General features: G+C 43.2%; 1 long non-coding RNA gene and 1 pseudogene across 4 annotated transcripts; one reads left to right on the forward strand and one right to left on the reverse strand.

The window, feature by feature from the left end:
- The first annotated feature begins 497 nt into the window (after positions 1-497).
- LOC130275632 (uncharacterized) lies at positions 498-66048 on the forward strand. 4 transcript variants are annotated; one of them, XR_008844848.1, is made up of 6 exons: positions 498-574; positions 14036-14127; positions 16948-17019; positions 56184-56272; positions 58399-58440; positions 61395-66048. It is a non-coding gene; the product is annotated as an uncharacterized LOC130275632 (long non-coding RNA). The 4 variants fall into 4 exon arrangements; XR_008844846.1 differs by lacking the exon at positions 16948-17019; XR_008844849.1 differs by lacking the exons at positions 58399-58440; positions 61395-66048 and adding an exon at positions 57448-57567.
- A 6278-nt stretch (positions 66049-72326) lies between these two features.
- LOC130275631 (coiled-coil domain-containing protein 134-like) lies at positions 72327-89483 on the reverse strand (annotated as a pseudogene).
- Between the last annotated feature and the right edge of the window lie 54696 nt (positions 89484-144179).

Genomic DNA, 144179 nt, shown 5'->3' on the forward strand with positions numbered 1-144179 from the left:
ATACTCGTGCAGTGTATTATTATATGAGCCATCGAAATATCGCTGGTTAAAGCCCCTTTATCAAAAAAGTTAGAAAGTTATAAATGAAAAAAAGGTTGATGAAATAGTTAAAATATAACAACCCGGCCCCACAAAGACATCCCTTTAAAATGAAATTTTTCGGATCAAATATACAATTCAGAATAAAGAAAAAAAATCCCCAAAATGTTATAAAAACATTTCAAAATTAAAAGGTATACATTCCCATTATATAGTTAACTGTTGTTTATAATATAAACATTTTAAATAAAATATTTAATTAAAAAAATATCAAAAATATACATAATATTTTAAGTTAAAAGGAAACATCTAGATCCCAGTGTGTTCCATCTTTTGTTTGTTTATTTTTCTTATGCAGTTTCATAATTCCTGAGATAAGTAGTTATGGCCCTAGAGTGTTATATATATTAGCGTCTGTAGCATGTATCAGGAGCATGTTATCATACCTGTGTCTTTTTACAGGTGACTGATATCCAGCGAGAAGGTGAACGTGACATATACGCCCGTCAGCTGCAAGAAAGGAACCACGAGACAGGTAATTAATATTTATATTAATTACTGATAACAATCAGGCTAGATGTAAAATCTAGACCTGCAGAGATTTCATAGTCTCTCTCTTATACATGAAGATATATGTGTTGTTAATAAGTATATCGTCTATGGACAGCTTCTCATATAACACATCCATATCTCAGGTACAGAGATTAGAAATATTTATGATGCTTTTTCTCTCTTTTTTTTAATTTGTAGGAATCCCCTTTTTCAATACTCTATAGAATAGACTGCACTGGCTGCAGAGTTTACAAGTTTACTTTAGACTGTGGGCTGACTGACCTCAGACTTAAGACTTAACTGTACTAAGTAAAAAAAAATCTATATTCCTTTTTATTTTACTTCAAATATATAATTATAGCCAAACACTGTAGCCATAATAAGTGATAGTCTGTTAATATAATGCTGGAGGGCATAATGCACTGCACTTTAATACTAGTGCATTGTATTTTATAAGTGATATGAAGATCGCTGTTAAAAGGTCCCCTTTATAAAAAATTAAATGCTAGGTTCACATTGAGGAATTTCCAGCCGGAATAACTATTGACGGAGGTTCCACGGGTGCATTGCCATCCCCATAGATGGCAATGTATTCTGCATGAATAATATCTAAAAAAAAAGTTACAAATAAACAATTTATAAAATAATTAACCTTGACCTCTACAAAATTATATATATATATATATATATATATATATATATATATATAAAGATATTAAAAATAACCCAACAAATATAAAAAATAACCCAACCCTCCCCTTACATTAGTCATAATTAAACATTGACTGTCAACATAATGCTGACAGCTATAATACACTGCACTGTAATACTAGTGCAATGTATTATATGGGCGATCAGTAGATCGCTGGTAAAAGCCCTCTCTTGGGAAAAAAAAAGGACAAAAAACAACAAGTTAAAAAAAAATTACTTAGCATAACACCCTTAAAAAACATAAAAAAAAAAGATTTAAAAAAAAAAAAAAAACACACAATTAAACCCCTGCTTTAAGTCCCTTAAAAACCTTGTTTTATTTTTTAATCAACTGGTGCAAGAAAGTTGAACAGATTTGTAAATTACTTCTATTAAAAAATCTTAATCTTTTCCGTACTTTTTAGGGTCTGTATAATACAGAGGAAGTAGTTTTCTTTTTGGAACACAGAGCTCTCTGCTGACATATCTGTCCATTTTAGGAAATGTCCAGAGCAGCATATGTTTGCTATGGGGATTTTCTCCTACTCTGGACAGTTCTTAAAATGGACAGATATGTCAGCAGAGAGCACTGTGCTCGTGATGTCAGCAGAGAGCACTGTGGTCATGATGTCAGCAGAGAGCTGTATGTTCCAAAAAGAAAACCATTTTCCTCTGTAGTATTTAGCAGCTAATAAGTACTGGAAGGATTAAGATTGTTTAATAGAAGTAATTTACAAATCTGTTTTACTTTCTGGCACCATTTGATTTAAAAAATAAAAAGTTTTCCATGGGAGTACCCCTTTAACCCCTTCCCGCAGAATGTCATATATAAACGCCGGGTTGTGCAGTGCGTTCGCGCATCCCGGCGTTTATAAATGACATGCAGTTAACCCGGCGCTGCACAGCAGTGCAAGGGTTAACAGGCAGAAATCCCGTGCCCAGCGGCGGGAGACAAGTTCTGCTTGACATCCCAGGACCATCTGTAATTGGTCCTGGGATTAGAGCCCTGTGATTGGTCCCTGTGGACCAATCACAGTGTATCAGCGTCTTTGTTACACTAACACCGGCTCCGAAGCTTTCAGTTCGTTCTGAACAGCGATCGGAGCCGGTGTTAGTGTTAGGACAGAAGACAGAAGAGTGTTAAAAAGCTTTTCTAAAAGCTAAAAATTTAAGTGGAAGTAAAAGAACCCCCCCCTGTAGTGCCCCTTACCCTGCTGCTGCCGCCGTCTGAAGTCTGCAGCCTGTCCGATCTGACAGGCTGCAGTGAAGATCCTAGTGACTGTCACTGTATATAACAGTGACAGTCTTGTATAAATCTGTGCCCCAGTAGTTCCCAGCAGTGCCCCTCAGTGCCCATCTGTGCCCATCTGCTGCCTCCTAAGTCTTCAGCCTGTGCGATCTGACAGGCTGCAGTGAAGATCCTAGTGACTGTCACTGAATATAACAGTGACAGTCTTGTATAAATCTGTGCCCCAGTAGTGCCCAGCAGTGCCCCCCAGTGCCCATCTGTGCCCATCTGCTGCCTCCTAAGTCTGCAGCCTGTGCGATCTGACAGGCTGCAGTGAAGATCCTAGTGACTGTCACTGAATATAACAGTGACAGTCTTGTATAAATCTGTGCCCCAGTAGTGCCCAGCAGTGCCCCCCAGTGCCCATCTGTGCCCATCTGCTGCCTCCTAAGTCTGCAGCCTGTGCGATCTGACAGGCTGCAGTGAAGATCCTAGTGACTGTCACTGAATATAACAGTGACAGTCTAGTGCCCATCAGTGCCCATCAGTGTCCAGTAGTGCCCATCAGTGCCCAGCAGTGCCCATCAGTCTCCAGTAGTGCCCAGCAGTGCCCCTTCCAATTGCTGTCCTCCCTGTCTGAAGTCTGCAGCCTGTGTGATCTGACAGGCTGCAGTGAAGATTGTAACTTGTAACTGTAACTAAATATAGTTACATTCTACAGTACAGTACAGTAATAAAGTTTCAGTGCCCATCAGTGCCCCTTATCCTGCTGCTGATTCATTCATTCGTTCATTCATTCATTCATTCGTTCATTCATTCATCAGCTGTAATCTGTGAAGAAATTGAAGTCTGTCACTGACCATAACAGTGACAGTGAAGAATAATATAAAATACTGTCAGTGCCCCTGAAGTGACTGTCACCCTTTCATCCCATCACCACCTCGCACACCTCCATACTACCCTGTTACGTTTTTTCCTGGTGCGTCACTGATTAGTGACAGCAGTGACAGTTCGCCGCTGTTTTTTTTTTTACTTCTAGTGGCGCTTTTTGTTTCAGTTTTTCCGTTGTTATAAAAAAGTTAAAAAGTAAAAAAAAATATAAAAATATAAAAATACAAAAAAAATATTGTTCTAGTGTTGTACATCAGAGGCACTTCGCCACTTATAGTGTCATCCAATATGTCAAGGCGTCGCATGTACAGCACTGAGGAGGCATATGCCTTCTTGTCATCTTCCTCTGGTTCAGATAGTGGTGAAGAGTTGTTATATTTGCCCTCTTCTTCTTCCTCTTCCACTGATTCTGACGAGGAACCTCCCCGCCACCGCCCTAGGCCAGGTCCTAGTACCAGTCCTAGTACCAATATTGAGCCAGGTCCTAGTGCCATCTCTGAGTGGGCTCCAGCTTCAAACTTTATACCCAATTTGCCTGAGTTTGTGGCCACTGCAGGCATTCGTGTTGACACCGCGGGGTTGAAAGATGCTGATTTTTTTCAGCTCTTCTTTTCAGAAGAGCTGATTAATTTGATAGTGGAGGAAACCAACCGGTATGCTGAGCAATTCATTGCGGCCAATCCACAGGCATATCATGCTAGGCCTTATCAATGGACGCCAACCAATGCACTAGAGCTCAAAAATTTTTTTTCCCTTTTGTTTAACATGGGCATAGTTAAAAAGCCCACAATTCGCTCCTATTGGAGTAATGATATGCTTTACCATACTCCACTATACCGGTCGGTCATGCCAAGGGCTCGGTTTGAAGCCCTCCTCAAATTTCTACATTATGCTAATAATGAAAATTGTCCACCTCCCAGTGATCCAAATTTTGATCGCATATATAAAATTCGGCCCCTTGTTAATTATTTAAATCAAAAATTTTCTGAAGTTTACACCCCAGAAAAAGAGATTGCAGTGGACGAATCTCTTGTGGACTTCAAAGGAAGGTTGCACTTTAGGCAATACCTGCCTAACAAACGGGCCAGGTATGGGGTAAAACTTAATAAGTTGTGCGAGAGCGCCACCGGCTATACGCACAAATTCAGAGTCTATGAGGGGAAAGACTCTAAAATAGAGCCCCCAGAGTGTCCCCCCGTACTAAAAACAACGGGAAAAATAGTATGGGATCTAGTTCACCCCCTGCTAGATCATGGGTATAACATCTACCTTGATAATTTTTACACTAGCGTCCCATTACTACAATGCCTGTTTGTCAAGGGGACTGTGGCCTGTGGTACCATCAGGTGAAATCAAAGGGATCTGCCTAAAATTTTTGTACGGCAAAAGTTGAAGAAGGGGGAAAGCAAGGCTGTGTGCAAGGACAACATGATGCTTGTGAAGTACCAGGACAAGCGTGATGTTCTTGTACTAACCACCTTACACCCAGACAGATCCACCCCTGTCCAAGTCCGTGGTACCACAGAGAGTGCCCCTAAACCGGTGTGTATCCAGGACTATAATAAGTTCATGGGAGGGGTGGATCTGTCAGATCAGGCCTTGCAGCCGTACACTGCCCTACGCAAAACTAAGACCTGGTATAAAAAATTGGCACTGCACCTCTTCCAAATTACCATGTACAATTCATTTGTGGTGTACAAACGTGCAGGAAATACATGCACATACCTGCAATTCCAGGAAAATGTTATTAAGGACTTTCTGTTTGGGGATCCGGAAGGGGAGGAAAGCAGAGCCACAGGATCGGAGAACAGAATAGTTCCAGGGCAACATTTTCCTGCGGTAGTTCCCCGTAGAGAATTGGGGAGTAGGCAACAGAAGCGGTGTCGGGTGTGCTCCAAGCGTGGCATTAGAAAATGCACTATATACCACTGTGAGACATGTCCCCACAAACCCGGTCTGTGCATTGAAGACTGTTTTAAAATCTATCACACAACATATGATATCTAATTTTGTCCCCTTTAATTATTTTTATAATGACTTTGGATAACTCTACCCAATGCACCCTTGGAATGACATGTGAGCAATTCATTTATTTTCCCCTTTTTCTCCACTACACTATTTAAAAAAATCTAATTGGCAAACCCCTAATAAAACTAAAAATTCCCATTATACCCCTAGATGAATATCTTGGCAGGTATAGTTTTATATTTTCAACATTTTGCTAAACCCTTAACAAAAAAAAAATTCCATTATACCCCTAGATGAATACCTCAGCAGGTTCCCGGGGTTCTGGCTCCATAGGGGCTTCCTAAATCCGACATGCCCCCAAAAAATTCTCTCTCCAAATTTTGCTCCTTCCCTTCTGAGACCTGTAGTTCACCAGTAAAGCATTTTACGTGCTTTTATGGGTTATTTCCTTGCTCAAGGGAAATGGGGCTACAAATTTTGGGGTAATTTTTCAGCTATAACCCCTTGTAAAAATGAAAAATTTGGGGAAAAACAAGCATTTTAGTTATTTTTTTATTTTATTTTTTACATATGCAAAAGTCGTGAAACACCTGTGGGGTATTAAGGTTCACTTTACCCCTTGTTACGTTCCCCAAGGGGTCTAGTTTCCAAAATGGTATGCCATGTGTTTTTTTTTTGCTGTCCTGGCACCATAGGGTCTTCCTAAATGCGGCATGCCCCCAGAGCACTTCCAAAAAGCCAAAATGTGACTCCTTCTCTTCTGAGACCTGTAGTGCGCCAGCAGAGCACTTTTCACCCCCATATGGGGTGTTTTCTGAATCGGGAGAAATTGGGCTTCAAATTTTGGGGGGCATTTTCTGCTTTAACCCTTTGTAAAAAATGTAAAATTTTTGAGAAACCAAGCATTTTAGGTAAAAAATATATATATTTTTTTACATATGCAAAAGTCGTGAAACCCTTGTGGGGTATTAAGGTTCACTTTACCCCTTGTTACGTTCCCCGAGGGGTCTAGTTTCCAAAATGGTATGCCATGTGTTTTTTTTTGCTGTCCTGGCACCATAGGGGCTTCCTAAATGCGGCATGCCCCCAGAGCAAAATTTGCTTCCAAAAAGCCAAATGTGACTCCTTCTCTTCTGAGACCTGTAGTGCACCAGCAGAGCACTTTTCACCCCCATATGGGATGTTTTCTTAATCGGGAGAAATTGGGCTTCAAATTTTGGGGGGTATTTTCTGTTATAACCCTTTGTAAAAATGTAAAAATTTTGAGAAACCAAGCATTTTAGGTAAAAAATATATATATTTTTTTACATATGCAAAAGTCGTGAAACCCCTGTGGGGTATTAAGGTTCACTTTACCCCTTGTTACGTTCCCCAAGGGGTCTAGTTTCCAAAATGGTATGTCATGTGTTTTTTTTTTTGCTGTCCTGGCACCATAGGGGCTTCCTAAATGCGGCATGCCCCCAGAGCAAAATTTGCTTCCAAAAAGCCAAATGTGACTCCTTCTCTTCTGAGCCCTGTAGTGCACCAGCAGAGCACTTTTCACCCCCATATGGGGTGTTTTCTGAATCGGGAGAAATTGGGCTTCAAATTTTGGGGGGTATTTTCTGTTATAACCCTTTGTAAAAATGTAAAAATTTTGAGAAACCAAGCATTTTAGGTAAAAAATATATATATTTTTTTACATATGCAAAAGTCGTGAAACCCCTGTGGGGTATTAAGGTTCACTTTACCCCTTGTTACGTTCCCCAAGGGGTCTAGTTTCCAAAATGGTATGTCATGTGTTTTTTTTTTGCTGTCCTGGCACCATAGGGGCTTCCTAAATGCGGCATGCCCCCAGAGCAAAATTTGCTTCCAAAAAGCCAAATGTGACTCCTTCTCTTCTGAGACCTGTAGTGCACCAGCAGAGCACTTTTCACCCCCATATGGGGTGTTTTCTGAATCGGGAGAAATTGGGCTTCAAATTTTGGGGGGTATTTTCTGCTTTAACCCTTTGTAAAAATGTAAAATTTTTGAGAAACCAAGCATTTTAGGTAAAAAATATATATATTTTTTTACATATGCAAAAGTCGTGAAACCCCTGTGGGGTATTAAGGTTCACTTTACCCCTTGTTACGTTCCCCAAGGGTGCTAGTTTCCAAAATGGTATGCCATGTGTTTTTTTTTGCTGTCCTGGCACCATAGGGGCTTCCTAAATGCGGCATGCCCCCAGAGCAAAATTTGCTTCCAAAAAGCCAAATGTGACTCCTTCTCTTCTGAGACCTGAAGTGCACCAGCAGAGCACTTTTCACCCCCATATGGGGTGTTTTCGGAATCGGGAGAAATTGGGCTTCAAATTTTGGGGGGTATTTTCTACTTTAACCCTTTGTAAAAATGAAAATTTTTTGAGAAACCAAGCATTTTAGGTAAAAAATATATATATTTTTTTACATATGCAAAAGTCGTGAAACCCCTGTGGGGTATTAAGGTTCACTTTACCCCTTGTTACGTTCCCCAAGGGGTCTAGTTTCCAAAATGGTATGCCATGTGTTTTTTTTTGCTGTCCTGGCACCATAGGAGCTTCCTAAATGCGGCATGCCCCCAGAGCAAAATTTGCTTCCAAAAAGCCAAATGTGACTCCTTCTCTTCTGAGACCTGTAGTGCACCAGCAGAGCACTTTTCACCCCCATATGGGGTGTTTTCTGAATCGGGAGAAATTGGGCTTCAAATTTTGGGGGGTATTTTCTACTTTAACCCTTTGTAAAAATGTAAAATTTTTGAGAAACCAAGCATTTTAGGTAAAAAATATATATATTTTTTTACATATGCAAAAGTCGTGAAACCCCTGTGGGGTATTAAGGTTCACTTTACCCCTTGTTACGTTCCCCAAGGGGTCTAGTTTCCAAAATGGTATGCCATGTGTTTTTTTTTTGCTGTCCTGGCACCATAGGGGCTTCCTAAATGAGGCATGCCCCCAGAGCAAAATTTGCTTCAAAAAAGCCAAATGTGACTCCTTCTCTTCTGGGACCTGTAGTGCGCCAGCAGAGTACTTTTCACCCCCATATGGGGTGTTTTCTGAATCGGGAGAAATTGGGCTTCAAATTTTGGGGGGTATTTTCTGATTTAACCCTTTGTAAAAATGTCAAATTTTTGGGAAACCAAGCATTTTAGATATTTTTTTTTTTGTTACATTTAAAAAAGTTGTGAAACCCCTGTGGGGTATTAAGGCTCACTTAATTCCTTGTTACGTTCCTCAAGGGGTCTAGTTTCCAAAATGGTATGGCATGTGGGCGGTTTTAGCTGTTCTGGCACCATAGGGGCTTCCTAAATGCAACATGCCCCCCAAAAACCATTTCAGAAAAACATACTCTCCAAAATCCCCTTGTCGCTCCTTCGCTTCTGAGCCCTCTTTTGCGCCCGCCGAACAATTAACATAGACATATGAGGTATGTGCTTACTCGAGAGAAATTGGGCTACAAACACAAGTAAAAATTTTCTCCTTTTACCCCTTGCAAACATTAAAAAATTGGGTCTACAAGAACATGCGAGTGTAAAAAATGAAGATTTTGAATTTTCTCCTTCACTTTGCTGCTATTCCTGTGAAACACCTAAAGGGTTAACACACTTACTGAATGTCATTTTGAATACTTTGGGGGGTGTAGTTTTTATAATGGGGTCATTTATGGGGTATTTCTAATATGAAGACCCTTCAAATCCACTTCAAACCTGAACTGGTCCCTGAAAAATATTGAGTTTGAAAATTTTGTGAAAATTTGGAAAATTGCTGCTGAACTTTGAAGCCCTCTGGTGTCTTCCAAAAGTAAAAACTCGTCAATTTTATGATGCAATCATAAAGTAGACCTATTGTATATGTGAATAAAAAAATGTATTTTGAATATCCATTTTCCTTACAAGCAGAGAGCTTCAAAGTTAGAAAAATGCAAAATTTTCAATTTTTTCGTCAAATTTTGGTATTTTTCACCAAGAAAGGATGCAAGTTACCATAAAATTTTACCACTATGTTAAAGTAGAATATGTCACGAAAAAACAATCTCGGAATCAGAATGATCAGTAAAAGCATTCCAGAGTTATTAATGTTTAAAGTGACAGTGGTCAGATTTGCAAAAAACGCTCTGGTCCTTAAGGCCAAAATGGGCTTGGTCCTGAAGGGGTTAATGGGAATAGTTAAAAATTAATAAGACAAAAAACAAGGTTAATGAAATAATTAAAAAAAAATCTAAATCTCCGCCTCACCAAAAACATGCCTTTAAAAACATGTTTGGTATCAAATATTAAATATTAAACTCAGGAATTTCAATCCGGAATATTTATGGACAGATATTCCAAGGGAACATTCACATCCTCATAGATGGCAATGTATTCTGCACAGATTGTGTCTAAACAAAGTTAAAAAATAAAAGACAAACGATTTATAAAACCATCAACCCCCACACCCACAAAAAATATATTTATGAAAACAAAACAAAATATATAAAAAATAACCCCAAAAATATTTAAAAAAACCCCAAAATAATCCGATGCCTCTGAGGTAGGTCTCAGTGCTGTGCTCTCTCAAGAAGTTAACGGGGAAGAGCATCCCGTTGTCTTTCTCAGCTGCAAACTGACCCCGGCCGAGACCAGGTATAGTATAGTGGAGACATAGTGCCTGGCCATTAAGTGGGCACTCGAGTCTCTCCGCTATTATCTGTAGTGTTGAGCGGCATAGGCCATATTCGAATTCGCGAATATATGGACGAATATTCGCAAATATTCGCATATTCGTAATATTCTCGTTTCATTTTCGCGTATGTGAAAATTCGTGTATGTGAAAATTTACATATGCGAAAATTAGCATATACTAAAATTAACATAAGCGAAAATTCGCATATGCGAAAATTCGCATATGCACATTTTCGCATATGCGAAAATTCGCACACTAGTCTCACACAGTAGTATTAGAGCCTTCTTTACACCACACAAGCTGGAAGCAGAGAGGGATGATCACTGTGATGTGTACTGTGAAAATAAAAAAAATAAAAAACAATATTCGTAATTACGAATATATAGTGCTATATTCGCGAATAAAATTCGCATTGCGAATATTCGCGAGCAACACTAATTATCTGTTGGGGAGGAAGTTTCATCTCGTGACAGATCATTCCCCCCTTAAGTGGATGTGCTAAACCAAGGACAAAAATGCCATGGTCACCAGGTGGTTTTTGTCTTTGCAGAATTTCAAGTTTAGGGTTGAACACAGGGCGGGTTGGTTGCTAGGCAATGCCGATGCCCTATCCCGAGTCCACTGTTGCACAAGTGTTCACCCCCTCAGGGCTGAACAAGGAGGGGGTATGTGAGAAGGTGAAGGGCATTGTAGTCTATGGTTGGTATGTGTCATCAAGGCTCCTGGCCTTGGTGAAGTAAGAGCCGGTAATTGTACAGTGTCTGTGCTGCAATGCAGACTGACACTGTTGCTGTAGTATGGCTAAAAAAGCCAATCCGGGTTGGTTCTTACTGGGAATGGTCAAGTGTTGGGTGGGGGCCATTCCCCACAATCCAGGCCGTCTCTTGTTGGCCTTAAAGGCAGGCTGCTCCACCAGCTGAGGGGGATTTGCATGTTGTAGCTCACACTGCCAGAGAGCTGAGTTTTGAGATCTTTCTTGTGAAGTGTGGAAGCTGATGAGCAGCATGCCTGGAGGCTTGGAAAAGACTTGCTTGATGGACTCAGGTGTTAACAAACGACTTTTGGACTTTTGTTACTTTTTCTTTGATCTGCATTTAAGACTGTTTGCTGTTTGCCAAGTGTGAATAAAACACTGAACTTTGATTTGAAAAGTCCTGTTTCCGTGCCTCTATACGGCAACCGCACCTGTCTGCAAGAGCGAGTCATCACACTTAGTAAATATGAAAGCTATTGTGTTCAATCACAGCTAACACGGTTAAGATTTAAAAATCTCAAGTATTTTCTTCTCTGAAGACTTTTGTCATTGTTTCTGTAAAACCATTGTTTGCCAGACCCCTTGGTTTCTGTCTACATGTCTCTTAGAATAGATAACACCTTTGCAAACATTCAAAGGAATACACATTTCTAGCGATACTGTGATCTTTCAATGAACTCCACTTAGGCCTGCTTACTTGGGGCCTTCTGAGACAACATGGCGGACATTTTGCCATGTTTTATCTTTCATATATATTTCATATTATAACATCTGATTATATCGGTACCAAATAGCCTGACACCATACTTGAAAAGGGTCGCCTCAAAGGAAGATCTACAGTATGCATACTATCTCTCTTCTCCACCCAAGATTCATAATCAAGCCGAGCCTGCTGCCAGGCCTGCCTAGTGAGCTCCCCCGGATCCCCCAGAAACGACATGTAAGCTGTCCTCAATTTTTCCCCTTCTCTCTCAACTGATGGGTAACGCATTTCTTCAATTTGGACATATGTGCCATAATGCGGCATATGTGCCACAATGTGCCATAACACAGCTTTTGCTGTCTCTTAATACACTTTCAGGTCAATATCCAGGGAGGCATTATGGGTCTCGTATTCCAGCCACCAATGTTTCAGCAATTGCCTAAACCCGAAATAATAATGTTTCACTAGCGCTGGATGGGATAGAGTGTATCTGTACCCGACAACTGCTGCTACACTATAAATACGTTGCCCTGTAAATATGTATTAAATATATAAACAATATGAAAATATATGCACATAGTGTGCGCTGTTTTTGGTACAAATAGCATAAATGAGACATGTTTCACGTTATTTACATACCTATGTTTAGAGCAGTGAAGAAAAATGGTGTGAGGCTAGTAGTATACACTTGTAGAGGTAATGATTGCTCAGTTGCTATGGGAGATATACAACAAAGACATTAGCATTAAAGAAATTGCAGTCTCTATTACCTGCGGTTTACCTTATTCTAATAGTAATTAGTACCTGGTCGTGTACTCTTTATATGTGTTCCTTTCTGCTATCCCTTATAAGCATAGCCTGGGTACTGTATAGTTACAAGTAGATGGTACTATCAGGAGTAAGAAATATATCGGTGGTTATTACACAATACAATGGACTGTATGTTTATTCCACACTATAAAATACCTGATGGTAAAGACCTCTTTAGGTATGTCCTCTGATGTTTTTACATTGAGATAAGTAATGCCACTAAATGAGGAAATATTATAGTAGTGTTATAAGGAGCACAGCGTTATATGCTCCATTAGTCCCCTTTTGGCTCCCGGGTACCTGTATCCTGCCGTGCGATGTTTCCGTGTGGGCTCCGATTGTGGGTTCTACAGCAGTTGCGAATCTGGTTTCCTCCTTAGACTCCCGATGATGTCCGGTTGGTAGTTGGTAGCGTGGAGAGCAGCGGGAGCGCGCCCCGGCCGGTGGTGCCTCAGCCAGACTGCTTACACGCTACGGGATGAATAAAGTTGTAATTGGTTTGGCCTAGTGACGTCACTACTGGTGCCGAAGTGTCCCACAAAACCTATCAACGTGTTTTGGAAACGGACGGTTTCCTTCGTCTGGATAGCTGCCGTGGGTTCATTCATCCTTCTTATAACAGAGTGGTGTTAACCCCTGAGTGGCCGCATCGAGAGTACAATGGAGGAGATCAGCGCTATCCTATAGGAGTTCAGTCAGTTATATTAAGAGTTGTTTAAGGATATCTTCAAAGTGGAAAAAAAGTGTATTTTGGAAAATGTTTAGTTTGTTCTATAAAAATGCAAACAGTTCTAGCTCTGCATTCAGTCCATGAGGGGCTAGAGAATTTAAATTAAAAATCCACTTGGTCTCTGCTCTGGATAGTTGGGAGATATAATTACCTCCCCTCCAGTGGGGGGGGGGTGATTTTTTCTATAGCAAAAAAACTCGAACTTTTTGCAGATTGATTATGCCTCTGTTTATAATGAAAGGATAAGGGGTGGCCATCATGGCCGCGCTGGATGTTGTATATGTGTTCTTTAATTCTGATTCCCAACTGCCTTTTTGTGTGCCCTACATATATTTTATTGCAGGGGCACCGTATTGCATATATCACACCCTGGGTCTTACAATGGATATGACTCCTAATTTTATATTTGGTTCCCTCTTGTTCATTTTTCACACTGGTTACAGGGTGACGGTTTTCCATAGTTTTATAGGCAGGACACATCTTGCATGGAAAGAACCCATTTTTCAGGGCTAAGAAATTTGCTCTTCCTATAGTCTGTTCTTTGTATTTGTTATAGTTTTATTACGTACTGCTATTTTATTCCCAATATTTTGGGCCTTTTTATAGACAAAAGACGGATTTTTCGGGGGTATATCGCCCAGAATTTTATCCTCTAGTAAAATGTTCCAGTAATTTTTTTTACTATTTTCTGAAAAGTAAAACTCTGTTTATTATACTGTGTTATTATTGGTATTCTTGTTATTTCTTTAATTATTTCTTGTTTTTTTGTTTTTTCTTTAACTGAAATTAGATCCCCTCTATTTGTATTAAGTACTTGAATTCGGGTAGAAAAACAGACATGGTGCACATCTACAATCTTGTATAATGATCTGATTGCTTCTCAGCATAATATCAGATCATTATACAAGATTGTAGATGTGCACCATGTCTGTTTTTCTACCCGAATTCACATTGTATTAAGTACTTGTTCCTGTATATTTCTTATACCCTTTGCTAATGAACTTTTCCTTTAGAACCTTTGCTTCTTGGTTAAACTGTGTCTCCTCTGTGCAGTTTCTGCAAAGACGTAAAAACTGACTCCTGGGGATATTCTTTAACCAAATGGGTAAGTGGCAACTGTCAATATGGATGTAACTGTTACTGTCTGTAGGTTTGGTATATGTTTGTGTGGATATTTGGTTGTTTAAGATATTAATGGTAAGATCTAAAAAGTGAACTGTAGTCTGACTAAAAGAAGCCGTAAATTTTAAAAAGAAGTCATTTTTATTGATCTCAGTTAAAAATAAAGTCAGACTTTCAGTGCCTCCCCTCAAAATAAATAAAACGTCATCAATAAACCTCCGCCATAGGACGAGGTTCGCGATCACAGGTTATCATTGGGGAAGATATTGGATTCCTCCCATAATCCTACGTACAGATTAGAGTAACTTGGCGCGAACCTCGTCCCCATGGCGGTTCCCCATTGTTGGTTATAAAATGATCCTTCATAGTTAAAATAATTATGATTCAAAATAAAACTAATACATTCACCTATAAAATTAACTTGATTAATAGGCATATTTTGTAGGTTTAGAAAATGTTCTGACGCCTGGCGACCCTTTTTATGCTCTATCACTGTATAGAGACGTGATGTCTAGGGTGCCAATAATAAAATCTTCTCTCCATGTAATTGAATTTAATAACTGTAATACATGGGCCATATCTTTTAAAAATGCTGGGAGCTTCGTAACACACGGTTGGAGGTGGCTGTCTATATATTTCGATAAGTTGGCTGTAAGACACCCTATCCCCGATATAATGGGCCTCTCCGGTGGATTTTTAGTATATTTATGGATTTTTGGGATATGATAAAAGACGGGAATTCTAGGGTCATTTGTGGCAATAAAGTCCCTTTCCTTTTTTGTTAGAATTCCCGTTTTCATTCCCTCTTCCAATAATTGGTTTAGTTCTTTTTGATATATTGTTGTAGGGTCAGCTCGTAGTTTTTGGTATGTCTGAGTGTCATCCAGAAGGCGCATACATTCCCGATGGTACATATCATTGTCCAGAATCACTATACTGCCCCCTTTATCGACTGGTCGAATTACTATATTGTTGTTAGTTTGTAAACTTTTTAATGCTTGAATTTCCTGTGGGTTTAAATTCAGTTTTTGATTAGTTTTTATTTTTCGTAAGTCTCTAGTTACCATGTTCTCGAAGGCATGCATCGCATCCGAATACTCCATGCGGAAAAAATCTGGATTTATTTTTGATATCCGTGTGGATATAGACGGTGTCTGTTGAGTAATTGGATTCGTTAATACTATTTTGAGGGTTTTTCAAAAAGTATTTTTTTAACCCCTTAAGGACCAAGGACGTACCGGTACGTCCTTGGTCCTGCTCTTCTGATATAACGCGGGGTTACACAGTAACCCCGCGTCATATCATGGCGGGCCCGGCGTCATAGTGAAGCCGGGACCCGCCTCTAATAGCGCGCAGCGCCGATCGCGGCGCCGCGCGCTATTAACCCTTTAGCCGCGCGCTCAGAGCTGAGCCGCGCGGCTAAAAGTGAAAGTGAAAGTTCACGACTAGCTCAGTCGAGCTGTTCGGGATAGCCGCGGCTAATCGCGGCATCCCGAACAGCTGACAGGACAGCGGGAGGGCCCCTTCCTGCCTCCTCTCTGTCCGATCGCCGAATGACTGCTCAGTGCCTGAGATCCAGGCATGAGCAGTCATGCGGCAGAATCGTTGATCACTGGTTTCTTATGAGAAACCAGTGATCAATGATGGAGATCAGTGTGTGCAGTGTTATAGGTCCCTATGGGACCTATAACACTGCAAAAAAAAAGTGAAAAAAAAAGTGAATAAAGATCATTTAACTCCTCCCCTATTAAAAGTTTGAATCACCCCCCTTTTCCAATAAAAAAAAACACAGTGTAAATAAAAATAAAAATAAACATATGTGGTATCGCCGCGTGCGGAAATGTCCAAATTATAAAAATATATCATTAATTAAACCGCTCGGTCAATGGCGTGCGCACAAAAAAATTCCAAAGTCCAAAATAGTGCATTTTTGGTCACTTTTTATATCATTTAAAAATGAATAAAAAGTGATCAATAAGTCCTATCAATGCAAAAATGGTACCGTTAAAAACTTCAGATCACGGCGCAAAAAATGAGCCCTCATACCGCCCCATACACGGAAAAATAAAAAAGTTATAGGGGTCAGAAGATGACAATTTTAAACGTATTAATTTTCCTGCATGTAGTTATGATTTTTTCCAGAAGTCCGACAAAATCAAACCTATATAAGTAGGGTATCATTTTAATCGTATGGACCTACAGAATACATATCAGGTGTCGTTTTTACCGAAACATGTACTACGTAGAAACGGAAGCCCCCAAAAGTTACAAAACAGCGTTTTTTTTTTCAATTTTGTCGCACAATGATTTTTTTTCCCGCTTCACCATAGATTTTTGGGCAAAATTACTGACGTCATTACAAAGTAGAATTGGTGGCGCAAAAAATAAGCCATCATATGGATTTTTAGGTGTAAATTTGAAAGAGTTATGATTTTTTAAAGGCAAGGAGCAAAAAACGAAAATGCAAAAACGGAAAAACCTCCGGTCCTTAAGGGGTTAAAGTTAGGGTGCTTATGAACTTTTTTATGCCTATATAGGCTTCAAACTTATTAATGGGACGAGTGGGGGCATATTTTAAACCCTTCTGTAACAATTTTTGTTCTCCAAAGGTTAGGATATGGCTGCTGATATTGAATACTTTTTGTTGTTGCTCCTTTTCCTCTATTATTGGTATCTTTTTTTTGGAGAGCTTCCTGCCCTTTTGCCTCTTTTACGGGGGCCCTCCTTTTTTGAAAAAAATCCTGTTTTAAATTCCTTTGTTTTTGAGGTACATTAATTTTTTGTTTTGGTCTTGTGTCTCCAGTTTTTTCCACATATTTCAATGGGCGTGCTGGATTTCTTTTTGTGCTGGTACTACCTTCCTCCAACTGAAGCGGTGAATATCTATTTTCTACGTTAAGACTATATTAAACCGTTGTTTTAGGAGTAGTATATGTAAGCATATCAGTCATTTGATTGCCAAAGGTCTTTGAATGCATATCCTTTTTGTGGTTGTTAATTGCTTGAGAGTAGGTTAATGCCTCCCCCCTACTCGGATTTTCAGTTTCTGGGCTGTTAGCTCTATTAGTATTTTCAATGTGTACTGGGTCATGTATAGTGAGTATGGATAAATTTAATTCCTCAGACTGTTCTTGTTTCTCATGATCCCCCTTTACTGCATCCACAGTTTCTAGTTCATCATAATTAAATGATCTTCCCTGCTAGTCTCACTATGTATGATTGTGGAATCTCTATTTAATTTTCTAAAGCCTAAACCCATTCTCCCTTGCCAACCCTTGGGGGAAGCGTCAAATTTAATCTGTGCCTTTTGGCACTGTATCTGCACTTTGGAAATTTCGGGGGCATGGTCGGAAATTACAAGGTCCGCAATATGGCTATGCAACACCCGGGATACTAGTGAGTGAGTAACAAAAACATGATCTATGCGAGACTGAGTCCTGTGAATAGGAATAATGCGTGTACTCACGTGAGTCAGTGTGCAAAAGGCACCACATGTCAACCAGTCCTAACTGAGTCGCCCATTTGCATAAGACTGTTTCCCTTCGTCTTCCCTGTGAACGGACACCAAGTCTGTTACTCTGTCTATCTTACTTCCAACTGTGACATCACATCATTGAAATCACCTGCCACAACTTTATCAGTCGTGGTACTATGTTGAAGCTGAGCAGTGTATGGTCCATTTGAACTTTACACATTCAAAATCTCACACTCTCCAGATTGGGATCGCAAAAGCATTTTACACCATCTACCTTCCACATCATGAGACACTGAAAGGATCTCATGCTGAAATGCCTTGCGTATCAGGATTAGAACACCAGCCTTACGCCCCACTGAAGGGGAACCAACCCAACCACCTTCCCAACCCACCATCTCCTCATCTTTATGAAATCAGCCTCCTCCAAATGTGTCTCTTGCAGTAGAGCAATATCAGGGGAGTGTGACTTAAGGTGCCGTAGCACCATACCACGATTTTCGGGCAACCTGAGCCCTTTAACATTCGAGGAGATTACTCTCATTATTTAAGTAAACAAAGGGAAGCGTTAGGCAATACCAAGAAAACATATGAGTAATATTCTTAGAGCCTGCCCACTGAAAACCAATACATAGAACCGTCCTGGTAAAAAACTTGCAGGACTGCTGGGTATAAGAGAGCAAAGTGGATCTGGCGTTTTTGCAGCTCAGAGCAAAGGGGCGACAGCAATTTGTGCCGTCTGGCCACCTCCAGCATAAAATCACCAAAGATGAGCAACTTGCTTCCCTCCAGAAAAAGTCCTTCCTTTCATTGGCGGAATGCCCTCTGTAAGTCCACCTTGTCTGTAAAATCCAGATACTTGACAATGACTTGCCTCGGTTGATTAAAGCTTGGTGAAGTTCCTTGTCAGGATCAGAGCGAATATCAGGGCCCCTACATCTGTAAGGTAAGACCAGCAATTGCGGTAGCACCGACTCGCAGATATGACGCAAGTGACGAGTAGGGACCTGTTCAAGAATGCCCACGATCCTTAAATTGTTCCTCCTTAAACGATCGTCCACTTTATCCCATAACCGCCTGTTTTCTTTCTCAATCTCAGCCATCCTGTCAGACAGAGCGCCCGTATCGTGCTCCAATCCCTGCATTCTATCATCCACCTCTTTTAGCTGGTGAGTGAGCTCTGCCACCTCCATCTGTAATTGTGGCAGGGAGGCCTGAACAGAAGCACTAACCATGTCCTGTAGCCTTTTAGCGACCTCCTTCATGAGCCGAGCATAATCAATCTGGAACAAATCCCTATCCTCTCCCTATTCAGCTCTGCCTTGGCTTTTAGTGCAATTCCTGTGGCCCATCCTCAGCAAATATCTTTCCATGTAATCCCACCACCTTGATGTTGGAGGTAGAGCACCCAAGCAGGGGTCAACGATGCAGATTAGCAGAGAAATGCCGAGACTGGGTGCGGAGCTGATGTGCACACATCCTTACAGCATGGCACAGGAACCGGAAATCGTCACGTTACATTTTAACATAGGATCCCTTATTTGATAGCAGCTTCACAAGTCTTGCATCCATTGTACTTGTGAGTTTTAGTACAGTTTCTGCATGAATTTGTTTGCAAGATGTCAGAATAGCCTCCCAGAGCTGCTGTTTGGATGTAAACTGCTTCCCACACTCATAGATCTTTTGTTTGAGGATGCTCCAAAGGTTCTCAATAGGATTGAGGTCAGGGGAGGATGGAGGCCACACCATGACTTTCTCTCCTTTTTATACCCATAGCAGCCATTGATGCTGAGGTATTCTTTGTGGCATGAGATTGTGCATTATCATGTATGAAGAGGATTTTATGACGGAAAGCATAGTTCTTCCTTCTGTAGCAGGGAAGAAAGTGGTCAATCAGAAACTCCACATACTTTGCAGAGGTCATCTTTACACCTTCGGGGACCCTAAAGGGGCTGACCAGTTCTCTTCCCATGATTCCAGCCCAAAACATGACTCCACCACCGCTTTGCTGACGTTGCAGCCTTTTTTGGAACAGGGTGGCTGTCCACCAACCATCTCCTACTCCATCCATCCAATGGTCCATGGACCATTCAGAGTTGCACTGCGCTCATCAGTGAACTGGACTGTTTGAAAATGAATCTTCATGCATTTTTCTGCCCAGTGCAGCCATTTCTGTTTGTGAGCATTGGTTAATGGTGGCTGAATAGATGGTTTATGCACAGTTGCAAGACTCTGGAGGACTCTACACCTTGATGTCCATGGGACTCCAGAGGCACCAGCAGCTTCAAATATCTGTGTGCTGCTATGTAATGGTATTTTAGCAGCTGCTCTCTTGATCCAATGCATGGATCTGGCTGTAATCTTCCTCAATGTGCCTTTATCTGCACAAACCCGTCTGTGCTCTGAATCAGCCACAAATCTCTTAACAGTGCGATGATCACGCTTAAGTTTTCGTGAAATATCTAATGTTTTCATACCTCGTCCACTGCATTGAACTTTTTCACTCTTTTCGGCAGCAGAGAGATCCAATTTCTTCTCCATATTGCTTGAAAATGGTGCTCTGCTTAATAATGTGGAACACCCTACCTTTAGTAGTTTTTCCTTAAATTGGGCTCACCTGGCAATCTAATTATCACAGGTGTCTGAGATTGTTTTCAGTGATCAAAAGAGCCCTGAGACACAATGCCATGGGTCTAAATTATGGCAATGCAATATTTCAGTGTTTCTGTTCAATAAATTAGCAAAGATTTCTATCATACAGTTTTTCTTTATGGGGTATTGAGTGCAGAATGATGGGGAAACTGAACACTTGATTTTATTTTCCATTTTAGCACTGTAAAAAAAAAAGTCAAAGCGTCTGAAGCCTTTTTTTTATTTTTACTTTTTTTGGTTTAGAAGTGTATTTCACTTGTTTTCTTATTCATGGTCATGCTGGGGTGATTAGATAAAATAAAAGGGTTACCCAGTTTAAATGATCTTATCCCCTATCCACAGGGGATTGCGGGCAGGCGCAGATGCTCTAGTCAAGTTTTGGTGAATCAAATGTATGGAGTGCAGGTTGTCTACAGCACACACTCTCACTGAGAGTCGCGGGTGTTGTTTTGAAGATCCTAGGGGTCCCAGAGGTTGATACTTATGCCATATCCTGTTAATAAGGGATAAGATCATTTTTATCGGACAACCCCTTTTAAAGTAAATTGAGAATTTTCACTTTGGCATGAACTTTGACAAATAGCAAGGCCTAGATATGTTCAGGTTGTGGCAGGTGAGGCCCCAGTGGAAAAAAGGGTTTAGAAGCCCTGATGTAGAAGAACCTTGGGGGTACATCAAATGCTCATGTACTTGGCTAATCTTGACAAGTGTGGAAGGATCATCATAGAGCCACGTTCAGGAGCTGCCAGTAATAAAAGATAACTGTACAAGGCAAAATCTTCTTTACTACTTTTTTGCTTGGGTTATTGTTGTGTTGTTAAGCGAGTATTGAATAGATTCCAAATAGTCTTGTTTACGCAGCTTCGGGAGTGCTTTCTATCAGCAGCTGCAGCAACACCGCCCTCTAATGGTTGTTACACAGCCATACTACTATACTACAAAATGAATGCAAGTCTGAAGCCAGTCCTCAAGATCAGTAGCTGCTGTTAGGAAACATTTCGCTCCTCTCCACATCCCTCACACTTGTATGGAGAGAGGTGCACAGAAGGTTCATAGCATGGTGGTAGGGGACAAATATTCAGACTATAAACCATACTGACCACTTGTCTTAAGAGCCTCTGTGCAGCTAAACAGGTTGCACGGGAGATGGGCCTTCTGCTATTACAGCTATGTGGTAAAAGTAGTAATTTGTCCATGAATTATGGAATTTTAGAGTGCCTTGCAAAAGTATTCACCCCTCACTGGTGTTAGGCCGAGCGCTCCAGGTGCCCGCCCGCGAGTCGCATCCCGTTCCACTCACCTGCCTCATCCTCCTTCAGTCCTGTCCAGGGGCGCGTGGCCCCGCTCTCTAGGGCGCGTGTGCGCCGGCTCTATGAAATTTAAGGGGCCAGTGCACCATCAATTGGTGCCTGGCCCAATTAGTTTAATCACTCCTATTTCCCATATAAACCCACTTCCCCTTCCTGTCCTTGCCGGATCTTGTTGCCTTATGCCCTGAGAAAGCGTTTCTGTGTGTTCCCTAGCCTGTGTATCCAGACCCCTTGTCGTTGCCCCTGATTACAAACCTTGCTGCCTTCCTTGACCTTCTGCTACGTCTGACCTCGCCTTGCCTTGTCCTTGTGTACCGCGCCTGTCTCAGCTATCAGTGAGGTTGAGTTGCTATCGGGTGGAACGACCTGGGGGTTAACTGCCGCAGCAAGTCCATCCCGCTTTGCGGCAGGCTCTGGTGAAAACCAGTAACCTCATAGATTCCGTTCCCCTGGTACGGCCCACGCCATCGCCTCACTGACACAGAGGATCCACTCCAGTGTCCTTCCTGCATACCAGTCCGGGTCCTGACAACTGGTGCTTTTCTGGTTTTGTTGCATTAAAACGTGAGATTAAAATGTATTTGAATTGATACTTTATGTAAAGAACCTTACATCATAGTCCAAATTGTTACTGTGAAATAAAAAAAATGCACTTAGTTTTACATAAATAAATAAAATTTAGAAAGTTGAGATGTCCTAAAATTTGTCTTACCTTTTAACAACCCATGAAAATGTATGTAATGGGTGACTGTACAGTTCCATGATGTACATTTTATTGATGCAGTCTGTGCACCTGCAAGATTTGTGGCAGGAACCAGGCTGTATTACACAGACAAGCTCCTGCTGTAACTTTGGAGATCAAAGAAAACACCAATCCTGGTTGTTGAACCCACTAGATGCCCTGGGCAATAGTGATTGTGGCATCTAGGTGGTTAGACAGAGGGAGCCTCCTTCAACATTATCACGGGGCTCTGACTGGTTGCTGTGGCAGCGAGGGGCCTAACAATGACCCCCAGGTCTGCCGTAAGAGTTCACTTAATCTATTTTGTCAGTTTGAGAGCCCTTCCACACAGGGGAAATTCCACAAGGAAATTCCTAGCTGAATTGCTGAGGATTCTGCTCTCTGAGCTCTCCAGCAGTCATTAGCATATCTATGACGGGGGTGGACCAGATGGAGAATATGGAGGAGGCAGGGGCCATCTCCCCGTCTCCAATGCGCAGAGCTGGGGGGTTTCAGTGCCATAACTCTGAAAATACTAAACGGAAAAGTAAGTGACCCCTCTTTGTAAAGCTGTTCACCCACATTATAACCAAGTATATTAGGTTTAGTGTGGTGAACAGGGTGTCAGATACTCTTTAAGCTGTATTTTTGGCCATCAAGAAATGTGTAAATATAGCTCAGTTAGACATGTTATCAAATATAGCTCAGTTCAAAAGAGCATATTTTTGGTCACTTTTTATACCATTAAAAAATAAATAAAAAACGAACAAAAAGTTCGATCAAAACTAAAATGGTATTGATAAAAACTTCAGATCACAGCGCAAAAAATGAGCCCTCATACATCCCCATATGCGAAAAAAGTTATGGGGGTCAGAAGAGGACATTTTTAAACGTATACATTTTCCAGCATTTAGTTATGATTTTTTCCAGAAGTATGACAAAATCAAAACTATATAAGTAGGGTATCATTTTAACCATATGGACTTACAGAATATCATCAATATCATTGTCATTGTCATTATCATCAATGTCATTGTTACCGAAAAGCCCCCAAAAGTTACAAAATGGCGTTTTTTCTTTAATTTTGTCGCACAATGATTTTTTTTTCCATTTCACAGTGGATTTTTGGTTAAAATTACTAATGTCACTGCAAAGTAGAATTGGTGGCACAAAAAATAAGCCATCATATGGATTTTTAGGTGGAAAATTGAAAGGGTTATGATTTTTAAAAGGTAAGGAGGAAAAAACGAGTCCTGAAGGGGTTAACCATTTCCTTATCGCACCCGTATTAATAGTTATGTTTTAAATGTTATGGGTCCCAATTCAGAATCTATCCTTAGACCAGGTAATTGAATCCTTAAAGAGTACCTGTCATGATCTTGTTAAATTTTTGAATCCTCACAGTTCACTGACCCCATCATGATGAACCACCCCCTGCCTTTATTTTTATTATTTGTTAGTTTTCTACCTTGATATTGCTCTGCATTTTCTGCTCAGTCTCAGTCAGATTCGCAGACTGGGAAGGGGCGTTCCCCAGCAGGTGTGATATCATCTGAAGTCATACAGCTGAGAACTTCCTCCCTCACTCTGTTACACAGAGCCCAGAGCAGTTCAGTGTGTGAGAGGAGCTATGATTGGCTAAGTCTGCACCCCCCCCCCCCCCTCAGCACTCCAGACTGCATTTCCTGATTTTGGACTTCTTCCAGGCCAGCAGGAGCCCAAAGTCTATTATGGACATTTATCAACGGGTTTAGTCAGGTTTTCTTTACTATAATTGTCGCAAAATTGTCGCAACTGCGACTACACGCTTTTTCGTGCAACATTTTGACTGGAAAGCGAGAAAAGCAAGTTTTCCTAAAATTTACTATGTAGTAATAATTTTAAAATGGACTACGGGTAGTCAGGTATTTATTAACTGCGACAGTCGCAACTGCGCAAAAAAAAGTCGCAACAGCGTTAAAAATTGACTAAATTTACTCCAGCTCAAACATGGAGCAGAAAAAGCTACTACCAAAGTAAAAAAGGAAAAATTGCTTACGTGAAAGAAAATTATCAACAGGCTGAAAGCAGTTGATAAATACGTCGCACATAAGCAAAAAAAAAGTAAGAAAAAAATTACTAAAAAAAGGAATACATAAGCAAACATTGATAAATGTCCCTCTATAAGTCTATACAAGAAATGTGTCTATGGGGAAATGTGCTCTGGACAAGTAGGGAGACACCTAGTGGAAGCTTTTTTAAACACAAATAAAACATAAAAAACTTTTTTTTTTTAAACAAACATTTTTATTAACCATAAGGCGTGCGACAGCAAACATTTATTTTAATGACAGTGCCCATTTAAACAAATTATGCAAATCACTTTATGTCCAGGTCACTAAGTCTTGCATGACATCAGAAGACACATTACAGCCTTTTTTTCTCTCGGTTCCACTACTTAGAAGAGTAATATGGCCCTTTTTTTATTGAAATATTTGCTTCATTATAAGCTCAGCAGTATATTCTGCTATTGTGGAGCATGTTTCAGATTATATGAAATTTTTTACAACTGTAAACCTGATCAGTTCTAATGTTGTAGTTATAAATGCAGCATCGTTTGTGGATCTAGGATGTGGATCTACTTAGCAATAAATAATGCAGGTATGAGGTTCCACAGATCAGTTCAGCTGCATAGAATCTCATGGGAAGAGATCAGGATATTCAGTAACTATTTCATCCTCCCAGCAATAACAAAATGAGTTAAAGGGATACTCCACTGCCCCAGCGCGCAAAACATTTTGTTCCTAACGCTCGTTGCGGGCCGTGCTGGTTGTGACATCATGGCCAAGCCCCCTCAATGCAATGCAATGCAAAGGGGGCATGACGTGACATCATTAGGGGTGTGGCCATGATGTCACGACCCATGCAGCCCGCAACCAGCGTTCTTTCTCTCCTAAGGTGCTGTCTCTGAGACAAGTTCTCCTGCCTATTTCAGTTTTAAGTGTAAAAATGAAGAAAATTAGTAATGGTCACTGTACTTGATGTTGAAGCATGTACTATTGGATCAAATATACAAAGTCATCTGCTTCCACATTTATGTCTGGCTTCATCTGTCCCAGTCAAAGAAAAATATATTGTCTGGAAGCCAGGAGATAGTCGGGCCGTTGTCCTCGATATCGTAATAGAGAAAGGAAAAGATTCCAGCTCCTCGGAAGATTATGAAAAATTATGAAAAATTAAAAGTCCAAAATGTATTATTCCATTTTAAAATCCAAACGAAAAATAAAAAAATAAACCTGCGCCAATGCATTTCGGACTAATCAGTACTAAGTTATGGCAAAAAGAGAGTGTGATGTTTGACCTTATATACTTCATGCAAAAAGAACACATGGTTCAGAACAACCCACTCCGCATTTGGAAGTCGGCGTCTGCCGTCACTTCCTGGGAGGAGTAGAAATTATTTCTTGGATATTAACCCATTAGAGCAGGGTAAAAAATAAAACATGAAAATTTACAAAAAAAGATTTTGAAACCAAAAAAATATATAAAGGAGAAAAGACCAAAAAAAATCAATGAATACTAAGTGTTTACATTGACAGCCCTTACAAGCTGTTTACATCCGCTTGCAATGCTCCCGGTTGGCCGGTCATGTGATGCACTATGCTCACATGACTCGCCGCCGTCACTGTGATCACGTTCTCGGCCACGCCCATGTATGTAATCTATCCGCGGCCCTAATTACACAGAATGCGCAGGCGCGTGGATGCGCGCTTATTCACAATTTATAAAAGATCTGATATTATATGTTTGTCCATTCGCTGATGATTTAAATTGTTTAGTGCGTGTCATATAATTACACAGGTTGCACCTCGGGCATGAGCAGCCGTAATTGCCTACTGTATTTAGCCAGCATTCTTTTTTATTTTCCTTAAAATCACTAGTCGATAAACTTGCTTGTAAGGTCCTACCTTTCTTAGCCACAATTCAAAATCCACCATTTAATACCCTGCAGACCTCCTCGTAATTGCTTTTGTATAATACCTTTAATTTGATTGAAATGAGTACTGTAGGGGGTGGAAAATGTTACAGGGTGATTCTTATTTGGATAACTGATTGCTTTCTTAATTTTTTTCCCTTCAGTTATGTTGGAATTTTCTGAGTAAAGATATGCATTACGATCTTTACCATCTACTATACTTTTTGCTCTATTTAAAATGCCAGCCCCATAACCTCTTTTTTGTAGTCTTACTATGATGTCATTACAAGATTGTTAATACAATATATTATCTGAGGAGGCTCTTCTGGCCCTAACAAACTCTCTAACATACTATTTCCAGAATTTGGTTTTCTATACAGTTTAGAATATATAGAATTCTTTGCAGGATTACCTGTTAATGTAATTTCTAGGAAATTAATTTGGCTACTGCCCCATTCCAATCTAAGATTCATAACATTGTTATTGATTTACTCAAGGAAATCATTTACCTTGGCTCTGCCACCAGACCACACCAGGAGGAGGTCATCCATATATCTGCCATACCATCCTATATAGGATGAGAATAGATTAATGGCAGAATATAGATGACTCTTCTCCCAGTAGGCCATAAACAAATTAGCCAGGGTAGGTGAAAATTTAGCGCCCATAGGGCAACCCGATACCTGAATATAGAAATCATTATCAAAACAAAAATAATTGTGCTTAAGCAAGAAACCCAACACCTCCAAAATATATTCACAAAGTATGTCATCATATTAACTGTATTTTCTGATGTGATATTCGACTGCCAAAAGAGCTTCTGAGTGGGGTATACAAGAATGTAATGACATGACATCACAGGAAATCCATGCATCTTTTTTTCCCCATTTCATATTTTTTACAGCAGATAGTAATGATTTTGTGTCCTTAAAAGGGTTCTCCGGTGCTTACACATCTTATCCCCTATCCAAAGGATAGGGGATAAGATGCCTGATCGCGGGAGACCGGCCCCTCGGGATGCCTGTGATCTTGCACGCGGCACCCCGTTTGTAATCAGTCCCCGGAGCGTAGGCTTGCAGTGAGGGGCGGAGCGTGACATCACACGTGGGCGGAGGCGTGACGTCACACGCCGCCGGCCCGGTGGTCGCCCGTAATCAGACCCGGAGCGAACACACTCCGGGGACTGATTACAAACGGGGTGCCGTGTGCAAGATCATGGGCGTCCCCAGAGGCTGGACTCCTGAAATCAGGCATATTATCCCCTTTAATATACCCTGAGGTACGGACTGCAAGAGGCTGAATCAAGCTGTCTATCCAGGCACCCAGTCTTTCCAGCACTGCCCCTATATCCGCAACAATCGGTCGCAATGGAGGGGGAAATATATTTTTATGTATTTTGGGCAATGCATGGAAGACTGGGCATACTGGAAACAGTATGAACTCCTGCTGCTGTTTTGTGATGACACCTAAATTATAACTAGAGATGAGAGAATCGAAGTTGACGAACCCGAAATCGTTACGAATTTCATGAAAAATTTGATTTGCAACGAATGCGAATATTGCCGCGATTCGATCGCGCAAATCGCTTCATTAACCCCTTAAGGACCAAGGATGTACCAGTACGTCCTTGGTCCTGCTCTCCTGATATAACGCAGGGTTACACAGTAACCCTGCGTCATATCACGGCGGGCCCGGCGTCATAGTGAAGCCGGAAACCACCTCTAATAGCGCGCAGCGCCGATCGCGGCTAAAAGCGAAAGTGAAAGTTGCCGGCTAGCTCAGTCTGGCTGTTCGGTATAGCCGTGGCTAATCGCGGCATCCCGAACAGCTTGCAGGACAGCGGGAGGGCCTCTACCTGCCTCCTCGCTGTCCGATCGCCGAATGACTGCTCAGTGCCTGAGATCCAGGCATGAGCAGTCATGCGGCAGAATCGTCGATCACTGGTTTCCCATGAGAAACCAGTGATCAATGATGAAGATCAGTGTGTGCAGTGTTATAGGTCCCTATGGGACCTATAACACTGCAAAAAAAAAGTGAAAAAAAAAGTGAATAAAGATCATTTAACTCCTCCCCTATTAAAAGTTTGAATCACCCTCCTTTTCCAATAAAAAAAAAAACACAGTGTAAATAAAAATAAAAATAAACATATATGGTATCACCGCGTGCGGAAATGTCCGAGTTATAAAAATATATCATTAATTAAACCACTCGGTCAATGGCGTGCGCGCAAAAAAATTCCAAAGTCCAAAATAGTGCATTTTTGGTCACTTTTTATATCATTTAAAAATGATCAATAAGTCCTATCAATGCAAAAATTAAACCGTTAAAAACTTCAGATCATGGCGCAAAAAATGAGCCCTCATACTGCCCCATACACGGAAAAATAAAAAAGTTATAGGGGTCAGAAGATGACAATTTTAAACGTATTAATTTTCTTGCATGTAGTTATGATTTTTTCCAGAAGTCCGACAAAATCAAACCTATATAAGTAGGGTATCATTTTAATCGTATGGACCTACAGAATAAAGATAAGGTGTCATTTTTACCGAAAAATGTACTACGTAGAAACGGAAGCCCCCAAAAGTTACAAAACGGCGTTTTTTTTTTTCAATTTTGTCGCACAATGATTTTTTTTCCGTTTCACCGTAGATTTGTGGGCAAAATGACTGATGTCATTACAAAGTAGAATTGGTGGCGCAAAAAATAAGCCATCATATGGATTTTTAGGTGCAAAATTGAAAGAGTTATGATTTTTTAAAGGCAAGGAGCAAAAAACGAAAATGCAAAAACGGAAAAAACCCCGATCCTTAAGGGGTTAAACTCCATTTTACAGCGTTCCAGGCTATTGGAGACCTAAGATGGTGGATCCACATGTGAGTACATGGGGCAGGGGATTATGAGAGGGTGGGAAACAGCGGCGGGAATGAAGGTAGGCGGGCTGACCCTGAATCACATGTGAGATGCAGCCTATCAGTGTTCACTGACCCCTGTGATGTCACAGCCCCTATATAATAGGCGTCCATCTTGCCTCTCTTCATTTCATCTATGCACTCAGATAGAGAGAACAGGACTGCGTGTGTGTGACTAGCTCATACCACAGCGTTACACTGCAACTGCTAGTCACATCAGCATTAGGGAAAGACAGGAGTGCAGAGTGCTTTGCTGTTCACACTTAGAAGCATCATTGATAGCTAAACCTCCTATTCACGTTATTGAGCATTGCAGCAGAGAGGGGCAGATAGCTGTCAGCTGCCTCATAAAATCTTCAAGCTGCCTGAACTTTCTGAAGCATTTTATCTCCTAATTTTTCAGCCCAAATTAGTTTTTTTTTTTGCTCCGCAAATCTTCTGCTGCTCAGAATTGTGTGACAGAGTGCAATTTAGGGTTTAATCCCTGTATTTTTTGTATTTTTGTGGTGCTGCACTGTTGGGTCCTGCTGCTGTTCAGAAATATGTGATTGTTCATTGCACTGTAGTGCATTTGTACCATTTTGCACCTGTTAATCTGTCAAGGGGCTACATACTGTGCAAGTCCAAACAATAGTATTCACTGGCTGTTTTTTTTTTTCTTTAAATACAGAGTTTTTTCTGCGTATAGTTACGCATATTACTGCCCTCATCAGTGCATACCGCATAGGTACATCCAAGTGTTGTACCATTTAGTACCTGTTAATCTGTCGAGGTGCTCCATACCGTCAAAGTCCAAACAATAGTATCCACTGGCTGGTGTTTTTAAAAAATACAGAGTTTTTTCTGCGTATAGTTACACATATTACTGCACTCATCAGTGCATACCGCATAGGTACATCCAAGTATTGTACCATTTAGTACCTGTTAATCTGTCAAGGTGCTCCATACCGTCAAAGTCCAAACAATAGTATTAACCAGCTGGTGTTTTTAAAAAATACAGAGTTTTCTCTGCCTATAGTTGCGCATCTTACTGCACTCATCAGTGCATACCGCATACGTACATCCAAGTAGTGTACCATCTTGTACCTGTTAATCTGAAAAAGCCTACATACTGTGAAAGGACAGCCGTAAGTAATCACCTGCTGCTGTTCTAGACAAATACTGTTTAAAGAGTAGTGTAGCGTATTGTAATTCGGGTAGAAAACAGACATGGTGCACATCTACAATCTTGTATAATGATCTGATTGCTTCTAAGCATAATATCAAAAACTAACAGGCTGTTAGTATACATTTTTGATCAAAAAGTACAAGCCCACTTGCCACGTCAAGGCCACCTATTTAGAGTGGGTCCCTAACGTCCCTAGCATAAAATGGCGACCACCGCCGCAACACCATTGCCCACGGGGGGGAAACGACCCACCGGCAGAGCGGCCCCAATGCCACTCAAACCAGTCTATGGGTCGCACCTCCCCACAGACACGGCGCCACATCAGCAACGGACGCCGCACAGCACCACACCAGAGTGAACAAGGTGTAATAGCTCACTTACCATGCTCTCCCAGTCAGACTTGGAGGCTGCTAGGAAAGAAATGGCCCTTGTGTAGCTAACTACTACTTATATAGGGTTGGGCTGAGGGGGTGGGAAAGAGTGCAGCACATGTTCAAACAAAAAAAAGGAGGGGATAGAAAACACAGTGTGAATTCGGGTAGAAAACAGACATGGTGCACATCTACAATCTTGTAGAATGATCTGATTGCTTCTCAGCATAATATCAAAAACTAACAGGTTGTTAGTATACATTTTTGATCAAAAAGTACAAGCCCACTCGCCACGTCAAGGCCACCTATTTAGAGTGGGTCCCTAACGTCCCTAGCATAAAATGGCGTAGCACTGGGCGGCGACCACCACCGCCGCGACACCAGTGCCCAAGGGGGGGGAAACGACCCACCGGTAGAGTGACCCCAATGCCACTCAAACCAGTCTATGGGTCGTACCTCCCCGCAGACACGGCGCCACAGCAGCAACGGACGCCGCACAGCACCACACCAGTGTGAACAAGGTGTTATAGCTCACTTACCATGCTCTCCCAGTCAGACTGGGGGGCTGCTAGGAAAGAAATGGCCCTTGTGTAGCTAACTACTACTTATATAGGCTTGGGCTGAGGGGGTGGGGAAGAGTGCAGCACATGCTCAAACAAAAAAAAGGAGGGGATAGAAAACACAGTGTGAATCCGGGTAGAAAACAGACATGGTGCACATCTACAATCTTGTATAATGATCTGATTGCTTCTCAGCATAATCAAAAACTAACAGGTTGTTAGTATACATTTTTGATCAAAAAGTACAAGCCCACATAAACGCACTAAGTTTGTCAGGCAGAGAAGTGCCAGGACGTGCACAGAGGAGTGGCAGAGGCCTAAATACTTCAGGCAGAGTTGGCAGCAGACTTGGGGCAAGTGGCAGCAGGAGTCGCAGCGAGAGGCCTGAGCTCCCGTTATCAGCCAGCGGTCGTGTCTCCACCAGCAACCCATCTGCCATCATCGATTGGTTAACACGCTCATCCACATCATCACAAGTGACATCTGACACCCCCAGTCAACAGTCATTGGGTTTCTCAGACACAACCCTCAGTTGGCATGGCCCGGGAGCAGTCCCTGTCCTCCCATTGCCTCTGTCCTATGCTGTTCCCTCTCCTAAAGAAGTATCTTATGCTGTGTGTTCAGCTCCACTATTTACTGAGGACGATCTAACAGAGGACAGTCAGCAGCTACTGGACAGCCAAGAAGGCTAGGCGGCCAAGTAGTGATGCGGAGAGTGATGTGGGAGGCGGTGTTGCAAGTGTTCAGGGTCCTGAAGCAAACACTGTTGGGGAACCTGAGGAGGACATCAGTGACGTGCACACACCTGTTGATGATGATGAAGCTGATCGCAATTGGGAGCCGGGTGCAGAAGGGGCTTCATCATCAACAGGAGAAGAGAGTTGCAGGTTGCCCTTGAGGCAGCAAGGCGGTAGCACGGTTGGCAGTCAGCGTGGTGGCAGGAGTGGAAATTCAGGAGCCAAACGTGCACGGGGGAGACCACCTGCTTCGCGGCAGCCTACCTTTCCGGGAGGTAGTGGAACAGGGGTTCCTGGAGACTGCGCCAGTAGCAGTCAATTAGTGCGGACTGCGGGTGGGAAAATCAGCTACTCGGCGGTGTGGGAGTTTTTCATAAGGCATCCGGAGGAGGTTCACGTAGCCACATGCAAGATCTGTCGGCAGAAGGGGAAGCGTGGCCAGGGTCCCAATGTCGGCACCACGGCCCTGCGTCAACACATGCTTCGCCACCATAAAGTGGCCTGGGAGAACCGTGGCTCCGATGTAGTGGTCCAGCCTGCTGCATCACCCAATGGCCATCCGCTCCCTCCTTCATCCAGCCAAGGCTCCACCACCTCAGCCGAAGGGAGATGTGTGTCAAACCCTCCTTCTGTCGCTCCTGCTTCTCCCACTTTTAGTCAGCCATTCCACCAACAATCCATCGGCGAAGCCATGTCCAAGAGACAACAGTATGCGCCCACTCATCCAATGGCGCAGAAGTTGAATGTGCTCCTGTCCAAGTTGCTGGTGTTGCAGTCCCTCCCTTTTCAAGTGGTGGACTCTGCACCTTTCAGACAATTGATGGCTTGTGCCGAGCCGAGGTGGAGAGTCCCAAGCCGTCATTTCTTTGCGAAGAAGGCAGTATCAGCCCTGCACAAGTTTGTACAAGAGAAGGTGGGCCAGTCCTTGAGCCTGTCGGTGTGTTCAAAAGTGCGCGGCAGCGCCAACGTGTGAAGCTGTAACTACGGGCAGGGACAATACTTGTCTTTTACGGCCCACTTGGTAAATATGGTTCCTATACAGCCACAACAGCAACTTGGACAGGTCACACCGCTTCCTCCTCCACGCTCTTGCTCCCAGGCAGTTGGTCCTGTTACAGTGTGCGACGCCGCCTCCTCATCCTCCGCCGTGTCCTCGGCCTCCACTGCACGTCCAAATCTCGGTGGCCCTTCATCGTACCATGTGTGTAGGGCACGGCGGTGTCAAGCTGTTCTTCACATGGTTTGCCTTGGCGAACGGAGTCACACAGGGGAGGAACTGCTAAAGTTAATTCGTAAAGAAATCCGAGTATGGCTTACTCCACGAAATCTGGAAATGGGAACCATGGTGACCGACAATGGGAAGAACATTGTGTCCGCGCTGCGACAAGGAAGTGTGAAACATGCGCCCTGCATGGCAAACGTGTTGAATCTGATTGTCAAGCACTTCCTCAAGTCTTCACCCCATTTGCAAATCATCCTGTAAATGGCAAGGAAACTGTGCATGCACTTCAGCCACTCGTACACCAAGCACACCTTCCTTGAGCTGCAGCATCAGAACGGTATCTCACAACATGGTCTTATTTGTGACGTTGCCACACATCGGAATTCCACCCTCCATATGTTGGACAGACTATACGAAGAAAGAAAAGCCATCACGATTTCTTGATGATCCAAGCAGATAGGAGTACTCCCCTGTGTAACTTCAATGTGAACCAGTGGCAGCTCATACGTGACATTGCTGAGGCCCTTTGAGGAAGCCACAGTATTTGTAAATCGCTTGGATTATGCCATGAATGACGTAATTCCACTCCTACATTTCCTACAGCAAATGATTGAAACCATGGCTGGTCACGGCAATGGAGACATTGCGCCTACATCTCAAGGCTACATGAGCCCTGTGGGGGCTGAACTGGAGGAGGAGGATGATGAGGGGCAGAGCGGAGCACAGTTTAGGTTGGATGAGATGGCCGGTGTTCCTAGTCATCGGACAAGAGAGGAGGAGCAGGACCAGCCATAGGAGCTGGAGGGTTATGAGGAAGGCGAGACAGAGGACCCAGACACACCGTGGCAGTATGCAGTGGAGATGGAGGCAGGTAGACCCTCCGAGTCACTGGCGCAAATGGCACGATGCATGCTCATTTGCTTGCGTAGTGACCACCGAATTGTCAAAATTCGTCAGCGGGATGACTTCTGGATCTCCACCTTATTAGACCCTCGCTACCGTCCCAGAATGGGGGCCTTTTTTACACCCACTGAGAGGGAGGACAAACTGACCTACTACAGAGAGATTCTACGTAGTCAGTTGGCCGATGCCTATCGGCTACATGGTCCATCCACTCGCAGGTCTGACTCGGGGGGCCCTCTGCACTCACCTTCCACTGCTATGGCTGCTGGGGAGGGGTGGCAGGAGCAGTACCAGCTCAATCAGCAGCAGCCTGAGTCTACAGTCGCTGATGAGTAGCTTTCTTTACCTGCATAGTGAGGCAACTCATCAGCAGCAGGTAGACATGGAGCAGGACCTGAACCAGCAGGTAGTGGCATACCTTAACATGACCATGCCAACAACCATTGAAGATCTTCTGGACTTCTGGACAGCCAAGCTTGATTTATGGCCGCAACTAGCAGAGTTTGCTCTGGAAAAGCTGTCCTGCCCAGCCAGTAGTGTGCCATCAGAGCAGGTGTTTAGTGCGGCCGGGGCCATAGTCACCCCAAGGCGAACTCGTCTGTCCACTAAAAATGTGGAGAGACTGACGTTTGTCAAGATGAATCAGGGATGGATCAGCCAGGATTTCCAGCCACTAATGCCAGATGCCTCAGAGTAGACCATGCTGCTACACCAACATTTCCCAATTATGGTTGGTTATGAAACCCTCTTAGGTTATCAATTAGGGTTATGAAACCCTCTTTGGTACTGCCATTGCCTGCTCCTGGCTCATCCTGTGTCTTTCAGGAACTATTTGCCTCACAGATGCTTCTGGCCTTGGGCCTTTAGTTTTTTGCATGCTTAATGCAAATGTCAACATTGATCTTTAATTGTAAGTGGTTATGAAACCCTCTTGGGTAGTGTGAATGCCTGCTCCTGACTCATCATGTGTCTTTCAGGAACTACTTGCCTCCCTGATGCCTCAGGCCTTCAATTTTTGGATGTTTAGCAGTAGCTAAATACATGCTTAATGCAAATTTCAACATTGATCTTTAAATGTAAGGGGTTATGAAACCCTCTTGGGTACTGCGAATGCCTGCTCCTAACTCATCCTGTGTCTTTCAGGAACTACTTGCCTCCCTGATGCCTCAGGCCTTGGGCCTTCAATTTTTGTATGTTTAGCAGTAGCTAAATACATGCTTAATGCAAATTTCAACATTGATCTTTAAATGTAAGGGGTTATGAAACACTCTTGGGTACTGCGAATGCCTGCTACTTACTCATCCTGTGTCTTTCAGGAACTACTTGCCTCACCGACGCTTCTGGCCTTGGGCCTTTAATTTTTGGATGTTTAGCAGTAGCTAAATACATGCTTAATGCAAATTTCAACATTGATCTTAAAATGTAAGGGGTTGGTTATGAAACCCTCTTGGGTACTGCGAATGACTGCTCCTGACTCATTCTGTGTCTTTCAGGAACTACTTGCCTCCCTGATGCCTCAGGCCTTGGGCCTTCAATTTTTGGATGTTTAGCAGTAGCTAAATACATTCTTAATGCAAATTTCAACATTGATCTTTAAATGTAATGGATTATGAAACCCTCTTGGGTACTGCGAATGCCTTCTCCTGATTCATCCTGTGTCTTTCAGGAACTACTTGCCTCACTGACACTTCTGACCTTGGGCCTTTAATTTTTGGAAGTTTAGCAGTAGCTAATACATGCTTAATGCAAATTTCAACAATGATCTTTAAATTCTCGGCGTTCTGCCAGGGCCTTCTCCTACCCCGCTGGGGACGATCTGAGGACCTCACTAAACCATCCAATCGGTAGTAGAGACATGCGGTGTGTACAAAGGGCAGGGACTTAATGAACCCGAGCTTATGACCCGCACTTAGTTGTGATTCTTCTTTCCCGGCAAATAATTGCAATCCCTGATCCCTATCGCAAACGGGGTTCAGCAGGTTACCAGCACCTGTCGGTGAAAGATAGACACACTCTGGTCCGTTCAGTGTAGTGCGCGTGCAGCCCCGGACATCTGAGGGCATAACACACCTGTTATTGCTCGATCTCGCGATTGATCGTGCAGTGTAAGGGGTTATTAAAGCCTCTTGGGTACTGCTGATGCCTACTCCTGACTGCTCCTGTGTCTTTCAGGAACTACTTGACTTCATGATGCTTCTGGGCTTGGGCCTTTAATTTTAGGATTTTTGAAATACATACATACATGCTTAATTTAAATTTCAACATTTATGGTGCAATGTATGGGGTTATTAAACACTCTTGGGTAGTGTTTTTTTCAAATTTTCTGATAATTATCACTGTAATAAACTTGAATTTTCCAGAATAATAACCATTACACTATTGAACGCTTGTTGCGTGTGATTTTTTAAGTAAAATTTTCCCCAAAAATACGGAGAGGGATGAACTCTGCTTCTTTATTTCATAAACATTTTTTTTTATAGAAGAATGTCTTTTGGTGGTCCACCATCCTGCATTATAGAGTCTTCTGGACTCTTGGATATGCGCTTGTTCTTAAACAAAGGTACAAAAACCAAAAATGGCCGGTCAGGGCTATGGAGACGTTGCGCCTACATCTTACGGCCACATGAGCCCTGTGGGTGCTTGTGAGATTAGGTCCTTTGTACCCACACGGTGGGGTCCGGGACACAAATTTTGATTTCAATTTCAAATAAAAAAATCACACATTTCAATGGTCTCCTCATGCTGCAGCCAACTCCAGGCTGCGTCATTCTGGTAATATATAGAGAGCACTCGCTGTCCTAAATTTTCATTAACATTTTTCGTCAAAAATGTTTGTCTTTTTTATTAGGGATTGTGAAGCTTTGGTGCGTACTCATGCATCAGCCAACTCCAGCCTGTGTCATTCAGGCAATATATGGTTTACTGATGGCGCTGGTGGGCCTGGGTCTGGGAATTTCAAATTTTCTCATAGGTAGCACCCGCTATTCAAAAGTCTTCTTCAGAAATTTCTACCATTGTTGTGTTTTTTGGGGGGGATTGTGAAGCCCTAGTTGCATCAGCCAACTACAGGCTGTGTCATTCAGGCAATATATAGGTAGCACCCGCTGTCCTAAATATTTTTTTTTTTTTTTTTATGTTTCTTTTTTTCTGTAGCTTCCTGCTACACTCTGTCAGCCCGTTGTTCCTGTGACAGTGTGCTACTCCGCCTCCACATCCTCCATGTGTCTTAAGCCTCCACTGCCCGGAAAAGTCTCAGTGGCCCTTCAGGATACCATGTGGGGTCCGGGACACGCAAAGGGTGTTTTAATTTTCAAATAAAAAAATGATGGTGCTGCTGGGCCTGGGTCTGGGAATTTCAAATTTTCTCATAGGTAGCACACCCGATATCCAAAATCTTTTTCAAAAATTTATAAAATTGTTGTGTTTTTGGGGGGGGGGGGATTGTGAAGCCCTTCTGTGTACTCGTGCATCAGCCAACTCCAGGCTGTGTCATTCAGGAAATATATATGCTTTACTGATGTTGCTGTTGGGGCTTATTGGATTTGGTCCTTTGTACCCACACGATGGGGTCCGGGACACTCAAAGTTTGTTTTAATTTTCAAATAAAAAAATTATGGCGCTGCTGGGCCTGGGTCTGGTAATTTCAAATTTTCTCAGAGGTAGCACCCGCTATCCAAAATCTTTAAAAAAAATGTCTAAAATTGTGTTGTTTTTTGGGGGGGATTGTGTGTACTCGTGCATCAACCAACGCCAGACTGTGTCATTCAGGCAATTTATGGGTTACTGATGCCGCTGTGGGGCCTGGGTCTGGGAATTAAAAATTTTCTCATAGGTAGCACCCGCTATCCAAAATCTTCGGTTTAAATTTCTTAATTCATCTTTTAATCTTAGGGATTGTGAAGGCCTAGTGCCTACTCATGATGCTGGAGACTCCGGGCTGTGCCATTCATCCACTATATAGTCTCCTCATGCTGCCAACACCTCCGTACTGTGTCATTCAGCCACTATATGGTCTCCTAATGCTGCCAACATGTCCATGCTGTGTCATTAAGCCACTATATGGTGTCCTCCTGCTGCCAACGCCTCCAGGCTGTGCCATTCAGCCACTATATGGTCTCCTCATGCTGCCAACACCTCCACGCTGTGTCATTCAGCCACTATATGGTGCCCTCATGCTTCAGCCTCATCCAAGCTGTGTCATTCAGCCACTATATGGTGTCCTCATGCTGCCAACACCTCCACGCTGTGCCATTCAGCCGCTATATGGTCTCCTCATGTTACCAACACCTCCACGCTATGTCATTCAGTCACTATATGGTCTACTGACACTGATGCCACCTCCAGGCTCTGTCATTGTGCTGCTGTGCGGCAGTGATTATAAAAGCGATGCCGGTAATCTGCATGTTATTCTGAATAACAATATTATTTCACTACCCCAGCACACTCCATATGCGTTATAGAACACAGCAAAGTGTTCTATACCCCTATAGAGGCTGTATGTAGGCTAGAAATAGCCTTTTTTAAATATAAATTCGCCATGAAAAAATTTGGATCGTAACTAACTTTTTCGGAAAATTCGGCGAATCGGCCGAATCGAATTTATGAAAAGTTCGCTCCTCTCTAATTATAACCATCCAGGAGTAACTTATCTAGTTTCATTTTTATGTTCCCCACTGGATCACTGGTTATCCGTCTATATATAGATGTATCTTCAAGCATATCAGTCACCAGCTTCCTATATAGAAGCCTATCAAGGTCTACAACAGCCCCGCCTTTGTCCGCTTCCCGTGTAATGATTTCCTTACTCTCCCCCAATTTTCTCAGGGCAGATTTCTTATTTTTAGTTAAATTGTCGGCAGCAGTTGGAGCATGCTCTGTTTCTAGATTTTTTAGATCTCTTTCCATCCTACTTTGAAAAATATCCATCGATCCAGTACGGGAATTAATAGGGTAAAAACCCTGATTTGAGGTAGAGAATAAATTCTTTGTGTCTCTGATTTTAGTTTCCGGGGTCGAGGACTGTCCCATACATAGAAGATCAATCAGATCCAGCATAGTTCTTTGTTCATGAAAAGTGACATGTAGTGGTAATTTGCTGGCACCTTGGGTGTTGAGACAATTGCAGATTTTTTCAGATGTTGTATCAGGTTTTGAAGGTGTAACTGAGGCTAGAGGTGCACCGAAATGGAAATTTCAGAACCGAAACGAAACCGAAATAAATAAAAAAATGTCTGGCCAAAACCGATACCGAAATCGAAAATGACTTCTCCCCGTCTTCTGGTAAAATGCAGCGCTCCGCTCATTACATTAGATTCCCCCACATTCAATTGCCAGCTCCCCCACATTAGGTAGGGAGTTCCCCCACATTGATCGGCAGCTCCCCCACAATAGTAGGCAGCTCCCCCACAATAGTAGGCAGCTCCCCAACAATAGTAGGCAGCTCCCCCACAATAGTAGGCAGCTCCCCCACATTAATAGGCAGCTCCAAAACAATAGTAGGCAGCTCCCCCACAATAATAGCAGTTCCCCCACAATAGTGGGCAGCTCCCCCACATTAGGTCAGCATTTCCCCCACAATAGTAGGCAGGTTCCCCATAATAGTAGGCAGTTCCCCCACAATATTAGGCAGCTCCCCCCAACAATATTAGGCAGCTCCCCCCACATTTGTAGGCAGCTCCCCCCCACATTAGGTCAGCAGTTCCCCCACAATAGTAGGCAGCTTCCCCCACCCCACAGACATACAGCTTCCAGCCATATACAGTGTGTGGCTGGAGGCTGTATGTCTGTACTGCTGCCCCCACAGTGATCCGGTCACTGCTCCTCCGGCCCGGGGTCACATCTACTGCTATGGCTTATGGACCATAGCAGTAGGTGCCGGGACCGGAGGAGCGGTGACCAGAACACTGAAGAAGATGACGCGCCACCGGTCACTTACCAGGCCCCGGCCAGCGCGCGTTCTCCTGCGACGATCCTGCGGTCGTCCTGCGTCTCTATGGTTGTACGCATGGGACGTCCCGTGCCGTGCGTACAACCATAGAGGCGGAGAAGCGAATGGTGACTGACCGGCGGAAATCGTTATGTCCCGAAAAGATTTTTTGGGACACAGGGATGTCCGGGATAGGAATACTTCTTTTTATGTGCCCGGGCCGGCTCCCGTGTGTGGCTGCAGGCGGGGGCCGACCAGAGCATATAAAAACTAATACTGTATACTAAAAACCAGGGGGCCTCCAGCTGTTGTGAAACTACAACTCCCAGCATGCCCGGACAGCCTTTGCCGGTCCGGGCATGCTGGAAGTTGTAGTTTCACAACAGCTGGAGGCCCCCTGGTTTTAGTATACAGTATATTAGTTTTTATATGCTCTGGCCGGCCCCCGCCTGCAGCCACACAAGGGAGCCGGCCCGTGCACATAAAAAGAAGTATTCCTATCCTGGAAAGCGTGCCCCCCCAGATGTGCGCCCGGTGCGGCCGGCCCCCCTGCACCCCCCTCGCTACGCCTCTGGCACTGGCAGTGTTTGTAACTTGTGCTGTGGGCGGGCAGGGAAGGTGGGTCATCATCGGCAAATTTTTTGTTGTTTCAGCATTTCCCCAAAATAGCTATTTTTGGCCGATATGTATCGGCCGCCGATATATCGGTGCATCCCTACCTCCGGCTATAGAAAATGTTTTTTTTTTTTACAGTAATAGCTCTAATAAAATGATTGACATCTTGTAATGTTCCATAAAGATCAAAGGATTGGGTCGGGACAAAATTAAGTCCTTTTGAAAGGACATTGATTTGATGTAATGTTAAGATCGTGGCAGAGAGATTTATAACAGACAAATTATTACTTGGTCATTGTTTTGTTCATTTTTTAGAGTAATGTTTTATTACTGGTTATCTCCGTTTGTTTTGCCTCGTATATCTTTCCGTTATGCTTTTTATGTTTATGCCCTGCTCTATGTCCTGGGCGTTGTCTCTTGCATTGATATTTGTTGAATTGGTTTTCTTCTTGTCTCTTTTGGAAACTTAATGTTGTGCTGCGGAATGGCCATTCCCATTTTTTGAAAAAAGTATAGCTTTTGAATTACTACCACATCCTTGTGGGTAGGTTTCATCATTTGAAGCATCTGTTCCATCCATAAAATAATCTGTGGCTTCCAGATCCGAGGAGCTGGAAGTAACAATTTTTTTAGTTGATTGGTCCTCCACTCCAGCACTGTTTCCATTATGCGTTTTTTTAAGGATTGGTTTTGGTTGTTTATTTCTGGGATTTCTTCTCCATGTATACACTGAATTTGTTGCATAATCTTTTAGATCCCTATTGAATTTGTTTTTTTCATAGTGGTAATAGATTCCTCCAGGTCCCTAAGATGCTCATCCATTTTATTTTGTAAACCTTCCAGATCAGGTGTACCTTTATATTTTACCAAGCTGGCATTTATTATTTTTATATTATTTTCAATGTCCAATAATTTTTTGTTTTCTCTATCCACAAGTGCTCGCATTAATTTGAAGGAGCATTCTGAAAGAGCATAATTCCAGATTTCCAGAAAATCCTCATCAAAGAGGACAGTTGATCGTTTCCTTATACGAAGACCCCTTGGGATCATTAGTTTATCCAAATATTGTTTTCAGGTTGCGGCATCCCACCATAATCTTAATTGTTACGATTTCAACCGCTCTAGATCCCAAAAGGATTTTTTAAGATCAAAATTTACCGTATTTTTCGCCCTATAGGACGCACCGGCATATAAGACGCACCCAATTTTAAAGGTGCCAAATCTAGAAAAAAAAGATTCTGAACCCAACAGTGGTCTTCAACCTGCGGACCTCCAGATGTTGCAAAACTACAACTCCCAGCATGCCCAATGCTGGGAGTTGTAGTTTTGCAACATCTGGAGGTCCGCAGGTTGAAGACCACTGGTAGGAGGTAATACTCATATGTCCCCGCAGCTCCGGACCTGTCACCGCTGCCCTGGATGTCGCTCCATCGCTGTCGCCGCGTCCCTGTGGTGTCCCTGACACTCCGGACGTCTTCTTCCCCGGGATCCTTGCTCTGTCCCTGCCGCTCCTATTGGATGACGGGACTGCCTGTGCGACGACGTGATGACGTCGAAAGAGAGCGCCGGCCATGCAGGGGATCCCGGCACGGAGCAGACACCAAGGAGGCAGGTAAGGTCCCTCCCGGTGTCCTGTAAGCTGTTCGGGACACTGCGATTTCTCTGCGGTGGTCCCAAACAGCCCGACTGAGCAGCAGGGTTAGTGTCACTTACGCTTCAGACGCGACGGTCAGCTTTGATCGCCGCATCTGAGGGGTTAATACAGGGCATCACCGCAATCGGTGATGTCCTGTATTAGCCGCGGGGACCGACCCGATAGGTGTGTGTATTCGCAATATAAGACGCACCAACTTTTCCCCCAAAAAAATTGGGGAAGAAAAAGTGCGCCTTATACGGCGAAAAATATGGTACATCTGTATTGTCGTGACCTGAGAACATGTTATTCATTCGGGTAATACATTCCTCATTATTCAAACTGCTTGCAAGGTCAAGATTCTAACCCTCTGCCATAGTGTTTTTAGTAAAATGTTATTTTTTGATGATGTATGTAGAGAAATAGTATTTTATATAAATCTTAATTGACAAGCTTTTTGGATACTAAGATTAGACTCTCGCTACCCGCAAGGGTTAAACTCCCGCAATGACCTCTCGTACTTCTACTAAATATTTATGTTTGTTGCAAAATTGCTAATTTTTCAGACTTACTGTACAGGATATATTGTAAACACTTAGTATTCATTGATTTTTTTGGTCTTTTCTCCTTTATATATTTTTTGTTTTCAAAATCTTTTTTTTGGTAAATTTTCATGTTTTATTTTTTACCCTGCTCTAATGGGTTAATATCCAAGAAATAATTGCTACTCCTCCCAGGAAGTGATGGCAGACGCCGACTACCAAATGCGGAGTGGGTTGTTCTGAACCATGTGTTCTTTTTGCATGAAGTATATGAGGTCAAACATAACACTCTCTTTTTGCCATGACTAAGGACTGATTAGTCCGAAACGTGTCAGCGCAGATTTTTTTTTTTAATCCGCACTGGGTGTTTTTTCGTTTGCATTTTAAAAATGGACTAATAAATTTTGGCCTTCATCTGTCCCACCTAGGGTACTGCTTTTCAAGTCCCATTTGTTATTGTGTTGCAGTAGGATGATCAGGAAAACACATGGAGTCAGTAGGCAGCTGAAGCTCAAGTGATAACTTCTTATTGCTATATAAAAAATACCCTAGCTCCTTGTCTGGTGATCGGCTTTATAGGGTTAAAACTTAAGAGCTTAATTGATTTATTTCTAACTAATCTGTCTCTGTTTGGTTGTACCCAAGTGGGCTTTAACCCATTTGTTATTATGCTGCCTATGGACTCCAGGAAAAAAAGTTATGTTTTTCATTTATAAAAGCTGTTGCCCCTCTGAAGAATAGCAGCAGTAGAAATACTGAGCAATCTTTTGCACTGTTCTCTAAGATGTCCACAGCCAGCTCTGAGAATCATCTTATACAGCTTCTTTGTATATTTCAGTGTGCAAAGAGAATAAAAACTCTTCACAAGATGCGTGGCAGCATCAATTTTGACAGCAAATTTTGATTTAGTTTTAGTCATAGTCTTTTGACTAAAACAACAGTTAGTTTCTGTCATATGTTAGTCATCTGAATTGATTTCGTTTCAATCTAGTCATAAGACTGTCATACTTAGTTGAAATAACAGGTTTAGGCTCAAGTATAAGCCGACTCGAATATAAGCCGATGCCCCTAATTTCACCCCAAAATCCGAGGGAAAGTTATTGACTCGAGTATAAGCCTAGGGTGGGAAATACACCATCCCCCCTGTCATCATCACCCTCATCATCATCACCCTTTCATCATCCCCCCTTCATCATCACCGCCTGTCATCATCCCCCCTTCATCATCACCGCCTGTCATCATCCCCTTGTCATCATCCCGCACCCCCCCTTCAGCATCTCCTTGTCATCATCACCACATGTCATCAGTCCCCCCCACCTTCATCATCACCGCTTGTCAATGTCTGATACAGTGGTCTTCAACCTGCGGACCTCCAGATGTTTCAAAACTACAACTCCCAGCAAGCCCGGGCAGCCATCTGCTGTCTGGGCTTGCTGGGAGTTGTAGTTTTGAAACCTCTGGAGGTCCGCAGGTTGAAGACAGCTGCGGCCTTCAACGCCCCCCCTCTCATCCCCTTTAGTTTTGTACTCACCTCCGCTCGGCGGGACGTTAGGGTGCGCTGGTCCGGTGCTGCAGGACTGTCTGGTGGGGAGGTCGTCCGGTGGGATAGTGGTTCCGGGCTGCCATCTTCACCTGGGGGCCTCTTCTCCGCGCTTCGGGCCCGGAATAGAGGTGTTGCCTTGACGACGACGCAGAGGGACGTTGGTAATGAACGTCCCTCTGTGTCGTCGTCAAGGCAACGTGACTATTCCGGGGCTGGGCCCGAAGCACGGAGAACAAGCCCCCCGGTGAAGATGGCAGCCCGGAACCACTATCCCACCGGACGACCTCCCCACCGGACAGTCTAGTAGCACCGGACCAGCGCACCCTAACGTCCCGCCGAGCGGAGGTGAGTACAAAACTAAAAGGGGTGAGAGGGGGGGGGGGGGGCTGGATGATGTTGAAGGCCGCAGTGGTCTTCAACCTGGGGACCTCCAGAGGTTTCAAAACTACAACTCCCATCAAGCCCGGACAGCCGATGGCTGCCCGGGCTTGCTGGGAGTTGTAGTTTTGAAACATCTGGAGGTCCGCAGGTTGAAGACCACTGAGGGCGGAGAGTTCACTCGAGTATAAGCCGAGGGGGGTGTTTTCAGCACGTGCTTATACTCGAGTATATACGGTAGTTAAGGTGTAATGCAAATTCTAGAGACATTTTTAAAGCAAACTACTCCTGATGTAAATAGCTATTAAACAGTTATTACTTATGGTATTAAAGAGGTTATCCAGGTTTTATTAACTTTCATTATTGTCTCTGTGATGCCAAAGTATGTCTTAAGTGCTTTACTTGCCATACATGTGTGGGGTGAGTATTTTTGGATTTCATGGTTCCCCCAGGTTCATCATGTCTGGATGACTGTTGTCTGAAGCCTTTCCGTTCGGCTTGAGACAACAGCTGATCACAGGGGACTTGGCTTCTTCTTGTCTTTCCTGACAAGCCAGACTCCTGATAATGTGTGCGGTCCAGCTGTACCTGCTGCCGCCCCTATTATCAGCTGTTGTCCCAAGCCAAACAGGATACTGAGAGATCGGAGGAATGCTGAACCTGGGGGGACCATAAAATCACAAAAAAGGGGTTGATCCACCTCACACATGTGGCATCACAGTGAAAAGTTAGACTGTTGAGACCCAATTAGCTCCTAGCAGGCTATAACTACCCCTCCCCCTTACTACAATAAATAATTAAATAATAACTGACACAACAACAATTCAACTTTTTTTATGGGTGGGGATCGTCCACAGCTTTATTTATAAAATTACTTATATAAATAACAATTTAACTGTAACAAAGACACCGATTGGCTACTTGCCAACCCGAGAGGTGCTGCCACACTGTCCTGTGTGGAGGTCTACCCCGGGTTGACCCCGCTTTCACCGTCTTCTTACCGCCAAGCTGTGACTTACAATAAACAGAGATACAAAAAGGGAGGGAGGGAGGGCAAAACTCCGGGTCCTGGGCAGATTGAGGGGGGAAGGGAGGCACCACAGCTATAAATACCCAGGGGAGGGCCCCTGAAAGCCCGGGAAACTATTAAACCCCTAATTGGTGCACTCCTTCCCCCCCACCCATGGGACATACCACTATAGTTACCAACAAGTTTTTACAGGCGGGGGAGGGGGCTAAAAACCTTGCCTGTATATTTCTTAACCCCTTAACTGCTCACCAGTCAGGGGGAAAGCTAGTTATGCACAGCTTGCCCCTCCAGACTGTTGAGACCCAATTAGCTCCTAGCAGGCTATAACTACCCCTCCCCCTTACTACAATAAATAATTAAATAATAACTGACACAACAACAATTCAACTTTTTTATGGGTGGGGATCGGCCACAGCTTTATTTATAAAATTACTTATATAAATAACAATTTAACTGTAACAAAGACACCGATTGGCTTCTTGCCAACCCGAGAGGTGCTGCCACACTGTCCTGTGTGGAGGTCTACCCCGGGTTGACCCCGCTTTCACCGTCTTCTTACCGCCAAGCTGTGACTTACAATAAACAGAGATACAAAAAGGGAGGGAGGGAGGGCAAAACTCCGGGTCCTGGGCAGATTGAGGGGGGAAGGGAGGCACCACAGCTATAAATACTCAGGGGAGGGCCCCTGAAAGCCCGGGAAACTATTAAACCCCTAATTGGTGCACTCCTTCCCCCCCACCCATGGGACATACCACTATAGTTACCAACAAGTTTTTACAGGCGGGGGAGGGGGCTAAAAACCTTGCCTGTATATTTCTTAACCCCTTAACTGCTCACCAGTCAGGGGGCAAGCTAGTTATGCACAGCTTGCCCCTCCAGACTGTTGAGACCCAATTAGCTCCTAGCAGGCTATAACTACCCCTCCCCCTTACTACAATAAATAATTAAATAATAACTGACACAACAACAATTCAACTTTTTTATGGGTGGGGATCGGCCACAGCTTTATTTATAAAATTACTTATATAAATAACAATTTAACTGTAACAAAGACACCGATTGGCTTCTTGCCAACCCGAGAGGTGCTGCCACACTGTCCTGTGTGGAGGTCTACCCCGGGTTGACCCCGCTTTCACCGTCTTCTTACCGCCATGGAGGAGACCAGTTAGCCCTACACTGGGCTCCAACCCCCACCCAAGAGATACTGGATAGCCAACACCAGGGGCCACCTCAGCCCCCCCGGACACACCCAACACATTTCCTCTCCAGGAAATCCGCTCAAAACATTTCCTCTCCAGGAAATCCGCCCAACACATTTCCTCTCCAGGAAAACCGAGGTACCTGCCGCCAGGGCCCATTACTTATATGAATTTGTATTCATTCATTTTATTTATTAATCTTTTTTTTTTTTTTTTTCTTATTTGTGCGAACACATCTCTCAGACTCGCCCATACACTGAAGAGAGCCGCAGCACTCGCACCACCTTGCGGAAAAACGCTCGCAAAACATAACACATATGGGAAACATCAAACTGGGCGAAAATAGAAAAGCAACAAGAAGATCGCCAGCGCCCCCCGCGCTGTGCTACCCTCTCCGGAAACCAAGCCATCTCCGCCGGCCCAGATACAAAAGAGGGCGAATCTCAAACTCACAACACCCCATCCTATCAAAGAAAAGCAAAACCCAAAACAGACAAAAAAGTCGAAACTGAATAATCGGGGGCGGGGAGCAAAAAAGAAAAAAGGGGGGGGGGGGCGCCCCACAGCCGCCCCGTCAAGCAATAGGAGGACAACCCGAAAAAACAGTAATTCGCTATCACCCATGCAGCACAAGCTGCGCTACCTGGATCGCCGAAGCAGTCTCGGACAAAAAAGGGGGCCTTTAATTTTTTTTATTTATTTATTTTACTGTTTCGCGAATTGCACAAAATAGGCACCCAAAAAACAGAAACCCCAGTCCCAGATGAGAAGAAAGGAAGTGCCCCATCCACGTAGCCCCAAAAAAGCCAGTGCAAACCTCGGATGAGCAAAAGGACGCAAAAGCGACAACCAAAAATCCGACCCGCAGCTGCCACCAAGTGACCCAAAACTGATAGGAAAAACCGGTCGCCGACAGCAAGGCCACCCACTCGCGGTCCCAGACCCTAGGTACACACCAACATCCCACCAACCTCAAAGTAGAAAAGAAAAAATTACCCCCCGCCATGCGCCAACCGCACCCCACTGGGTCGCAGCACAGTGGGAAAGCCACCCACCTGTTTTTTCCTTTTTTTTTTTTTTTTTTTTTAGAATAGAAGGTGATTCACATGAACAGGTGAAGATACCCGGCGTCATGTACTAAGAATGTTATTTGGATGCACAGAGAACACAGCCCAAATCTCGAACCTCCTTGGAGAGGTGACACCGCAGTTAACTGACGTCATCACATCCTATGAAAACGAAATAGGAATAAACATCAGAGCCTGGAAGGTTACTACAAAGGGCATTCCAGGTACGAAAAACAAATCCCCTATCCACAGACACATTTGAAACCTCCGGGACCCACCTCCACTGTAGACATCCCGGTCTCCACACCACCAACCACTCGCAAACGCCTTACCGTGAGTGTGACCAAGCCGCAGGAGCCACCAAAGCGGACCAAGAAATACACACCACACTCCACGATGCAAACCTTCCGACTCCGCCCGAGGGAGCAACCTCCGGAACCACTGCCAGAGAAAAACGGGACAAAGCGTCAACACCCAATACCGACCCCAGGGAGCACAGCCCCAAAATAAATCGTAACTCCAAACAGCGAAGCACTAGGCGCAACAAGCCGAACACAGGAAGAAATCCGCAAGAGTAATATCAGTGACAACTCCCCGAATGTCAGACCGACAACACGGCACGATCACTCAAAGCACCCCAGAAAAGAAGAAAAGTAACACCAAATTAGAGCGCTACCAAGCGCAGGGGCCAAGCCAACCCACATAGTATCGTTACAAGTCCAGAACATGAGCTGCCGAAGTAAGCACCCAAAGTCCCACAACCAATACCAAGGCAAAAGCGCAAACAAAACCCAAGCATGGCAGAAACCCACTGACTACCAAGACAAAGGGCTAAACCACCCAGCAGCACCACTGGGAAACCAAACCACACCAACAACCAACCAAACCAGCCACATCCGGAAACAGAGCGAGCTTCCCGTGAGCTGCAACGGGGGACAGAAAGCAGGCCTGTCCACTGCACGACACATGAAAAAAACCCAACCAGCCGAAACGTCAGCCCTTAGCGCACCCGGGGCACATATGCGGGGGCACAGATACCACAAACTCCGCCCGGAACCATATTCCACGTGGAACAATCAGGAAACCAGCAAGGACCGTAACCGGGGCACCTGGCGAGCCCCGAAGAAACCAAAACAGAGAAAACGCAATCACACCCTGACCACAGGAAAGCAGCAGACCAACGCCAACGCGGCATGCGGAACCCATGCTAATCTACTCAGTATTGTGCCAATTTTAACATATGTGCTGCCGAAGCGAGCACCAACTATGGAACGCTTCACAATTTGCGTGTCAGCCTTGCAACAACAAACCACACCCCCACAAGCGCAGAGAACAGGAGAATCACCCTCCGGAATACAACCACGAACAGAAGAACTCACAAGGCACGGCAAACAGAGACTCAAGCGAACCTACCCCCGGAGACTCAAGCGAAACCTACCCACCGACCACATCAGCTAAAGCACCCAAAACGACATACAGAAGTCCCATGCCTACCAGAGATTGGGAAAATACGGAGAGATAAACCAAACTGTTACGCCGAGCGCTCCGGGTCCCCGTTCCTCCCCGGAGCGCTCGCCTCATCTTCGTTGTTGCAGCGCCCCGGTCAGATCCACTGACCGGGTGCGCTGCGGTCCCGCCTTCAGCCGGGATGCGATTCGCGATGCGGATAGCGCCCGCTCGCGATGCGCACCCCGGCCCCCGTACCTGACTCGCTCTCCCTCGGTCCTGTCCCGGCGCGCGCGGCCCCGCTCCCTAGGGCGCGCGCGCGCCGGGTCTCTGCGATTTAAAGGGCCAGTGCACCAATGATGGTGCCTGGCCCAATCTTCCCAATTAGCTTAATTGGTTCCCACCTGTTTCCCTGGCTATATCTAGTCTCCTCCCTTGCACTCCCTGGCCGGATCTTGTTGCACTTGTGCCTAGTGAAAGCGTTCCCTTGTCTGTTCCTAGTCCGTGTTCCTGACCTCCTGCCGTTGCCCCTGACTACGATCCTTGCCGCCTGCCCCCGACCTTCTGCTACGTCCGACCTTGCTTCTGCCTACTCCCTTGTACCGCGCCTATCTTCAGCATCTTCAGCAGCCAGAGAGGTGAGCCGTTGCTAGTGGATACGACCTGGTCACTACCGCCGCAGCAAGACCATCCCGCTTTGCGGCGGGCTCTGGTGAAAACCTGTAGTGGCTTAGAACCGGTCCACTAGCGCGGTCCTCGCCATCCCTCTCTGGCACAGAGGATCCACCACCTGCCAGCCGGCATCGTGACAGTAGATCCGGCCATGGATCCCGCTGAAGTTCCTCTGCCAGTTGTCGCTGACCTCACCACGGTGGCCGCCCAGCAAGCCCGACAGATCGCCCTTCTAACCCGTCAGCTGTCGGAAATGTCCACCATTTCGCACCAACTTCAGTCGCAACTTCTCCAGCAATCTTCTCCTCCGCCAGCTCCTGCACCTCCTCCGCAGCGAGTGGCCACTCCTAGCCTCCGCCTGTCCTTGCCGGACAAATTTAATGGGGACTCTAAGTATTGCCGTGGCTTTCTTTCGCAATGTTCCCAGCACTTGGAGATGATGTCGGACCAGTTTCCTACTGAAAGGTCTAAGGTGGCTTTCGTGTTCTGCCTTCTGTCTGGAAAAGCCCTGTCATGGGCCGCACCGCTCTGGGACCGCAATGACCCCGTCACTGCCTCTGTACACTCCTTCTTCTCGGAAATTCGAAGTGTCTTTGAGGAACCTGCCCGAGCTTCTTCAGCCGAGATTGCCCTGCTGAACCTGGCCCAGGGTGTTTCTTCCGTTGGCGAGTACGCCATTCAGTTCCGTGCTCTTGCTTACGAGTTGTCCTGGAATAGTGAGATTCTCTGCGCGACCTTTAAAAAAGGCCTATCCAGCAACATTAAAGATGTTCTGGCCGCACGAGAGACTCCTGCTGACCTACATGAACTCATTCATCTAGCCACTCGCATTGACATGCGTTCTTCCGGATGGCGTCTGGAGCTCCGCCTGGATATGGACTTTGTTCGCACGAAGCGTTTTTTCTCTCCGGCTCCTCTCTCCTCTGGTCCTCTGCAATCTGTTCCTGTGCTTCCCGCCGCGGAGGCTATGCAAGTTGACCGGTCTTGCTTGACACCTCAAGAGAGGACACGACGCCGCATGGAGAATCTTTGCCTGTACTATGCTGGTACCGAACACTTCCTGAAGGATTGTCCTATCCGTCCTCCCCGCCTGGAAAGACGTACGCTGACTCCGCACGAAGGTGACACAGTTCTTGATGTCAACTCTGCTTCTCCACGCCTTACTGTGCCTGTGCGGATATCTGCCTCTACCTTCTCCTTCTCTACTATGCTCTTCTTGGATTCCGGATCTGCAGGAAAATTTTTTTTGGCCTCTCTCATCAACAGGTTCTACGTTCCTGTGACCAGTCTCGCCAGACCCCTCTACATCTATTGTTTTTACAATAAAAGATTGGACTGTCTCGTACGTTTCCACACAGAACCCCTCCTAATTTGCATCGGACCTCATCACGGAAAAATTGAGTTTTTTTTCCTCAGGTTCTTTGGCCCCAAGAAGAGGGGGAGACCCAAGGGGGGGGGTACTGTTACGCCGAGCGCTCCGGGTCCCCGTTCCTCCCCGGAGCGCTCGCCTCATCTTCGTTGTTGCAGCGCCCCGGTCAGATCCACTGACCGGGTGCGCTGCGGTCCCGCCTTCAGCCGGGATGCGATTCGCGATGCGGATAGCGCCCGCTCGCGATGCGCACCCCGGCCCCCGTACCTGACTCGCTCTCCCTCGGTCCTGTCCCGGCGCGCGCGGCCCCGCTCCCTAGGGCGCGCGCGCGCCGGGTCTCTGCGATTTAAAGGGCCAGTGCACCAATGATGGTGCCTGGCCCAATCTTCCCAATTAGCTTAATTGGTTCCCACCTGTTTCCCTGGCTATATCTAGTCTCCTCCCTTGCACTCCCTGGCCGGATCTTGTTGCACTTGTGCCTAGTGAAAGCGTTCCCTTGTCTGTTCCTAGTCCGTGTTCCTGACCTCCTGCCGTTGCCCCTGACTACGATCCTTGCCGCCTGCCCCCGACCTTCTGCTACGTCCGACCTTGCTTCTGCCTACTCCCTTGTACCGCGCCTATCTTCAGCATCTTCAGCAGCCAGAGAGGTGAGCCGTTGCTAGTGGATACGACCTGGTCACTACCGCCGCAGCAAGACCATCCCGCTTTGCGGCGGGCTCTGGTGAAAACCTGTAGTGGCTTAGAACCGGTCCACTAGCGCGGTCCTCGCCATCCCTCTCTGGCACAGAGGATCCACCACCTGCCAGCCGGCATCGTGACACAAACAAAGGGGGAGAAAACCAAAAGAAACAAAACCGTAACTGGGTGGCACCCACCGAATCAGGATAAGGAACAAGCCTCAGGAGCCAAGTCTGCCAAACCCCGGCCACCCAGAGCATAAGGCCAAAAGAGCACTCACCCAAGCGCGCACCGCAGAAAACGATACCCTACCAAAGCACCCTGCCAAGAAGAGACGTACCCAACTCCCAACCAGAGACCAAACTCAACATACACACAGAAACAAAAGGATGAACACTGCACAGAACTCAGCCATAAGCACACTAACCGGGGAAGGCGCCAAGCCCCGCATCAGAACACTCACCAATTCCAGAAGATGGAGAAGCCAACAGCTGGAAGAACCACTTCACCACCGCCGCAGGCGTGGGGGACATTGGAGAGGCAGAAGGAAGAAGGACAGCAGCGGCAGCAGGGGGGGGGGGTTTGGGAACACGGGGCGGAGAGGTGATAGGGGGGTGCAGGCGCAGTGGGGTGGGGTAAGGGGAGAGGTGCCAGCGTGGGCGGGGTGAGAAGCTGGGTAAATGAGAGGGGACGATATGAAAGCTCAAATAGTTTGCGCCGTAATACAAAGTATCCCGCAGTACCCTTGCCATTTTCTCTGATTTTTTTTTTTTGTGTGTGTGAACGCCGTTTATTAATACATACGGTAGAAAAATTGATCGAATATGCTAAACAGAAATGTCATATGTGTATTAAATTACCAATATTATTTATTATGTATTTCACATGTATAGTGAAATTTTATATTTATTTATTTCTTTTAATTAAAAATGATTTTATTTGATTTATTCATTTATTCACATTCGCGTGCACGCCATAGACGGAACACTTCAAACGACAACATATTGTTCTAACCCAGACATGCACGCATGCGGAGATACCACATACGTGCATGTCTGTGTGTGAACGCCGTTTATTAATACATACGGTAGAAAAATTGATCGAATATGCTAAACAGAAATGTCATATGTGTATTAAATTACCAATATTATTTATTATGTATTTCACATGTATAGTGAAATTTTATATTTATTTATTTCTTTTAATTAAAAATGATTTTATTTGATTTATTCATTTATTCACATTCGCGTGCACGCCATAGACGGAACACTTCAAACGACAACATATTGTTCTAACCCAGACATGCACGCATGCGGAGATACCACATACGTGCATGTCTGCAACACACAGAATTTTTTTTTTTTTAGTTATACATATATACATACATACATACACATATACACACTGTTATTTCTTTTTTTATTGATTTAAAAAAATTATTGATTTGTTTTTATTTTTTTATTTATTCATTTATATATATATATATATATATATATATATATATATTTTTTTTGGGATGGGGAAAAGGGGGCAAACCAAACTTATATTATTGAAGGGTTAAATGACCTTTATCGACTTAACTTTTTTATTTTTTTTTGCAATGTTATAGCTCCATAGGAGCCATAACCCTGCACACACTGCTCCTAACACTGATCACTTGCCATGTATTAACGATTGATTGCTCAAGCCTGAATTTCAGGCTTTGAGCAATCAATCAACGAGCGGACGCGCAGGAGGCAGGTAAGTGACCCCGTCTGCTGCGTCCCAGCTGATCGGGACATCGGGATTAGATCGCGATTGTCCCGATCAGCCCGACTGAGCAGCCGGGATGCTCGAAATCACACCTTCAGACGCGGCGATGAACTTAGATCACCGCGTCTAAAGATGTAATGCTGGACATCTGCCCGATCGGCGATGTCCGGCATAGCATGGGTCCTGGTTGCTAAGAGCAACCGGGACCCACGGATACAATGCGCTCACCTTGTGAGCGCGCATTATATCTGAAGGAGCGCAAATGGACATTAATAAGCGTCCATTTGAGCATAAGAAGTTAAAACAGCAGCAGCCCCCCAGGGGCCGCTGCCTCCAGAGCCAGAGGGGAACAGGGGGGGGGGGAAGGAGAGGACCGCAAAGAGGAAAAAGAAACGGAGGGGACAAGGAGGGGGACGGGGGGGGGACAGGGAAAACAGCAGAGCATGCTCATAAGGAGCACGCCCTGATGGAAGCATACAGGCACAGGCAGGGGAGAGGGCTTTGGCCACGGGCAGGGAAGAGGGCAAAAGGAACGGGCGGGACAGGGCTCACAGGGGCTATAGTGGTTAGGAGAGCAGGACTGTGAGAGGTCCGCCAGCCTCCCGAATAGTGTTGAGCGGCATAGGCCATATTCGAATTCGCGAATATTCGCGAATATATGGACGAATATTCGTCATATATTCGCGAATATTCGCATATTCGTTATATTATCGTTTTATTTTCGCATATGCGAATATTCACGTATGCGAAAATTAGCATTTGTGAATATTGGCAAAAACAAAATTAGAGCATGCGAAAATTCGCATATGCGAAAATTAGCATATGCTAATTTTCGCATATGCGAATTGTCGTGCGACAGTCTCACACAGTAGTATTACAGCCTTCTTTACACCACACAAGCTGGAAGCAGAGAGGGGTGATCACTGTGATGTGTACTGTGAAGAAAAAAAAAAAAAAAAAAAAGAATATTCGTAATTACGAATATATACCGCAATATTCGCGAGATTCGCGAATTTGCGAATATGCGATATTCGCGAATAATATTCGAATTGCGAATATTCGCGAGCAACACTACTCCCGAACCCGCCTCGGGTGCAACAGGAGGGGAGGCCAGCTCAGCAATAAGGGAGCATCCCAGCCCTCACCCTCCTGCTCCATCCAGGCCACAAATAAAAGGAAGACACATACCAGCCAGCAGTCAAAACTCCGGGTCCTGAGCAGATTGAGGGGGGAAGGGAGGCACCACAGCTATAAATACCCAGGGGAGGGCCCCTGAAAGCTATTAAACCCCTAATTGGTGCACTCCTTCTCCCCCACCCATGGGACATACCACTATAGTTAACAACAAGTTTTTACAGGCGGGGGAGGGGGCTAAAAACCTTGCCTGTATATTTCTTAACCCCTTAACTGCTCACCAGTCAGGGGGCAAGCTAGTTATGCACAGCTTGCCCCTCCAATAAAACCTGTATAACCCCTTTAAGGTTTGAACATTGAATACAGACAGAATATTAGTTGTCATGTGATCTCTTTCCAAATCTTCTTTACCTAACAGTTTGGTCTAATTTTAGTAAAAATAATGTGTTGATTTTTCATATTTGCAAATGTTGACTTTGGTGGAAACAATATAGGTTTTGTTTTAGTTTTAATTGGTTGACTAAAATGTTGATTTTAGTTATAGTTTTAGTTATCATACACTGATACAGAATCTTGCCAGAGGCGCAAGAGTCAATAGGTACGCCTCTACCTCTAAATAATACAGCACTGTTTTTTTTTTTTTTTTTAATAATAGGGCTAACCCAAATGCCAATTTTTACTGTCACACCATGAGGTGTCCCCAGTCATGGCTGCAGCACAAGGGCAAATGCTCAAAGATTACAGCAGCACTCTGCTAAAACACGTGAAAACGAAATTTAGGAAACATTTTGAACTGATATACTGCTGTATTTTTCTATACATGCAAAAGGAGGTTCTTAGCACACATTTTGATCAAACTATGCACTCTTCCCATCTGTCGGAGGTTGGTTTCGATTACACCAAATGAATGTATCAGCAGAAAATGACCTATTGTTCAAATAATGTTTTTATGTTAAACATCTTTTTTTTATAATTTTTCTCATTTATGTAATTTTTCTAATTTTCCATTTTGTTTACTATATTTTAAATTAATCCTGAAATCTCCATGTTTACAAGTTTCCATTTTGGCTGCTAGGCCTAAAGCTAAGCTGACATTTCCTATTCTGTCTGTGGTGATAAGGAGGAGGCTGCTGGAAAGTGATCTGTACAGCATTACAGTGAAAGGTGAAAAGATAACACAACATTTACAACAGCTGACGATCAAATGGCTCTGCTCCACATGTATGCAAGAGGATGGCGAAACACATATTTAAAGGGGTACTCTGCCCCTAAACATAGAGCATCGGGTGCAGTGCAGGAGGCTCGTGATGTCACGGCCACACCCTGCTTGTGATGTCATGGTCATACCCCCTCAATGCAAGTCTATGGGAGGGGGCGTGACAGCCGCCACCCCCCCTCCCATAGACTTGCATTGAGGGGGCGTGGCCGTGATGTCACGAGTGGGGCGTGGCCGTGATGTCACAAGCCTCCGCTCCGCATCGCCAGTCATCCGGCATGGAGCAAAGTTTGTCTGGGGTGCCACAGCCGAGATCGCGGTGATCCCCAGCGGCGGGACCCCCACGATCAGACATCTTATCCCCTATCCTTTGGATAGAAGATAAGATGTCTAAGGGCAGAGTACTCCTTTAATGTCTAACATTTGTATAGCTAGAAGTTAACAATCGCAGGCTATTCCTATACACTTAGTCGTCAATAAGATAAACTTGATAATGGTCAGTGACTGTCTGACTAACATTATTAAGGATAACAAAGCCCAGTTTGAGGAGATATGGCAGCCTTTGTTGTCTATAGATAAGTTAACATGATAATACAGAGTGATCATGAACCTTTGGAATTTTGTGTTTGCCCTTCCCCCGGTTTGTCTTGTTTTCCCACTTGTGTCTTGTCTGTCGGTTTCTTTGTAGGTCAGGGGCAGGGTGCCTCTCTTTTCTTTTTATTTCTTTAGTAAGGTAATTGGTAAGTCTGGACACAACTTGTTGGTTGTTGAGGTGGACATCTCTATAGTAAGTTGGTGGAAGTTATGTGAGGATGTGATTGCTGTTTTACCCTTTTCATACTATGCAATATGTTGTATTCTGTTTGAGTTTACGCTCAATCTTTGTTCCTTCATAATATTCAGTTTTACTTATATATTTATTTTTATTATTATATTTTCATTATTACTTATTTTCATTATTTCCCCGCACTGCTATGCACGGCTATATCTGTAGTCAGCTTCGCAACTGACCCTCCTGCCTGCGCAGTTGCTCCGTACATCAGTGCTACTGCTTACACTCACATTTTTGTTGTCTGCCTTTCTGAATTACTACTGTATATAACTATTTTCTTATTGACATCAGGCAGCAGCAGAGAACGGTGCTGGAGCAAAAGTGTCAGCACCGAGTGATTGAACAACCTAATGTCAGAGTGGCGTGCGGCACCTTGTGTCCAGTTTTCTTACAGGAGGATGGCAATACAATGGTAAGGCAGCATTCACATAATGTTTTGTAGTTTTGGTGACTGGATCCGACTGGGAAATGTGAAAACCAAGTGCTCCCTTATCCCAGCCGGACCCAGCCCATATCTCATCTGTTTGAATCAGAAAGTGACTCCAGTAAGCTCATTTTTGCCCCACATAGGGTTTTCTGGCCGGACTGAAAAAATATAGCATACCACTGTTTTCAGTCCGGTCAGAAAAACGGATACGGGGAAAAAAATGAGCTTACTGGAGTCACTTTCTGCCTCTGGTCTGCTGATTCAAATTAATGAGATATAGGCCGGGTCCGGCTGAGATACGGGAGCACTTGGTTTTCACATTTCCCAGCTGGATCCGGTCACCATAACTACAAAACGTTATGTGAATGTAGCCTTATTGTGATTACAGGCATTGGAACAGCAGGAACAGCGGCACTAACATATATAGAATCTTTTCTTGCAACAATTTATTGTATCATTCAGCAGTTTTGGCAGCTTCTTTGGAACATTGCTTCATTTCAAGTCTTATGGTTTTTCTTTTCAGCTACTTAAACTTAACAGATTTATGAAATACAAAACCTTTTTTACTATTGGATCATTATTTGAATATTTGCTATTATTGCTATGATTTTTTATTTAGTGCTGTATAATTTATGGGTTATATAGACTACTTTTATTGATTTATATTTATAGGTGTGAATTGCCCCCACAAGGGCCCTGTGGAGTGCAATTTTCTTTTTGTGTAGTTTGGGTATTTTTTTTTTTTATAAATGTTTGTCCATTTAATGCTAGAGCCACATTAGTGTTTATTCTTTGTATATTCTTTTCCCATCTAGGGTATTGGTGGACTATTTATGAGCTCGGATTCCAGGCAGGGAGTGAGCCTTATTCATTTGTCTTCTTTTTGGATGTACTGTATTAGTTTAGGTGGTGTAAATGTATTTATAAACTCCAGCTTTTAAAAACATTGGGGGAGATTTATTAAACATTGTGCAGAGGAAAAATTGCCCAGTTGCCCATAGCAACCAATATAATTGCTGCTTTCATTTTTCAGAGGTCTCTTTAAAAATTAAAGAAATGATCTGATTGGTTGCTATGGGCAACTGGGCAACTTTTCTCTGCACAGGTTTTGATAAATCTCCCCCATTTTCCCTACTTAGAGGTTGGACATCCCACGATCTTTGGAACGAGGCTCCCTGCTGCATTACATGTATTCTCTGTGGGAGCACTAGAAAAACAGGAGTGGTGTACTGGGGTATCTCTCTCACCGATAAAGAATTCATGGAGTGTGTACTGCCCCCCCCCCCCCCCCCAAATCTCCATACAGTTGGGAGATTCAGTGACACATTCAGTGACACATAGCTAGCATAGATTTATTGCCGCTATGTACTTACTGTCAGGTCTATGCTACATCTCCCCACTACTCTGGCAACATTTCATCTTCCACACAACACCTTTTTGCATTGTCCATTAGAGGTACAGGTCAAAGGACACTTCAAGGTACTTTAGGCATAGATAATATATATGTTTTTTTATACATATTCACAATTAAAGTGAACCTGTCATCACTTTCATGCTGCCTGAACCACAAGTCATTCTGCCTCCCCCGCCGGTCCTGATTTATTAATATACCCAAACAGGAAAAGACCTATCAATCAAGGCCAACGGGGGAGGCATTGACCACCAGGAACCACCCCAATTACTTGTGGTTCAGGCAGCATGAAAGTGATAACAGGTTCCCTTTAGGGCTAATTAAAGCATGTGTAATCTCTAATTTACAACAAAATAAAATCTAACAACATGAAATATAACATTTTTCAGGATATTTCTTCTGCTGAAATATACACTGCTCAAACACAATATAACACCAAGTCAATCACACTTCTGTAAAATCACACTGTCCACTCAAAGCAACACTGATTGATAATCAATTTCACATGCTGTTGTGCAAATGGGAGGCCATCATATGTCGATTTGATCATATGTCGGGGCCATCGCATGTCGGGGGGTTACTGTACTTATTTAAGACAGAACAAAGGAATACAACAAAAATAGAGAAACAGAAACATAGCTGCACATCCACAATTTGTATTTTGATCTATATGTTTCTTAGCATAATTTCAAAAACTAACAGGTTGTTAGTACAGTGATCCTCCAACATACGATGGCCCCAACATACGATCGTTTCAACATACAATGGCCTCTCAGAGGCCATCGTACGTTAAAAGCAGCATCAACATACGATGATTCTGTGTGTTGGGGCTATCACAAAAACGGCTATCCGGAAGCACTGACTGCTTCAGCTGCCACCGGATAGCCGTTTAATATGCCCCATGTGCCCCGCTCAATGATATTTACATGTCCCCGCCGCTCCGGCCCATCAGTTCGGTGCTCTTCTGCTTCCGCTGCGCTGCGCTGTTGCGTTCCTTCGCCATCATCACTTTGCCGCTCAAGCCACCCTGTCATCCAGTAGTGGTGGCGTGAGTGGCGACGTGATGATGGCGAGAGGGCGACAGCACAGGGCCGACGTAGTGATATGGCAGCAGAGGAGCACTGACAGGCCGGAGCTGCTGGCACATGAGTATCATTGAGCATCTCTCGGTGTGCCTCCATGTATAGTGTCAGTTTGGTTTCAACATACGATGGTCTGCCTGAAATCAATTACCATAGAATTTTGAGGGACCACTGTATACATTTTGATCAAAAAGTATAAGCCCACTCGCCACGTCAAGGCCACCTAGTCAGAGTGGGTTCCTAACCTAACCTCTGGCAGGAAGCACGATAGGTGTTCACATTGGTGTGGTGCTCTCCGGTGGTCATTGTTACTGTGGTGCTTTGTCTGCGGAGTGGCCAGGGGCTTGGTCTGGCAGCAGTGGGACTGCCTGGCCACTGGGTCATTCCACCTGTGGGCTTGGTGTCGCGGTGGCAGTGGTTGCCGCCCGACGCTACGCCAGTGTTAGGTTAGGGACCCACTAAAGCGGTCACTTTCTCTTTTATTTTTCAAACTCTTCACTTGTTGCACAAGATTCTACATTTACTCATCTTGTATGTAAATAAGCTTCTTATAAACCCTCTGAACAGTCTCAGTCCTGTATCTAATTTTCATGCTAAGCCAAATCCATTCACGACTGCCAGCTGTGCTTTGCGCATAATCCATAATGAATTTTTTAAACCAAAAATCCAGTGCGGATTAATTCTAGAATATATCATAAATCTTTAACATATTCTAGGATTAGCCAATTGTGTTACTTTAGCCAGTTAGGCAGCACATGATGTGAATCTCTCGTTTAACTACACCTAAAGGATGTGATATTGGATTGAGATCTGGTGACTGTGGGGGCCATTGAAATCCAGTGACCCCTTTGTCATGTATGAGATGATGTCATGTGACATGGTGTATTATCCTGCTGGACGTATCCATCAGAAGATGGGTCCATTGTGGCCATAAAGGGATGGACATGATCAGCAACACTACTCAGGTAGGCTGTTGTGTTTAAACCATGCTCAATTGGTATTAAAGAGCCCACAGTGTGCCAAGGCAGGATGGATCCATACTTTAATGTTTATGCTAAATTCTGACCCTGCCATCTGAATGTCGCAGTTGGAATCGAGACTCATCAGACCAGGCTCCATTGTACAATTTTGGTGAGCCGGTGCAGTTTCCCGTTCTTAGCTTAAAGGAGTGACACTCAACGTGGCCTTCTGCTGCTTAGTCCATCTGCTTCAAGGTTGGACATGTTGTGCATTTAGAGATGGTATTTTGCAGACCTTGGCTGTAACAAGTGGAAATTTGAATAACTGTTGCCTTTCTGTTTCTTTCATGTTGAACCAGTCTGCTCATTCTCCTTCAACATCAACAAGGCATTTTCGTCCACACAAGTGTCGCTAACTGGATATTTTCTCTGTAAACCCTAGAGACGGTTGTGTGTGAAAATCCCAGTAGATCAGCAGTTCCTGAAATACTCAGACCAGCTTGTCTTGCACCAACAACCATTACACATTAAAAATTACTTAAATACCCTTTGTTCCCCTTTTTTTTTTTTACTTGAGCAAGTTGTCTGGACAACATGTACATGCCAAAATGCATTGAGTTGCTGCCATGTGATTATCTGATTACCTATTAGTGTTAACAAGCAATTGAACAGGTGTAACTAATAAATGGACAGTGGGGGAGATTTATCAAAACTTGTGTAGAGGAAGAAGAGTGGTGAAGTAAATTCAAATGGATTTCTTGGCATTTCCACTGAAAGGTGTGTTATGTACAAACGTGACCATATACAACTTGGGCAAATGTACAAAGATCACAGAGAAGCCCAACTTACAATGTCATAATAATGTCTAATAATTAATGCGGCACAAATATTACTGCTACAATGTGTCATATGTCGTATTTTAAGAAAATAATAAAAAGGAAAAAGAAAATGAAGAAGATAAACAAAAACACCTGCACAAACATCATTACCAAAAACCACATTTAATATGTTCTTAGCAACCTAATAAAATAAAATACAACCATCTGACAAATTTTGGCTCAGAAAAGACTGTTGATCTCAAACAGTGTCACAGTTAAATGCAGAGTCAAAGTTGTAGCATTTTTTTTTTTTTTTTTTTTTAAACCTCCTGTAAATATTTTTCCATCAAAAAGCCACTTAAAAAGGTATGGCCGCCAGTTTTTTTTTTTGTTTATTTATTTTATTTTTTAACTCCACCACAAATACTTTTAAAAATATAACAGATTTGCAACTGGTCTTAATCCTTAATGTAACATTTTCTAACATTTGTCTTCTGCAGCTTGCATATTTTAAAATACAGTACAAGCTGCTGAGTGCCGTATAGTGCTCTGTTTTGTTTATTAAATTATTTTTTAGGTTTTATCTTTAATAGCATTCAGGAGTGAAAGCGGATGGCTGCACATGGCAGAATTTGTGCGGACATTCCACGCGTTTGCCCAATACGGCGGGCGCTGATACCGATCGGAAATGTGCCATTTCCTTGCGATGTCCACAGAAAGAATAGACATGACTATTCATTCTGCAGATGCCGGAATTTGAATTTCAGCGGCAGAAACATCTGGCGCGTAAATTCGGCAGTGTGAACAGTGCAATCAATGGGACTCTGTTGCAGCACAATATCCGGCGCAGAATATTCTATGCAAATTCCGCAGTGTAAATTAAAAACAATTGCACATGTTTTATTTATGAAAGTACATATAGTCATGGCCGTAAATGTTGGCACCCCTGAAATTTTTCAAGAAAATTAAGTATTTCTCACAGAAAAGCATTGCAGTAACAAAAGTATTTGCTATACACATGTTTATACACATGTATTTGTGTGTATCGGAACTAAACCAAAAAAGGGAGGAAAAAAAGCTAATTGGACATAATGTCACACCAAACTCCAAAAATGGGCTGGACAAAATTATTGGCACCCTTTCAAAATTGTGGTTAATAAGATTGTTTCAAGCATGTGATGCGCCTTTGAACTCACCTGGGGCAAGTAACAGGTGTGGGCAATAGAAAAATCACACCTCAAAGCAGATAAAAAGGAGAGAAGTTCCCTTACTCTTTGCATTGTGTGTCTGTGTGTGCCACACTAAGCATGGGCAACAGAAAGATTAGAAGAGAATTGTCTGATGACCCGAGAACCAAAATTGTGGAAAAATATCATCAATCTCAAGATTACAAGTCCACTCCAGAGATCTAGATTTGCCTTTGTCCACAGTGTGCAACATTATCAAGAAGTTTGCAACCTATGGCAATGTAGCTAATCTCCCTGGGCGTGGACGGAAGAGAAAAATTGATGAATGGTGTTGACGCTGGTTAGTCCAGTTGGTGGATAAGCAGCCCCAAACAAGTTCCAAAGATATTCAAGCTGTCCTGCAGGCTCAGGGAGCATCAGTGTCAGCGTGAACTATCCGTCGACATTTAAATGAAATGAAACACTATGGCAGGAGACCCAGGAGGACCCCACTGCTGACACAGAGACATAAAAAAGCAAGACTACATTTTGCCAAAATGAACTTGAGTAAGCAAAAATCCTTCTGGGAAAATGTCTTGTGGACAGATGAGACCAAGATAGAGCTTTTTGGTAAAGCACATAATTCTACTGTTTACTGAAAACAGAATGGGGTCTACAAAGAAAAGAGCACAGTACCTACAGTGAAATATGGTGGAGGTTCAATGATGTTTTGGGGTTGTTTTTCTGCCTCTGGCACTGGGTGCCTTGAATGTGTACAAGGCATCATGAAATCTGAGGATTACCAATGGATTTTGGGTCAGACTGTACAGCCCAGTGTCAAAGCTGGGTTGGTGTCAGAGATCTTGGGTCTTCCAGCAGGACAATGACCCCAAACATACGTATAAAAGCACCCAGAAATAGATGACAACAAAGCGCTGGAGAGTTCTGAAGTGGCCAGCAATGAGTCCAGATCTAAATCCCATTGAACACCTGTGGAGAGATCTTAAAATTGCTGTTGGGAAAAGGCGCCCCTCCAATAAGAGAGACCTGGAGCAGTTTGCGGAGGAAGAGGGGTCCAACATTCCGGCTGAGAGGTGTAAGAAGCTTATTGATGGTTATAGGAAGCGACTGAATAAGGGAATAAACATGTATAGCAAAACACGTGTCACTGCAATCATTTTCTGTGAGAAATACTTCATTTTCTTGAAAAATTTCAGGGGTGCCAACATTTACGGCCATGACTGTACAATACAATAAAAAAATGTTCTAAGAAGTCCAAACCTTTAAGTTTATTGGTGTTGCAAATGAATAATACAGGTGTATAGTATATGTAAACTTTACGTGGCCTATGTCTCACCGAATAGACTGTCTTTAACGGATAAAGAGATTTCAAAAAGCAAAAAAAAAGCATTACTAATCTGCACAGGTACTTAGAATTCCTATGATATTAGCTCTTTATATAACTTGTGTTGAGAGCTGCACAGTATATCAATTTTCATTTTATATATGTTGTTCTTTTGTTTACCTACATCAATGTTTTCCAAACACTGTGTCTCCAGCTGTTGCAAAACTACAACTCCCAGCATGCCCGGACAGCCAAAGGCTGGGAGTTGTAGTTTTGCAACAGCTGGAGACATACTGTTTGGAATTCATTAGCCTAAACCATTAAAAGGGAACAAGGGTTCTGCTAAGCCCTTGATTTTTAACCCCTGTCTTCCATGGCAGGCCTACCCAAGACCACTCCTACAATTTGAGGTTATAATCTTTTTTCTGTATCATTAGGGTATGCACCTTTATACTTTGAACTTTATTATTATTACTTTTATTGGGTTGTATTGGTGCTGTAAACTACTAATACAGATAAGAGCTCGTTCACACTGCCATTTTGCTTTGGTAAATGGAGCTCTGTCAATTACGATAAAATACCGAATCCCCAACGTATCCAATTCAAGTCAATTGGATTCGTCAGGACCTGGTGGTGTCAGCTGACCCCAGAAGGGTCAGAGCACAACAGCAGTGTGAACTTAGCCTAAGAAATATAATCCCTCTAAAGTGGAGCCAATCTACAGTAATTCCCCAAAACCAAATCTACAGTAATTCCCCAAATCCAAATCACAGAAATTTTCCTTGCAGACATTGCCCCTGTGAACATAGCCTAAGGGTACATTCACACGAGCGGACCCACAGCGTATTTTTCACGCTACAGATCCGCCACTGAAGGACCCCTGCATGGTGGCTTTACATGTGTATGCTCAGAGCAGCAATACACCGCTATGAGCAGACACACTGCGATGTGTGAGTCGCAGCGCGCATGCGCAGTATACCCGCACATCGCGGCAGCTCTCAGCCTAGATCATGGAGTAAGGGGAGCAGCCGCGATGTGTGCGAGTACACAGCGCATGCACAGCAACTCACATCGCAGTGTGTCTGCTCGTAGCGGCGTATTGCCGCTCCGAGCAGGCACATGTAAAGCCACCATGCAGGGGTCCTTCAGCGGCGGATCTGCACCGTAAAATACGCTGTGGGTCCGCTCTTGTGAACGTACCCTAAGGCAGTGTTTCCAAACCAGCGTGTCCTTGGAATCGGAACAGCAGCAGGAAGACCTGTCGCTTTAACAAAAGTCATGGACTCATTGTTTTACTATGCAAAGATACGTACCCACCATATGTAAAAATAGCGCATTATAGAACTTTATTTTTTTTTAGATAGCACCAGGTCCATTAGAGTCCGTGGCTGTGTTTCCCAACCAGTGTGCCTCCAGCTGTTGCAAAACTACAACTCCCAGCATGCGCAGACAGCTTTTGACAAGAGTTTATATTTATGACAATAAATAAAAGGAGGTCTGAGAACAATGCATCTCTCCATGAAATATAAGCACCTCTATAGGACTAAAGTAACCACCTACCTATATGATTCATACAACTGTAACTGTACAACACCGATGGAAACAGCAACATTGTTAGAATATGGAAATAAATACAGTTAAAAAAAAAAGAATTTACCAAAGAAACTTTTTTTTTTTTTTTTTTCTGAATCGCAAAGCATATACACACTGTGCTTCATATTTCCTTTTAAATAATGTAAAAAAACAAAACCATTTAACTACAATGGACCAGGATATCTGTCTCTGCCTGTGTATGAGCCTCTAAGGCTAGGTTCACACTACGGAATGTAATTCCACTTAGAAATTACAGCATGAACGTTTTAGGTTCCTTTGAACATCACAACATACAGATTGGACCAGTGTTTCCCAAACAGTGTGCCTCCAGCTGTTGCAAAACTACAACTCCCAGCATGCCCAGACCGCCGAAGGCTGTCTGGGCATTCTGGGAGTTATAGTTTGGCAACAGCTGGGGACACACTGTTTGGAATTCACTGACCTAAACCCTTCGACTATGTTCACACGGTGGAATTTCGGTGGCAGATGTTTCTGTAGCAGAAATCCAGATTCCGGAATCCGCAGAAAGAATAGACGTGTATACTCTTTCTGCGGAGTCTGCACGGAAATGCATTGCTGTCTATGAGATGGCGCATCTCCGAGTGGTCCCAGCGCCGGCGTATTCTGCCGGTGTAATTTTTCCATGCAGACATTCGCCTGTGTGAACATAGCTTTAAAAGGGAACCAGGGTTATTCAGCAGAGTCCCTGTGCTATCAATGGGATTCCACTGTACAGTGCACATTACAGAATTTCCGCCACCTAAATTATTATCTCTGTTTTTTTTGGTGGAATCCATCTGGAATACATTGGCGTACGGCAATGTATGCATGTTTTCAGCGCTGACCGATTCAGTCGGTTCTGGCTGCACTCGGAATCTAGAGCTAGAATTTTTCTGGCCACAGATTCCACAGCGTGACCCGAGCCTAAAATATCTTTTCCACACATATTACCACAGGCTTAATGGGGAGAAGTTTTCTACAGAAAATCGTTTCCATACTGTAAACCAGACGGGTGCAGTGTGACTGGCAGGCAGTAGATTTGGTCAACGTCCCTGCTGCACCCCAGAATCCGAGGCCAAAATAGTTACGTTACAAAATGATAAACAATAAATATTCCCAAAAATAAGTGTTCTGCTAATACAAAACTGTGTCTAAGCTTTTCAAGCCTTTGTTCATTCATATATAATGGCAGCCGGTTAAGACCGCCAGAAAATACCTGCATCTTGGGTTTGGCAATTAACCAACAACTGCACCAAATGGTTGACTTGGGTTCTTAAAGATGACAAAAAACATATGGGATAGCTGTTTGCCTACAAGATGGATGGATGCACAGGTCAGCTGAGTGTGCATGTTTAAATTTAATTTAATCTCCGGCGAAAAAAAACGTATTCCCTATCCATAGGATAGGGGATAAGTAGCTGATCGCGGGGGTCTGACCGCTGGGGCCCCCCCCGCGATCACCGGGATGGGATCCCGCTGCTCAATGAGGAGCGTGTGCTGCAGCCAGCACGCGCTCCGTTCATTCCTTTGGGAGCTCTGAAAAGACCCGAGTACAGCTCTCGGGAATCATCGGCGCTGCTATAGAAATTAATGGAGTGCGTACAGTCTACCGGTAGACGACACGCGCTCCTTACTGAGAGCGCTGGGGTCCCGTCCCGGTGATCACGGGGGTCCCAGCGGTCGGATCCCTCCACGATCAGCTACTAATCTCCTATCCTGTGGATAGGGTATACGTTTTTTTTTCCCGCCGGAGTACTCCTTTAATTTTGGTAGCGGCTTGATATTTTTGCATTTTAGAATCCAATAAGCCTGACTTCTTCCCACTGTACTTTGTTGTGCTTTGAGTGGTAAAGGGAATATCTGGTCCTTTATAAACAAAGCTTCATAATTTTCTAGAAACTAAATGTTCTATAAGTTTGTTTAGGAAATTGTGTTTCTATTTTTATCATAATTTTCAAGGCCTTTGTCTGCAAATGGTGAATGAAGCCATTCTTGTTTTGGGAAACCTGCTGGGGTATCATTTTTATTACTATACAATTTCTTAAGGGTTTTGCTTTGACTTATTTTTTATTGATGGCCTATCCTCTGGATAGGTCATCAATGTCAGATCCGTAAAGGGCTGACATTCTGCACCACCAACGATCAGCCATGGTGCCCACATACACAAAGAACAGAGCCAGAAGCAGACAGCTCCACACATTGTGTAGTTGCCATGCTGGGGTACTGCAGCTCAGCTCCCATAAATTTCAGTGGAAGCCAAGCCCTCAGTGAGGCCATATTCACACCTCAAAATTTCCGTGCGGAATTTCACTTGTCTATTCACAGGGCGGAATTTCCGCCTCAATTTAAAGCCCATAGACTTCTATGGGATTCCGCACTCCCATTCACACTTCTGAAATTCTGCTTGCGGAATTCCGCAAGCGTAATTTCAGAAGTATGAATGGGAGTGCGGAATCTCATAGAAAACTATTGACTGTAATTTAAGGCGGAATTCCGCCAGTGGAAATTCCGCCATGTGAATAGACCCTAACATTGAGAGAGCATAAGGGCTCATATGGACTTATTGTATCCTCCTTCGGTTAGCAGCTCAATGGTAGGAAAGTTCTAAGAACGCCAGTTTGGAAAGTTGGTTCATTTTATGTTTAGGAAACATCAGTGCAAAATTGTCCACAGCTTTTAACCTTCCTCAGAACTTGGCGGCATTGCCCTCTCAGTTAACCCTTCCCACTTTTCAAAAGTGACCAGAGAGGCGAAAAGTCACTAACTCTAGAACAAATAGGTATCATGTGGCCCAGTTGCACAATTGCCCCAAAATTAAATTTGTTACCCGAGAGCAAACACATTGGATAGTACCATTGCAATCTACAGATTGTCTGGATTAAAAGGGGTTATCCAGAAAGATAAGACAAACAGAGCTAATTTCTTCCAAAAACAGCACCACACCCGTCCTCAGGTTGTGCGTGGTATTACACCTTGGCTCCATTCACTTCAAATCTGCAGCTTCAAATATGTGCAAGATACTGTATGTGTGAATACAACCTAAGGGTAGGGTCACAGGTAACAGATCTGCAGCATATTTCACGCTGCAGATGTGCCATTGACAAACCCTATAGTGTGCCTCCTGCTGTGCTTGCTTTGTTTAATTGTAGCAGCAATCCGCCGCTACGAGCAAATACACAGGGACATGTGAGTCGCTGTGCGCATGTACAGTGTACTCCAGACATCATGGGAGGGGGAGCGACCGATGTCTGTGAGTACACTGCGCATGTGCACAGAGACTCGCAGTTCCCTGTGTGCACGCGCGCTCTAAGCGTTGGATTGCTGCTACAAGCAGTCAAAGCAGAACACACTTTAGGGGTCGGACATCGACGAATCTGCAGCGTAAAATACGTTATGTGTGACCCTACTCTTATGGTCTATTCACACGTACAATATCCTGCGCAAATTTGATGCTGTGTTGAGTCAGTTAGTTTACATTAAAAGCTGCAGCATCAAATCCTCTGCCCAGGATACAGCACATGTGAATACACCCTTAAAGGGGTACTCAGTTCAAAAACATTTTTTTTAAATCAACTGGTGCCAGAAAGTTAAACAGATTTGTAAATGAGTTCTATTAAAAAAATATTTACCCTTCCAGTACTTATTAGCAGCTATATGATACAGAGGCAATTCTATTCTTTTTAAAATTTCTTTTTTTGTCTTGTCCACAGTGCTCTCTGCTGACACCTCTGTCCGTGTCAGGAACGGTCCAGAGCAGGAGAAAATCCTCATAGCAAACCTATGCTGCTCTGGACGGTTCCTGACATGGACAGAGGTGTCAGCAGAGAGCACTGTGGACAAGACGAAAAAGAAATTATTTAAAAAGAATAGAATTTCCTCCGTAGCATACAGCTGTTATAAGTACTGGAAGGGTAAAGATTTTTTAATAGAAGTAATTTACGGATCTGTTTAACTTTCTGGCACCAGTTCATTTAAAAAAAAAAAAATAAAAGGTTTTCCACTGGAGTACCCCTTTAAGATATGTTATAGTTTTGTCCCCCAAAATTTTTATATTGCTCAGTTTTATCCTTTGTGGGAGCAGAAGAAGGGGGAAGAACAGTGGCCGTGAGATATGTCCATGTAGAAAGTTTCACTCCTTAAAAGGGGTGTTCCAGGCAAAAACTTTTTTTATATATATATCAACTGGCTCCGGAAAGTTAAAACAGATTTGTAAATTACTTCTATTAAAAAATCTTAATCCTTCCAATAGTTATTAGCTTTTGAAGTTTTCTGTCTAACTGCTCAATGATGATGTCACGTCTCGGGAGCTGTGCATGATGGGAGAATATCCCCATAGGAACTGCACAGCTCCCGGGACGCGAGTCATCAGAGAGCAGTTAGACAGAAAACAACAACTCAACTTCAGAAGCTAATAACTATTGGAAGGATTAAGATTTTTTAATAGAAGTAATTTACAAATCTGTTTAACTTTCCGGAGCCAGTTGATATATATAAAAAAAAAAGTTTTCGCCTGGAATACCCCTTTAACCCCTTAAGGACCGGAGGTTTTTCCGTTTTTGCATTTTCGTTTTTTGCTCCTTGCATTTAAAAAATCATAACTCTTTCAAATTTACACCTAAAAATCCATATGATGGCTTATTTTTTGCGCCACCAATTCTACTTTGTAATGACGTTAGTCATTTTGCCCAAAAATCTATGGTGAAGCGGGAAAAAAAATCATTGTGCGACAAAATGGAAAAAAAAAGGCTGTTTTGTAACTTTTGGGGGCTTCCGTTTCTACGTAGTACATTTTTCGGTAAAAATGACACCTGATATGTATTCTGTAGGTCCATACAATTAAAACGATACCCTACTTATATAGGTTTGATTTTGTCGGACTTCTGGAAAAAATCATAACTACATGCAGGAAAATTAATACGTTTAAAATTGTCACCTTCTGACCCCTATAACTTTTTTATTTTTCCGTGTATGGGGCGGTATGAGGGCTCATTTTTTGCGCCGTGATCTGAAGTTTTTAACGGTACCATTTTTGCATTGATAGGACTTATTGATCACTTTTTATTCATTTTTAAATGATATAAAAAGTGACCAAAAATGCACTATTTTGGACTTTGGAATTTTTTTGCGCGCACGCCATTGACCGAGCGGTTTAATTAATGATATATTTTTATAATTCGGACATTTGTGATACCACATATGTTTATTTTTATTTACACTGTGTTTTTTTTTTTATTGGAAAAGGGGGGTGATTCAAACTTTTAATAGGGGAGGAGTTAAATGATCTTTATTCACTTTTTTTTTTTCACTTTTTTTTTGCAGTGTTATAGGTCCCATAGGGACCTATAACACTGCACACACTGATCTTCTATGCTGATCACTGGTTTCTCATAAGAAACCAGTGATCAACGATTCTGCCGGATGACTGCTCATGCCTGGATCTCAGGCACTGAGCAGTCATTCGGCGATCGGACAGCGAGGAGGCAGGAAGGGGCCCTCCCGCTGTCCTGTCAGCTGTTCGGGATGCCGCGATTAGCCGCGGCTATCCCGAACAGCCCGACTGAGCTAGTCGGGAACTTTCACTTTTAGCCGCGCGGCTCAGCTTTGAGCGCGCGGCTAAAGGGTTAATAGCGCGCGGCGCCGCGATCGGCGCTGCGCGCTATTAGAGGCGGGTCCCGGCTTCACTATGACGCCGGGCCCGCCATGATATGACGCGGGGTTACTGTGTAACCCCGCGTTATATCAGAAGAGCAGGACCAAGGACGTACCGGTACGTCCTTGGTCCTTAAGGGGTTAATATTAGAAAAAAATGGAATAAATAGCAGCTTGGTAGAAGAATGATCTAAAAATATAATAATCCAAAATGACAAGGCTGCTGGGAAGGATTTAAGAGCCACATTGTTTTTATTGTCTACATATTATCCCAGTGTTTTCCAACCAGAGTGCCTCCAGCTGTTGCAAAACTACAACTCCCAGCATGCCCGGACAGCCTTTGGCTGTCCGGGCATGCTGGGAGTTATAGTTTTGCAACAGCTGGAGGTACCCTGGTTGGAAAACACTATTATCCTATAGTCTTAAAGGGGTAAAAAAAAAATTTATAAATCAACTGGTGCCAAAAAGTTAACCAGATTTGTAAATTTGAAAAATCTTAATCCTTATAAGTACTTATTAGCTGCTGAATGCTACAGAGGAAATTCTTTTCTTTTTGGATTTCCTTTCTGTCTGGCCACAGTGCTCTCTGCTGACACCTCTGTCCATGTCAGGAACTGTCCAGAGCAGCATTTGTTTGCTATGGGGATTTTCTCCTGCTCTGGACAGTTCCTGACATGGACAGAGGTGTCAGCAGAGAACACTGTGGTCAGACAGAAAAGAAATCCAAAAAGAAAAGAATTTCCTCTGTAGTATACAGCGACTAACAAGTATTGGAAGGATTAAGATTTTTTAATAGAAGGAATTTACAAATCTAGATAACTTTCTGGCACAAGTTGATTTAAAAAAATAAGCTACCATTACAGCTGTCAGATGAGCGTTCGTTTCGGTCGACAGCTATTCCTAGTAAACTCTCATATACGTGCACAATCGTTTCAACCAGATGTCCGTGTGTTCTTAATAGGAAGAGAAGAATAAGCCGCTGCTAGACTACTGTGGTTGTGGCTTATCTACCTTGGGACAAAAGGATCAGGTGGCTTTCATGCTGCCTGAACCACAGGTCCTCAGGGTGGTCCCTATGGCAATCAGGGTGGACCCTGGTAGGCAGCATGAAAGTTTCAGGTTCCTATGAACATCACACCATACACATTAGACCAGTGTTTCCCAACCTGTGTGCCTCCAGCTGTTGCAAAACAAAAGCTCCCAGAAAACCTGGACAGCTAAAGGCTGAAATATTATTCAAGTAATCCGCTAAAATTAGCAGCAAGGAACAGCAGAAACTCAAGTATCAGACAAAGGCAGATCAATCACTTTTATAGATAAAGAAGAAATTCAAGGGTCTATTCACATGTTGCAGTTTCATTATAGGTCACGGTAAAAAAAAATAAAGATAAATAAAAATATGAGGCTTTGCACAACTGATTTAACCGCAACAGGTAATGACCCCCTTAGAGCGAGTCCACATTTAGCAGCTTTGTTGTGGGTTTTGCCACAATTTTCGCCCTAAGTACAGCTATGTATCAAATTGACAAAATGACCCATGGTGGCTTCTGGGCAGATTTTAGACCCCATGGACATCAGATAAAGGAGTTATCCAGGCTTGACCTATCCTCGGGTTTAGATCAGTGGGGGTCCGACTCTAACCCCCCGCCATTGGCTATTTAGCACCCAATCACACTAAGTATTTTACAAGCAGAATTCTGCTCCAGAAATCCACTCGGAAATTACATTGCAGCAGCCTTCCATTGTTTTCAATAGGATTCTGCTGCACCATTCCAGATCCCAGGCTCTGCCGAAAGAATGAACATGTTCATTATTTGGCGGGACCCGCTTGGAAATGTATTGCTGTCTATAGAGATGGCATGTTTTTTTGGGAGCGGTCCTAGCGCAGGAATATCTTGTCAGTGCTCTATTTGTGGAATGTCCGTCCATGTTTTCCGGGCAGACGTTCTGCAATATTTCCGCCATGTGAACATGCCTAATTAAGAATTAAAGGGATTATCCAGGGATAGAAAAGCAGAACTCAAAATTTTTTGGTAGTGTGAATAGACCCTTATTGTTTACATCAGGTTTGTATTCGCACACATCATACTTTCTCTACTGTAGCAATGCCTCATTGCGCTGTGATCTCTTTAAATAGGTGCTGGGTGTCGGACCTTCCCCAGATCTCAACTTTCTTAAAATTCTATAAAAAAAAAAAAATCCCTTTAAAAACACGACCATTTAGCACAGCACCATTCAAAACAACGCTCTTAATTCTGTTTTAGAGGTTACATTTTCTCGAGCGTAAAAAAACATAAAATAAGAAAAAAATTTAAGAGAAACCCAAAAAACAAAACACAAACACATTTTCTGATATTTTACAAAAAGAATTAAAGAGCTCAGAGCCATAGACCCAATGGTTCAATCTTCTACTTGTGTTTCTGTATCCAGCATTAGAACAGTTTTTGTTACATCTTGGTTCAGACCGGAATGATGTTGGCACGTGTATTGTTCAGTAAGGCTTTCTCCACTATACGCACACAACGTTACCCTCGGCCCACCGTTATAATTCTGACCGAGATCGCGTTATTCGAGGGCCTTTCCGGATTTCTTTCCGCTTCTCTTCCTTACGTCTTCGTTTCTCCTCTTCTTTTATCGCTTTCTGAAAGGCATCTGTATTGGGTAAAAACTAGGAAAAAGACACCCACAATTACATTTAAAACACCAAAAAATGGCATCTTAACAGTTGTTAACGCAAATTTATAAACACTTTCTATAAGGCCTGGTTTACACCGCGATTTGTGCCTCTAAGGCAGTGTTTTTCAACCAGGGTGCCTCCAGTTGTTGCAAAACTACAACTCCCAGCATGCTGGGAGTTGAAGTTTTGCAACAGCTGGAGGCAACCTGGTTGAAAAATACTGATCTAAGGCATGGAAAATGTGAAAATGATTTGCCAATGGAACCATTCTTAGAGTCTATTAACACAGCAGAATTTGCGCCAGGGCAATTCCGCCTCATATGAAAGCCCAATACACTTCTATGGGATTCTGCACTCCCGTTGACCTTTCGGAATTTCCGTTTGCGGAATTCAGCAAGCAGAATTTACGAAGTGTCAACGGGAGTGCAGAAACCCATAGAAGTGTACTGGTCTTTGAGGCGGAATTCCGCTGGTGGAAATTCCGCAGTGTGAATAGACCCTCAGAACAATGCCAGGTAGAGGTTTTGTGCTTGTAGCTTCTGGGGCTGTGGTCAAGAGCCCACCATTTGTATACAAAAAAAGGAATCTTGTAGCAGCACACAAGTAAAGTGAAAAAATGGGGATTCATTCCATAAAAAGTGTTTTCACAGCAAGCGACGTTTCGACCAGGCTCTCCTAGTCTTGAAAAAGATTAGGAGAGCCTGGTTGAAACGTCACTTGCTGTGAAAACACTTTTTATGGAATAAATCCCCATTTTTTTCCCTTTACTTGTGTGCTGCTACAAGATTTCTTATATAATTAAAAAAAATTAAAGGATCACCAAGATAACACATCCTAGATCTGAATGAAGGAACGAATCATATGAAATACTTTCGTCTTTATATAGTTGAATGTGCCGACAACAAAATCACACAAAAATTATCAATGGAGATCATATTTATCAACCCATGGAGGTCTGGATATGGAGTCACACTCAAAATCAAAGTGGAAAACCACACTACAGGCTGATCCAACTTTATGTAATGTCCTTAAAACAAGTCAAAATGAGGCTCAGTAGTGTGTGTGGCCTCCACGTGCCCGTATGACCTCCCTACAACGCCTGGGCATGCTCCTGATGAGGTGGCGGATGGTCTCCTGAGGGATGTCCTCCCAGACCTGGACTAAAGCATCCGCCAACTCCTGGACAGTCTGTGGTGCAATGGAGGTTGGAGCGAGACATTATGTCCCAGATGTGCTCAATCGGATTCAGGTCTGGGGAATGGGTGGGCCAGTCCATAGCATCAATGCCTTCCTCCTGCAAGAACACACTCCAGCCACATGAGGTCTAGCATTGTCTTGCATTAAGAGGCACCTAGGGCCAACCGCACCAGCATATGGTCTCACAAGGGGTCTGAGGATCTCATTTCGGTACCTAATGGCAGTCAGGCTACCTCTGGCAAGCACATGGAGAGCTGTGCGGCCCCCCCCCCCCAAAGAAATGCCACCCCACACCATTACTGACCCACCGCCAAACCGGTCATGCTGGAGGATGTTGCAGCCAGCAGAACGTTCTTCACGGCATCTCCAGACTCTGTCACATCTGTCCTATGTGCTCAGTGTTAACCTGCTTTCATCTGTGAAGAGCACAGGGCGCCAGTGGCGAATTTGCCAATCTTGGTGTTCTCTGGCAAATGCCAAACTTGATGCACGGTGTTGGGCTGTAAGCACAACCCCCACCTGTGGATGTCAGGCTCTCATACCACCCTCATGGAGTCTGTTTCTGACCATTTGAGTGGACACATGCACATTTGTGGCCTGCTAGAGGTAATTTTGAAGGGCTCTGGCAGTGCTCCACCTTGCACCTCCTTGCACAAAGGCGGAGGTATCGGTCCTGCTGCTGGGTTGTTGCCCTCCTACGACCTCCTTCACGTCTCCTGATGTACTGGCCTGTCTCCTGGTAGCGCCTCCATGCTCTGGACCCTACACTGACAGAGAGAGCAAACCTTCTTGCCACAGCTTGCATTGATGTGCCATCCTGGATGAGCTGCACTACCTGAGCCACTTGTGTGGGTTGTAGACTCCGTCTCATGCTACCTCTAGAGTGAAAGCACCACCAGCATTCAAAAGTGACCAAAACATCAGCAAGGATGCATAGGACCTGAAAAGTGGTCTGTGGTCACCTCCTGCAGAACCACTCCTTTATTGGGGGTGTCTTGCTAATTGCCTATAATTTCCACCTGTTGTCTGTTCCATTTGCACAACAGCATGTGAAATTGATTGTCAATCAGTGTTGCTTCCTGAGTGGACAGTGTGATTTCACAGAAGTGTCATTGACTTGGAGTTACATTGTGTTGTTTAAGTGTTCCCTTTATTTTTTGGAGCAGTGTATTTACTTCTGAATGAAATCCAGTTGCAAATTTTGTGGAGATCTGTAACAATTTTACAATTTTGGGTTCATTGCAGATTTCCCATTTAAAATTCCACAGCACATTAGCAGCATATATTGACAGAACTAATATTTTCCAAAAACAGCACCACGCCAGTGCTCAGGTTGTGTGTGGCATAACAACTTAGCTTCATTCACTGCAATGAGCTCAACTGAGGACAGGGGTGTACCTTTTTATTTATTAATTTTTTTTTTAAAGAAATCAGCTCTTTTTTTCTTATCCTGGATAACCCCTTCCATGTGTGAACAGATTATAGTTAGGCTAAGTTTCCACTTGTTTTTTTTCTGGCAGTTTTTGGATATCTGCCACTGCAGTTTTTCATCCAAAGCCAGAAGTGTATTCAAAAGGAATAGGACATATAAAGGAAGGACTTACACTTCTCCATTATGGATCCACTTCTAACTTTGGCTCAAAAACTGCAGTGGCAGTTTTTCAAAAACGGACAGAAAAAAAAAAAAAACAAGTGGAAACTTAGCCATAGGGAACCAATCTCTTCAATACTTTTATCCAAAAGCATAGATGTACTTTAAAATCTACATAACCAAGTAAACTTACCTCCATATTTTCACTCCTAAAGGGATTTCGATAATCGGGGGACTTTTCACTAATGCCCAACTCCTGAGACATCTGCAATAAGAAGTTATATGTAACCATAGTATACGCTGCTAATAAAGCTCTGTCTATATACTGCACCTATACTACACTGGAATCTGCTGTCATAAAATTAGATATATAAAAAACACATACAATATCAGGCAAGGATAAAAAACTAAAAAGGTAAAGATCACAACCCAAAGGTTTACAGTTTTCATGTACTGTGGCTTTTGTAGTGAACACTATGACTAAAAGTATGTGACCCCTGACCATTGCATCTATATGAGCACAGACAGGGGTTCTTTACTAGAACATCAGGTGGTCATGGTGAACTCTATAAAAAAGATCAGAAAGGGCCTGGATGCATTTTTGGAGACTAATATTACAGGTTATGGATATATGGACAGAACGTTGATCCAGGGATTTATTCTGATCACCATATTGGAGTCGGGAAGGAATTTTTCCCCTGGTATCGGGAAATTGGCATTGGCCTCATAAGGACAATAGGGACAAAATAGGGTTATTCAGTTGAACTTTATGGACTCTGAACTATTTTCAACCTTAAAAGGAAATTCGTCACCAGTGTCACCTGCACTAACCTGTTGGTACGGACAGGTAGTGCAGGGGACACTGATGACAACAGTACTTACCTTGTCCTGCTCTATGCAGTTGTTCTCCGTTATCTTCAGCTCCGGGCCCGGCTTGGAGCATGGGCGGAGCTTAGTGACATCACTGCTGCTGCTCTCTGCTGGGTCCTGCTGCTAGCAAACAGCAGCTGTAACATCACTAAGCTCCGCCCATGCTCCAAGCCGGGCCCGGAACTGAAGATACCAGAGAACGACTGCACAGAACAGGACAAGGTAAGTACTGTTGTCATCAGTGTCACCTGCACTACCTGTCCGTACTGACAGGTTAGTGCAGGTGACACTGGTGACGGATTTCCTTTAAGAACTATGTAACTTTATATTAACACAAATATTGGATTATGACATACCAGGCCAAGAAGCTGGGAGTGAGGACCGTCATCAAAGATGCCACTCAGATTACAGAAGCCAATACCCCACCGAATCAGGTTGTTCCAATTGGAATTTCGATCAAAGTAATGGTGAACGATCTTGGGAAAACGTAGGACGACATCACCAAAGAAGGCGGAATTTTCCACAGTGTGTGAATAGGCTGCAACATAAAGCAGGTATTAACAGCCAGCATTATAACACTTCATCTGAACAGCCGCATCACATACTCTGCCAATGACCGATCTCCTTCAGACATTTTTCCTTCTCAACAAACCTGCCAAGAATCAGAAAATGAAGCTGACAATAGCCGCATTCTTATTTCTTTCCAGAAAAATCTGCCAGTGTTGCGGAACAATTCTTTGCGAGATGAGATTATTATTTCCTTTATACCCTAGAAAGTCACACAATTGGGTTTCATGCCCTTTACATTATATTTCTATGCCTACTGTACTGGAGAATAGAAACATTTAAAGAAAAGCAATTTCTTTATTTTATCATTAGCTTTCAGAACATGAGAATTATTATTAAAGAGAATGAGTCATTAGAAGTGGACATTATTTAAAGGGGTACTCCCGCCCCTAGACATCATTGGATAGGGGATAAAATGTCTGATCGACGCAAACTCCCTGCTGCGTTCATTTAGAGAGTCGAGTGCAGCAGCGGTGGCTCGTTACGTCGCGACCACACACCCTCAATGCAAGTCTATGGGAGGGGGCGTGGCCTTGACGTCACGAGCCTCTGCCCCGCATTGCCAGTCATCCGGCACGGAGCGAAGTTCAGCAGCAGGACCCCCACGATCAGACATCTTATCCCCTATCCTTTAGATAGGGGATAAGATGTTTAGGGGCGGAGTGCCCCTTTAACCTTTTAAAAAGGGTAAAACATAAACCCACTGGTAGCCTATTCTGTGGTTAGGTTATCAACAGCTTATTGGCGGGGTGTTGACACCTGGCCCTCCCACCGATCAGCTGTTTTTCACAGCCGTGACACCGGAAGTAAACACTTTGTAGGGGGCTGAAAGCCTAGGCTCTATACATAGTAGTGGAATTAAAGGAAAACTCACAGCCGGATTACCTGCACTAAACCCAATACCTGAGGTTATAGTGAAAAAGAACCGGATTATAACGAGGTATCACTTACCTGGATATGTGTTCCAGTTTCAGAGATACCCATTGCTAATAGCCAGCTTTGCACAATAGAGGCAGAACCTGGCGTACCCAAAAGCCATAATTTACTCCTTTCCGTTGTTTTTATTTTTACTAGTGCAGTTTTAGGGTAGAGTCACACGTAGCACATCCGCAAAATATTTGACGCTGCAGATGCGCTGATGACCGTCGCTAGATTGAGCTCCCTGCTGCGTGCTCCCTGCTGCGCCCATGTGTCCTGTGTGTCTGCTCATAGCAGAAATCCACTTCTATGAGCAGACACACAGGGATTTGCAGGTCTGTAGTAAACTGCGCGCAGTTTACTACAGACTTGCAGATCCCTGTGTGTCTGATTGTGGAAGCGGATTGCTGGACACATGGGCACAGCAAGGAGCTCAATCTAGTGATGGTCAATAGCACATCCGCAGCGTATTTCATGTGACTCTACCCTTACAGTACATTAAAGTTATTATTACCTTTTAAACCATTGCACCAGGGGACAGAGGACCAATCAGATGGCAGAAGGATTATCTGTCAAACACCTTATATGCTGCAGCAGCTGCTGTACACTGTATCTAATAGGTTTAGCTGCCAGGATCGGCATCTAATGGATTTAACTACCAGGATCGGCGTCATCTCTGATCAAAGCATTTGTGTAATACAACCCTGCTGCCAATCTTGTGGGTCCCCTGACAGCATCCACGAGATCACCATGACAAAAAAATAAGTTGTGGTATGGCATGCTGGGAGTTATAGTTTTTCAACAGCTGGGGGCACTCTGGTTGGGAAATACTGATCTTTATAAAGAAAAATCTCAATGATCACAGGCAGTTGGAGTGCTGGAATTTTCTGTTTTGTGTAGCTCACTTTTATACTTTGCCTGGGGTGGTTTAGCAGATGACATTTTTTAAAGGTACTAAAAAGTGATGCATTTTTTTCTCACAATCTGGTACCCTTCTCTCTTTACATGAAGGGAATTCTCACTTAGGCTATGTTCACATGGCAGAATTTCTGCATTTCCACACAAAAAGCAGACTGCGGATTTTTCGCAGTTCCGTGGAACCTGAGCTGAATTTCTGTGCTTTCAAAACACACATTTCACTTGAATTCAGAGTTCCATTAACTTTAATGGGGCTCTAAACGGAATTGCAAAAATTCCGTTGTGTAAACAGTGGAATCCCCATAGAAATTAACATGCAGTAAATTTTGCGGAATTTTTGAGCAGTGTTTTAGCCTCAGACTGGTCCAAAACTGAAATATGCAAAATAGATGCCATATATCTAGAAATGGCTGCACATAAAAAGGCTTCTACTTGTATATGCATAATGTGTTACTAATCCGCAGCATGGCCATACACATCTTACACCAACAATACATTGTACTGCAGTATACATTGTGCACTTCTCCCTCCTCGCAGTCTATACACCCATCATACATAGCCTAGAACAGCTCTATAGAAGATGCTGACCCCATAAACATGATCAGAATGCTTACGCTTCATACGATGAATTGTTTATAATATAAATATCAGTGAATTCTCCTTTGTAGCACTTTATATCTAACCTATCTTACCATCTTTAATCTTCTCATCTATGGGGAATGGACCATCAGGCTGTATTCCTGCTGCAATGAGAACAGCTCAGGAGTCCTCCAGCACCTGGTACGACACAAAATATTATCATAGTGCAAAGCTAAAGGTAATCTGTATTTCCTGCTAAGAGACACCATTGAATCATACTACGGAACTTCCGTGCGTGGAATTGTGCTCCGGAATTACGTTGTATAAAACTCAACATTGGAGTGCATGGGCCTTCCGCGGTCCCATTCACACTGCAGAAAACTGCTTCTGAAATTGATCCGACAAAAAAAATGAACAGCAGTGGCCACCAGACGGAATCTCTGAGAGGAATTCCTGATTAGAATTACGTGTGTGGATATTCTGTAGTGTGAACATATCCTTAGGGTATAAAAGCAAACTTAACCATTCCTGAAGCCGATGGTGGAGCCAAGCTGCCCAAGTGCCTGGCATGGTTTCTTGTTCACACTCGTCTCCCTCTTTGATTGATGTAAAGAGCCTCGAATGTCTAACTAGGAGGGACTAGGAGGTGGGAGCAAGCGAGGAGGCGTGCCAAATTGTGGCACTTAAGCAGCTCAGCCCCATCTTCTTGACACTTGGCTGAAAAAAAAAAAAAACGTTCTGACATCACTATCACCTCCCTTAAAGGGAAAGTTTACTTTTATAGCAGCTCTTCTATGGTTGGTTACTCCATCACCTAAATAAGAGACAACTCTTTTCACAATGATCACATGATGCTCAGGTCCCGCTCCTAACAAAATAAGCTACAGGGGAAAAGTACTATTGATTAGTGGCCAATAAGATGAATAGCTATCCTTGTTATAAAAACATGGCGTAAGTCTGCCACAATGGGAAGCATTTGTGGGGCAATGATACCTGGTTAAAAGCCACCTTTGGGACATCAGTCTGGGAAGTGCGTGTTTAGGGACTGGACGGAATGACTAAACTCAGATGACTCTTCACCAGTAACTTACACACAGTGCATGCTAAAAGTTTACTTTCTACATTACCCAACATTAGGCAAATGATACAGGGGCATCATCACAATACTGTTACCATCCAGTATAATGGCAGAGTGGCAGGTTGGGGGCCTAGAAATTGGTGACCTTTACCAGATCTGATCGATGATCTGATCGGTGGAGGTTCTGAACATCAGACTTCCACCATCAAACATGAAAGGAGATAAAAAGCAGAGCTGATTTCTTCAAAAACTGCACCACATTAGTCTGCAGGATGGCTGTGGTTTAGCAGCTCAGTTCCATTATTAAAGTGAATAGAGCCAAGTTGTTAGCCACAAACAATCATAATTTTTTTTAAATAGAAATTAGCTATGTTTCGCTATTGCTGGATAGCCCTTAAAAGTCTCCGCAATTTTGGCAGGACTGGGACTACCTTATGAATATGGAGGTGTGCTGACTCTCCCCTACAGATAAGTTCAGGGAAAAGGAGGATCAGGCATGTTGACTTTCAACTCCTGGTTATCTTAGACATATATGGCAGCAGCTTTTTTTTTAATTTTTTTTTTTTTTTTTTTACCTTAAATAGGTACTCCGCCCCTAGACATCCTATCCTTTGTATAGGGGATAAGATGTCCCCCTGTGATTTTTCCTGCAGCTCCCTCCCATAGGCTTACATTGAGGGGGCGGAGCCGTGACGTTGCGATACTCCGGCCCCTTTATTGTGAGTCATCAGCCACGGAGCAAAGCTTTGTTCCATGCAGCTAATGACTGGGGGGCTGCAGGAGAGATCACGGGGGTCCCCAGCAGCGGGACCCCCGCGATCAGACATCTTATAGGGGATGTCTAGGGGCAAAGAACTCCTTTAACCTACAGAACACATGCACGCTTAGCTTAACCAAGCATACTTGTGTATAGAAAGGGCAAAAGCATTCAGCTATTGGAGGGGTATGACTGCCTAAAAGGGGTCCTCTAGAGGGAAAAAAAAATGGTGACAGAAAAATTATACAGATTTTCCAATTACTTCTATATAAAGATCTAAAGCTTTCCAGTACTCATCAGCTGCTGTATGCTACAGAGGAAGTTGTGTAGTCCTTTCCAGTCTGATCACAGTGCACACAGTTTCTGACACGGAAAGAGGTGGCAGCAGAGAGCACCCTGTCTGACTGAAAAGACTACATGACTTCTTCCAGGACATCCAGCAGCTGATAAGATTTTTAAACAGAATTTACAAATTTGCATAACTTTCTGTCACCAGTTGATTTGAAAACATATGTTTCCTTTTTGGAGTACTCCTTTAAGCCTGAATACTATATCATGGAACAGTATATTTGTGATGCCTATGCCGCTTTAGTCTTTTTGCCAAAAGATCTCATAAAGATGAGAAAGGTCACTGGTATGGAAAGAATCTCACCTTGAAAAGCCCCTTTAGCATTATGTCAATAATCTTGTACTGCTGGTTGACATCATTTAGTTCAATTAGGTTGTTGAGGGCATTGATCTGATCCTTCCTCTTCACCTCAAAAAGCTTCTTATCTGCAATCTGTCAAGGCCTAAATAGCATAAACGAACTTTACAGAAAATAATCATTACAGTACAGTAAGTGCAACTACAACGTCATATAGTGTGCTAAATACAACAAGAAGCTAAACATGTCCAGAATTAAGACAAATATAATTGTGCATCAACGCACACAGGCAAATTACACTTTGATACCATCTAAATTAGTTAGAAGAATCTGCCATATGGTGTTATATAAAGTATCTAGACATGTGCTGCTTTACATAGTTACATAATTAATAGTATGGTTGAAAAAAAAGACACATGTCCATCAAGGTTAACCAAGGAATTGAAGGGAAGGGGTATGGGGGGATGCGATTTTATATTTCTGTGTAAGAATTAAAGGGGTACTCCAGTGAAAAACATCTTTTTTTAAATCAGCTGGTGCCAGAAAGTTAAACAGATATGTAAATTACTTCTATTTAGAAATCTTAATCCTTCCAGTACTTATCAGCTGCTGTATGCTCCATAGGAAGTGGAGTTGTTCTTTTCTGTCTGACCACAGCAGTGCTCTCTGCTAACACCTCTTTCCATGTCAGGGACTGTCCAGAGCAGGAGAGGTTTGCTATAGGGATTTGCTCCTACTCTAGACAGTTCCTGAGACAGACAGATGTTAGCAGAGAGCACTGTGGTCAGACAGAAAAGAAATGTAAAAAGAAAAGAACTTCCTCTGTAATATTCAGCAGCTGATAAGCACTGGAAGGATTAAGATTTTCACTGAAGTACCCCCCCCCCTTTAATGTTATTTTGTTTTAAGAATGTATCTAACCCTGTTTTGAAGCTTTAAACTGTTCCTGCTGTGACCAGTTCCTGAGTTAGACTGTTCCATAAATTCACAGTTCTTATGGTAAAGAAGGCTTGTCGTTCCTTTAGACTTTATTTTTAAAAATATTTAAATGGACACTGTCAGATTAAAAAAACTTTTTATATGTTGGACATCTTGACAAAACATTAACCTTTCTCATATAAACTGCTCAAAAAAATAAAGGGAACACTAAGATAACACATCCTGGATCCGAATGAATGAACTAATCGTATGAAATACTTTCGTCTTTACAGAGTTGAATGTGCTGTCTTGAAAAAGACTAGGAGAGCCTGGTTGAAACGTCACTTGCTGTGAAAACACTTTTTATGGAATAAATCCCCATTTTTTTCCCTTTACTTGTGTGCTGCTACAAGATTTCTTATATAATTAAAAAAATTAAAGGATCACCAAGATAACACATCCTAGATCTGAATGAAGGAACGAATCATATGAAATACTTTTGTCTTTATATAGTTGAATGTGCCGACAACAAAATCACACAAAAATTATCAATGGAGATCAAATTTATCAACCCATGGAGGTCTGGATATGGAGTCACACTCAAAATCAAAGTGGAAAACCTCACTACAGGCTGATCCAACTTTGATGTAATGTCAAAATGAGGCTCAGTAGTGTGTGGCCTCCATGTGCCCGTATGACCTCCCCTACAACGCCTGGGCATGCTCCTGATGAGGTGGCAAATGGTCTCCTGAGGGATGTCCTCCCAGACATGGACTAAAGCAACCGCTATCTCCTGGACAGTCTGTGGTGCAACGTGGCATTGGTGAATGGAGCGAGATATGATGTCCCAGATGTGCTCACTCGGATTCAGGTCTAGGGAACGGGCGGGGCAGTCTATAGCAATGCCTTCCTCTTGCAGGAACTGCTGACACACTCCAGCCACATGAGGTCTAGCATTGTCTTGCATTAGGAGGAACCCAGGGCCAACCGCACCAGCATATGGTCTCACAAGGGGTCTGAGGATCTCCTATCGGTACCTAATGGCAGTCAGGCTACCTCTGGCAAGCACATGGAGGGCAGTGCGGCCCCCCAAAGAAATGCCAACCCACACCATTACTGACCCACCACCAACCCGGTCATGCTGGAGGATGTTGTAGACAGCAGAACGTTCTCCACGGAATCTCCAGACTCTGTCACATCTGCTCAGTGTGAACCTGCTTTCATCTATGAAGAGCAAAGGGTGCCATTGGCGAATTTGCCAATCTTGGTGTTCTCTGGCAAATGCCAAACGTCCTGCACGGTGTTGGGCTGTAAGCACAACCCCCACCTGTGGACGTTGGGCCCTCATACCACCCTCATGGAGTCTGTTTCTGACCGTTTGAGTGGAAACATACACATTTGTGGCCTGCTGGAGGTCCTTTTGCAGGGCTCTGGCTGTGCTCCTCCTGCTCTTCCTTGCACAAAGGTGGAGGTATCGGTCCAGCTGCTGGGTTGTTGCCCTCCTACGGCTTCCTCCACGTCTCCTGATGTACTGGCCTGTCTCCTGGTAGTGCCTCCATGCTCTGGACACTACGCTGACAGACAAAGCAAACCTTCTTGCCACAGCTCGCATTGATGTGCCATCCTGGATGGGCTGCACTACCGGAGCCACTTGTGTGGGTTGTAGACTCTGTCTCATGCTATCACTAGAGTGAAAGCACCGCCAGCATTCAAAAGTGACCAAAACATCAGCCAGGAAGGAAGCATAGGAACTGAGAAGCGGTCTGTGGTCACTACCTGCAGAACCACTCCTTTATTGGGGGTGTCTTGCTAATTGCCTATAATTTCCACCTGCTGTCTGTTCCATTTGCACAACAGCATGTGAAATTGATTGTCAATCAGTGTTGCTTCCTGAGTGGACAGTGTGATTTCACAGAAGTGTCATTGACTTGGAATTATATTGTGTTGTTTAAGTGTTCCCTTTATTTTTTTGAGCAATGTACTTCATAAGTTTTAATTTTATTTTATTTTTATAGAAATCATGGCTTATAAAAAAATAAAAAAATAAATAAATAAATAAGAAAATAAAAACACCACTAGGGGTCTCCATACCATCCAGAACATAAATCCTGTACTGCTGCAGCATCAACTTTGTACTAGCCGACGCACAGGCTGGGACAAAGTCCAGCAAGTGAGGGCGGGAGTAGCACTCCTCTGTGCTCACTCCTGTAGACTGCAGTATGAAAACAGAGAGGAGGGAATTACTGAGCAGCCTGCAGTGATTGGATGAAGAGACCCAGCACAGCAAGCTCCAATAAATATTGGAGTGAAAAATCACAGAATTGTGAGAAAACCGTCACATACAGGTACAGACACTATATTATGAACTACACTAACTTTACAGCCCCCGTAGCATAGTCAAATAAAAAAAATCCTGGAATAACCCTTTAAGAAATATTACACGGCCAAAACTTTTCAAGATAAAACTGAGATTAGAGCTTTCCATGCTTAGTATTCCCAGGCAGGAGACCATCAGGAATGATCCCTGGGGGGCACAGAGTTCTGCCCCAACATTTTAGTGATCAGTGAAAGATTCAGTCCCCCGAACTCCGATTCTGCAAAACTTCTGACATGTTACTTATAATGGGTGCCCTTTAAGATAAAACAATGACCCAGATTTATCCGTGCAGTCTAAACCCTATTCACATGCCAGCATTTGGTCAGTATTTTCAGGGTAAATCCAACAGAGAAACCTATTGAGAAAAAAACTATATTGGCATGTTCACAATGGACTGAACTGCTGAGGATTTGTTACAGATTTTCTCAATTAAAGGGGTAGTCCAGTGATGAAAAACATATCCCCTATCCTAAGGATAGGGGATAAGTTTGAGATTGCAGGGGGCCCGACTGCTGGGGCCCCCCACAATCTCCTGTACGGGGGCCAGGCTCGCACAAAGCGGCGGCCGACACGCCCCTCTATACAACTCTATGGCAGAGCCAGAGATTGCCAAATGCAGCGCTCCGACTCTGCCATAGAGTTGTATTGAGGGGGGTGGTCAACACGCCCCCATGCCGCGGGCTGTCAGCGCCCCGTACAGGAGATTGCGGGGGGCCCCAGCGGTCGGACCCCCCGCGATCTGAAACTTATCCCCTATACCTAGGATAGGGGATAAGTTGTTCACCAATGGATATCTCCTTTAACCTCAATAGGAAATTGAAAATCGAAAAACAGATCTGAAGCATTTTAGTTTCATATAAACTCTTATGTATACCGCCACATATCTGACCCATATCCATTCATCTCAATGGGTCAAGCATAGTTAGTAGTGACTATGTATGTATGGTGCATTCCTAACATATATTGTACTATTGTGGGACTCCAAAGTGCAGGCGAAGGGCACATTTGAGTTCTACAAAAAAGCAAAAAAATTAAAAATAAAACAACAGTAGAAACAGACTGAACGTTGGAGGAGATTTATCAAAACCTGTGTAGAGGAAGCGTGGTGCAGTTGCCCATAGCAACCAGATTGCTTCTTTAACTTTTGAATATGCCTGTGAAATATAACAGAAGCAATCTGATCGGTTGCTATGGGCAACTGCACCACTCTTCTGCTCAGGTTTTGGTAAATCTCCCCTATTGTCACAATAACTCACTGAGATGAACGGGCATAGCTCAGATATGTGGCAATATACATCATCGTATACATCGTTTGCTTGTGTGCCCTAGTAGACCAGTGTTTTCCAAACAGTGTGCCTCCAGCTGTTGCAAAACCACAACTCCCAGCATGCTGGGAGTTGTGGATTTGAAACAGCTGGAGGAAGGCTGTTTGGAAAACACTGTAGTAGACTACATCCAGTCCACCGAGATGAATTGGCGCCGGTTGGGTATGCTTCCGTACACATCAGTGCTCTGCCCATATATACAGCCCACATACAACTTCAACACAATATTAATTTACCCAGAAGGAGGCAACAAAGGTACCCCAGTTACTCTTTAATCTTAAACTTTTTATTATTATTATTTATTTATTTTTACATTAGTCAGAGATAAAGTTTATATGGTGTGCCACAGTGCCCGGGGGGGGGGGGTCACACCTCTCTTACACCATAGCACACATCATAAATGTTTTTTTTTTTTTTTTTTGTCGCGTTAAGACAGATGCATTAAATAGTTCTGTCTGGCATGAGGGGGACACACACCCTTGACACTTGAGCATCTACAATACATAATAATATGATTTTATATATAAATATATATATATATATATATATGTATATATAAAACATTTTTTTTTTAAACGTGCCGCGTATTTTGGTGCATTTCTCTTCCCAAATCAAAAACCACCCATTGACAAGTCGTCCCCAACACTCCTATTTTACAACAGGAAGTACACCCCGAATATATCTTAATAGGTATCGGAGAGCAGCGGCAGACGTAGAGTACTAGCGACTACAACTCCCAACATTCAATGAAGAAGAGAGATCTGACCATTCCACAGAGTTTTCTCTTAACCCAAGTGGCGGCTGCAAAAACCACAACTCCTATCATGTCCTGACAACCTTAAACAGCATCAGATGGCAACTACTAACTACTCCCATCATTCAATAAGAGCAAGATCTGTGACCATTCTGCAGTGTTTCCCACTAGCCAGGGCAGCAGCTGCAAAAAACAATGGCGACTACAACTCCCATCATTTCATAAGCGCAAGATCTGTGACCATTTTACAGTGTTTCCCAGCCTGAGGTTGTGCAGCAGCTGCAAAAAACAACAACTCCCATAATGTGAAACTGTGAACCATCGCCCAAGGCTGTGTAGCAGTTGCAGAACTACAACTCCCATTATGCCCTGAAAGACTTCGGCTGTCAGGGCATAATGAGAGTTGTAGTTTTGCAACAGTAGTAATATAATATACTTGAGGGGACCCCCCGGGGACCCCCATACACCATACATGTGACATCTATGTCCCCTCAAATATATAATAAAAAAAAGTGGAGTTTCCCTTTAAGAAATCGTAAAACGTGACCGCCTCGCTCGTGCCCCTCACCGTCAATGTCTCCCAGGGTGAGCTCATCCCCGAGTTCCGTCAGCGTCTCCATGTTCTCCATACTGGTAAAAGCAATACGTCGCTCCCCGCCCGGGGAAGCCTTCGCCTTCTCGCTGCTACTGTCACTTTCCTTCCGAACTCAACAACCTGTCACAGGCGAAACCGACGCCATGTTCCTCCCCGCACCGCCCCTCCGCTGGTGATGACGTCAGCCGCCTTACCCCCCTCCACTTTGCGTGCCTAGCCTCGTTGCGCGGACACATAAAACCATAGGCGAAGCACGATGATTGAAAACGAGGCTTGGTTTTCCTTCCCTGGACGCCAGGCGTGTGTGAGGGTGTGAGGGTTGGGAGGCTCTGAAAGCCCCGCTCACTCCTCTTGTAATAGCGCGTGCTGGTTGTTTTGTTGTCAATGAGACCAGGGCTCGCCGACCAATGGGAAGGCTTGGCGTGCTGTGGGGTGATGTGACGTCACCGATCAGGGGATCTATATTTGCATATGAGGCCGCGGCGCCTCCACACACAAAACTCACTCCGTTGTGTCTCCCGCCGTCGTGGAGACTGACAGCTGTGAGCTCGTGGTTAACCCGTTATGTGCCAGTGAAGGGGAATAGAGCCCCAGTTCACATTCCGAAACCGCGCAAAGCCGCCCTGACATGCGGTTCTCACATAGGTGCACTATATGCATGACTCCGTATTGTGTCCATACATCAGGAAATGGCATAAAAATAGACAAGATTTACTAAACCCAACTCTTAACCCCTTGAGGTCACAACCTATTTTCATTGTTATGTTTAACTTTTTCCTCCTCGTCTTTTAAGAGCCATAAGTTTAAATAGGTATTCGGGGATTTTTTTTAATTATTTGACTATGCTACAGGGGTTGTACAGTTAGTGTGGTTCATATAGTGTCCGTACTTGTGTTTCATGGTGGTTTTGCAATTCTTCTGTGATTTTTGCCCCAATGTTTATTTTAAACAGCATACAAAATTATTCAAGTCTCAGGCTTTTCTGGGTTGCAGTGCAGCCGAGACATTACATCACTAGTCAGTGTTCAGAGGGAGCTTGTCTTTGCTTCAATGGAATGGCACCCTGGTCAGAAAACACTGGTATTGTGTTTCAATGGGTGGGGTGGCTGATATATAGTAGGGAGAAAAGCGATCTCACAAACAAGAAACTATGGGATTTGTAGACTGAGAGAACGAACTCCAACAGGTAGCAAGTAGCCAGTTCACAAAAAGATAGCCACAGCATTATGGTAATCTCACAACCTGGGGTGTAGCTATAGAGGTGGCAGTCGCATCGGGGCCCTGGTACCTAAGGGGGCCCCAAAGCACATCTTCCCCATAAGAGACCAGTATTATAATTGGCAAATGGGGCCCTATTTCATATTTTGCATCGGGGTCCAGAAGCTGCAAGCTACACCTCTGCTCACAACATAGCCAATTAGCCTCAAGACAAGCAAAGATCCTTCCTAAGCATGTCCAATACTGTCTGGCAGGTACGTACTAAAATCACTTTATGGTGGATAACCCTTTTAACCCCTTAACAACATAGGATATAAATGTACGTCCTGGTGCCATGGTAATTAACCCCTTAAGGACCAAGGGCGTACAGGTATGCCTTTGCTCCCTGGTACTTAAGGACCAAGGGCGTACCTGTACGCCCGTGGGAATTTCGGTCCCCGCCGCGCGCCGGACGGGGACCGGACCGGGGTGACTGCTGATATCTATCAGCAGGCACCCCGTGCAAATGCCCAGGGGGGTCATCAAACTTGCGATTTGCGGCTATTCCGGGTCATACGGGTCTATAGTGACCCGTTAACCCGGAAAATAAAGGGGTTCGCGGATGTCCTAGACACCCACGATCCCCTTGAAGCAATAGGAGTGAGGTGGCAGGGGTGCCACCCCTCCTATCTCTGCTATTGGTATTCTAGACGCGACCACCAATAGCAGATCGGGGGCGGGGGGCTTTACTTTCGGTTTCCCCGTTCTGCCCACCCACAATAGGCGGGGCAGGACGGGGAAACCGACAGGGACCGGCGCCGAAGATCCACTTACCCATCGGCGACGGCAGCCGGCGAAAATCAGCGGCGGCAGCGGGCGACGATCGGCGGAAGAAGAGGACGGCGACGCAGCTCCCTGGATCCGACAGAAGCCGGTGAGTTACTTAGCAACATCTCGAGGGCTACAGTCTGAGACCACTATAGTGGTCTCTAAACTGTAACCCTCCAGATGTTGAAAAACTACAATTCCCAGCATGCCCAGAGAGCTGTTTAGGCATGCTGGGAGTTGCAGTTTTGCAACAGCTGGAGGTCTACAGTTTGAGACCACTGCACAGTGATCTCTAGACTGTGCACCTCCAGATCTTGCAAAACTACAACTGATAGCATGCCCACACAGCAGTTTGCTGTCTGGGCATGCTGAGAGTTGTAGTTTTGCAACATCTGGAGGTCCACAGTTTGGAGACCACTGTGCAGTGGTCTCTAAACTATAGCTCTCCAGATGTTGCAAAACTGCAACTCCCAGCATGCCTAAACAGCTGTCTCTGCATGCTGGGAGTTGTAGTTGTGTACCTCCAGCTGTTGCATAACTACATCTCCCAGCATGCCTTTCGGCGATCAGTACATGCTGGGAGTTGAAGTTATGCAACAGCTGGAGGCACACTGGTTGGAAAATACTGAGTTAGGTAACAGAACCTAACTGAAGGTTTTCCAACCAGTGTGCCTCCAGCTGTTGCAAAAGTACAACTCCCAGCATGCACGGTCTGTCAGTGCATGCTGGGAGTTGTAGTTTTGAAACAGCTGGAGGTTTGCCCCCCCCTTGTGAACGTACAGGGTACATTCACACTGCGGGTATACAGTAAGTTTACTTCAAGTATGAGCTGCGGCAAATTTTTCGCCGCAGCGCAAACTCCTAGCGGTAAATTCACTGTAAACATCTGCCAGTGTGAACGTACCCCAAAAACACTACACTACACTAACACATAATAAAGGGTAAAACACTACATATGCACCCCCTTACACTGTCCCCCCAATAAATAAAAAAAACGTATTGTACGGCAATGTTTCCAAAACAGAGCCTCCAGCTGTTGCAAAACAACAACTCACAGCATTTCCGGACAGCCACTGACTGTCCAGGCATGCTGGGAGTTTAGCAACAGCTGGAGGCACCCTGTTTGGGAATCACTGGCGTAGAATACCCCTATGTCCACCCCTGTGCAATCCCTAATTTAGTCCTCAAATGCGCATGGCGCTCTCTCAATTCAGGCTTTTTTTCCTTTTACCCCTTATGAAAAAGAAAAGTTGGGGTCTACACCAGCCTGTTAGTGTAAACAAAATTTTCTTTTTAGGCTCAGGAGTGAGAGGGCACCATGTACATTTGAGGCCTAAATTGGTGATTTGCACAGGGGTGGCTGATTTTACAGCAGTTCTGACATAAACCCAAAAAAATAAATACCCACATGTGACCCCATTTTGGAAACGACACCCCTCACGGAACGTAACAAGGGGTATAGTGAGCCTTAACACCCCACAGGTGTTTGACGAATTTTCATTAATGTTGGAGGGGAAAATGAAAAAAAAAAATTTTTTTCACTAAAATTCACCCTAAATTTTTCATCAAGGGAAAATAGGAAAAAAGACCCCCAAAATTTGTAACCCCATTTCTTCTGAGTAAGAACATACCCCATATGTGGATGTAAAGTGCTCTATGGGTGCACTACAATGCTCAGAAGAAAAGGAGCGCCATTGGGATTTTGAAGAGAAAATTTGTCCGGAATTGAAGGCCACTTGTGTTTACAAAGCCCCCATGGTACCAGAACAATGGACCCCCCCCCCACATGTGACCCCATTTTGGAAACTACACCCCTCATGTAATGTAATAAGGGGTACAGTGAGCATTTACGCCCCACAGGTGTCTGACAGATTTTTGGAACAGTGATCCGTGAAAATGAAAAATTTAATTTTCCATTTGCACAGCCCACTGTTCCAAAGATCTGTCAAATGCCAGTGGGGTGTAAATGCTCACTGCACCACTTATTAAATTCTGTGAGGGGTGTAGTTTCCAAAATAGGGTCACATGTGGGGGGGGGGGTCCATTGTTCTGGCACCACGGGGGGGCTTTGTAAATGCACATGGCCCCTGACTACCATTCCAAACAAATTCTTTTTCCCAAAGCTCAATGGTGCTCCTCCTCTTCTGAGCATTGTAGTTCGCCCGTAGTGCACTTCAGGTCAACTTATGGGGTACCTCCATAGTCAGGAGAGATGGGGTTACAAATTTTGGGGGGTATTTTCTGCTATTAATCCTTGCAAAAATGTGAAATTTGGGGGGAAACACATTTTAGTGAAAAAAAAATATTTTTTTTTTACATATGCAAAAAGCGTGAAACCCCTGTGGGGTATTAAGGCTCACTTTATTCCTTGTTACGTTCCTCAAGGGGTCTAGTTTTCAAAATGGTATGCCATGTGGTTTTTTTTTTTTTGCTGTTCTGGCACCATAGGGGCTTCCTAAATGCGACATGCCCCCCGAGCAAAATTTGCTCTCAAAAAGCCAAATATCACTCCTTCTCTTCTGAGCATTGTAATTCGCCTGTAGTGCACTTCAGGCCAACTTATGGGGTACCTCCATACTCAGAAGAGATGGGGTTACACATTTTGGGGGGTATTTTCTGCTATTAACCCTTGCAAAAATGTGAAATTTGGGGGGAAACACACATTTTAGTGAAAAAAAAATTTTTTTTTACATATGCAAAAGTCGTGAAACACCTGTGGGGTATTAAGGCTCACTTAATTCCTTGTTACGTTCCTCAAGGGGTCTAGTTTCCAAAATGGTATGCCATGTGTATTTTTTTTTTTTTTGCTGTTCTGGCACCATAGGGGCTTCCTAAATGCACATGCCCCCCAAAAACCATTTCTGAAAAACGTACTCTCCAAAATCCCCTTGTCGCTCCTTCGCTTCTGAGCCCTCTACTGCGCCCGCCGAACAATTTACATAGACATATGAGGTATGTCCTTACTCGAGAGAAATTGGGCTACAAATATAAGTATACATTTTCTCCTTTTACCCCTTGTAAAAATTCAAAAATTGGGTTTACAAGAGCATGCGAGTGTAAAAAATGAAGATTGTGAATTTTCTCCTTCACTTTGCTGCTATTCCTGTGAAACACCTAAAGGGTTAAAACACTTACTAAATGTCATTTTGAATACTTTGGGGGGTGCAGTTTTTATAATGGGGTCATTTGTGGGGTATTTCTAATATGAAGACCCTTCAAATCCACTTCAAACCTGAACTGGTCCCTGAAAAATAGTGAGTTTGAAAATGTTGTGAAAAATTGGAAAATTGCTGCTGAACTTTAAAGCCCTCTGATGTCTTCCAAAAGTAAAAACACGTCAATTTTATGATTCAAACATAAAGTAGACATATTGGAAATGTGAATAAAAATTTTTTTTGGGGGGGGGAATATCCTTATCCATTTTCCTTACAAGCAGAGAGCTTCAAAGTTAGAGAAATGCTAAATTTTCACATTTTTCATAAAATTTTGGGATTTTTCACCAAGAAAGGATGCAAGTTACCACAAAATTTTACCACTACGTTAAAGTAGAATATGTCCCGAAAAATAATCTCGGAATCAGAATGATAACTAAAAGCATTCCAGAGTTATTAATGTTTAAAGTGACAGTGGTCAGATGTGCAAAAAGCACTCTGGTCCTAAGGTGTAAAATGGCCTGGTCCTTAAGGGGTTAAAGCACAAGGATGTATATTTATGTCCTATACATGATGCGAGCAGCGGACCTGCCAGTAATGATGGACACTAATGATCAGCAGACCTGCCAGTAATGATCGCACTAATCTCCAAAATATACCCCTCAGATGCCGATCAGTGAAGATGGCAGATGGAGGTCCCCTCACCTGCCTCCACCACTCTCCCGAGGTCTTCTCTTCTGGTCTGACATCGAGCAGACCAGAGAAGAAGATTGCCGATAATATTGATTAGTGCTATGCCTATGCATAGCACTTAACAGTATTAGCAATCTAATGATTGCTATAAATACTAGGGATCGACCGATATCATTTTTTTAGGGCCGATACCGATAATCGGTGCAGGTTAGGGCCGATAGCCGATAACTTATACCAATATTCCGGTATAAGTTATCGGCTATTTAACCCCCTGCGACACCGCTGCAGATCATTGATTTAAAGCGGGCGCTTTAAATCAATGATCTGCAGTGGCTTTTGCGGGGCCATAGGCCGCCGCCACCACCCGCTTCTCTCCCCTACCTGTCAGGGTGGTCCGGGCCATCCATCCATCGTTCATGTAGTGTCCGGGGACATTCCGGGTGGAGGGTGGTCCGGTCCGGGCTGTCCTTCTTCTCCGGTGGTCATCTTCTCCACTCCGGGCAGGCTCCGGCCTAGTACGCTGCATAGACTCCGCTGCGCAGTGACGCCCATGCGCAGCGACGCACATGACGTCACGGCGTAGCGGCGTCTATGCAGCGTACTAGGCCGGAGCCTGCCCGGAGTGGAGAAGAAGACCGTGGGAGAAGAAGGAAAGCCCGGACCGGTTCACTCTTCACCCGGAATGCCCCCGGACACTACAGGAAGGATGGATGGCCCGTACCACCCCCATTACGGGTAAGTTTAATTTTTTTATTGACTCGGAGGGTGGGGGAGGGGCCCGACCGGTATACTGCCTAGCATCACAGTGGGGGGGTGCGACGCGGTGCGGTGCGGCGGGTCGAGGGGGTGGCGGTGCGGTGGGAGCGGTGCGGGGGGCGGAGCATTATCGGCTTATCGGCAAGATAATTGCCGATACCGATAATGCCCAAAATCGGGATTATCAGCCGATAATATCGGCCATACCGATAATCGGTCGATCCCTTATAAATACGTTTTTTCCGGCGTAAAAGACGACTTTTTAACCTAGGAAAATCTTCTCAAAAGTCGGTGGTCATCTCATATGCCTTATACGTATTTACAACTGTTTGCATGCCAACGATCCGATCGCTTCTCGTAGTGACTCTGTCCCGCCCTGCCTCCTGCAGCGTGATTGGGCACATCACACCACATGACAAGCACACCTAGCAATGCGTCATTGGTTACCGCAGTGGGCTCGAGTTTATGCATCTACAGCGCTGATCGGCACGTCCAGATATGGCGCGGGCTCCCGACTCAAGTCTGTGTCATACTGGCCTGCCCCCAGCTTATTCCTGTTGCTGGGGGCCGGCATTAATTGCTGAGATGCTGCGATCAACACGGCCGGCTATTAACCCTTTAGATCATCTTTATCCCGTCCTTGGTGGTCCAGTGGGGTGGATCGCCCCCCCACAGCGCGATCCACTGCTGAGGTAGTCGGAGGGCTTACCTCTCCTTCCATGCCGACTCCTGCATTGAGAATGATAATGCCTGGCAGGACCAGGCTTCATCAATCTAGCGCAGAGCACACAGATCAATGTGGTTTTATCGAACCACTTTGATCTGTATGAGGAATGAAATGATTCCTCCTAAAGATCCCCTAAGGGAACTAAAAATGTAAAAAAAAAAAAAGTTTCAAAACACACACATTAACTTCTTTCCTTATTAAAAGTTTAAATCACTCCCCCTTTATCCAAATTATAAAAAATATATAAACATAAAAAAAAAACATATGTGGTATCGCCGCATGCGTAAATGTCCGAACTATAACAATATATTGTTAATTAAACCACATGGTCAATGGCGTACACATGGTCAATGGCGTATTTTTGATCAGTTTTTATACCATAAAAAATTTACAAAAAGTGATCAAAAAGTCAGATCAAAACAAAAATGGTACCAATATAAACTTTAGATCACAGCGCAAAATATGAGCCTTCACACAGCCCCGTAGGCGGAGAAATAAAAAAGTTATAGGGGTCAGAAGATGACAATTTTAAATGTATACATTTTCGTGCATGTAGTTATGATTTTTTTCAGAAGTAATACAAAATTAAACCTATATAAGTAGGATATCAATTTAATCATATGGAACTACAGAATAAAGATAAAGTGTCATACAGCCTTATAAGGCAAGTATATCCCAAACTCTATATTTTAACTGTAAAAGTTGGGGGTCGTCTTACACGCCCAGTCGTTGTCACGCACCTGGGCACCTGGATGCGGGCGGTCTGGAACAGGATGTGGATCCTCTACCTGTGTGGCTGATGACTCGGACCGTATCGGGGAGCAGAGTCTAAGGTGCCGTTGGTCTTCACCAGAGCCCGCCACAAAGCAGGATGGATTTGCTGCGGCAGGCAACACCCAGATCGCTACCCCCAATATGGCTCGACCACACAGTTAACTGGGCAAGACAAGGTACAGGAGGATGAGACAGAGGCGTAGTCAATGTAGCAGAAGGTCAAGGCAGGCGGCAATTAACGTAGCAGAAAGGTACGGTACGCTAGGGTACGCTTTCTCACAGGCAAACGGCACTGAAGATCTGGCAGGGGTGTGTGGGAGGTGCAACAACTTTAAAATGTGCTGTTCAGGTGTATTACTAATTATGGGCGTACTGGCCCTTTAAATCTCAGAGCACCAGTGCGTGCGCACCCTAGGAGACGGGGACACGCGCTTTGGAGCTGAGACACAGTAAAGGAGGCAGCAGAGGAGCGAGGTAAGTGACGGGTCGGGGCTCGCATGCGGGCACATCCTGCGATGCGAATCCCGGCCCTGCCGGAAGCAGAAACAGTGTGCTCGCGGCTGATATTGTGCGGCCGGAGCACAGGTAGTGACAGCCGTCTTATATGCCAGAAAATACGGTAGTCCCATATGGGGACTTAAAAAGTTATAAGAAAAAGAGATTTAAAAAGTTTTAAAAAAATAAGAAAAAGCTCCTGTTACGATTCGGCAGGCTGGAGGTGGATCCTCTGTGTCAGAGAGGGATTGGCGTGGACCGTGTCGGTGGACCGGTTCTAAGTTGCTACTGGTTTTCACCAGAGCCCGCCGCAAAGCGGGATGGTCTTGCAGCGGCGGTAGCAACCAGGTCGTATCCACCGGCAATTGCTCAACCTCTCTGACTGCTGAGATAGGCATGGTACAAGGGATAAGGCAAGAGCAAGGTCGGACGTAGCAGAAGGTCAGGGCAGGCAGCAAGGATCGCAGTCAGGGGCAATGGCAGGAGGTCTGGAACACAAGCTAGGAACACACAAGGAAAGGCTTTCACTAGCACAAAGGCAACAAGATCCGGCAAGGAAGTGCAGGGGAAGTGAGGTAATATAGCCAGGAAGCAGGTGGAAGCTAATTAGGCTGATTGGGCCAGGCACCAATCACTGGTGCACTGGCCCTTTAAATCTAGAGAGCTGGCCCGCGCGCGCCCTAAGGAGCGGAGCCACGCGCGCCAGGACGTGACAGCCGGGGGCCGGGACAGGTGAGTGACTTGGGATGCGATTCGCGAGCGGGCGCGAGCAGGGACCCGGAGCACTCGGCGTAACAGCTCCTCCCCCCAATAAAAATTTAAATGTCCCCATTTTACCCCAAAATGCGTAAAAAAATTATGAATACACATATTTGGTATCAAGAAGTGCGTAAATGTCTGAACTATCAAAACATATTGTAAATGATCCCGTATGGTGAATGGCGTAAACGTAAAAAAAAAGTCCAAAATTGCTGCTTGTGTTGCCACATACAATAATGATATAAAAAACTAATAAAACGTCACATATATGCAAAAGTGGTACCGATAAAAACTACGGATCACAGCGCAACAAAATGAGCCTTCATACAGCCCTGTATACAGAAAATTTTGAAAGTTATACATTGTCAAAATAGAGCCATTTTAAACAGATTTTTTTGTAAAAAAAATAAATAAAAATAAATGAGTTTAAAGGGGTACTCCAGTGGAAAAATTTTTTTTTATTATCAACTGGTGCCAGAAAGTTAAACATATTTGTAAATTACCTCTGTTAAAAAAATCTTAATCCTTCCAGTACTTATCAGCTGCTGTAAACTACTGAGGAAATTCTTTTCATTTTGGATTTATTTTCTGTCTAGGCACAGTGCTATCTGCTGACACCTCTGTCCATATCAGGAACTGTCTAGAGCAGAAGAAAATCCCCATAGTAAACCTCTCCTGCTATCGACAGTTCCTGACATGGACAGAGGTGTCAGCAGAGAGCCCTGTGGTCAGACTGGAAAGAAATTAAAAAACTTCCTCTGATAAGTGCTGGAAGGAATGAGATTTTTTAATGGAAGTAATTTACAAATCTGTTTAACTTTCTGGCACCAGTTACATAGTTACATAGTTGGTTTAAAATAAATTGTCTTGCACCGGAGTAACCCTTTAACCCCTTAACAACGCAGGACGTATATTTACGTCCTGCGCCGGCTCCCGCGATATGAAGCGGGATCGCGCCGCGATCCCGCATCATATCGCGTCGGTCCCGGCACTAATCAACGGCCGGGACCCGCGGCTAATACCACCCATCGCCGATCGCGGCGATGTGCGGTATTAACCCTTTAGAAGCGGTGGTCAAAGCTGACCGCCGCTTCTAAAGTGAAAGTGACCCGGCTGCTCAGTCGGGCTGTTCGGGACCGCCGCGGTGAAATCGCGGTGTCCCGAACAGCTGACCGGACACTGGGAGGGCCCTTACCTGCCTCCTCGGTGTCCGATCGACGAATGACTGCTCCGTGCCTGAGATCCAGGCAGGAGCAGTCAAGCGCCGATAACACTGATCACAGGCGTGTTAAAGTGTAGCTCCCACCATCCATTTTTTCTTTCTTTCTGTCCCTGCCTATTGCCCATCTCTCCCTAACCCCCTCCCTCCCTTTACATATTTTTTTTACTATATTAAAATCCCTTTTTGTCTGCCTGGTAGTGTGCTCACTACCAGGCAGACTTCCCCAGCAGGCACCACGTCACTGATGCCTGCTGGAGCCGGCACTTCCGCCCTTAGCTCACTATACAGGGTGCCTCCAGCTGTTTCACCACTACAACTCCCAGCTTGCCCTAACATCTACTGGCTGTCAGGGCATTCTGGGAGTTGTAGTGGTGAAAAAGCTGGAGGCACCCTGTGGTGAAAACAATAACTTTATTAGCGCAGCAGTGCTACTTCGGGAGCAGCAGCAGCGGCGGCGGCGGCGCTCTCCCGAACCCCGCTCCCCACCCCCATACCTCTAGTGCTGAGCGGCGGCACTCCCCCGAACCCCGCTTCCCCCACCCCATTCCTCCAGTGAGGAAGACTTACCAGAGGATCAATGAGCTGCCTCCGGACAGGGTAACGGCCTCCGGACAGGGTAAGGGGGGGGCGGGGCCGCGCGCGAGGCCAGTGGAGCTGGCCAATGCGCGCAGCCCCAGCTATCAGCGTGCTCGCTCTCGCCTGTCTGATTGACAGGCGCGAGCGAGCACCACAGTGACTGGATTTCGACTCATTTGCGAGGCTGAAATGAGTCGAAATCCAGTAGTGACGTCACTGCAGAATGCATTCGGCCACTAGGAGGGCGACCCCTAGTGGCCGAATTTAAAAGTGATTTTAAACTTGTTTAAAATCACTTTTTTTAATTAAAGTATATTAGAGATATGTTGTAGTACTTAAGTACTACAACATATCAATTTTTAGATTTCATGACAGTGCCCATTTAATACACGCCTGTGATCTGTGTAAGCGATCAGTGTGTGCAGTGTTATAGGTCCCTATGGGACCTATAACACTGCAAAAAAAATGTGTTAAAAAAGTGTTTAAAAAAAGTGTTAATAAAGGTCATTTAACCCCTTCCCTAATAAAAGTTTGAATCACCCCCTTTTCCCATAAAACAAATAAAACAGTGTAAAAAAAAATTAAAAATAAACATATGTGGTATCGCCGCGTGCGTAAATGTCCGAACTATAAAAATATATCATTAATTAAACCGTACGGTCAATGGCGTATGCGCAAAAAAATTCCAACGTCCAAAAAAGCGTATTTTGGTCACTTTTTATACCATTAAAAAATGAATAAAAAGTGATCAAAAAGTCCGATCAAAACAAAAATCATACCGATAAAAACTTCAGATCACGGCGCAAAAAATGAGTCCTCATATCGCCCTGTACATGGAAAAATAAAAAAGTTATAGGGGTCAGAAGATGACATTTTTAAACGTCTAAATTTTCCTGCATGTAGTTATGATTTTTTCCAGAAGTGCGCCAAAATCAAACCTATATAAGTAGGGTATCATTTTAACCGTATGGACCTACAGAATAATAATAAGGTGTATTTTAACGAAATATGCACTGCGTAGAAACGGAAGCCCCCAAAAGTTACAAAATGGCGTTTTTTTTCGATTTTGTCGCACAATGATTTTTTTTTCCGTTTCGCGGTGCATTTTTGGGTAAAATTACTAATGTCACTGCAAAGTAGAATTGGCGACGCAAAAAATAAGCCATAATATGGATTTTTAAGTGGAAAATTGAAAGGGTTATGATTTTTAAAAGGTAAGGAGGAAAAAACGAAAATGCAAAAACGGAAAAACCCTGACTCCTTAAGGGGTTAAAGGTGTATTCTGGCCAAAGACATTTTATCCATATCCAAAGGATAAGATTTCTGATCGCGGAGGACTTACTGCTGGGACCCCCTGCGATCTCTGTGCAGCACCCGCATTCTATGCTGGGCTGCTGCTGCAGTGTCGGGAACCTCTGTGTTTTTGGGACTGGTGACGTGATGTCACGCCACGCCCCCTCACGATGTCATGCCTTCCTCCCACCAATTATGTCTATGGGAGAGGGCATGACAGATAGGGGATAAGATTTCTTTGGCCGGAATACTCCTTTAACCCCTTAAGGACACATGACGTTCTCATACGTCTCCATTTCCGAGTCCTTAAGGACACATGACGTATGAGAAAGTCATGTGCTTTACCGGCCCCCCGCAGCCATCTGGAGCGGAGCCAGTGCCCGATGCCTGCTGAAATCGTTCAGCAGGCATCGTGGCATTTCGCCCAGGGGGGTCATGATGACCCCCCATGTCGGCGATGGCCGCAGATCGCTGTACAATTCAGTCCAGCGATCTGCGGCGGAATCCAGGTAAATCGGGTCTCCAGTGACCCGGTGACACAGAATTACTGGCTGATCGGGGCCCTCAGAGACGGCCCTGAACAGCCATAGCCAGCAGGGGTGAGGTGGCACTGGTGCCACCTCACGATCACTCTGATTCGTCGGCCGGTTTCCCGGCCGACCAATCAGGGCGCCTGCTGCTGGTGTCACTCCCACAACCCGCTCCGCCCCTCTTCGGGAGGACGTGAGCGGGTGCGGGAAGAAGACCCCGGGTGCTGGGGACCCCGATCCCCGGCGTCCCTGTTGGGATCGGGGCCCCAGGAGCAGCGGCGGTGGCAAGGGACTGACCTGCGCAGCGGCGTGGAGAAGCAGCAGTAGGAGGTGAGTGACAGCCTCCTGCTGTTGCTTAGCAACAGCTCCCAGCATGCAAAAAGGGCATGCTGGGAGCTGTAGTTATGCAACAGCAGGAGGCAGACCACCACAACTCCCAGCATTCCCTTATGGGCATGCTGGGACTTATAGTTTTGCAACAGCTGGAGGCACATTTTTTCTATGGAAAAGTGTACCTTCAGCTGTTGTATAACTACAACTCCCAGCTTGCACAATCAGCTAAAGTGCATGCTGGGAGTTGTAGTGGTGCATCTGCTGGTTGCATAATTACAACTCCCAGCATGCCCGTTGGCTGTCGGTGACTGCTGAGAGTTGTAGTTTTGCAACAGCTGAAGGCACACTGAGTTAAGTAGCAAACCAGTGTGTCTCCAGCTGTTGCATAACTACAATCCCCAGCATCCCCAGCCAAAGTAGTATGCCTCCAGCTGTTGCATAACTACAAGACTCAGCATGCCCTTCCGCTGTCCGTACATGCTGGGGGTTGTAGCTTTTGCAACAGCTGAAGGCACACTGGTTGCAAAACACTGAGTTTGTTACCAAGCTCGGTGTTTCACAACCAGTGTGCCTCCAGCTGTTGCAAAACTGCAACTCCCAGCATGCACTGATAGACCGTACATGCTGGGAGTTGTAGTTTTGCAACAGCTGGATGTTTCTCCCCCCCCAATGTGAATGTACAGGGTACACTCACATGGGCGGAGGTTTACAGTAAGTATTCAGCTGCAAGTTTGAGCTGCGGCAAATTTTCTGCCGCAGCTCAAACTGCCAGCGAGAAACTACTGTGAACCCCCGCCCGTGCGACTGTACCCTAAAAACACTACACTAACACAAAATAAAATAAAAAGTAAAAAACACTACATATACACATACCCCTACACAGCCCCCCTATCCTCCCCAATAAAAATGAAAAACATCTGGAACGCCACTGTTTCCAAAACGGAGCCTCCAACTGTTGCAAAACAACTACTCCCAGTATTGCCAGATAGCCACTGACTGTCTAGGCATGCTGGGAGTTTTACAACAGCTGGAGGCACCCTGTTTGGGAATCACTGGCGTAGAATACCCCTATGTCCACCCCTATGCAAGTCCCTAATTTAGGCCTCAAATGCGCATGGCGCTCTCACTTTGGAGCCCTGTCATATTTCAAGGCAACAGTTTAGGGTCACATATGGGGTATCGCCGTACTCGGGAGAAATTGTGTTACAAATTTTGGGGGGTATTTTCTGCTATTACCCTTTTTAAAAATGTAAAATTTTTGGGAAAACAAGCATTTTAGGTAAAAAAATTATTTGTTTTTTACATATACAAAAGTCGTGAAACACCTGTGGGGTATAAAGGTTCACATTACCCCTTGTTACGTTCCCCGAGGGATCTAGTTTCCAAAATGGTATGCCATGTGTTTTTTTTTTTTTTTTGCTTTCCTGGCACCATAGGGGCTTCCTAAATGCGGCATGCCCCCAGAGCAAAATTTGCTTTCAAAAAGCCAAATGTGACTCCTTCTCTTCGGAGACCTGTAGTGCGCCAGCAGAGCACTTTTCACCCCCATATGGGGTGTTTTCTGAATCTGGAGAACTTGGGCTTCAAATTTTGGGGGTATTTTCTGCTATTACCCTTTTTAAAAATGTAAAAATTTTGGGAAACCAAGCATTTTAGGTAAAAAAAAACATATGCAACATTTTTTTTTTACATATGCAAAAGTCGTGAAACACCTGTAGGGTATTAAGGTTCACATTACCCCTTGTTACGTTCCCCGAGGGGTCTAGTTTCCAAAATAGTATGCCATGTGTTTTTTTTGCTGTCCTGGCACCATAGGGGCTTCCTAAAGGTGACATGCCCCCCCAAAAACCATTTGTCGCTCCTTCCCTTCTGAGCCCTCTACTGCGCCCGCTGAACAATTAACATGGACATATGAGGTATATGCTTACTCTAGAGAAATTGGGTTTCAAATACCAGTAAAAATGTTCTCCTTTTTACCCCTTGCAAAAATTGGGTCTACAAGAACATGCGAGTGTAAAAAATGAAGATTTTGAATTTTCTCCTTCAATTTGCTGCTATTCCTGTGAAACACCTAACACTTACTGAATGTCATTTTGAATACTTTGGGGGTGTAGTTTTTATAATGGGGTCTTTTATGGGGTATTTCTAATATGAAGACCCTTCAAATCCACTTCAAAACTGAACTGGTCCCTGAAAAATAGTGAGTTTGAAAATTTTGTGAAAAATTTCAAAATTGCTGCTGAACTTTGAAGCCCTCTGATGTCTTCCAAAAGTAAAAACTCATAAATTTTATGATGCAAACATAAAGTAGACATATTGTATATGTGAACCCCCAAAAAATATATTTTGAATATCCATTTTCCTTACAAGCAGAGAGCTTCAAAGTTAGAAAAATGCAAAATTTTCATTTTTTTCATCAAATTTGGGGATTTTTCACCAAGAAAGGATGCAAGTTACCATAAAATGTTACCACTAAGTTAAAGTAGAATATGTCACTGTACTGACCCACAGAATAAAATAAAAAAACATGCCATTTTTACTGTAAAGTGTGCAACGTGAAAACGAAACCTTTCAAAATTTGCTAAATTGCTGTTTTCTTTTAAATTTTCCCACACAAATAATATTTTTTTGGTTTTGCCGTGCATTATAGGGTAAAATGAGTGATGTCATTACAGAATACAGGGTGGGCCATTTATATGGATACACCTTAATAAAATTGGAATGGTTGGTGATATTAACTTCCTGTTTGTGGCACATTAGTATATGTGAGGGGGGAAACTTTTCAAGATGGGTGGTGACCATGGCGACCATTTTGAAGTCAGCCATTTTGAATCCAACTGTTGTTTTTTTCAATAGGAAGAGGGTCATGTGTCACATCAAACTTATTGGGAATTTCACAAGAAAATCACTGGTGTGCTTGATTTTTACTTTATACTTTCATGAGTTATTTACAAGTTTCTCTTTGTTTACAGCCATTGACATGTTGTCGAGGTTAACACTTGAGGAGCGGATAGAAATTGTGTTGATGTCTGGTGAATGCAGTAACCAGGTCATTGCAGCAGATTTCAATGCAAGACACCCTACTAGACCACCCATCTCCCATGCTACAGTTAGCAAACTGCTTGCTAAGTTTTGTGAAACTGGTTAAGTGTTGGATTTGCCAAAATGTGGATGCATGAAATCTGTCACTTATGAAGAAGCATCAGTGGCTGTCCCAGCTTCATTCATCAAGAGCCCACAGCGTAGCACTTGCCGCATGTCACTGGAGAGGGGCATTAGTTGAACATCCCTTCTGTGGATATTAGCTACTCATAAAGGGCACCTATACAAACTCCAGCTACTGTAGCATCTCAACGAGGATGACCCAGATCGACACACTGAATTTGCAGAATGGGCAAAACAAAAATTGGAACAGAACCCTCAGTTTACACAGAAGATTTTGTTCAGCGATGAGGCAAACTTTTATGTGAATGGTGAAGTTAACAAACAAAACCACCGCTATTCGTCTGACACTAACCCACATTGGATAGATCCCTCTAAGACTGTTGGAACACAAAAATTGATGGTATGGTGTGGTATACGGGGTGCAAAGATAGTGGGGCCATTCTTCATCAATGGAAACCTCAAGGCCACTGGATATGCAAAATTGCTACATGATGATGTGTTTCCCTCTTTATGCACTGAAGCTGGCACGTTCCCTGAGTATTTCCAGCAAGATGTTGCACCACCACATTATGGGTGTCAGGTCCGAGCATTCCTAGATGAATAGTTTCCTGGAAAGTGGATTGGTCATCGTGGGCCAGTTGAATGGCCCCCAATGTCTCCTGATCTGACCCCCTTAGACTTTTATCTTTGGGGTCATCTGAAGGCAATTGTCTATGCTGTGAAGATACGAGATGTGCAGCACCTGAAACTACGGATACTGGAAGCCTGTGCTAGCATTTCTCCTGCGGTGTTGCTATCAGTGTGTGAAGAGTGGGAGAAGAGGGTTGCATTGACAATCCAACACAATGGGGAGCAAATTGAACACATTTTATAAGTGGTCAGAAACTTGTAAATAACTCATAAAAGAATAAAGTTATGTTAAAACCAAGCACATCATTGTTTTTCTTGTGAAATTCCCAATAAGTTTGATGTTTCACATGACCCTCTTCCTATTGAAAAAACAAAAGTTGGATTCAAAATGGCCGACTTCAAAATGGCCACCATGGTCACCACCCATCTTGAAAAGTTTCCCCCCTCACATATACTAATGTGCCACAAACAGGAAGTTAATATCACCAATAGTGTTGAGCGGCATAGGCCATATTCGAATTCGCGAATATTCGCAAATATATGGACGAATATTCGTCATATATTCGCGAATATTCGCATATTCGTTATATTCTCGTTTTATTTTCGCATATGCGAAAATACGCGTATGTGAAAATTAGCATATTCAAAATTCGCATATGCGAAAGTTGCATATGTGAATTTTCGCATATGCGAATTTTTCGCACGCCAGTCTCACACAGTAGTATTAGGGCCTTCTTTACACCACACAAGCTGGAAGCAGAGAGGGGTGATCACTGTGATGTGTATTGTGAAGAAAAAAACAAAACAAAAAAAACGAATATTCGTAATTACGAATATATAGCGCTAAATTCGCGAATTCGCGAATATGCGATATTCGTGAATAATATTCGAATTGCGAATATTCGCGAGCAACACTAATCACCAACCATTCCCATTTTATTAAGGTGTATCCATATAAATGGCCCACCCTGTACATTAACAAGGCAGGTACAGTGGTGAGTGTCTGCCCCTGTTTTTAATTACTCCAGCATGAATTATAATTGTTTTTAATCATGCACTATGCACTAGCACTTTTTTGGAGTCATATTCCTCTTAAATTTGGCACTACTTATATTGTATTTAATATTTTTGATATATGTTTTAACACTGATGTCTTAATTTGTTATACTATTTCTAAATTATGATGTTATTGCCTTTGATGGATTGATTGATTGTACACTGTTTAGGGGTATTTAAGAACCCCATTGGATTCACTCACTATGCTTGAGAAAGGAGGCGAGAGGCCTCAGAAACGTTGCACTTTGTGTTGTGAGGATGCACTTTATTGAATCTCCATGTGTGCTGCGATCTTTTCCTTTGGATTGATGCTGGATACCCTGACCAGGAACCCGACGATGGCGTGCACCTTATACTTTTTGCTTTTTGGCGGATGTGCTGCTTGTTAGGACTTCTAGATAGAAGATAGATGGATAGGTGTTTCCTAACCAGGTTGCCTCTAGCTGTTGCAAAACTACAACTCCCAGCATGTTGGGAGTTTTAGTTTTGCAACAGATGGAGGAACCCTGGTTGGGAAACACTGAGATAGATAGATAGATAGATAGATAGGGAATAGATATAGGACATAAATCAATGTTTCCTAACCAGGATGACTTCAGCATGCTGGAAGTTGTAGTTTTGCAACAGCTGGAGGCACCCTCTTCAGGAAACACTGATCTATCTATCGATCTATCTATCTAGCTGTCAGAGTTTACCAACCCTCCAGCTGTTGCAAAACTATAACTCACAGCATGCTGGGATTTGTAGTTTTGCAACAGCTGGAGGCACCCTGGTAAGGAAGGGGGGGGGGGTGAGCAGGGATGGTGCTGTGGGGGGAGGGGAGGAGCAGGGATGGTGCTCATAAAAGGGGGAGGCTACAGGGATAGTTCTAGAAAGGGGGGACAGGGATGGTGTGTGTTTCAGGGACACAGAGTTAGGTAACACTGATAAAGATAGATAGATGGATAGGGGGAGATTTATAATTGAGTTTACCCCTTTTTCTTGTGTATTTTTTTGCGCAAAAATTTGTGCAGTGACTTTTATTGCTTCTTTTTTGTGTGTCCTTTTTGATAGAGCAGAAAGCAAGTACTCTATTTTTTGTGTATTGTGGAATACATTTTACAGTGGATACAATTTTTTATGTTTAGACAAATTTTTTTGCGCAAATACGTTTTTTAACGCAAAAATACACAATCAAAAAGGACATGTAGGAAAGTGTTTTACCGAGACAGCCAAAGGATACAGGAGCCATCCCTCAACACTGCTAAACTACAACTACTCCCATCATGGGAGAGAGTCTGTCCCATGATAGGAGTAGTTGTATTACCGCAGCACAGATGTAGTACACTTGCAAATCCCCAGGCTGCGGGACTATTTTGGGACAGTTAGGACTACTACTCCCATCATGGACAGACTATAGCCATGATGGGAGTTATAGTCCAGGGGCTGAGGGGCAGGGACATTCCCCAGAGACCCGCTGCGATCCGCATTTATTAACTGTAAAAGCTGGCGGCACATGCGGCTACACTGCGCTCCCCGCCGGCTCCAGGCTCCTGTATACACTGTCATAATTAATAATCCCTGCCGCCGGGAGACGGGAGCTCTGATTGGTAAAAAGCTATTCACCAATCAGAGTTCCCGTCTGGAGCCAGCAGGGAGCGCAGTGGAGCCGCATGTGCTTGTTGACCTGCTGCGATTTGCACCTCAGCCCCTGGACTATAACTCCCATCATGGATGGAGTCTGTCCATGATGGGAGTAGTAGTCCTAAAAGTCCCGAAGCCGAAGGATGTGCAAGTGCTATCCCTCAGCGCTGCGGTACTACAACTCCTTTTATTGACATTTTTAAAAAACGCTGTTCATCATCGCAATCCACCGAATGTCCTCCACATTCCTGTACCTAAAATGCAAAAAAAAAAAAAGAAAAAAGGTTAGTAAATTTTGGGCGCTCTCCCCTGGGGTGTTCCTAAACAGGGAACCTCCAATTGTTGACGTCTGCCTACTGTATCCTGTATATACAATCATCCATAGACAGCTGTATATACAGCATAGCGCACAAAGACTTGACCCAGAACTGCTCAGCAGCAGTATGGGTTAACTTTTTCCTTGCCTGGCTCCTGTATAGTACACATGGGTACACTATGCACCCCTGTATACTATACAGCCAGTGGAGGAAAGTACTGATGCTCTGCACCCTGTATACGTTATACATCACTCTTTACCTCCTTACACTCTGTGGACTGGGCACTCTGCATCCGACCCATGGAGTGGTACCCTGAAGGCAGTAAAAAAAATTGCCACAAGGTACAAAAATGTTTCCACAAACCAGCAAAAACGCAAGAAAACTGTTACAGTTTTTCTGGCGTTTTTGCTGGGGGACAAAAGACTTCAATGGAATCCCGGCCTCTAAGCAATAGAACAAAATCCCTGTGTCCACTTTTCCTGTGAAGTGCAGCTCAGGTGTACAAAAAGAACTGTGTGGAGATTTAGAACTTTGCACAAAATGTATCATGTGCCTTGCACAAGTTTGGTAGATTTGGTGCAATTGAACCAAATTTAGACTAACCAAAACGATCTACAAATAACTTCTACCTACACCAACATTGATAAATTTCCCCCTATGTATATGTGTGATTGTGTGTATGCAGCAGAGCTGATTGTGTGTATGTTGCAGAGCTGAGTGTGTGATTGTGTATATGCAGCAGAGCTGAGTGTGTAATCATGTGTATGCAGTCGAGCTGAGTGAGTGATTGTGTACATGCAGCACAGCTGAGTGTGTGATCATGTGTATGCAGCAGAGCTGAGTGTGTGATCATGTGTATGCAGCAGAGCTGAGTGAGTGATTGTGTGCATGCAGCACAGCTGAGTATGTGATCATGTGTATGCAGCAGAGCTAAGTGTGTGATCAGGTGTATGTAGCAGAGGGGAGTGTGTGATCAGGTGTATGTAGCAGAGCTGAGTGTGTGTGTGGAATGCTTACACATAATCATACATTCAGCTCTGCTCCATACCCATGTCGCACACTAATTTCTGCTACCAAGGTGCCTCCAGCTTTTGCAAAACTGGAACTCCCAGCATGCCAAGTTTTGCAACACTTGGAGGCATTCTGGTTGGTAAACACTGATATAGAGGTAAGGGGACAGATTGTTCAGCAAAATTACATATTTTTTAACCCCTGACATTCTGGAGGAGATTCTCAAAAACTACTGTAATTTCTGGTCCAGCGATATTATTCACACCTTTTTTTTCCTCACAAGGTCTCTTTTCCTGCTTTGAAAATATGTGAAAATTCATTTTCCCGCCACTTTTGTTTTTTTCCGCACCCAAAAAAATGTTTGGGTTGCAGCCATATTGGATTTTTTTGTGCCAAAACTGCCAAGTTTGGCACCAAAATTTTTGATTTTTGTGCCAAATTTTACATTCCAGAAAATTCTGGTGGAAACATCTCACGAAATATTCCACAAAAATTTGCGGCAGCAGCTGGAAATACACTGCCTACTCACTATACACACAGGGATTTCGGCGGCAGCCCTATGTATGCAGTGAGTTTTGGAGGTGGGGCCGTGTGCCGGCGTGACTTTGACGCGTGGCTACGCCTCCAAAACTCACTGCACGCATAGGGCTGCCGCCCGAAAGCCCTGTGTGTATAGTGAGCAAAGAATATGCAGCATATTTCCAGCTGCTGTTGCAAATTTTGTGCAGCATGAAATACGCTGCGTATACGCCAGGTGGGAAGGCACCCTTAAAATGTGGTGGATACTTTTCGTGCGAAATTGATTTTTTTGGCGCAAAATTCTTTGAGAATCTCCCCCTCTGTGTACTTTATAAAGATTTATGATGTTACTATTGTGCAGAGTTTTGTTCAGCACATACCGCTGCTCCGGCACCTCTAGCTATGTGAGTAGTGTACCGCAGGAAAATTCCACAGCTCTGTGAAGTGTGAGGTAGAGAAGGAGTGCACTGTAGAGCCTTTCTATATTTGCACAAAATTCATCAAAGGACATGCACAACTTTTGTAAATTTTGAGCAGGAGTGTAAATTACACAGTGTAAAGGGGTAGATCTGTGTCTACAGTAGACACCTAATGATAAATGGTCCCCATAGGGCATAGATCAGTGTTTCCTGAACAGGGTGCCTCCAGCTGTTGCAAAACTACAACTCCCAGCGTGCTGGGAGTTGTAGTTTTGACAACCGCTGGAGGCACCTTGGTTGGGAAACACTGAGATAGATAGATAGATATAGGACATAGATCAATGTTTCCTAACCAGGGTGACTCCAGCATGCTGGAAGTTGTAGTTTTGCAACAGCTGGAGGCACCCTCTACAGGGAACACTGATCTATCTATCTTTCTATCTATCTTTATCTGTGTTTCCCAACCAGGGTGCCTCCAGCTGTTACACAACTACAACTCCCAGCATGCACTGACAGCCAAAGGGCATGCTGGGAGTTGTAGTTATGCAACAACTGGAGGAGAACAGTTTGGAGACCACTGTGTAGTTGTCTCCAAACTGTATACCTCCAGATGTTGCAAAACTGCTACTCCAAGCATGCCCAGACTGTCCAGGCATGATGGAAGTTGTAGTTCGGCAAAATCTGAAGGGCCAGATGTTGCAGAACTACAACGCCCAGCATGCCTGACTGTCTGGGCATGCGGGGAATTATAATTTTGTAACATCTGGAGGTCTACAGTTTGGAGACCACTGTATAGTGGTCTCCAAACTGTGCCCCTCCAGATGTTGAAAAACTATAACTCGCAGCATGCCAAGACTGTCTAGGCATGCTGGGAGTTGTAGTTTTGTAACTTCTGGAAGGCCACAGTGAAGATCAGCCTCCTCTGCTGCCGCCACTCCTCTACGTTGTTGCTTGCTGCTTGCCGCCACCTGCTCCGTGCCATCTTCCCAGACTCCCCCATCCCTCCACCATTGGTCCTGACCGACCAATGGTAGGGGATAGAGGGAGGTGGAACCCCGATCACCCTTATTTTCCGGGCCATGGGGTCACCAGTGACCTTAGTGGCCCAAAAAAATGTGATTCCCCGGTCAGAATTGACCAGCGAATCAAAGTGATCACGGTCTCAGGACCTCCCAAGGCAATGTGCTGGGATGGCTGCTGTTAGATATCAGCAGTAGTCCCGTTCCGATCACCGCCTGGCGAGCTGCAGTTATCGGAAATATGGAGGGCAGGTACGCCCCCCGTCCTTAAGTGCCGGAGCATGAGGGCGTAACTGTACGCCCTCCGTCCCCCACAGGTTAATATTTTGTCTTGTAAAATGTTAGATATCAATATGGAAGCCTAACAGATCCCTAACAAACAAAACTAACAATATAAAATCATATAGTGGCCTTACTGGCTTTCTTTGGTAATCTTCCCTTATGACATCACACATGTGATGTCATCAAGTGTTTGGAGCTATTTCTACGAGCCACTGGTACAGTTCAGGCCTTAGCTATCACAGGGAGCGCACACAAAGAGCAGGAGATGAGGAAGAGGACAAGATGACACAGGAGAGGTACAGAAATCCTAAATATTGATCAGAATACATCCAGAGTTCTAGACTTGAAAATGATTAAATATAATGGGGGAGATTTATCAAAACCTGTGCAGAGGAAAACTTGCCCAGTTGCCCATAGCAACCAATCAGATTGCTTCTTTCATTTTTCACAGGCCTTCCTAAAAATGAAAGAAGCGAGCTGATTGGTTGCTATGGGCAACTGGGCAAGTTTTCCTCTGCACAGGTTTTGAAAAATCTCCCCCAATGTGTCAAAATAATAATGTAAATTGTATTAAATCTGATTATTTGACTAGACACTTTGCTGATGTTCCCAAATGACCAAGTATATGCTGTCTATTCAATTCTGTTACACAAAGAGTTGGGGGTGTATGTACTGTATGGGTATATTAAGTCTATAGGGGAGAATCATGAAAATCTGTGTAGAGGAAGAGTGGAGCAGTTGCCCATAGCAACCAATCAGATAGCTTCTTTCAGTTTTCAGAAGCCTTTTTTTTTTTTTTTTTAATAAAAGAAGTAATCTTATTGGTTGCTAGGGGCAACTGATCAACTTTTTCTCTGCACAGGTTTTGATAAATCTCCCCCTATATTTATAGTTTTTCATACATAGAAAGGGAATAAATGTCCACAACACACCTATATGTTTAACCTAAAACAAGAATTTAGGCTAAAATAATGTATATTTCACTATTATTATGCTGGATTTCATGTATGACTATTAATACTGAATAATAAAAAGAAATGCATACATTGAATTTTCTTTAACAGGATTGGTTAGAGAATTGTAGAGTTCTTCTCCCTCATGGATCTGATCACCTAGTTTCCTCTCTGAGCTCTAACCCTACTTTTGCCAGGCAACAGAGAACACACTTTCCCACAATCCCCCTTGCTTACAAGCACAGTGGAGACAAACTGCCATTACCTTCAGGAGACTGCAGGTGAACTGAACATGTGTTACCCGGCCATAGTGGGTCTTAATCAAGGGCAACAGTTATCAAAACAATGCTGGTACATGGAAAATTAGGAATCATGTGGGAGATTTATCAAAACCTGTCCAGAGGAAAAGTTGCTGAGTTGCCCATAGCAACCAATCAGATCGCTACTTTCATTTTGCAGAAGCCTTATTAAAAATGAAAGAAGTGATCTGATTTGTTGCTATGGGCAACTGGGACACTTTTCCTCTGGACAGGTTTTAATAACTCTCCCCCCATATCTTTCACTGAGAGAGATATATTGATTGATAGATAGATAGATAGATAGATAGATAGATAGGGCATAGATCAGTGTTTCCTGAACAGGTTGTCTCCAGCTGTTTCAAAACTACAACTACCAGCATGCTGGAGGCACCCTGGTTGGGAAACACTGAGATAGATAGATAGATAGATATGGAATAGATATAGAACATTGATTAATGTTTCCTAACCAGGGTGACTCCAGCACTACAGCAGGGTGACTACCTCTTAAGGAAACACTGTTTCCCAACCAGGGTGCATCTAGCTGTTACAAAACTACAACTCCCAGCATGCCTGGACAGCTGGAAATGCTGGGAGTTTTAGTTTTGTAGTTTTTCTAGAGCTGGAGGCACCCTGGTTGGGAAAAACTTATCTATCTATCTGTCAGCGTTTCCCAATCCTCCAGCTGTTGCAAAACAACAACTCCCAGCATGCTAGGAGTTGTAGTTTTGCAACAGCTGGAGGCACCATGTTAAGGATGGGGGGGGAGCAGGGATGATGCTGGAAGGAGGAGGTGGTGAGCATGGATGGTGCTGGGAAGGGGGGGGGCTACAGGGGTGGTTCTGAAAACGGCGGGGGGGGGGGGGGGGCAAGGATGATGGTGTGTTTGGAAAGCAAATTTTTCCAAAATGGTTTTTGGGGGGCATGTCGCATTTAGGAACCTCTATGGTGCCAGAACAGAAAAAAAAACACATGGCCTAATATTTTGGAAACGAAACCCCTCAAGGAACGTAACAAGGGGTACAGTGAGCCTTAACACCCCACAGGTGATAGACGAACTTTCGTTAAAGTGGGATGGGAAAATGAAAAATGTGATTTTTAACACTAAAATGCTGGCGTTACCCCAAACTTTTCATTTTCACAGGAGAATAGGAGAACATGCCCCACAAAATTTGTAACCCCATTTCTCTCAAGTAAGGAAATACCTCATATGTAGATGTAAAGTGCTCTGTGGGTGCACAAGAGGGCTCATAAGGGAAGAAGCGACATTGGGCTTTTGGAGAGCAAATTTTCCTGAAATGGTTTTTGGGGGCAGAACAGTAAAAAAAAAAAAAAAACACATGGCATTCTATTTTGAAAACTACACCCCTCACAGAATTTAATAAGGAGTTTAGTGAGCATTTACACCCCACTGGCATTTGACAGATCTTTGGAACAGTGGGCTGTGCACATGAAAAATTACATTTTTCATTTTTACAGACGACTGTTCAGAAAATCTGTCAGACACCTGTGGGGTGTAAATGCTCACTGCACCCCTTGTTACATTCCGTGAGGGGTGTAGTATCCAAAATGGGGTCACATGGGGAGGAGGTCCACTGTTCTGGCACCATGGGGGCTTTGGAAACACACATAGCCTTCAATTCCAGCCTAATTCTCTCTCAAAAAGCCCAATGGCGCCCCTTCTCTTCTGAGCATTGTAGTTCACCTGCAGAGCACTTTACATCCACATATGGGATATTTATATACTCAGAAGAAATGGGGTTACAAATTTTGGGGGGCATTTTTCCTATTACCACTTGTGAAAATGAAAACATTAGAGTAACAAGCATTTCAGGGGGAAAAAAAAATTTTTAATTTTCATGTCCAACTTTAATGAAAATTTGTCAAAGACCTGTGGGTTTTTAAGGCTCACTATACCCCTTGTTACGTTCCGTGAGGGGTGTAGTTTCCAAAATGGGGTCACATGTGGGTGTCTTTTTTTTTTTTTTTGCATTCATGTCAGAACCACTGTAACGATCAGCCACCCCTGTGCAAATTACCAATTTAGGCCTCAAATGTACATGGTGCTCTCTCACTCCTAAGCCATGCAGTTCATCCGCAGAGCATTTTACGTCCACATATGGGGGTTTTCCGTACTGTAACGCAATTTCTCCTGAGTACGGAAATACCCCATATGTGGCCCTAAACAGTTGCCTTGAAATACGACAGGGCTCTGAAGTGAGAGGGCGCCATGCGCATTTGAGGCCTAAATAAGGAATTTGCAATAGGGGCGGACCCGGTTACAAGGATGGGGTTTGTCTCCACCAAAACCCAACAGCAGTGTTTCCCAAATAGGGTGCCTCCAGCTGTTGCAAGACTCCCAGCCTTCCAGGACAGTCTATGGCTGTCCGTCAATACTGGGAGTTGTGGTTTTGCAACAGCTGGAGGCTCCATTTAGGAAACACTGCCGTTTGAGACGTATTTCATTTTTATTGGGGGGGGGGACGTGTAAGGGGGTGTATATGTAGTGTTTTACTTTTTATTATTTGTTAGTGTAGGGTAGTGTAGTGTTTTTAGGGTACATTCACACAAGCGGGGGTTCACAGTAAGTTTTCCGCTGGTAGTTTGAGCTGCGCCTCAAACCTTCAGCTGTGGCAAAACTACAACTCCCAGAATGCACTGACAGACCATACATGCTGCGAGCTGTAGGCACACTGGTGGGGAACCACTGAGTTAGAAAACAGACTCTAGCTCAGTGATTCCGACCCGTGTGCCTCCAGCTGTTGCAAAACTACAACTCCCAGCATGTACGGTCTGTCAGTGCATTCTGGGAGTTGTAGTTTTGCAACAGCTGGAGGCACAGGCTTTGAAATCACTGAGTTAGGAAACAGACTCTAGCTCAGTGTTTCCCAACCAGTGTGCCTACAGCTGTTGCAAAACTACAATTCTCAGCATTCCCAGACAGTCAGGGATGCTGGGCGTGTAGTTCTGCAATATCTGGCCCTTCAGATGTTGCAGAACTACAACTCCCAGCATGCCTGGACAGTCTGGGCATGCTTGGAGTTGTAGTTATGCAACAACTGGGGAAGAACAGTTTGGAGACCGCTAAGTAGTGGTCTCCAAACTGTAGCCCTCCAGATGTTGCAAAACTACAACTCTAAGCATGCCCAGACTGTCCAGGCATGCTGGGAGTTGTAGTTCTGCAACATCTGAAGGGCCAGATATTGCAGAACTACATGCCCAGCATCCCTGACTGTCTGGCTATGCTGGGAATCGTACTTTTGCAACATCTGGAGGGCTACAGTTTGGAGACCACCGTATAGTGGTCTCCAAACTGTGCCACTTCAGATGTTGCAAAACTACAACTCTCAGCATGCCCAAACAATCAGGGCATGCTGAAAGTTGTAGTTTTGCAACATCTGGAGGACTACAGTTTAGAGACCATTTCACAGTGGTCTCCAAACTGTGACCCTCCAGATGTTTCAAAACCACAACTCCCAGCATGCCCAGACAGCCTTTGGCTATGTGGGCATGCTGTGAGTTTTAGTTTTGCAGCTTTTAGAAGGCCACAGTGAAGACCACTTACCACGATCTTCACTGCAGCCTTCTCCACGCCGCACCTTCCGGCCGCATTCCTCCTGCTGTCGTCGATGCCGCCGCTCCTCAAGGATGCTGCCTCTGCTGCCTCCGTCGGTCCAGTAAGCTGGCCGTGCTCCTCACCTCGCCGCCCGTGTTCCCCCTCCCTGCTCTGCCCCGACTTCGATCGGTGAGCAGAGCGAGGGAAATGAACTCCAACCTCCCCGCCCCCAACTGCCATTGGTCGACAGCCTGACCGACCAGTGGCAGGGGATAGGAGGAAGTGGCAACACTGCCACCTTGCTCCTATCCTTTAGGATGGTCAGACAGCTCCAATCATTCTTATTTTCACCAATGACCCGATTGGCCCGGATCCCAGCAAATTGTCGGTCTGAATTGACCTGCGATTTGCGGCGATCGCCCTAGGATCCCCCTAGGCATTGCCATGGGATGCCTGCTGATAGATATCAGCAGTCATTCCATCCTTAAGTACCAGGACGCGAGGCCGTATCCATACGCCCTCTGTCCCCAACAGGTTAACTATACACTTAGCTGATGTTTAAAATTGACGAAGTATATGCTATCTATTAAATTCTATTACACAAACAGTTGGGGTACAGTATTGTACCGTATATACTCGAGTATAAGCCGACCTGAATATAAGCCGAGGCCCCAAATTTTACCCCAGAAAACCAGGAAAAGTTATTGACTTGACTATAAGCCTAGGGTGGGAAATACATCATCCCCCCATGTAATCATCCAGACACCCGTCATCATCCAGACCCCCGTCATCATCCAGACCCCCGTCATCATCACCGCCTGTCAATCCTTTCATCAGTAGTCTTCAACCTGCGTACCTCCAAATGTTGCAAAACTACAACTCCCAGCATGCCCGGACAGCCAGCGGCAGGTTGAAGACCACTGCAGCCTTCGTCATCATCCAGCCCCCCCCCCCCTTTTGTTTTGTACTCACCTCCCCTCGGCGGGAAGTTAGGGTGAGCTGGTCTATGCTGCAGGGACCGTCCAGTGGGGATGGTTAGTCGTTGCAGGCTGTCCCTTTTCACCGGCGGGCCTCTTCTCTGCGCTTCGGGCCCGGACCCAGTGACGTTGCCTTGACGATGACGCATAGGGACGTTGCGCATGAACGTTCCTGTGCGGTGGCGTCAAGGCAACGTCACTACTCCGGGGCCGGGCCCGAAGCGTGGAGAAGAGGCCCCCCCCCTGTGAAAATCGACAGCCTGCAACGACTAACCATCCCCACCGGACGGTCCCTGCCGCATAGATGACCCGGACCAGCTCACCCTAACTTCTGCCGAGGGGAGGTGAGTACAAAACAAGAGGGGGGGGGGCTGGATGATGACGAAGGCCGCAGTGGTCTTCAACCTGCAGACCTCCAGAGGTTAAAAAACGGCAACACCCAGCATGCCCGGACAGTCGATGGCTGTCCGGGCTTGCTGGCAGTTGTAGCTTTGCAACATCTGGAGGTCTGCAGGTTGACAGGCGGAGAGTTCACTCGAGTATAAGCCGAGCGGGGTGTTTTCAGCATGAATATTTGTGCTGGAAAACTCGGCTTATACTCAAGTATATACAGTATTTTCATATTGTATATTCATATTTGTACTGTTGCATTCATGTAAAGGCAAAAGCACTTAAATGTCTAAATATCTTCAGTGTATGATACATAGTAACAGGGGTGATAGGAAAGTAATATCAGAGATCTCTGAACTTTCAACATTACAGAGACACACACACCTCCTGTTATAACATAAAACAAGAATTGATGCTTACATTATGTATGTTTAACCATTATAATGCTGGATCTTATGTATGACCGTTAAAGGGAACCAAGCAATAGATTTTACCATACCTAACGCTTGGCAAAACGTTATACACGTTATACTCAACAAACAATAGTTTCAACATACAATGGGGGAGATTTATCAAAACCTGTCAAGAGGAAAAGTTGGCCAGTTGCCCATATCAACCAATCAGATTGCCTGTTTCATTTTTTAACAAGGCCTCTGCAAAATGAAAGAAGTGATCTGATTGGTTGCTATTGGCAACTGGGCAACTTTTCCTTTGCATCGGTTTTGATAAATCTCCCCCAATGGTCTTTTCTGGACAATTGTAACTCAACATACAATGCTACAGAAAGTCCAGATCTGTGAAACGTGTCAATGGCTGGAAGTACGGACCAATCAGAATGGGCATTTTACTTTTAAATCATCTGTATTACTGAAGTGCATGCACTGACTAGCTGTCTGGTAGCACCTCCCTACAGTACAGGGTGGTACTACATGTTCTGTACTACTCTACCTGTGCCAGGGTTAGCTGCTCCTTTGGACACCAGGTAAGGGTGGCTCCATTTTACTTATTAGGACATTGAGGGGTATTTATAATTTTTACCTGTTGTCAGTTTCTTTTTACCCGTTTTTTTTTTTTACCTTGGCTTTTACGGACGTGCGCCAAATTTATCATTTGGCGCATGTCCTTTAGTAACTTTGGCACGTACCCTATTCTTCCTTTGGTATGTGTGTTTTCCATGTCAGAATATTGTTGGTGGGGATTTGCGCCAAAAACAGGCAAATTAGCACCAAAATACAACTGGTGCAAATGATAAATTACTGACCACTGCAAAAATCAAGCACAGAATGGTTAAAAACCTAGCAAGTTTACAAAATGACAGTGGGGAGAATGTGCCACATTCTGGCGCAAAAAGACACTGCGCCCAAAAAAATGCTCCAAACATTCGCAATGTAAGACACATAAATCTGTTGATAAATACTTGCTTTATCTGTATTACTTATCTACTAAATTTTCTTTAACCCCTTAACCCCTTCATGACCCAGCCCATTTTCACCTTCAGGACCTGGGCATTTTTTGAAAATCTGACCACTGTCACTTTAAACATTAATAACTCTGGGATGCTTTTACTTATCATTCTGATTCCGAGATTGTTTTTTCGTGACATATTCTACTTTATGTTATTGGTAAAATTTCACTGATATTTGCATCCTTTCTTGGTAAAAAAAATCTAAAAATTTCATGAAAATTTTGAAAAGTTAGCATTTTTCTAACTTTGAAAGTCTCTGCTTGAAAGGAAAATGGATATTCCAAATAAATTACATATTGATTCACATATACAATATGTCTACTTTGTGTTTGCATAAAAAATTGACAAGTTTTTACTTTTGGAGGACATCAGATGGCTTCAAAGTTCCGCAGCAATTTTCCAATTTTTCTCAAGATTTTCAAAATCGTAATTTTTCAGGGACCAGTTCAGGTTGGAAGTGGATTTTAAGGGTCTTCATATTAGAAATACCCCATAAATGACCCCATTATAAAAACTGCACCCCCCAAAGTATTCAAAATGACATTCAGTAAGTGTTTTAACCCTTTAGGTGTTTCACAGGAATAGCAGCAAAGTGAAGGAGAAAATTCTAAATCTTCATTTTTTACACTCGAATTTTCTTGTAGACCCAATTTTTTTATTTTTACAAGGGGTAAAAGGAGAGAAATCACCCTAAAATTTGTAACCCAGTTTCTCTCGAGTAAGGAAATACCTCATATGCGTATGTAAAGTGTTCGGCGGGCACAGTAGAGGGCTCAGAAGGGAAGGAGCGACAATGGGATTTTGGAGAGTGAGTTTTTCTGAAAGGGTTTTTGGGGGGCATGTCCCATTTAGGAAGCCCCTATGGTGCCAGAACAGTGGACCCCCCCACATGTGACCCCATTTTGGAAACTATACCCCTCATGGAATTTAATAAGGGGTGCAGTGAGCATTTAAACCCCACTGGCGTTTGACAGATATTTGAAACGGTGGACTGTGCAAATGAAAAATTGTATTTTTCATTTTCACAGACCACTGTTCCAAAAATCTGTCATACACCAGTAGGGTGTAAATTCTCACTGCACCCCTTATTACATTCCGTGAGGGTGTAGTTTCCAAAATGGGGTCACATATGGATATTTATTGTTTTGCGTTTGTCAGAACTACTGTAACAATCAGCCACCCCTGTGCAAATCGTCTCAAATGTACTTGGTGCACTCTCCCTTCTGGGCCTTGTTGTGCGCCCCCAGAGCACTTTGCGCCCACATATGGGGTATCTCCGTACTCGGGAGAAATTGCATTACAAATTTAGAGGGTCTTTTTTCCCTTTTACCTCTTGTGAAAATGAAAAGTATAGGGCAACACCAGCATGTCAGTGTAAAAAAATTATTTTTTTACACTAACATGCTGGTGTAGACCCCAACTTCACCTTTCATAAGGGGTTAAAGAAGAAAAAGCCCCCCAAAATTTGTAAGGCAATTTCTCCCGAGTACGACGATACCCCATATGTGTCCCAAAACTGTTGCCCTGAAATACGACAGGGCTCCAAAGTGAGAGAGCGCCATGCGCATTTGAGGCCTGAATTAGGGATTTGCATAGGGGTGGACATAGGGGTATTCTACGCCAATGATTCCCAAACAGGGTGCCTCCAGCTGTTGCAAAACTCCCAGCATGCCTGGACAGTCAATGGCTGTCCGCCAATACTGGGAGTTATTATTTTGCAACAGCTGGAGGCTCCGTTTTGGAAACAGTAGCGTACCAGACATTTTTAATTTTTTGGGGGGAGGGGGGTTGTGTAGGAGTATGTGTATACGTAGTGTTTTTTACTTTTTATTTTAGGTTAGTGTCAGTGTAGTGTAGTGTTTTTAGGGTACAGTCACATGGGCAGAGGTTCACAGCAAGTTTGCCGCTGGGAGTTTTAGCTGCAGCGCAAAATTTGCGCCATCTCAAATTTGCAGCACTCACTGTAAACCTCCGCCCATGTGAGTGTACCCTGTACATTCACATTGGGGGGAGGGGGCAAACATCCAGCTGTTGCAAACTCCGAGCATGCCCTTTGGCTGTCCGTGCATGCTGGGAGTTGTAGTTTTGCAACAGCTGGAGGCACACTTGTTTGGAAACACTAAGTTAAGTAATAAACTTTCAAGTGTTTTGCAACCAAACTTAGTGTTTCCAAACCAGTGTGCCTCCAGCTGTTGCAAAACTACAACTCCCAGCATGCATGGTCTGTCAGTGCATGCTGGGAGTTATAGTTTTGCAACAATTGCAACAGCTGGAGGCACTGAGTTAGGAAACGGACAATGTTTCCCAACTAGTGTGCCTCCAGTTGTTGCAAAACTACAACTCCCAGCATGCCCAGACTGCCCAGGCATGCTGTAAGTTGTAGTTCGGCAATATCTGAAGGATCAGATGTTGTCGAACTACAACTTCCAGCATGCTTGGGCAGTCTGGGCATGCTGGGAGTTGTAGTTTTGCAACATCTGGAGGTCCACAGTTTGGAGACCATTATACAGTGGTCTCCAAACTGTGGACCTCCAGATGTTGCAAAACTACAACTCCCAGCATGCCCAGAAAGCCAAAGGCTGTCTGGGCATGCTGGGAGTTGCAGTTTTGAAACTCCCAAAGGCAACAGTGAGATCGCTTTACGGCGATCTCACTGCTGCCAATGAAGATGCCGCACTGCTGCCGGAAACTCACCTCCGGGACGCAGCGCCGCCGGGACCGCCTGGAGGACGCCGGGACCGATCGGGACACCGCTCGGACGGGTAAGTGACGCCATGGGATGGGTCAGGGACACTTAGCAGAGCGGTGTGTCCCCCGATCCCCGTGATCGGGACTCACACACCGCGCTGCTAAGTATTCTGAGAGCGAAACGCTGCTATCAGCTAGTCAGATTTGACCAGCTGATAGCAGTGATCGCTGGGGGGGGGGGGTGGGGGATGAAACCCCCCGTGGTCGCATGGTAAGATGGCTGGCTATCAGTGATAGCCACCATCTTACCGGGCGCTGCGGGATGCCGTGAGTAGTGGCAAAAATGTTCATGACGTACCTGTATGTCATGGGTCGGGAACACCTTGCCACCCATGACATACAGGTATGTCATAGGTCGGGAAGGGGTTAAGGACCAGACCAATTTTATTTTTGTATATTCGTTTTTTTTCTCCTTGCATTTTAAAAATCATAACTCTTTTATATTTCCATCCACAGACCCACATGAGGGCTTGTTTTTTGTATCACCAATTTTACTTTGTAATAACATAAATTATTTTACCATAAAATGTACGGCGCAACCAAAACAATATAATTTATGTTGAAAAATTTAAAAGAAAACCACAATTTTGCAAATTTTGTAAAGTTTTGTTTTCCCGCATAACACTTTATACGGGGCGGTATAGAGCTAATTTTTGCATCATTATTTGTAGTTCTTATCGGTACCACTTTTGTTTATATTTTACTATTTATTCATTTTTATAAAATTTTTGGGGAATTTTTTTATATGTTTATGTCATCCACCATACGGGATAATTAACCCCTTAAGGACGCAGCCCATTTTTTACCTTAAGGACCAGAGCGTTTTTTGCACATCTGACCACTGTCACTTTAAGCATTAATAATTCTGGGATGCTTTTACTTTTCATTCTGATTCCATTGATACTTGCATCATTTCTTTGTGAAAAATTCCAAAATTTGATGAAAAAATTGAAAATTTTGCATTTTTTTTACTTTGAAGCTCTCTGCTTATAAGGAAAATGGACATTCCAAATAAATTATATATTGATTCACATATACCAGTGTTTCCCAACCCAGTCCTCAAGGTACACCAACATTCCTGTTTTTTTCAGTTACTCCATTGGAATAGAACAGGGAAAAATTAAAATTCTGGACTGTTGGTGTGCCTTGAGGACTGGGTTGGGAAACACTGTTATATACAATGGGGGATATTTATCAAAGTTGTCTATGTCCCGCATCAATATAGACCAAACTACAGAGGGTTAGGCTGGTCTATTGTGCGCCTAATTTATCAAAAGGAGCACGGCTCTTGATAAATTCTGCACACAGACTTCATGATCTATGCTTTAGACTGTATTTAAACCTGCCCCAACATGGGCTAACACTGCGGTGTACTTTCAGGAAACGCGACTTGTCCAATGCATTTCCGTCTAAAATAGACTAGAATGCATCATGTTCTAAAAATCCTCTAGAGCAAAAGTCGCAAAAAAGTCGCACATATTTAGACTGCGACTATCTGTGCGACAAATTTAGACAGGAAAAAACTGTCTAAATCCTTTGATAAATATCCCCCAATATGTCTACTTTATGTTTGCATCATAAACTTGACATGTTTTTACTTTTGGAAGACATCAGAGGGCTTCAAAGTTCAGTAGCAATTTTCCAATTTTTCATAAAAATTTTTAAATCTGAATTTTTCAGGGACCAGTTCAGTTTTGAAGTGGATTTGAAGGGCCTTCATATTAGAAATACCGCACAAATGACCCCATTATAAAAACTGCACCCCTCAAAGTATTCAAAATGAAATTCAGCAAGTGGGTTAACACTTTAGGTGTTTCACAGGAATAGCAGCAAAGAGAAGGAGAAAATTCAAAATCTTCATTTTTTTACACTCGCATTTTCTTGTAGACCCAGTTTTTGAATTTTTACAAGGTATAAAAAGAGAGAAATCTTCCTAAAAATTGTAACCCGATTACTCTCGAGTAAGGTAATACCTCATATATGTATGTAAAGTGTTTGGTGGGCGCAGCAGAGTGCTCAGAAGGGAAGGAGCGACAATGGGATTTTGGAGAGTGAGTTTTTCTTAAAGCCTCTATGGTGCCAGAACAGCAAAAAAAAAACACATGGCATACTATTTTGGAAACTACACCCCTCAAGGAACGTAACAAGGGGGTACAGTGAGCCTGAACACCCCACATGTGTTTGGCGACTTTTCGTTAAAGTTGGATGTGTAAATGAATTTTTTTTTTCACTAAAATGCTGGTTTTCCCCCAAATTTGACACTTTTACAAGGGGTAATAGGAAAAATGCACCCCAAAATTTGTAACCCCATCTCTTCTGAGTATGGAAATACCCCATGTGTGGACGTCTAGTGCTCTGCTGACACACTACAATGCCCAGAAGAGAAGGACATGTCCCATTTAGGAAGCCCTATGGTGCCAGGACAGCAAAAAAAAAAACACATGGCATGCTATTTTGGAAACTACACCCCTCAAGGAACGTAACAAGGGGAACAGTGAGCCTTAACACCCCACAGGTGTTTGACAACTTTTCGTTAAAGTTGGATGTGTAAATTAAAAAATGTTTCCACTAAAATGCTGGTTTCCCCCCAAATTTTACATTTTTACAAGGGGTAATAGGAGAAAATGCACCCCAAAATTTGTAACCTCATCTCTTCTGAGTATGGAAATACCCCATGTGTGGACGTCAAGTGCACTGCAGGCGCACTACAATGCTCAGAAGAGGAGTCACATTTGGCTTTTGGAAAGCAAGTTTTGCTGAAATGGTTTTTGGGGGGCATGTCCCATTTAGGAAGCCCCTATGGTGCCAAGACAGCAACAAAAAACCCACATGGCATACTGTTTTGGAAACTACACCCCTCAAGGAACGTAACAAGGGGAACAGTGAGCTTTAACACCCCACAGGTGTTTGACGACTTTGCATTACAGTGGGATGTGTAAATTAGAAAAAAAATCACAAAAATGCTGCTTTTTCCCCAATTTTTTTTATTTTTACAAGAGGTAATAGGAGAAAATACCCCCCAAAATTTGTAACCCTATTTCTTCTGACTATGGAAATACCCCATATGTGCATGTTAAGTGCTCTGCGAGTGCACTACAATCCTCAGAAGAGAAGGAGCCACATTTGGCTTTTGGAAAGCAAATTTTGGTGAAATGGTTTTTGGGGGGCATGTTGCATTTAGGAAGCCCCTATGGTGCAAGAACAGTGAAAATCCACAACATGTTACACCCTTTTGAAAACTACACCCATCAAGGAATGTAACAAGGGGTACAGTGATCATTTATCCCCAAACAGTAATTCCAAGATGTTTTGAACAGTGCTCTGAAAAATATTTTTTTATTATTAGAGCCTACTGTTCCAAAAATCTTAAAATCACCTTTGGGCTCTAAATGCTCACTGTACCCCTTCTTACATTCCTTGAGGGGTGTAGTTTCCAAAATGTGGTTACATGTGGGGGGGTGGGGTCCACTGTCTTGGCACAATGGGGACTTTGAGAACACACCATGCTGCCTACCTCCATTCCAGCCAAATCCACTCTCCAAATAGGCTGATGGCGCTCACTCTCTTATGAGCTCTGCAGTGTGATCACTTTACGTCCGCATATGGGGTATTTCCATACTTGAGAAAAGTTGTTTTACAAATATTGGGGGCCTTTTTCCTCATTTAACTCTTGTGAAAATAAATATTGTAGGGCTACACCAACAGGTTAGTGTAAAAATGTTCATTTTTATTTTCACGGTTAATTGTTCTAAAAATCTGTCAGACACCTGTAGGGTCCGAATGCTCACTGCACCCCTTGTTACATTCCTTGAGGGGAGCAGTTTTTAATATGGGGTCACTTGTTGTTTTTTTATTTTAGTTTTTATGTCTAAACCTCTGCAACTAACAACCATTGTGGTACAAATCACCAATTTAGGCTTCTAATGTGCATGGTGCTATAAAAAAATTAATAAATAAAAAAGTTAATAAATAAAACTGACTATAGCCATGGTAATACATAGCCTGTAAACATAATGCTGAAATGCAGAATACACTGCACTTTAATTCCAGAGCAGTGTATTATATGAGCGATCAGAAGATCGCTGTTGATTGTCCTCTTTAAAAAAAACTTAAAGGCTAGGATCACACTCAAGAATTTCAATCCGGAATATTTATGGAAAGATATTCCACGCGAACATTCACGTCCTCATAGATGGCAATGTATTCTGCACAGATTGTGTCTAAACAAAGTTAAAAAATAAAAGACAAACAATTTATAAAGCCATCAACCCCCACACCCACAAAAAATATATTTATACAAAACAAAACAAAAGATATAAAAAAATAACCCAAAAAATATAAAAAACAAAATAATCCAAAAAACCCCTCCCATTAGCCATAACTAAACATTGCTTTTCAGCATAAAGCTGAGAAGCATGATGTCCTGCACTATAATACCAGTGTAGTGTATTATATGAGCGATCTGAAGATCGCTGGTGAACGCCCTCTTGTAGGATTAGTTTAAAAAGTACAAAAATGAAAAAGAAATGGTCGATAAACTAAAAAACAGATAAAAACTCTCTAACAATATTTAAAAAAAGAAAATATATAGAATTGTGTTTTAAAAAAAATCTACAATTAAACCCCTACTTAATACACTATCATACTCGTGCACTGTATTATTATATGAGCTATCGAAATATCGCTCGTTAATGCCCCTTTATCAAAATAGTTAGTAAGTTATAAATGAAAAAAAGGTTGATGAAATAATAAAAAAATAACAACCCGGCCCCACAAAAACATCCCTTTAAAATGAAATTTTTTGAATCAAATATACAATTCAGAATAAAGAAAATCCCCAAAATGTTATAAAAACATTTCAAAATTAAAAGGCATACATTCCCATTACATAGTTAACTGTAGTTTATAATATAAACATTTTAAATAAAATATTTAATTAAAAAAATATCAAAAATATACATTATATTTTAAGTTAAAAAGAAACATCTAGATTCCAGTGTGTTCCATCTTTTTTTGTTTTTTTCCTTATGCAGTTTCATAATTCCTGAGATAAGTAGTTATGGCCCTAGAGTGTTATATGTATTAGCGTCTGTAGCATGTATCAGGAACATGTTATCATACCTGTGTCTTTTTACAGGTGACTGATGTCCAGCGAGAAGGTGAACGTGACATATACGTCCGTCAGCTGCAAGAAAGGAACCACGAGACAGGTAATTAATAATGATATTAATTACTGATAACAATCAGGCTAGATGTCAAATCTAGACCTGCAGAGATTTCATAGTCTCTCTCTTATACATGAAGATATATGTGTTGTTAATAAGTATATCGTCTATGGACAGCTTCTCATGTAACACAACCATATCTCAGGTACAGAGATTAAGAACATTTATGATCCTTTTTCTCTTTTTTTTTTATTTGTAGGAATCCCCTTTTTCAATACTCTATAGAATAGACTGCACTGACTGCAGAGTTTACAAGTTTACTTTAGACTGTGGGCTGACTGACCGCAGACTTAAGACTTAACTGTACTAAGTAAAAAATATCTATATTCCTTTTTATTTTACTTCAAATATATAATTATAGCCAAACACTATAGCCATAATAACTGATAGCCTGTTAATATAATGCTGAAGGGTATAATACACTGCACTTTAATACTAGTGCATTGTATTTTATAAGTGATGTGAAGATCGCTGTTAAATGGCCCCCTTTATAAAAAATTAAATGCTAGGTTCACATTGAGGAATTTCCAGCCGAAATAACTATTGACGGAGGTTCCACGGGTGCATTGCCATCCCCATAGATGGCAATGTATTCTGCATGAATAATATCTAAAAAAAAGTTTAAAAAAAACAATTTATAAAATAATTAACCGAGACCCCTACAAAATTATACATATATATATATATATGTATAAAGAAATAAAATAAAAATATAATAATCCAACAAATATAAAAAATAACCCAACCCTCCCTTTACATTAGCCATAATTAAACATTGGCTGTCAACATAATGCTGACAGCTATAATACACTGCACTGTAATACTAGTGCAATGTATTATATGGGCGATTAATAGATTTCTGGTAAAAGCCCTCTCTTGGGATAAAAAAGAGAACAAAAAACAACAAGTTACAAAAAACTAATTAAACATAACACCCTTAAAAAACATTAAAAGAGAGAATATTTTTTTAAAACACACAATAAAACCCCAGACAAAACCTTAACCATAAATTGTCTTTTAGAATAATACCGAGAGGCATAAGACACTGTCATACTACTGCAGTTAATATATGAGCTGTCGAAAGATTGCTGCTTTAAGTCCCTTAATGGGAATAGTTAACAACTAATAAGATGCAAAACAAGGTTAATGAAATAATTTTAAAAAATCTAAATCTCCGCCTCACCAAAAACATGCCTTTAAAAACATATTTTGTATCAAATATTAAATTAAGAAAAAACAATATATAGATATGCCCAAAAAACTTTATAACCCCATAAACAAAAACTGACGATAGCCATAATCATACACCTCCTGTCAGCATGATGTTGAGAGGCATAATACACTGCACTAAGATAGTAGTGCAGTGTTTCATAGAAACGATCAGATCAGTGGTGAAAGGTCGCTCTTTTATGGGAAAAACAAAAATAGAAAGGCTGAAATGCTATAAAAAATTAATAAATAAAAAAAGTTAATAAATAAAACATACTATGCCATGGTAATACATAGCCTGTAAACATAATGCTAAAATGCAGAATACACTGCACTTTAATTCCAGAGCAGTGTATTATATGAGCGATCAGAAGATCGCCGTTGATTGTCCTCTTTAAAAAATACTTAAAGGCTAGGATCCCACTCAGGAATTTCAATCCGGAATATTTATGGACAGATATTCCATGCGAACATTCACGTCCTCATAAATGGCAATGTATTCTGCACAGATTGTGTCTAAAAAAAAGTTAAAAAATAAAAGACAAATGATTTATAAAACCATCAACCCCCACACCCACAAAAAATATATTTATAAAAAAAAAAAAAACAAAAGATATAAAAAAATAACCCAAAAAATATAAAAAAACAAAATAATCCAAAACCCCCCTCCCATTAGCCATAACTAAACATTGCTTGTCAGCATAAGGCTGAAAGGCATAATATCCTGCCCTACAATAGCAGTGTAGTGTTTTATATGAGCGATCTGAAGATCGCTGGTTAACGCCCTATTGTAGGATTAGTTTAAAAAGTTCAAAAAATGAAAAAGAAACGGTTGATAAAATAAAAAAGAAATAAAAAAAACTCTCTAACAATATTTAAAAAAAGAAACTATATAGAATTGTGTTTAAAAAAAAATCTACAATTAAACCCCTGCATAATACACTATCATACTCATGCAGTGTATTATTATATGAGCTATCGAAATGTCGCTGGTTAACGCCCCTTTATCAAAATAGTAAGAAAGTTATAAATGTAAAAAAGGTTGATGAAATAATTAAAAAATAACAACCCGGCCCCACAAAGACATCCCTTTAAAAAGAAATTTTTTGGATCAAATATACAATTCAGAATAAAGAAAAAAAAAATCCCCAAAATGTTATCAAAACATTTAATAATTAAAAGGCATACATTCCCATTATATAGTTAGCTGTTGTTTATAATATAAACATTTTAAATAAAATATTCAATTAAAAAGTATCAAAAATATACATCATATTTTAAGTTAAAAAGAAACATGTAGTTCCCAGTGTGTTCCATCTTTTGTTTGTTTCTTTTTCTTATGCAGTTTCATTATTCCTGAGATAAGTAGTTATGGCCCTAGAGTGTTATATATATTAGCGTCTGTAGCATGTATCAGGAGCATGTTATCATACCTGTGTCTTTTTACAGGTGACTGATGTCCAGCGAGAAGGTGAACGTGACATATACGCCCGTCAGCTGCAAGAAAGGAACCACGAGACAGGTAATTAATATTTATATTAATTACTGATAACAATCAGGCTAGATGTAAAATCTAGACCTGCAGAGATTTCATAGTCTCTCTCTTATACATGAAGATATATGTGTTGTTAATAAGTATATCGTCTATGGACAGCTTCTCATATAACACAACCATATCTCAGGTACAGAGATTAGGAACATGTATGATCCTTTTTCTCTTTTTTTTAATTTGTAGGAATCCCCTTTTTCAATACTCTATAGAATAGACTGCACTGACTGCAGAGTTTACAAGTTTACTTTAGACTGTGGGCTGACTGACCTCAGACTTAAGACTTAACTGTACTAAGTAAAAAAATCTATATTCCTTTTTATTTTACTTCAAATATATAATTATAGTCATACACTATAGCCATAATAACTGATAGCCTGTTAATATAATGCTGAAGGGCATAATACACTGCACTTTAATACTAGTGCATTGTATTTTATAAGTGATATGAAGATCGCTGTTAAAAGGTCCCCTTTATAAAAATTTAAATGCTAGGTTCACATTGAGGAATTTCAAGCCGGAATAACTATTGACGGAGGTTCCACGGGTGCATTGCCATCCCCATAGACGGCAATGTATTCTGCATGAATAATATCTAAAAATAAAAGTTAAAAATAAACAATTTATAAAATACTTAACCCCGACCCCTACAAAATTATACACACATATATATATAGATATATATATATAGATGTGTCTGTATAAAGAAAAAAAATATAATAATCCAACAAATATAAAAAATAACCCAACCCTCCCTTTACATTAACCATAATTAAACATTGGCTGTCAACATAATGCTGACAGCTATAATACACTGCACTGTAATACTAGTGCAATGTATTCTATGGGCGATCAGTAGATTGCTGGTAAAAGCCCTCTCTTGGGATAAAAAAAAAAGAACAAAAAACAACAAGTTAAAAAACTAATTAAACATAACACCCTTAAAAAACATTAAAAAAGAGAATATTTGTTTAAAACACATAATAAAACCCATGACAAAACCTTAACCATAAATTGTCTTTTAGAATAATGCCGAGAGGCATAAGACACTGTGATACTACTGCAGTTAATATATGAGCTGTCGAAAGATTGCTGCTTTAAGTCCCTTAATGGGAATAGTTAAAAACTAAGACGCAAAACAAGGTTAATGAAATAATTTTAAAAAATCTAAATCTCCGCCTCACCAAAAACATGCCTTTAAAAACATATTTTGTATCAAATATTAAATTAAGAAAAAACAATATATGTCACGATGCCGGCTGGCAGGTAGTGGACCCTCTGTGCCAGAGAGGGATTGGCGTGGACCGTGCTAGTGGACCGGTTCTAAGCCACTACTGGTTTTCACCAGAGCCCGCCGCAAAGCGGGATGGTCTTGCTGCGGCGGTAGTGACCAGGTCGTATCCACTAGCAACGGCTCACCTCTCTGGCTGCTGAAGATAGGCGCGGTACAAGGGAGTAGGCAGAAGCAAGGTCGGACGTAGCAGAAGGTCGGGGCAGGCAGCAAGGATCGTAGTCAGGGGCAACGGCAGAAGGTCTGGAAACACTGGCAAGGGACACACAAGGAACGCTTTCACTGGCACTAAGGCAACAAGATCCGGCAAGGGAGTGCAAGGGAAGTGAGGTAATATAGGGAGTGCACAGGTGATAACTCTGATTGGAACCACTGCGCCAATCAGCGGCGCAGTGGCCCTTTAAATCGCAGAGACCCGGCGCGCGCGCGCCCTAGGGAGCGGGGCCGCGCGCGCCGGGACAGAACAGACGGGGAGCGAGTCAGGTAGGAGAGCCGGGGTGCGCATCGCGAGCGGGCGCTACCCGCATCGCGAATCGCATCCCGGCTAGCAGCAGGATCGCAGCGCCCCGGGTCAGAGGACGTGACCGGGGCGCTGCAGCGGAGGAGGTGAAGCGAGCGCTCCGGGGAGGAGCGGGAACCCGGAGCGCTCGGCGTAACAGTACCCCCCCCCTTGGGTCTCCCCCTCTTCTTGGAGCCTGAGAACCTGAGGAGCAGACTTTTGTCAAGGATGTTGTCCTCAGGTTCCCAGGATCTCTCTTCAGGACCACAACCCTCCCAGTCTACTAAAAAAAAATTTTTTCCTCTGACCTTTTTGGCAGCCAAAATCTCCTTGACCGAGAAGACGTCCGAGGAGCCGGAAACAGGAGTGGGAGGAACAGATTTGGGAGAAAAACGGTTGAGGATGAGTGGTTTGAGAAGAGAGACGTGAAAGGCATTAGGGATACGAAGAGAAGGAGGAAGAAGAAGTTTATAAGAGACAGGATTAATTTGACACAGAATTTTGAAAGGACCAAGGTAGCGTGGTCCCAACTTGTAGCTAGGGACACGGAAGCGGACATATTTAGCGGAGAGCCATACCTTGTCTCCAGGGGAAAAAACGGGGGGAGCTCTTCTTTTCTTATCCGCGAACCTCTTCATGCGTGAAGAAGCCTGTAAGAGAGAATTTTGGGTCTCTCTCCATATAATGGAAAGGTCACGAGAAATTTCATCCACAGCGGGCAGACCAGAGGGCAAGGGGGTAGGGAGGGGGGGGAAGAGGGTGACGGCCGTACACCACGAAAAATGGGGATTTGGAGGAAGATTCAGAGACCCTGAAGTTATACGAGAATTCGGCCCATGGAAGGAGATCTGCCCAGTCATCCTGGCGGGAGGAAACAAAATGTCGCAAATAATCACCCAGGATCTGGTTAATTCTTTCTACTTGTCCATTGGACTGGGGATGATATGCAGAGGAAAAATTTAATTTAATCTTGAGTTGTTTACAGAGAGCTCTCCAGAATTTAGACACGAATTGGACCCCTCTATCCGAGACAATCTGCGTAGGCAACCCGTGAAGACGAAAAATGTGTACAAAAAATTGTTTAGCCAACTGAGGCGCAGAAGGAAGACCAGGAAGAGGAATGAAATGTGCCATTTTGGAGAATCGATCAACGACCACCCAAATAACGGTGTTGCCACGGGAAGGGGGTAAATCAGTAATAAAATCCATACCAATCAGAGACCAAGGCTGTTCGGGGACAGGCAGAGGATGAAGAAAACCAGCGGGCTTCTGGCGAGGAGTCTTATCCCGGGCACAGATAGTGCAGGCTCGCACAAAGTCCCCAACATCCGTCTCCAGAGTTGGCCACCAATAGAAGCGGGAGATGAGTTGCACAGATTTCTTGATGCCCGCATGACCTGCGAGATGGGAGGAGTGACCCCATTTGAGGATTCCGAGGCGTTGGCGTGGAGAAACAAAGGTCTTTCCTGGAGGAGTCTGTCTGATGGAGGCAGGAGAAGTGGAGATCAGGCAGTCAGGTGGAATGATGTGTTGCGGAGGGAGATCAACTTCTGAGGCATCCGAGGAACGAGAGAGAGCATCGGCTCTAATGTTCTTATCGGCAGGACGAAAGTGAATCTCAAAATTAAATCGGGCAAAGAACAGAGACCACCGGGCCTGGCGAGGATTCAGCCGTTGGGCCGACTGGAGGTAGGAGAGGTTCTTGTGGTCGGTGTAGATAATAACAGGAAATCTTGATCCCTCCAGCAGATGCCTCCATTCCTCAAGTGCTAATTTAATGGCTAGAAGTTCTCGATCCCCGATGGAGTAGTTCCTCTCCGCTGGAGAGAAGGTCCTAGAGAAAAAACCACAAGTGACAGCATGCCCGGAAGGATTTTTTTGTAGAAGAACAGCTCCAGCTCCTACTGAGGAGGCATCAACCTCCAATAGGAAGGGTTTGGAAGGGTCAGGTCTGGAGAGCACGGGAGCCGAAGAAAAGGCAGACTTGAGTTGTTTAAAGGAGTCTTCTGCTTGAGGAGGCCAGGACTTGGGATCAGCATTTTTCTTGGTTAAAGCCACGATAGGAGCCACAATGGTAGAAAAATGTGGAATAAATTGCCTGTAATAATTGGCGAACCCCAAAAAGCGTTGGATAGCACGGAGTCCGGAGGGGCGTGGCCAATTTAAGACGGCAGAGAGTTTGTCTGGATCCATCTGTAGTCCCTGGCCAGAGACCAAATATCCTAGAAAAGGAAGAGATTGGCATTCAAACAGACATTTCTCAATTTTGGCATAGAGTTGGTTGTCACGAAGTCTCTGAAGAACCATACGGACATGCCGGCGGTGTTCCTCTAGATTGGCAGAAAAAATTAGGATATCGTCCAGATATACCACAACACAGGAGTATAATAGATCACGAAAAATTTCATTGACAAAGTCTTGGAAGACGGCAGGGGCATTGCACAGTCCAAAGGGCATGACCAGATACTCAAAGTGTCCATCTCTGGTGTTAAATGCCGTTTTCCACTCGTCCCCCTCTCTGATGCGGATGAGGTTATAGGCGCCTCTTAAGTCCAATTTAGTGAAGATGTGGGCACCTTGGAGGCGATCAAAGAGTTCAGAGATGAGGGGTAAGGGGTAGCGGTTCTTAACCGTGATTTTATTAAGACCGCGGTAGTCAATGCAGGGACGTAGGGAGCCATCTTTTTTGGAGACAAAGAAAAATCCGGCTCCGGCAGGAGAGGAGGATTTACGGATAAAGCCCCTTTTTAGATTCTCCTGGACGTATTCGGACATGGCAAGAGTCTCTGGGGCAGAGAGAGGATAAATTCTGCCCCGGGGTGGAGTAGTACCCGGGAGGAGGTCGATAGGGCAATCATAAGGCCTGTGAGGAGGTAGAGTCTCAGCTTGTTTTTTGCAGAAAACATCCGCGAAGTCCATATAGGCCTTGGGGAGACCGGTTACTGGAGGAACCACAGAGTTACGGCAAGGGTTACTGGGAACCGGTTTTAGACAGTTCTTGGAACAAGAGGACCCCCAACTCTTGATCTCCCCAGTGGACCAATCCAGGGTTGGGGAATGAAGTTGAAGCCAGGGAAGTCCAAGGAGAATCTCCGAGGTGCAATTGGGGAGGACCAAAAGTTCAATCCTCTCATGATGAGATCCGATGCTCATAAGAAGGGGCTCCGTGCGGAAACGTATGGTACAGTCCAATCTTTCATTATTTACACAATTGATGTAGAGGGGTCTGGCGAGACTGGTCACTGGGATGTTGAACCTGTTGACGAGAGAGGCCAAAATAAAATTTCCTGCAGAACCAGAGTCCAAGAAGGCCACTGTAGCGAAGGAGAAGGCAGAAGCAGACATCCGCACAGGCACAGTAAGACGTGGAGAAGCAGAGTAGACATCAAGGACTGTCTCACCTTTGTGCGGAGTCAGCGTACGTCTTTCCAGGCGGGGAGGACGGATAGGACAATCCCTCAGGAAGTGTTCGGTACTAGCACAGTACAGGCAGAGGTTCTCCATACGGCGTCGTGTCCTCTCTTGAGGTGTCAGGCGAGACCGGTCGACCTGCATAGCCTCCACGGCGGGAGGCACAGGAACAGATTGCAGGGGACCAGAGGAGAGAGGAGCCGAGGAGACGAAACGCCTCGTGCGAACAGAGTCCATATCTTGGCGGAGTTCCTGACGCCTTTCAGAAAAACGCATGTCAATGCGAGTGGCTAGGTGAATAAGTTCATGTAGATTAGCAGGAATTTCTCGTGCGGCCAGAACATCTTTAATGTTGCTGGATAGGCCTTTTTTGAAGGTCGCGCAGAGGGCCTCATTATTCCAGGACAATTCTGAAGCAAGTGTACGGAATTGTACGGCATACTCGCCAACGGAAGAATTACCCTGGACCAGGTTCAACAGGGCAGTCTCAGCAGAAGAGGCTCGGGCAGGTTCCTCAAAGACACTTCGGATTTCCGAGAAGAAGGAGTGTACTGAGGCAGTGACGGGGTCATTGCGGTCCCAGAGCGGTGTGGCCCATGACAGGGCTTTTCCGGACAGAAGACTGACTACGAAAGCCACCTTAGACCTTTCAGTGGGAAACAGGTCCGACATCATCTCCAGATGCAGGGAACATTGGGAAAGGAAGCCACGGCAAAACTTAGAGTCCCCATCAAACTTATCCGGCAAGGATAAGCGTATCCCAGGAGCGGCCACTCGCTGCGGAGGAGGTGCAGGAGCTGGCGGAGGAGATGACTGCTGAAGCTGTGGTAGCAACTGTTGTAGCATAACGGTCAGTTGAGACAGCTGTTGGCCTTGTTGCGCAATCTGTTGTGACTGCTGGGCGACCACCGTGGTGAGGTCAGCGACAACTGGCAGAGGAACTTCAGCGGGATCCATGGCCGGATCTACTGTCACGATGCCGGCTGGCAGGTAGTGGACCCTCTGTGCCAGAGAGGGATTGGCGTGGACCGTGCTAGTGGACCGGTTCTAAGCCACTACTGGTTTTCACCAGAGCCCGCCGCAAAGCGGGATGGTCTTGCTGCGGCGGTAGTGACCAGGTCGTATCCACTAGCAACGGCTCACCTCTCTGGCTGCTGAAGATAGGCGCGGTACAAGGGAGTAGGCAGAAGCAAGGTCGGACGTAGCAGAAGGTCGGGGCAGGCAGCAAGGATCGTAGTCAGGGGCAACGGCAGAAGGTCTGGAAACACTGGCAAGGGACACACAAGGAACGCTTTCACTGGCACTAAGGCAACAAGATCCGGCAAGGGAGTGCAAGGGAAGTGAGGTAATATAGGGAGTGCACAGGTGATAACTCTGATTGGAACCACTGCGCCAATCAGCGGCGCAGTGGCCCTTTAAATCGCAGAGACCCGGCGCGCGCGCGCCCTAGGGAGCGGGGCCGCGCGCGCCGGGACAGAACAGACGGGGAGCGAGTCAGGTAGGAGAGCCGGGGTGCGCATCGCGAGCGGGCGCTACCCGCATCGCGAATCGCATCCCGGCTAGCAGCAGGATCGCAGCGCCCCGGGTCAGAGGACGTGACCGGGGCGCTGCAGCGGAGGAGGTGAAGCGAGCGCTCCGGGGAGGAGCGGGAACCCGGAGCGCTCGGCGTAACAATATATAGATATGCCCAAAAAACTTTATAACCCCATAAACAAAAACTGACGATAGCCATAATCATACACCTCCTGTCAGCATGATGTTGAGAGGCATAATACACTGCACTAAGATAGTAGTGCAGTGTTTCATAGAAACGATCAGATCAGTGGTGAAAGGTCGCTCTTTTATGGGAAAAACAAAAATAGAAAGGCTGAAATGCTATAAAAAATTAATAAATAAAAAAAGTAAATAAATAAAACTGACTATGCCATGGTAATACATAGCCTGTAAACATAATGCTAAAATGCAGAATACACTGCACTTTAATTCCAGAGCAGTGTATTATATGAGCGATCAGAAGATCGCCGTTGATTGTCCTCTTTAAAAAATACTTAAAGGCTAGGATCCCACTCAGGAATTTCAATCCGGAATATTTATGGACAGATATTCCATGCGAACATTCACGTCCTCATAAATGGCAATGTATTCTGCACAGATTGTGTCTAAAAAAAAGTAAAAAAATAAAAGACAAATGATTTATAAAGCCATCAACCCCCACACCCACAAAAAATATATTTATAAAAAAAACAAAACAAAAGATATTAAAAAAAATAACCCAAAAAATATAAAAAAAACAAAATAATCCAAAACCCCCCTCCCATTAGCCATAACTAAACATTGCTTGTCAGCATAAGGCTTAAAGGCATAATATCCTGCCCTACAATAGCAGTGTAGTGTTTTATATGAGCGATCTGAAGATCGCTGGTGAACGCCCTCTTGTAGGATTAGTTTAAAAAGTTCAAAAAATGAAAAAGAAACGGTTGATAAAATAAAAAAGAAATAAAAAAACTCTCTAACAATATTTAAAAAAAGAAACTATATAGAATTGTGTTTAAAAAAAAATCTACAATAAAACCCCTGCATAATACACTATCATACTCATGCAGTGTATTATTATATGAGCTATCGAAATATCGCTGGTTAACGCCCCTTTATCAAAATAGTTAGAAAGTTATAAATGTAAAAAAGGTTGATGAAATAATTAAAAAATAACAACCCGGCCCCACAAAAACATCCCTTTAAAATGAAATTTTTTGGATCAAATATACAATTCAGAATAAAGAAAAAAAAATCCCCAAAATGTTATCAAAACATTTCATAATTAAAAGGCATACATTCCCATTATATAGTTAGCTGTTGTTTATAATATAAACATTTTAAATAAAATATTCAATTAAAAAATATCAAAAATATACATCATATTTTAAGTTAAAAAGAAACATGTAGTTCCCAGTGTGTTCCATCTTTTGTTTGTTTCTTTTTCTTATGCAGTTTCATAATTCCTGAGATAAGTAGTTATGGCCCTAGAGTGTTATATATATTAGCGTCTGTAGCATGTATCAGGAGCATGTTATCATACCTGTGTCTTTTTACAGGTGACTGATGTCCAGCGAAAAGGTGAACGTGACATATACGCCCGTCAGCTCCAAGAAAGGAACCACGAGACAGGTAATTAATATTTATATTAATTACTGATAACAATCAGGCTAGATGTAAAATCTAGACCTGCAGAGATTTCATAGTCTCTCTCTTATACATGAAGATATTTGTGTTGTTAATAAGTATATCGTCTATGGACAGCTTCTCATATAACACAACCATATCTCAGGTACAGAGATTAGGAACATGTATGATCCTTTTTCTCTTTTTTTTAAATTGTAGGAATCCCCTTTTTCAATACTCTATAGAATAGACTGCACTGACTGCAGAGTTTACAAGTTTACTTTAGACTGTGGGCTGACTGACCTCAGACTTAAGACTTAACTGTACTAAGTAAAAAAAAATCTATATTCCTTTTTATTTTACTTCAAATATATAATTATAGTCATACACTATAGCCATAATAACTGATAGCCTGTTAATATAATGCTGAAGGGCATAATACACTGCACTTTAATACTAGTGCATTGTATTTTATAAGTGATATGAAGATCGCTGTTAAAAGGTCCCCTTTATAAAAATTTAAATGCTAGGTTCACATTGAGGAATTTCCAGCCGGAATAACTATTGACGGAGGTTCCACGGGTGCATTGCCATCCCCATAGATGGCAATGTATTCTGCATGAATAATATCTAAAAAAAAAAGTTAAAAATAAACAATTTATAAAATAATTAACCCCGACCCCTACAAAATTATACACATATATATATATATATATATATGTGTGTGTGTATAAAGAAATAAAAAAAAAAACAATCCAACAAATATAAAAAATAACCCAACCCTCCCTTTACATTAACCATAATTAAACATTGGCTGTCAACATAATGCTGACAGCTATAATACACTGCACTGTAATACTAGTGCAATGTATTCTATGGGCGATCAGTAGATTGCTGGTAAAAGCCCTCTCTTGGGATAAAAAAAAAAAAGAACAAAAAACAACAAGTTAAAAAACTAATTAAACATAACACCCTTAAAAAACATTAAAAAAGAGAATATTTGTTTAAAACACACAATAAAACCCATGACAAAACCTTAACCATAAATTGACTTTTAGAATAATGCCGAGAGGCATAAGACACTGTCATACTTCTGCAGTTAATATATGAGCTGTCGAAAGATTGCTGCTTTAAGTCCCTTAATGGGAATAGTTAAAAACTAAGACGCAAAACAAGGTTAATGAAATAATTTTAAAAAATCTAAATCTCCGCCTCACCAAAAACATGCCTTTAAAAACATATTTTGTATCAAATATTAAATTAAGAAAAAACAATATATAGATATGCCCAAAAAACTTTATAACCCCATAAACAAAAACTGACGATAGCCATAATCATACACCTCCTGTCAGCATGATGTTGAGAGGCATAATACACTGCACTAAGATAGTAGTGCAGTGTTTCATAGAAACGATCAGATCAGTGGTGAAAGGTCGCTCTTTTATGGGAAAAACAAAAATAGAAAGGCTGAAATGCTATAAAAAATTAATAAATAAAAAAAGTAAATAAATAAAACTGACTATGCCATAGTAATACATAGCCTGTAAACATAATGCTAAAATGCAGAATACACTGCACTTTAATTCCAGAGCAGTGTATTATATGAGCGATCAGAAGATCGCCGTTGATTGTCCTCTTTAAAAAATACTTAAAGGCTAGGATCCCACTCAGGAATTTCAATCCGGAATATTTATGGACAGATATTCCATGCGAACATTCACGTCCTCATAAATGGCAATGTATTCTGCACAGATTGTGTCTAAAAAAAAGTTAAAAAATAAAAGACAAATGATTTATAAAACCATCAACCCCCACACCCACAAAAAATATGTTTATAAAAAACAAAACAAAAGATATAAAAAAAATAACCCAAAAAATATAAAAAAACAAAATAATCCAAAACCCCCCTCCCATTAGCCATAACTAAACATTGCTTGTCAGCATAAGGCTGAAAGGCATAATATCCTGCCCTACAATAGCAGTGTAGTGTTTTATATGAGCGATCTGAAGATCGCTGGTGAACGCCCTCTTGTAGGATTAGTTTAAAAAGTTCAAAAAATGAAAAAGAAACGGTTGATAAAATAAAAAAGAAATAAAAAAAACTCTCTAACAATATTTAAAAAAAGAAACTATATAGAATTGTGTTTAAAAAAAAATCTACAATAAAACCCCTGCATAATACACTATCATACTCATGCAGTGTATTATTATATGAGCTATCGAAATATCGCTGGTTAACGCCCCTTTATCAAAATAGTTAGAAAGTTATAAATGTAAAAAAGGTTGATGAAATAATTAAAAAATAACAACCCGGCCCCACAAAAACATCCCTTTAAAATGAAATTTTTTGGATCAAATATACAATTCAGAATAAAGAAAAAAAAAATCCCCAAAATGTTATCAAAACATTTAATAATTAAAAGGCATACATTCCCATTATATAGTTAGCTGTTGTTTATAATATAAACATTTTAAATAAAATATTCAATTAAAAAATATCAAAAATATACATCATATTTTAAGTTAAAAAGAAACATGTAGTTCCCAGTGTGTTCCATCTTTTGTTTGTTTCTTTTTCTTATGCAGTTTCATTATTCCTGAGATAAGTAGTTATTGCCCTAGAGTGTTATATATATTAGCGTCTGTAGCATGTATCAGGAGCATGTTATCATACCTGTGTCTTTTTACAGGTGACTGATGTCCAGCGAGAAGGTGAACGTGACATATACGCCCGTCAGCTGCAAGAAAGGAACCATGAGACAGGTAATTAATATTTATATTAATTACTGATAACAATCAGGCTAGATGTAAAATCTAGACCTGCAGAGATTTCATAGTCTCTCTCTTATACATGAAGATATATGTGTTGTTAATAAGTATATCGTCTATGGACAGCTTCTCATATAACACAACCATATCTCAGGTACAGAGATTAGGAACATGTATGATCCTTTTTCTCTTTTTTTTTATTTGTAGGAATCCCTTTTTTCAATACTCTATAGAATAGACTGCACTGACTGCAGAGTTTACAAGTTTACTTTAGACTGTGGGCTGACTGACCTCAGACTTAAGACTTAACTGTACTGAGTAAAAAAAATCTATATTCCTTTTTATTTTACTTCAAATATATAATTATAGTCATACACTATAGCCATAATAACTGATAGCCTGTTAATATAATGCTGAAGGGCATAATACACTGCACTTTAATACTAGTGCATTGTATTTTATAAGTGATATGAAGATCGCTGTTAAAAGGTCCCCTTTATAAAAATTTAAATGCTAGGTTCACATTGAGGAATTTCCAGCCGGAATAACTATTGACGGAGGTTCCACGGGTGCATTGCCATCCCCATAGATGGCAATGTATTCTGCATGAATAATATCTAAAAAAAGAAAGTTAAAAATAAACAATTTATAAAATAATTAACCCCGACCCCTACAAAATTATACATATATATATATATATATATATATATATATATATGTGTGTGTGTGTATAAAGAAATAAAAAAAAAAACAATCCAACAAATATAAAAAATAACCCAACCCTCCCTTTACATTAACCATAATTAAACATTGGCTGTCAACATAATGCTGACAGCTATAATACACTGCACTGTAATACTAGTGCAATGTATTCTATGGGCGATCAGTAGATTGCTGGTAAAAGCCCTCTCTTGGGATAAAAAAAAAAAAGAACAAAAAACAACAAGTTAAAAAACTAATTAAACATAACACCCTTAAAAAACATTAAAAAAGAGAATATTTGTTTAAAACACACAATAAAACCCATGACAAAACCTTAACCATAAATTGACTTTTAGAATAATGCCGAGAGGCATAAGACACTGTCATACTTCTGCAGTTAATATATGAGCTGTCGAAAGATTGCTGCTTTAAGTCCCTTAATGGGAATAGTTAAAAACTAAGACGCAAAACAAGGTTAATGAAATAATTTTAAAAAATCTAAATCTCCGCCTCACCAAAAACATGCCTTTAAAAACATATTTTGTATCAAATATTAAATTAAGAAAAAACAATATATAGATATGCCCAAAAAACTTTATAACCCCATAAACAAAAACTGACGATAGCCATAATCATACACCTCCTGTCAGCATGATGTTGAGAGGCATAATACACTGCACTAAGATAGTAGTGCAGTGTTTCATAGAAACGATCAGATCAGTGGTGAAAGGTCGCTCTTTTATGGGAAAAACAAAAATAGAAAGGCTGAAATGCTATAAAAAATTAATAAATAAAAAAAGTAAATAAATAAAACTGACTATGCCATAGTAATACATAGCCTGTAAACATAATGCTAAAATGCAGAATACACTGCACTTTAATTCCAGAGCAGTGTATTATATGAGCGATCAGAAGATCGCCGTTGATTGTCCTCTTTAAAAAATACTTAAAGGCTAGTATCCCACTCAGGAATTTCAATCCGGAATATTTATGGACAGATATTCCATGCGAACATTCACGTCCTCATAAATGGCAATGTATTCTGCACAGATTGTGTCTAAAAAAAAGTTAAAAAATAAAAGACAAATGATTTATAAAACCATCAACCCCCACACCCACAAAAAATATGTTTATAAAAAACAAAACAAAAGATATAAAAAAAATAACCCAAAAAATATAAAAAAACAAAATAATCCAAAACCCCCCTCCCATTAGCCATAACTAAACATTG

This window comes from Hyla sarda, chromosome 6 (genome assembly GCF_029499605.1).
Source record: "Hyla sarda isolate aHylSar1 chromosome 6, aHylSar1.hap1, whole genome shotgun sequence".
NCBI classification, from domain to species: Eukaryota; Metazoa; Chordata; class Amphibia; order Anura; family Hylidae; genus Hyla; species Hyla sarda.